This window comes from Diadema setosum, chromosome 20 (genome assembly GCF_964275005.1).
Source record: "Diadema setosum chromosome 20, eeDiaSeto1, whole genome shotgun sequence".
NCBI classification, from domain to species: Eukaryota; Metazoa; Echinodermata; class Echinoidea; order Diadematoida; family Diadematidae; genus Diadema; species Diadema setosum.
In genome coordinates, this window is record NC_092704.1 from 3,042,339 (window position 1) to 3,183,947 (window position 141,609).

The 141,609-nt window shown below is 38.6% G+C and overlaps 5 protein-coding genes across 6 annotated transcripts in view; 4 read left to right on the forward strand and 1 right to left on the reverse strand.

Moving 5' to 3' along the window:
* The window catches only part of LOC140243330 (SWI/SNF-related matrix-associated actin-dependent regulator of chromatin subfamily D member 1-like), a 259,082-nt gene extending 231,432 nt beyond the window's left edge, over nucleotides 1–27,650 (forward strand). Inside the window, exons 10-12 of the mRNA XM_072323006.1 lie at nucleotides 20,999–21,079; nucleotides 26,437–26,559; nucleotides 27,200–27,650. Coding sequence (XP_072179107.1) covers nucleotides 20,999–21,079; nucleotides 26,437–26,559; nucleotides 27,200–27,355 — 360 coding nt within the window. The 3' untranslated portion in view covers nucleotides 27,356–27,650. The remainder of the gene's footprint in view (nucleotides 1–20,998; nucleotides 21,080–26,436; nucleotides 26,560–27,199) is intronic.
* Nucleotides 27,651–37,700: 10,050 nt separating this feature from the next.
* LOC140243910 (uncharacterized) lies at nucleotides 37,701–65,531 on the reverse strand. The gene is made up of 5 exons (XM_072323580.1): nucleotides 65,416–65,531; nucleotides 60,133–60,164; nucleotides 58,105–58,197; nucleotides 57,218–57,464; nucleotides 37,701–38,174 (listed from the first exon to the last, which is right to left on the reverse strand). Exons 1-5 carry the CDS (start codon nucleotides 65,482–65,484, stop codon nucleotides 37,830–37,832), a joined length of 786 nt encoding a protein of 261 aa, XP_072179681.1. The 5' UTR covers nucleotides 65,485–65,531; the 3' UTR covers nucleotides 37,701–37,829.
* Nucleotides 65,532–76,126: 10,595 nt separating this feature from the next.
* On the forward strand, nucleotides 76,127–84,998 carry LOC140243270 (zinc finger CCCH domain-containing protein 10-like). 2 transcript variants are annotated; one of them, XM_072322941.1, is made up of 4 exons: nucleotides 76,137–76,376; nucleotides 79,399–79,472; nucleotides 81,554–82,630; nucleotides 83,161–84,998. In XM_072322941.1, exons 3-4 carry the CDS (start codon nucleotides 81,796–81,798, stop codon nucleotides 83,178–83,180), a joined length of 855 nt encoding a protein of 284 aa, XP_072179042.1. In that variant the 5' UTR covers nucleotides 76,137–76,376; nucleotides 79,399–79,472; nucleotides 81,554–81,795; the 3' UTR covers nucleotides 83,181–84,998. The 2 variants fall into 2 exon arrangements, with proteins under 2 accessions (XP_072179041.1, XP_072179042.1); XM_072322940.1 differs by having other exon boundaries at nucleotides 76,127–76,376; nucleotides 81,554–84,998.
* A 3,233-nt stretch (nucleotides 84,999–88,231) lies between these two features.
* Nucleotides 88,232–97,705, forward strand: LOC140244015 (uncharacterized). Its single transcript, XM_072323668.1, has 6 exons — nucleotides 88,232–88,336; nucleotides 91,025–91,179; nucleotides 93,182–93,309; nucleotides 94,055–94,096; nucleotides 95,956–96,030; nucleotides 97,216–97,705. Coding segments are annotated over exons 1-6 (891 nt in total). The 5' UTR covers nucleotides 88,232–88,335.
* Nucleotides 97,706–108,871: 11,166 nt separating this feature from the next.
* LOC140243919 (bcl-2-like protein 1) lies at nucleotides 108,872–120,741 on the forward strand. Its single transcript, XM_072323590.1, has 2 exons — nucleotides 108,872–109,481; nucleotides 120,252–120,741. Exons 1-2 carry the CDS (start codon nucleotides 109,029–109,031, stop codon nucleotides 120,375–120,377), a joined length of 579 nt encoding a protein of 192 aa, XP_072179691.1. The 5' UTR covers nucleotides 108,872–109,028; the 3' UTR covers nucleotides 120,378–120,741.
* Nucleotides 120,742–141,609: the final 20,868 nt, after the last annotated feature.

Consider the following 141,609-nt stretch of genomic DNA (forward strand, 5'->3'; position numbering starts at 1 on the left):
GGGTGAGTCTTGTGGTGTATATCAGTGTGGTGTAAAGGGGATTGGGTGAGTCTTGTGTTGTATATCAGTGTGGTGTAAAGGGGATTGGGTGAGTCTTGTGGTGTGAAGGGGATTGGGTGAGTCTTGTGTTGTATATCAGTGTGGTGTGAAGGGGATTGGGTGAGTCTTGTGTTGTATATCAGTGTGGTGTGAAGGTGGAATTGCTGTGTGGGTAGTCCTAAAAGTGAACATTTGTCATATCTTTACCTGGAGTGTCAAATTACAGGTCGAGTCAACTGGCTGTTCATCAGTTTTAGTCTAATTACAACAAAGAGATGAAAAAAAAAAAGAATGATTTAGATATGAGAGGGAACAAAAACTTAGAAAGGGGGAATGAAGGAGCCAGAGAACTGTCAATAAAACTGACGTGACAAACACTCGTACCTCAATCCTGCCCGGGTTTGTAAGCCCCCAGATCTCCCTGTCTCGGTCAAATATTTCCGGGCAAATCCTCCTCCATCTGGGTGAGCTTGATTAAGAAAAGAAAGATAAGAAAAGGTTAAGATACATATAAGGACCCAGGACCAAAGACACTTTTTCTCTCTTCTCCTTCTTCTTCATCTTCATAGTCATCTTTTTCTTGACCTTCCTCTTCTTCTTTTTCTTCATCTTCATCATCTTCTTCTTCTTCTCTTCTATGTACTTTTCCTTTTTCTTCCCTCTTGTTCTCCCACCTCCTCTTCCATGCTCACCTCCATCTATCTTCACTCTTTCTCAGTCTCTTCATTTGCTGTCAGTCAAACCAACACCTCGCTCACAACATGCCAGCTGGTTTACCAGCCAAGCCAGCTTCTGAATCCTCCCCAATTTCCTGAAGTACTTGTCTGTGTCCACAGAGACAATTCATTCCACATGGGGGCGGTGAGAACCCCCTTGGGAGTGCAAAGGTGATGGGAGGGGGAGGGGTAACAGTTTGTTAAAGAACACGAGGAGGAGGAGGAGGAGGAGGGGGAGCTATGACAGACAAGATAGAGAAAGGGTGCGAATTAGTTTATCGGTCACACTTCAGTCATGGGATTGTCATTACTCCGGTTTAAAGACTCGTCTTTTTTTTTTTACACGGGGCCGGTCGTGTACTGCTCGGTTGATTTGCGTATGATGTAAATTGTGCGTCCCATTGACCCAATTTGGTTAGGAAACCGCAGAGGTGAAAATCTGGACCGGTGACAGGGTGCGGACTCCTGAGGAAGGGCCTGATCTAGTTCACGGAATGCCATCCATCTCGTGTCCTGTAGAAGAGGAGACGAGAAAAGATGAAGTTAATGGTTAACAGAGGAGCATGGGAACAGTCTGGGCTAGGACCCAAAGGGTGTCGGTGCAACATATTCGTCCTGGGACTGTTGCTGTCATGATTTCTTTTAAGAGGTTACAAATTAGGACCCCTCTTCACGAGGAGGTGTCATTGCACAGAATCCAAACTGTTCCTGAATTTTTAAAGCCCCTGCACTTTGGTCTTCCTGGTCTAGCCACACCACAAATTTCCGACAATTGTGAAAGTAGTATTCATGTGAACTTTTGGTGGAAAGGGTGAATTGTTAGTGATGCCTTCACAAAAAATTTACCTCAGTAATATCTCCTTTTCCCTTTTTTGAGTGCGTAAAACTGCCGACAGTCGAACTAGGATGACACCATCAATATTTCGTGCAAGTGTTCTGTTATGCCCATGAATCAAATACATCCATTATCAGTGAGTTATGATTTGAAATGACAGGGAGGTGGGCAGTAGGTCAAGAATACTTTCAGGCAAGACACCGGTAAAAACAAGACACACACACACACACACACACACAGAGACACACAAACAAAATGTTTCAGAATGTCATTTTGGGGATGGGGAACTATTATTACAAAATCATCTTTAGCAGACCTTTAAACATAAGATAGAGTAACAAGAATCCTATTTATCGCAGTAGGAAAGATAAAGCAAGTGTTTGTGATAACTTTTCTGGAGTATTGATGTCACTGTCGCAAAATTTTGGAGAAGTGCTTTCGATGGGCAGTCTTTGCAGGAGAGAATGGGAAAAAGTCAATATACTTTGAATTGAATTTGTTAAATCCTCAGCAAAAGGAAGTCTTTTGTCTCCTCATGGTGTCAGCTAAGATTTGGTGTCTGCCATCTTCAGAAGACAGCATCAAGTTCCCTGCTGAAACTTGTCTGAAGTTTTGATGGTAGTGGTTTTCTTTTTTTTTCTAATCTCCACGTAGACCCACTTTTTACTTTCTCGACAGGACAGCGTTTCAGGGTTACAAAACCTTTTCCTGTATTGGGGGTTTATTTGAAGAAATTACCAAAATAGTTTTCCTGGTTTGAAAAAGGGAAGTTTGTTTGTTTTTTTCTCACACATTTATTAGTCACAAAGACAATTGATGGACCCTTTCCCTTAGTATGGGATATTTCAAAGAGAAAAATAAGTTACGTGTCATGACAGCAATATCAAATTATCATGACGGCCTCCAACCGCACATGACTTGCAAACCTTTTGTCCTCGTTCGACTGGTCACTTCTGGTGATGGCTGGAGATTATCGAGGAAACGTCTTGATTTACGAGAACTTCTGATGCTCGCTGACAACAAAGACATAACTTCCTTCAGATGGAAGGGAGTGAGGGATGATGGGACAAGTTAGGCCGCGGGAGTGCCTCGTGGCGTGAATCACGTCGCGGCTAAATTTACATCACCGTATCTGCCTCGAACCGGAGACTAGCAAGGTTGGTGACACTGAGTGCCAACAATACGTCAGTTACAATCAAATGAAGCGTTCATTCGTCAAATAGCCCAAGACCACTGCATGTCATGTCTCGACACTCTGGCTCCCTGTATCATGCCTTGTCTTTTGTATTGCTGGGCTGCTTTTTCTTTTTTAGAAATTTTCAAAAATGTGTGAAGCAGGCGCATCCTGGCGTATGGATGCTGTTGTCATGGAAATATTGTAAACTTTGACTATTTTGCAATTTCTTCGTTTCATTCCTGTTGCATCTTTGATTCGACATTTTTCTCCTTTTTAAACTATCCAGTCAATGTCAAGCTGAAAAGCATTGCCCTCTAAGATTGTAAATAACATTACCGACATAGTTTCATAATTATGGATTACTTATTCAGATAAATACCCGACACCTGAAATTGTTTTTGAAATGTTTGTGATGGCAAATCTAGGTTCTGGGCTTCAGTTCCCAGACATGTTTTTTCGGCGCCCCTTTCGGCGCACATCTGCATGTTTACCATGGCATTTTCAATACGGCAGCAGACAAACGTCAAACTCTACAACCTTCCCGACATCCCCTCAATTTTTTTGTCCTTGCGACCATGGAAATGTCATGTGACAGTCCCTCCAATGCATATTAAGGAAGTTGTTTTGGGTCGTTTCTCTCCTGCCTTCATTTGACGAGCTAATTTTTCTCTGCCTACTCCTTCTGTGCTTGGATACTTGCCTGCATTAGTAACGACAGATTGTGTAAAAATAGGTTCTGTTTTCTTTTAGGATATTGCTCTTTAGTTGGTACCAAGTACAAGATCAGCCCTTTTGAATCTTATTATTTGTGATCTCTTTTCTGTTGCATTGCCATTCTACAACTTGATGGCCATTTTCTGAGAGACAACCTGATGTTTATTGGTTTTCACCATTCTTGCCAAATCTGCTTTGTGAAAGTGTTGTTAGCTGGTAAACTGTTTATGCAGAGTGAGACAAGAAAATCAAATACTGTATACGCTGAATATCTCGCAAGGTTTTTATTTTCGCGAATTTCGCGAGTCGAGTGCTATTCGCGAAATTAAAGACACGCGAAAATATCGACTCCATTCTCGATGTGAATTTGACGTACGTGTGTACATTTCTTCGTTCAGTACAGGACTCCAGGATCGTGAATTTAACCACTCGCGAAATCGTCGGGAATTCCCGATTCGCGAAAATTTACACTCGCGAAATATATGGCGTATACAGTAATCTGCATCAGGGGCAATTCACATTTTTGTCATCGTGTTATCTTGCTACACCATTGTCGTATTGCTGGAACTGTTCCCTCAAGGAAATGCCACTTAGGTAGCAAAAAGAAATTGAGCGTTTGGTGATATGAATAAGATGAGAAATCCAACATTGCATAAGTGAACCATTTTGCCAGTCCTAGTAGAGATTACCATTATCAAATGACATCACTGAATGACCAGGCAACAAAAGAACTAAAGTGTTCCATCTTATGAAACGAAACAGATGTTTGACGGGATGGCCCACCTCCATGTCAGCATTTGCAGTCAGGATTGTGCCAAAAAAGAAATAAAAATCAGCCCTTCACTCGCTCGCTCCCTCTCTCAACCTTCACTTCTTCCCCTGCCACCTTAACGCGATCGGAATGTGTCGCCTCACGTGGCGTGAATCAAGCCTTGACTCATTTGCCTCGTTCTCTCGGCCAAGCAGCTCTACTTGTCGAGTCCCTCAACAACAGAAAAAGAAGAGGGACCACCCACGAACTCGCTGCCCTGAAAAGTGTGCCACAGACGAAAAAAGCGTGTCATCCGCTCTCTCTCCCCAGTGGGGGCGATCGCTTCAGTTTTGTGTTTTCATGGCTTGTTTGAGGCTTGTTCATTGTTTTCATGTTCTGAGAAAAAGAAATGCAAGATTTATGGATGAGCATGCTGAGCATTCAGTTGTAAATAAATTCCAGATTTTTCCCAGTCCAGTTAGAATGATATCTAGTTTTGTTGAACAGAATATTTCAACCCCAAAATGAGCACATGACTGTGAAGAAAGTGTGAGAGGATATTTTGCATGTGTCGCACTTTGCTTAAGTATGTCAGGAAATGTGAATTGCATGCAGTCTTGAGTCATTGGCCGACAGTCATATTTGCCCGCGGCACATTTCGATACATTGTTTGTGCATGGCACTGCGACGACACCTTCCTTTGAAATAATTTGTCAGATTCGTCATGCCGGCAAGAGAAGCGTGCGTGCGTCCCGTCTGTACGTGACTGCGGGTGTGACGGATGGAGCGATATGGTTCAACGGAGAATTTTAATGCCGTTAAACAAAACTTACACTGTTTTCTTGCAGACATATGCATCCGGCTTGAGTGCCAAGTACAATCAAACAGTTTGGTGAGACGGGAATCAAGTTTTTGTCAGAACTAATTTTTGCTTTGGGCATTGAGCTAATATTAGCATTTAAACCCAAGAAAGGAACAATAAAACGAAAAGGAGTAAGCACTGATTTAAGGTGTTAATGTGCTTCCAATTACTGTAAAGCAAGAAATATTCGCAGCATGAAATTTTCGTGAATTGCAGCCGGCGGCCTTTTTCACGAATCGCTACAGGCATTCAATGCATATAGTGTAGACAAGAACTTTCATGAGTATTTTAATTTTGCGAATCTTGGCTCTCATGAAATTTGCAAAATTAAAATGCATGCAGACATTTCTAGTTTACAGTACAATGTAAGTCACCCCAGTACATAGTAGAGCTGCATGTCATTTGAGATATCATCCTCATCCTATGTTATTTTGCATTCTTGCCAATGATTTTTCTCTTTCTTCTTTTTTGTTCTCTATTTTCAGCTGGTTGCTCTTCTTTCGCCAAATCTTTGAAGGAAATAAGTTAAACCTTGCCAAGGCCCAGTAGAGGAGGTCAACACAAATTCGCTTTGTAATTCTCACAAAATTAGAATATTATTGTATACATCATATATTCAGCAAGTCTAATTTTGGGGGAATCAGGACTTTTTGACAACTTCACAAGTGGTTGATCGTGGCGATCAAGGAGTTCAGTTACGAAGGAAGAAATGTATGCATGCACGTCGCATTCATGCCCGGATCAGAGTTAATATATTTGCGTATTGTTAAATTTGTGAATAGCACCTGACTCACGCAGTTTGCAAAAGTAAAATTTTGTTTGTGTGTATTCATTTGTATTTAATTGTCCGGGGGGGGGGGGGGGGGGGGGTGTAATTGTTGTGATACGGTAATGTGAGAATCTTGCAGAAAACAGATTATGAAGGAGGATAAAAGATGTCGGGCACCTGAAGCTTCATTTCAGCTCTGAATGGCAAGGGGAAATTTCTCGTACAAAATGATCGTTCAGGTGGGACTTTGACACTTGTTTTCGGAAAATCATTACTCACTTTTGGCAAGATCATGATAAATGACTCTTGTGGCATGAAGGCTGAGGGGGAAAAAAAAATATGTGTGTGTGTCAAGTTCTAACCCACTTTTGTCAAGTTTACAGAGTGAAAAGTGTTAAAGACATCTGCAGTGTGGTGCCAGGTCCTGACTTTAAAGAGCAGTATAAGAAGTTGATTTGATTTTATAAACTGCAAATGAACTACGAAGAATCTGTAAAAGAATCACATTGTTTCAAATAAAGATGGCAAAACATAGCACATATTTGAATAATATTAGATGCTGGTTTTGAAAAAAAAAAAAAAAATTTGATGAGTACAGCTCTTTTTCCAGCAGTAGAATTTCTCCATCTTTATTTTTACAAATATGATTTTATTAGTTTGTCTTTTCTAAGATCTGTCGAAGAATTTGTTCCTCCCTCACAGAATAAAATGTGTAATATGGCTGATGTATACCTTTAAAGACATAATTTACCATTTGTAGATGAGACAAAAATCCAGCATTAGCGCTTTAAAATGATTCTAAAATGTGAGTTAGGGATAGAAACAACTACTGTAAAAATTTTAATCGGTAAAATCAATGTTCAGTATTGCTAAATATACAAAATATGAACAATAGTTATTATACAATGTTTCCAGACTAAACCATCTACAGTTACGGTTTATTGAGAAAAGAACAAATATCTCCTTATATTTTACGCTTTATTGCAAAAATTTCATATGATAGGATGTTTTGTGGTACAACAGACCTAAACATGTGCATTAAATGTCAATTTTTTTAAAAACTGCTCCCAAAGGTAAACAGGACCTTAAACAGAGTTTACCTGAAGCATTAACTCCCCGTCAAGCTGACAGTAGTATGAAAAAAAAAAATGCCCTCCTCATAATAAACTCAAATCTGTCATTTGAATTGTTTTCCTAGAGCATATTTTTTCCCTTCCCCTCCTTCAATTTAGCATTCCATTTTGACAACTTTGTCACGCACGCTCTGTGACCATGTAAACATAGCAGGTAACAAGGAAAAAAGAAAGGAACACCCTCAGAAGGGGACAAAAATGTCCAAAAGTTTTTGAACAAATTCCCGACAAGTGATGTTTATTGAGGGCTGAATACATCTATGTGGTATCAACAAGAAATAATTCTCCCCCGGAGCACCACCGGTCCTGCTGAACCGTTGCGGTGGCGACGAGACGTTTGTCTAAACTTTTCCGAAAGATTAGGTCCCAAGTTTTTTGGCAAGAGCATCAATAAGGAGATGCTGACAGGCAAGGATTGTGATGAGTTTTGGTTTTATCAGGGAAACCAAACATATTGTAGAGAAAATATGGACTAGTACTTTCTTTTATACCAGCCCTGTATCTCTGACCCTTCTTCTTTACGTACTCTAAAACGAGGAATATTCGCATGCATTTTAATTTCGCGAGCACCGAGATTCACCAAAATTAAAATGCATGTGAAAGTTTTTTGTCTACACTGTATGCATGAAAGATTGATATAAAATATATGGTATGTATATGGATATTCTTTTAGCCACAAAAGTGATGATAAGGGTATTATAAATGAAGACAAGTCAAGATGCATTCGTATTGCATATGTCCTTTAATTCTCTATAGACCTTCATAATTTGAAAATTCTGTTGACATTAGACATTAACATGTTGCCTTTGAGATTAAAAGAGTTAATGGACTAATATCCATAAGACCAAAAGGGTTGAGGTTAATGGAACCTCTCTCTCTCTTTCTCTCTCTCTTTGCTCCTCCTTTATTTCTCTGTATTTTCATTTTCTTTGTTCTCACCTATCATTACCCCAACTCTTTCTATTTCTCATGTGTAAATTACCTCTGTTGCCAAATATTTAGCCAGCACGGGATGTCACGAACAAATGACTCATGTATAACAAGCGGTGCACGCACTTCAAATGTGGGAAGCCCCCCGGGGGAGGACACGCGAAAAAGAAAATGATGCTTTCACAACGCTCATGATGAGGGTCATGGAAAAGGAGGCTGGGTGAGTCTGGAATCATTAGCAGCGGGGCCAGCTTGATGGCTGGGGGTCTCGGGCAGGCAGGCAGGCAGGCAGGGCACAGGACAAGGGGGCATGTTTCAGCTGGCGACAGGCAGAACTAGGCAAAGGTGTCACGTTCGGGTGCCGATCGATGTGTAAGAATCACTGTGTGGCTAGCTAATCGTGTTAGCCTAATTTGTCAATTTTACAAATTTAGCACCTGCGGTGATGAGTGCAGCAGACTTCTACTGACATTGCCAGAGAATATAGATAGCATGACATCCCCTCCCCTCCCCCTCCCCCTCCCCCCCCCCCCCCCCCGCCATATCTTGGTATGACGAGGCCAATGATTGACTTTATAAAAATAGTAATGATAAAAACAACACAAACTGAGAAAATGAGAACAAAATTCCCATATTGTGCAAAAACAAAAAACAAAACAAAAAACAAAAAAGAGATGTGATTAACATGGTTAGAAAAATAGTCGTAATAATAAAAAAGTAATAATAGTAAGAAATAAGTGAGCAGTAACGGATAGGCCGTGATAATGATAGTAATAGTAGCAGCAGCAGAAGTAGTAGTAGTAGTAGTAGTACATGTACCAGTAGTAGTAGTAGTAGTGGTAGTAGTAGTAGTAGTAGTAGTAGTAGTAGTAGTAGTAGTAGTAGTAGTAGTAGTGGTAGTAGTAGTAGTAGTAGTGGTAGTAGTAGTAGTAGTAGTAGTAGTAGTAGTAATAGTAGTAGTAGTGGTAGTAGTAGTAGTAGTAGTGGTAGTAGTGGTAGTAGTAGTAGTAGTAGTGGTGGTGGTAGTAGTAGTAGAAGTAGCAGTAGTACACTTAGTAGCAGTACTAGAAGTAGGAATACTAGAAGAAGTGCTAGTTGTAATGGTAGCAGCAGTATAGTAGTAGTAGCAGTGACAGTGTAGTAGTAGAAAAAAAAAGCAGCAACAGCAGCAGTAGTAGTAGAAGTAGCAGTAGCCATAATTCACGGCTCAACACTAATACTACCAGCTTGCCCAGGACAAGTAAAATTTCATATCAGGCAAATGATTCTATAAAATGGTAAAATGTGCTTGCCCAATTGAACAAGTAGCATTTTATGGTAAAATGAAGAGAATCTGGAAGAAAAAAAACTCTCACAAAATGAGTCAATTATGTGTAGAATTTTGTTAGCATTGGAAAGTCGTTATCATCCAAAAAGGTGAAGCTAGCATGATTGTTAACAAGTCCAGGAAGCACCAAACGTACGGCGCGAGTATTGTGTGGGTTAGGAGCAGAGAACGTGCTGGACTGTTGACGGCCCAGAATAGCATCAGGTACCTGCCGTCTTTATGCCAGAGACAGCCCGAGAGCTGCTAGCTGAGCTGAGAGAACATTGTGTATGATATTGTGCAATGAAATTGGCTGTCATGCTGCTTTAAGGTATTCGTTCCACACTCAGCCTTTTTTTTTAACCATGAAGACAGTTTGTATCTTATGCTGTTTACATTGTAGCATGGAATATACTTAAGACTTTGTTCAGTTACCCTGTATATCAAATTCAATTATGGTATGTACTGTACATATTTTCTGGGTGTGGTTTTGAAGCTTGGGTGTAAAACATCTGGTATATACAAAGTATCTACAATATATAGTTGTATGTGTCTTTGTCTTTAATCTACTGTAAAACGAGGAATGTTTGCATTGATTTTAATTTTGCAAAATTTGCGAGAGCCAAGATTTACAAAATTAAAATGCATGCGAAAGTTCTTGTCTACACTACATGCATTTAGTGCCAGTGGCAATTTGTGAAAATTTAATTCCACGAAAACAGCTGTCGGCTCCAAATCGCAAAAATTTCATGCTGCGAAAGTATCATGTTTTACAGCATGCCTGACTATGTGCATTGTGCAGTATGCCATCATATTTTAAGACTCGGTGATGATGGCTTGTACAGATTTGCATAAAAGTTTATTAAGTATTTAAATTCATAATGAATTGCAGCTCTTTCAACCCCAGTTTCAAGATGACAAACTTCAAATACCATAAAAAATACCTCAGTGGTTGAGATTTGTGAGAAATTATTATGTGTCATGATTCTTATTTTCTTAGATTAAGCTTTCAGCGAGCAGGTTTTCTTTCAGGCAAGTAAAAATATACAAAGTGAGATGTCTGGCCACTCAAAGGGAAAAAAGAAATAAATCATTTATTTTTTTTTTTTTTCAGGATCACTTGTATCTAATTTTTTATGTATTTGGAAAATAAAATCTAATGGAAAAAAAAACTGGTCTTCAACTTCGGGTTAAGAACAGCAAACACTGAAACAACAACAAAAGCAACAACGAAGTGACTGTGGAGCCCTGCATCGTTTGAAGTAGTTTTAAATGACCGAGAATATACTTGAATATTAGAAGTGATTTTTCATATGTGACTCTGCACCTCAAAACAAACAAAAAGTCGCCAGACATGAATTTTTAGTTAAGACCATATTCTGAAAGAGCAGACTTTAAGCTTTAAAATGATGTATAACTCAAATCAAATGGACTCTCCTAACCTATCTAAATTTTGGAAAGAAAGCACAAACTCAGGAAAAGTGTGAACTGAGAAAAGAGGCTCTGAAGTACAGTGTCTATTCAAGCGCTTAATCTTTACCAAACCGTGCTGGCTGTGTGATGAATGGGACAAAAAACAGGAAGTAAACCACCAGAGTAACAACAATGAAGAGATTATTGGATTAAACTGAAATTAGGCATGCCTCATTAACACATTCTGTGCATAATCAATACCAACTTTCAAAGCAGTAGCATTATCCTTTCAAAAGTTATTAGAGTTGAAAGTGAAGAGTGTGGACAAGGTTTTTTCAGAAATGAAAAAAGGATTCTAAAGACACACATAATCACACTATTCTACCAAAAATGTTCGGGATAAATTGCTAAAAAAACACACTTTCCTGCCCAATTTAAGATACCAAATTTTAGCATAATGTAAAAGAAGACTCGCTCTTTCAGAAAATATGAAAAAGTCAAGTTCGGCTAGGTTGACCCATTTCACTTAATTTCAGTCCTCACGCAAAACCAGTGTGTGCGACTTTATGTTCGTTTTGAGGTGCACGGTCACATATGTGGTTTGCTTTATTGTTTCATGGAAGACTTTGTGTCATTGACTTCAAGGAAGGATGTTGGACCTGTACGAGATGACATCACCTTCCTGGTTGTGTTTATGTAGTACCTCATATGTGAAAAGGCTTTTGTTTGTTTGTTGACATCACACACAGGTTTCTGAGTAAATCATCATTACACCACATCCGTATAAATCAAAGCCATAAAAATGATAACCAAAAAACCCCAACTTCTCCAATTAAGTCATTAGTAAGCAGCAGACTAAACAGAAAGTACTATTCAGCATCTAAGGAATTTAAAAAGTGGTTTTCCCAATATATTTTTGTTTTGTCAAATTAAATCATGTTTCTTGAGTAAACTGTAAAGTTAGGGAAACTGTTTATGCCATCACATATGTGGTTTACCAGATATGGTTAGCCAATTTCATGGAAGTCTCTTTGTTTCAGGTTTTGTCAGCTTCCTGCCTTGATCATTACTTGAGATTATCGCAGATACTTCATGAGTTCTGACAGGATCATTGGAGTGATTAGTGTAGCGGCCATTAGTTTTGGGTTAACCTTTGCGGCTCTGATGGCGGGATTTTCCACAGTGAGCTGTTTGTCTTTTTTTATGTTGGTGGTATCCCACTGAGAATAGCCTTTGTCTGACGTTAGATTGGTCCTTCGGCTAGATACTCCCATACAGAAGTTTTGAGAAGCGACTAGATAAAGACAGTTCATAAAGTCATCCATTTATATTATGGTTGAAAGGCAGATGGCACATTCCATTGTGTCGTAATTTATTATTTCAAGTATGATAAAGACATAGAAATGACTAAAGAGCCCCAAAATTTGCAAAAGAAACTACAAAAGGTACAAATCTTGGTATGAGTTTGACAGAGAGATTCGAGGATGTAACATTGAGAATTAGTCTTGCATTCAGGTTGTAGGCAGCTTTATTTTGCTCAGGGTTATATACTCAGTAAGACGTGACTGAAATTCAGCAGTGTAATCATGTCCATGTAGGGTAATATTGTGTGATCAGCTGGTAATCCAAGCAGACTGGATGTGAAGGGAAGGACTCCAGAGCGGGAGCTGTGAGTTCTTTTTTTTAAAGTGTGTGGTAGCCACATTATCTGTTGGCTAAGGGGGGTGGGGTGGTCTTGATACGAGGCTGCTTGTCAATCGGATGATGCAGCAAAAGTTCTGCCCCAGTGCACTCCCGAGGAGAGAGAGATTGATGAATCCGCATCACCTCTTGATTCCGGTGGCCAGGTGGAACCATGATGACAACCAGATGACACCGGGGGACAATGGGTGTGGATAGCTCCTCCGCTCTTCCCATAAAGAGGGGGGAAACTCCGCGCCCCGTGCCCCACCCGATCCCAAGAGGTTGGGGGGATTTGCCCTCCGAAAATGCCCAGAAACAACCTGGCCTAGATTTGCTAATCCGGGGGATTATCCCTCCCAGCTCATCAGATCCAGATGGGCAGGGAAAGGAGCGATGAAGAGTCACTCTGTTAGACCGGCGATCCCCGTGTCATCTTTGGAGATCCGCCCTAAGACGTTTCAGATGGGCCAAGGTGGTATGTGTCACAGATAGTTTCTGTGTCTGCCTCATGTGCGTGGCTTGCTCAAAGAGACCTTCACAGTTGAAACTCAACATTTTCCTCCAACCTCCATGGAGGATGCTTTGGTTTGATAGGAGGAGGATTCCTGACTATGTTTTATGTGCCGATGGCTCTTAGCATCATTGAAAAAAATGAAACACCAAATTTAAGCTCACCGTGACAAACATACTTTCAGAGCTCATACGAGATCATATATTCTGCATAGTAACCTCCCACCACACTAAATAGCATCAGTGTGATTTTTGTTTCAATACTGTCCGTTCCTATCAATGCCATCGCTATGGCAACAGGAGCTGCAATATTAACATCATCATTGACACCAACCTGCATCATTGAAAGATGGGATCAACAGAGCTGCCATCCTATCTTCATATCATCTTTATCCTTATCAATCATATGTCTGACACCTCCGTGATAACTTCGTGCTCACAACAGGACTACCTTCTGTAATCTGTCCATCTTAACATAGTGGCTTCTAATGATGCAATATTTACACTACCACGACTTACAGTGAGCACTTTACCTTGGAGATAGACAGAGAAAAAGATGGAAAAGATGAAAAAAAAAAAACAACAGACAGACAGACAGCCGGACAAACTAAGCTGAGGTCACATCGCATTCCACAACAAAGTTTACTTGGTTTGTGACTCTAAAATGTCTCAAATGTAAACCAAGGATGCTGAAAAATTTCCAAACAATTAGATTCAAACTTTGTAAAGGGGGGGGGGGGGGGAGGAAGAAGAAACGCTCATCAATTTTGTCAGAAAGGTTGGTAGTTGCGGCGTCGAAGATTGAAGATAGGTATAGGGGCAAGATTGAAGATGGGTAGGTCTCTTCCTGGGGGAAGTGATTTACGGGTATGGACACGTCGGCGCAATAGTGTTGTGACAGGCTGTATATTACGCTTGAAATCCCTGTCAAGCTCTGTGAGTCTCACATGTGGTTCACATGCCGGCTACTTCATGGGAGAAAGATGTCTAAATCAACGACCCCAAACGGGAACTTTTCCAGCTAGCTTTCTTCCTTGGCCCAACCCCTCTGTTACTCCATCTTTCATCTTTGAGGCAAAGTGGAAAAAGGAAAGAACAGAAACTCGGAGAGAGAAAAAAAAAATTGTGCGTTTGCTTTCTCCAGCTTGGAATCTACAACTGCCATGGAGACCACCTCACTGGTACTACCATCAAACTCCACTCCTTGATTCTGCATGGGCCTCTTTGAAAACTGGACTGATTCTTTTCTTCTCCTCCAGACTAAAATGTAAAAAAAAAAAATAGCAACAGTGTTCTTGATTTGGCTATTAACCCAGCAGTTGTTGTTGTTTTTTTTTTAAAGTTCTCTGATTTTGTATTGAGAATATTTGCATCCCTTTTAAAGCTGTGAAATGAATTGGAAAAGTGACTGATCACAGATGCTATTGGCATGGGCAGAGCTGCGTCTATCATAGCTATCAGATGTATTCGTAAAGTATGCAAAATACCCCATTTTTGATGGTCCTCAAGTGGGAAAATGTAGGGTATTCAATACATGTATCACTGTTGGAAATGAATCAAAATTCCCCACACAAGACACCCCAATCATTGCTATAGTCTGATCATCCGTGGGCAATGTGGGTCATGAGAGCAAATAGATTGTTGCCCAGCATCTCATCCTGTTTCAGTTGAGTGATGAGGCTATCACGAAGGTTGCAAGCCTCCCAGTCTCGACAGGTGAAGTGGGAGATTCCATCTCGACAGAAAAACCTGCTGCGAAGATTTCTTTTGGTATGTAGCCCCTGAGCAAGATGTGGAAACAGTGAATAGGCTTACCACTTTGACCATGTGTAATGATTCTCATGAAAGATTACATTATCTCATTAGAGGTGAGTGATCTTCGTGGTCTGGTACCCCATTCATACACAAAGTTGAACCCAGGAGCGCTCCTGAAGCACTTCGACTTATACCCCTCTGAGGGTGGGTTTACACTCAATTTGTGAAGGCAGAAGCTTTTTGAAATGCCGATCCAGAATGACTGCAGCACTGTTTATGCTCAATATTTTCAAGCTCAAGAAAGAGCCAATTTCGCAAACGTGCACTGCATATTATTGAAAAACTCTAAACACCATTGTAGCGAGCTGTTCAGTGTAGGCCTACATGATTTTGCATTTAACCTTCCCAAGTAACATGATTAGAGAAAATCACAGATCGTAAATGCACCTTTTTTGTGGAATGGCCTTTTTGAAATTGTGCCTCAGGATGCAACTGCAATTTCCACTATTATCACGTTTCAAATGCTGACAATGGCCAAAAATCTTAATCATTAACACACCTTGAGTTTCCTAGTGCAGAGAATCACCACTCAATGAGACCACTATGCAAAGTGGCTCTAGAGGGGCATAAATGTCATAGTGACCTTCCGCTGTGGATGTGCAGGAACTTCTAATATATACACCTTGTAAACTGCGTGTACAGCGCACCACATACCATTTCTAGAGCACTTTAAACCTTTGTGACCACTTATACAGAGTTAACAGGGTGCTTCATGAGCACTCCTGCAACTAACCTTGAGATGGGCATCACTTTAGGGCACTCCAGGGCCAGACTGTCTGTTCATTCAGAGTTTAGAGGGCTTCAGGAAAGTTCCTGGAGCGGCTCTAAATGCCCAGTATGAATAGGGTACAAATGACCTCATTTTCTGAGGACCACTGCACACCGAATGCATGAGGTCAGAGGTCAAATGTAATATGCATCATGCAGGACTTTGGGGATGATCCCTCTGCAATGCCTACTGGCAGGGATGCCTTACTAGCCCCCTGTTCAGACACAAACCAGTTTATACCAAAACTCATAAAGAAATGACGCATAAAGAATCACTAGGCGCTTTCACATCAGCCCGATAAAAATCCAAGCTCGAAATATTTTCCGCGATTGCGAATTAGAGCGCTATTTCTTATTCACATCAGCCCGAAGAGGGGGTAGCCCGAATAGTTACAAATTTTTAAATAGCTAATTCGACAGCTGAGTATGTGCAAACAGCACCAGTAATGTGTGTGTCCTCTCAAAAATTCCTCATGACTTGTGTGCAGTTTGCCTCGATCGATCGGGTCACACACGCTAGGCATAATGGGATTCATCGTGCTAATTTCTCGAGTCGTTTTCACATTATCAAATACGGTAGCGTGCTACTATCCCGCTATTTCAGAAATTTCCCGAGTTGGAGTCGAGAAATTTTCTCGATGAGAGCGATACAATTAGCGTGGTAATTTGTGTTCACATTATCAAATAGCGCGCTATTTCGCTATCGGGAAAATTTCCCAAGTCAGAAAATAGCGCGCTATTTGGAAACATCGGGCTGATGTGAAAACGCCTGGTGTATAGCCGACAGACCGTTCAGATGCTAGTCTCAACCATTCTTGAAAACGTAGTATACCCCGATAGATGTGCAGATTCCCACTGTGCATGCTGTTATGGAAATGAGTGATAGGTATGGGGTCACACTTCGTGCATGCTCCCATCAAGCCCTGCCCAGTTATACCATGCTATGGTCGCCCTTCGTTCAGACGCACAATGGACACAATGGAATGCTGATTCGTTATCGAGGTCTAGTTCAAAACGATGCTCTGACCCTCTGATCATGTCATTATACATTGTTTTATTAGTCAGCGTTCAGATGTATAAATTCATTGTGTAAGCTATACTATTTTGGTATAGCTACGTGTATACCATCATGGGAAGGTTGGTCAGCACTAGAGATGAGGTCGTTTATAACAAACTTGAGGGTACGTCAAAGGAGAGTGCAATGTTTCAAGGTGATATTTTCATACGAGAAAGTAGGTAGGATGCTGGCAGGGGGTGTTTCAGGAAGAATTTAAGTCGAACTTAAAAGTTAAGATCGACTGAAAATTCTGGTATGCCGTTGGTTTTTCTTTTTAGTTTTATGTAATGTTTTCCAAATCCACTTCAAATTGTGTCAAAATTTACCCCCAAAAAAATCTTTTGTCCTTTACTTTATTTTGGTAATTAATGCCTGTATGAAATAGCCTCAATATTTTCATTCTTATATGAAAGTTAGACTATTATTGAAGTCACTCACAACCTACCATAGTTTTTAGTTCATTTTAGATCATTGTGAAACAACCCCCCCCCCCCCCAAATAATGGATGCAGAATCTATAATGCATGAAGGCTTGTTGAGTTTCAAAGATTGTGAAGTGGTGGTGGACTTCTCAGGACATTTTTGTTTGTTTATTTGTTTGTTTGTTTTTAATCACTATGCCATTGTGAGCCAATATGAGACCACAAAAAGCTTGACACAAATTTGGCGAAAATAACTGCTGATAGGATAAGAGCCTTTGTTATCTTCAGTTTGTGGCGCTCTAAAAGTTGTGTAGTTGATAGAAAAAGCTGTGTAATTGATAGTTTGTTTTTGCCGTGATGTTTGGCCGTGTGCCTATCAAATGAGGCCTCGAGACATTTTCTGGGTCTATTCAGCAATTTATGTGAGTATTTGTGTCTCTGAGAAAAGATTGCACGTATGATCACTCTTATCGTTGAAGAATGTTGAAAGTCCGCCTGTTGATGAGGTACATGTGATGTATGGAAATCTGTAGGGCAGAAGTGTATCAATATGTAATTGTTTCCTGCTTGGATGTTGTGTTTGTTTGTTTTTTAAGCTTGATGAGAGTGTTTGTTGTCAATGTTTTTGTAATGTAACTTTTCCTATCTTTTTTGTCAAAGTTTCAAGAATTCCTTGGGTTCTTCTTCTTCTTCTTCTTCTTCTTTCTGTTTTGCACTTTTATGTGCTTCAGGCAACATTGCAGAGGTTGCAATTACATAAAAACACATAAAAGCTCAGATTGAGAGATAGACTAGCTAAAGAAATATAGCACTTAAAGTGAAACAGAGAAGATATTAATTGATGCACCCAGCTCAGCCAGTGTGAAACAGAGAGGTCAGAACAACTCCCAGACAAGAGCCTGTCAAAATGGTTACTGTTTGTTATTCCAAAGGTTTGTTAATCCATAAACGAAATAAGATAGCTTAATACGAATATGAAATATGGTTTGTTAATCTGAAAATGAAATAAGGTTTTTTAATCCAGAAATAAAATAAGGTTTGCTGTTCCGAGCATTCTATAATCCAAAAATGAAATGAGGTTGTTATTCTGCACATTCATTAATCCGGAAATGAAGTAAGGTTTGTTTATCTTTAAGGTTCCTTATTATTTAATCAGAAAATGAAAAGGGTTCATTATTCCAAAGTTTTGTTAGTATGCACCGTCTTTACTTTTTCAGATTAGGAAATCTATTTCATATTTAGATTAATTAACCTCGAGGCATACAGAATTTGCATGGCTCAGAATAAAACTTTTGTGTGAACTGTGACACCTCCAGCTTTTGTCTCATGCAGTGCTCAAAAACACTTAAAGGTAGGGGATACCTTTTACAGACCTCCCAAAATGCAGCAAAACATTGAATATGAGCCTCAGGAGACTTGTTTAGGCCACTGCTGAGAAATTTGGAAGTCAACAGTTATCTACAATTTGAATAATGCACAAAACTCAACTACTCAGTAGTTCTGTGTGTCAGCCACACTTAAGCCTTTTTGTTGCAGTCTTCTGTATTTTTTTATCTATAAACACAAATCTAAAAGTATAAGAGCTGATGTAATAACATATAGAGTGTGTGGCAAGAATGTATATAGAAATGTTTGTAAGTTTTGATGAACTTTCTTCACAAAATATACATGATGGACACACATGCAGTGCATGGGTCTGCAAAGGTAGCCTAGTAATGTACTGGAATTTACGATGAGCCTTCCACTTTCAATACTTTATGGGAGTTTCTAAAATGATACTCTCTTCAACATACCACTGTATTTATACAACTCTTCATTTAAGGCATGCAAATGGGATTCCCTACCTTTAAGATATGGACTGATATTTTTCTTGTTATCCACAGCCTAGATGATAAAACCATCCTGTGTAGGCACACAAGCTATCATGTGATGCACACGCTTTACTCCAAAGTGGTAGAAGAAGTCAGAGTGGAACAAACTCTCACAAACTTTGCAGATTTTAGCCTAACAAGAGAGAAAAAATATTAATTTATGAAGGACAACCATCCATGTTGCTTCATTGTCATGCTAAGCAAAGTGGCACTGCAAGCACGTTTTCTTCACCACACTCAAAAGTCCATGTGAGATCCATGTGTTCAGCGACAAGTGCTTCAGTTATGGGAAGAGATGATTTACCAGTCGTCTGATGTGAGCATCGTAACAATTCAGTCCCCGACTTTCTGTTTATTTTCCTGAGGACTGGAGTGGACTGAAGCAATATTTTAATTCTGGGCCACTTTAGCAATGAGTCTTGAATGGCAATGATCGTGAAACTGCCTCATGAACAGGGTGTGAATTTGGAGAAGCGGTTATGATCCCCTCCCCCTCCATCAACATACTTTTGATATATCTGCCTTAACCCCTTGAGGACCAGCTGATTTGCCACAACACGCATTTCCCATAGACACCTAACTGAGTATACTCGGGACTAGTATTCAAGTTAATAGTCTTTCAGTCTTTCTCGAGGTGTGAAACATGTAGCAATTTTTTTTTTGTTTTGAAAGGGGTAACAAATTCAACTGCAAATACAGGTATTTTGTTGTTTTTATTAAAGCATTTAGTAAAACACTGAGGACATTTGCAGACACAGCGCACAGTTTGTCATGACATAATTTGGTGAAAGAGACTCCTGTGTCTTCTGTCCACCAAGGCTGATCCATTCCTTGGTGTAACTGTCGCTTTCAATGAAAAAAAAAAAAAAAGAAGAAAAACTCACCCCACAGTGACAAGCACATCAAGTGGTCAACTTGTCCTCATACTGTACTTGACCAAGGTTTATGTAGCCACTCCAGACTTGACCAGTGCAGAGGTCAGCTTTTGTCCATGCCAAGGTCTTTGTGAGTCGTCTTGAGTAATATACAAAAAAAAAAAAAAGGACAGAGTGTCTTGTGATGGAGGTTAAACCGAGTCATCCTGATCAACCAGTGCCTGACTCTCATCACTGGCTCCGTACTCTACAGAAAAAAAAAAAAGGAAAAAATCTTCATATTGCTTGATTCATATGTGTGTGGGGATGCGATTATCTATGAAAAAAATTGTGGCAGAATCACAAGCCTAAAAATGTTTGAGAGTGTATGTTGCAACGATGTAGTGAATGTATTGTAAATTTGTATAAACTTCCAGTGTGTTGCTAGGACTCTGTAGTAGGAATATGTCGTTGTCACCATTCTTGTCTGGTGATGTGTGAAAGCTCAAGGATCACCTTGTGTTTCTGTACAAATTCTTTGGTTTTATCATTTTCCTTTCTTTCTTTCTGACCAGATTTTGTGTCTCACGTTTATCTTAAAGTTCAAGGTGTTATCTCTTGAAACTTTTGTCACTGATGTCTAATGATCTCGAGATGCTGTATCGTTTTTTCCATGTGATCACTCAACAGTGACATCTCTATGACATTATTTTCCCAAATCACATCATTGTCTATAGCTCCATTTCTAAATCTCGTTTTGAAATGAAATTTAGCAGATGTATTTCATATGGTGATCTGTTTACAACATAACATCTGTTGGTGGGCATCAAAATCTTTAAAATGCTCCAATCAAGCTTAAAATCATTGTGCAGACCATTTTGAGCCATTCATTTCTTTTTTAGATAATTGCTGTTGTTATTGATAATGACAGTGTTTTGATGATTATTCGTTTGTTTTAAGAAAGTTTATCTTAAGCTATATTTGATGGCTGTAACCTTAAACCAAACCCTGAAAAGAAATGAAATAATTGGGAATGTACTGCAAAGTGAAAATGTTCATGATTGCAGACTCCAGATGTATTGGAAATGTTGCTACTGTAAAACAAGGGATGTTCACGCAAATTTTGCATGAATTTTGTGAGTGCCAAGATCCGCGAAACTAAAATACATGCCAGTGTTATGGTCTACACTGTATGCATTGAACGCCAGGGACAATTTGCAAAATTTCGTGGCGTTAAAAAGGCTGTCGCCTCCAATTTGCAAATATTTCATGCCGTGAACTTATCTTGTTTTACAGTGCTCACATTTTGTTTGACCGAGAGAAAGAAGAAGGTGCTAGGAATGACTGAACGAGGAATGAATTCTCTTTCCACAGGATGACACACTGAAGGAACAGATGAAGTCCTTCCTTCTCTCAATGGCCAGTCAGCAAGAGATAGCCGGCCTGGACAACAAGGTGAGAAGCTTTCTTTGTTTGTGGGGTCAAGAGTAGCGTTCGTCATTCAGCATTAGATGGCGCTCTCGCGCATGTACATCGTTTTCTACACACGCAGTGTGCTCAGTTTCTGAGCCCATTCGTGACGATCGCTAGCTGTAGCAGTTTTGACAGGGGTGCATTGATATCATTCTTTTCAAAAGTAATAGGGCCGTACTGCAAACAACATGTTCGAATCACAAACCTGAACTACTTTTGCCATCCTGTATGTGGGTTTGCGTCTGCTACATACTGCTAGTAGCCCGAGGAGGACGATCTGTTCGGCATGCTAAGTCGAAATTTCGCGCTTATTTGTCGTGACCTTGGGTGTATTTTTGTACTTAATCCACAACGCGCAAAATATGGCAGTATCGAAACTTCACTTTTTTCAAAATTGAAGTGTTTTCTGATTTTTTGAAAAGAAAATTTATCGACCTCACGTAGGCTCAGTATGTTACCACGGTACACGAAATGGACCTTGCAATGCCTGTTTCAGTGAAATTGGCTGGCCCAATCGGAGCCCGTGAAGAGCTTTGCGGTTGCTGCCGCGGGAGTCGCTATGGGTGTTGTGTGATTTACGACTGCCCGCGGACGCCGCACGCTGGCTCAGCTCTCTACTTACGATGATCGGCAAATCAAAGCCGCTAGGGCGCTCGCTACTAAAATAGGAAAATCATAAATGTGAAAAGTTATTAAAATGCAAGATTTTTCCAAGAAAACGAAAAAATCGGCTGATTTCAACACTTTTCATGTATATATTACGTATCAATCTAGGGATAATTGATCTCATTTCATGGCTTGGCGTACATCTGATTTTTATATGAAAACCGCTATCAAGAAGTCACAAGGTTCAAGTATGGTACACGCCATATATTTAGCGAGTCTAACTTTTAGCGCGAACCAGGACTTCCGTCTTCCTGACAATTTTTTGAGCAGTTGAATTTGTGATCATGGAGTATAGCAGTGGATAAACAAGCATGATGTATACATGTGTATGTCAAATTCATGTTTAGAATCATACCGTATGTCAAAAAAAAAAAATTACAACAGGACCCTCCGCATCAATAACTTTAAAAATAGTGCGTCAATCCAAATATACTTTCAGGGTGTGAAACTATAATTTATTACCCACATTTTTCAGAAAACCCCGTTCGATTTGCTTCAGTGGTCAAAAAGAAATGAGGATTTTTGTAGAGGATGTGAGGAATCTCTTCCCTCCAAGTTGTGTCCATTGTCTTTACATATTAATATGCAGTTCCAAAAGCATCCAAGTGCTAAATTTGGAAGAATTAGACCCATGACCTGCTTTACAACGGTCCACATTTCTCTGTGACCACTTAACGAAATTGAATGGGATTTTCTGCAAAATATAGCTAAGATGTTATTTTTTAAGACAGCATGCAGATAGTTTGATCTTATTGGAAGTTATCAATGCAAAAATCTGGTTGTAATTTTTTGGGGGACATACTAACAGGTACTATACACTGTAATTCATACAGTAGTTTATGAATAAGAGTCTTTCAACCCCTTTGTATTATTTTTTTTTAATTTATGTATTCTGTCATAGAAGTAGAAGAATTCATACAATATATCAAACAAAGGAGCAGGAATCAACTGAATTCAATTCAATGCAATTGATTTATTTTCATTCCTTTTTTTTTCCAATGAATACATTAAACAATTCATTTTCCAATGAATACTTTATCTATAAATCGCTAAATTGGACAGGGTCTATGAAGGAATGTGTTTCTTCCAATCATAATCTAGAAGAATGAAGTGCATTTTGTGTAGTTGGCACTCAGTCTTACATGTTCCTCTTTGTATCTTAGTATGATTCACCGATATCTTTTTCCGAATGACCGCACAACAAGCCATTCACCTAGCCTGTTCCCACTGTATACAATCTCATGCTCACAATGCAGTATGTGTACATACATCATTGCTATGTAGGGCAAGTCATGAAGGTAAGATTTGAGGTTGTCTCAAGCTCTGACTCGTAGTTCCACCTAATGGTACGCATAAAGCATGTAAACGGGTTTGTTTATGGAGGTGATGTCGGAGTAGGGTCTGCATGTTGGAGACTACCCCAAGGCAGTCCCCAAACCCCAGCCCTGCCCGATGGGGTGCGCGCCCCTTATACCAGTGGCAAGAAGTAATAGGGAGTGACATGGAGGATTAGGATACACTGGAAGCTGGTGATGGGGGAAGGGGGGAGAGGGAGTTTGGGTACTCCTCCCGGTGTTACATTCTAGGGAAACTGGCTTACCCCTCGGAGTCCAACTGACGTGTGCTCTTCCAGAGTTTGACCCAGCTTATTGCTGACCCCGTGACCTCGGGATGAGATACTTGGTTTGTCGTCAACACATCCCTGATGCATCAAAAGTTGACTCTTCTTCCCTCGATGAAGCTTTAATTGATAGTTTCTAGATGACTGCTTCCGTGTGTTTTATGATGTCACATCATCGGAGCTTTAAACCCAGTAAAGATGGACTGATTTTGCTACAACACGCATTTCCCATAGACCCCTGCCCACGTATGCTCGGGACTCATCCTCAATGGGTTAAAAGATGGTGAAGTTAGACTGAAGTTCTAATCTGTATCAAGATGATGAAGTGTGGAAAGAAGACATACTTCTTATGCAGACAATGGACATACAGTCTAGACAGTCTTATTACCATCATAGTCAAAAACAAAAATGAAAAAAAAAATCCCAATAATCTTGTCCAGGCATCTAAGTCAGTAACTCACTTCTTTTCCTGCTGTGTAAAGTGACTAAGGCCACATGACCTACCTAATTCCACCCCTTCTCAAACGATAGCTACCTCCACAACTCTTACCACCAACATTCCCTGTCATCACTCTCACCTCTACCAACATTAATTAACTCATACACCACCATAAACCCCTCCCATCACCACTACCACTCTCTATACCACCACCCAATTCTCATCACCTCTACCACCAACACTCCCACTCCATCACCACCACAGTTCTCATAATCACTACCAAACTGATCCCACCATTAAATACCACCACCTATATCACCACCATCACCACTATCCCCTCCAATTTCCACCAGGATGACTACTCATCACCACCATGAACACTGTACCCTCCCATTTCCACCACCACCACTGCCCCTCACCCTACCCCCTCCCCAGCATCCCCTCCCCATGGCAACCACCAACATCACCACCACCACCATCACCTCAGCCACCACCTCTCTCATACTGTCACTACTTTTATTACCACCATCCCAACTCATCACTGCCACCACCAAACTATCCCCTTCCATTACCACCAACTACATCCCCTCTCATCATCACCAACACCATCTCTGTCATCACCATGACATACCACCTTCATCACCACTATCAACACGATGCCCTTCCATTTCCAACACTACCAGCACCCACTACCAACACTCATTGCCATCTACATCCCATCCCCATGGCAACCAACCCTATCATCACCACCAATATCCTCTCAACATTGCCACCACCTCTTTCACAACTACTATCACCACTTGAACCACTACTATCACCACTTTGTACCACTGCGATCCCCACCACCACCACTTTATTTCTAGGCTAAAATTCTATAATTTGAAGAGCTTATTCATTAAACTTACACTGGGTATTTAAATCATACCAAGAAATGTTGCAGATGAGATCAAGATTGTGCTGACATCTGAACTGAAAGTTTGCAATGTTTATTGCTCAAAAGTATTTTACAGAGGCTATGGCACTTCATGGTGTGCTGAAGCATTTAAAAAGACTCAGCCGCTCTAGCATTTGTTGTGGTGTGGATAATGAGTGATGCACAGAACTGAGAATGTTATCTATCCAGTGGTAGTTTGTTGAACAGATCTGGGCAACAGAGGGCGCTCATCCACTCTTGACATCAGCACCTGTGGCTTGCTGCTCAGGGTCTGTACATGACACATGTGTCAAATCTCAAGGTCCAATGCATTCCGCAGCAAGAGATGAAAATACTCCTTTGATTGATCAGTTGATTATTTCCATAAATCTCTGAACTTGTGGTTTCACATGATCGCTGTCAGGTAAAGAGTTCACCTTGTGAAGTACTTGTCACAGTATGGCTGCCAATTAAATGTGGTGATAAAGACCTTCATGTTAGCTTACTCTAAAGGAACAGGCTGTTTGGATTTGTCACTGTGGTCTGTAGATCAGGTAATACATTGTTTTAAAGGACTCCAAACCCCCATGATGGAAGTTCATACCTCCTCCAACTGAAATGTGCAGGAGCTACAAACATAGAAATTCCTTGGTAACTGGTCAGCATTATGACAGCAAATTTAAAGTCACTCGCACTCTGGGACTATGCAAATGCAGAGAATTCTACAAGCAGCATAAATTTTATACCCCTACTATATTCTGTAATATGATCACATGTAGACACGAGTGCAGCCTAACTTGACTAGATGCAAACATGTGACATGGTACCTGTGTGTATAAGTCAAGTGCACAGTCAGTGCACCTGCAAAAAGAACAAGCAAAAATGATTACCCACAAGTTTCATGTCATGCAAAATGAGCAAAAATTTCCACTTGTATTATATTTGGTTGCTATTTAAACCACACTGATAATGGAGCTTTCTCCCAAAGGCATGATGGGATTCTCTTCAAATAATTGTGAAATGAGACCCCTGGTGGTGCATTTGTAACTCTGAAACAGTTGGAAACGCGTGAGGCATAACTGAGAGTGTTTTGGACAGTTTGAAAGTTAGGGACAGTTGATGATTTTACCTTCAACCATAAGTCATGTGCATTATTTGTTTTATAAAATGGTGACATGATTTAAATTACTCAACAGCTGTCTTCGCATGATTCCCAGGCACGCGGGGGCTCCAAGCAAACTAAACCACACACACAAACAATTGCAATGTGTTTGTAATATACAGGCAATGTTACTGACCACAAACAAGCAGTTGTGAGTGCTTGTCCATTATTATACTTATTATGGCAATTGTTGAATAGTGAATTTGGGCCTTTAGGCAAAGTAAAAATTAGTCAAGTGATCGCTCTCAACCAAACATGTGATAAGGATCCACATCACCATTTTATAATTGCTTCTATGCCTCTCTTCATTTATCTATCTATCCATACGTTTATCTATCTGTCTATCTATCTATCTGTCTATCTATCTATCTATCTGTCTGTCTATCTATCTATCTATCTATCTATCCATCTACCTTTCTCTATCTATCTGTCTATCTTTATCGATCTATCTATCTATCTATCTATCTATCCAATCTATCTATCTATCTATCTATCTACTTACCTATCTGTCAATCTATCTATCTGCCCCATTCCACAGATTCATGAGACAGTGGAAACCATCAACCAGCTCAAAGTGCAAAGGGAGTTCATGCTAGGCTTTGCTAGAGATCCTCAGCAGTTCATCAGTGAGTGGCTGGTCTCTCAGGTCAGGGATCTCAAGGTGAGTGAGACTAGTTTGCCTGTCTGTCTGTTTGTTTATTTATATATCTATTTTGTGTGTATTTGCCTGCTTGTTTGTCAGTTTGTATAATTGTCTACTTGTTTTTTTGTTTGTCTACTCATTTGTCAGTTTGAATATTGTCCACTTGTTTGTTTGTTTGTTTGTTTGTTTGTTTGTTTTCTTGCTTGTCAGTTTGTATATTTGTCTACTTTTTTTTTAGATATGCATTTTTGGACTCTAGTTTATTTAGAGGCAGGGAAAGGGTACCTTCCATGCAGAGGGTTTCTTCAGAAATGTCAAAGAAAAATGTATCAATGGAAAGAAAAAAACTGCAGCAGAAGTAAGGTGTCACACTTATAGCAGTCAGCTATGAATGATTCAAAATGTGTTTTGAGGAATATAAGATGGAATCAGGTTCACTAATGAAAATTAGTGGAAGTGTGCCTGTGAAATATATGAACATGTTGGGATGTGATCAAGTTTATTTTCAAAATCATATGAAAAGTTAGTTATTATTATTATTTATTGTTATTATCATTGGGGTTTTTTTGCAAATGAAAATCCAAAGCAATTTTATTTTGTCCTCCCATTCAACAATTTATCCATCCTTCTTTCCATCCATCCATCCATCCATCCACAGTGTATGACGGAGGTAGTGTCCAATCCAGAAGAGGAGCGTAGAGTGGACTTTTACTACCAGCCGTGGGCTCAGGAGGCCGTGCGGCGCTACTTCTTCAGCAAGGTGCAGCAGCGCCGCGCCGAGCTGGAACAGGCTCTCGGTATACGTAATACATAGCGCCCTCTGTCATCTCCGCACCGACCAATCTCCGACGCCCTCAGTATTTGTAACTCATTGTAGCACCCTGTACAGTCTCTTCTTGTCCCATCGCCAGAGATGGAAGCGCAAGTTGTAATTTATGTAGACTGAAATAATAGCAACTTCAAATGGATCAGAATTTGCAGGAGGAAAAGCTTGATAACTGGAGGTATATTTCAATCAATTTGAAATTAGAATGATGAAAACAATAGGGGAGTTAAACCTTTGTCATACAAAAACATCAGAGTGTTCATATGTAGGCAATGTGTGAATAGAGGGGTTCTCTGTTTTAGCTTGTAAGCGCGGCGAAGGTTTTATGAAGTACTGTATACGCCATATATTTCACGAGTCTAAATTTTCGCGAATTGGGAATTCCCTTCGATTTCGCGAGTGGTTAAATTCGCGATTGTAGAGTCCTGTACTGAACAGGCTTAATGTACACGCATACGTCACATCCACATTGGGATCAGAGTCAATATTTTCGCGTGTCTTTAATTTCGCGAATAGCACCTGACTCGCGAAATTCGCAAAAATAAAAACCTTGCGAAATATTTGGCATATACAGTAATCTGAGGACTAGAGGGCTGAGGGGAAACTGAGAAAGGAACAGCTACCATTCAAAAACCTGTGTATTCTCACTAGTTATTTTCAATCAAGAGATGACTGTCGTCTCATTAGGAACATCATATAGTACGTATGGGACTGTGGGTAAACTTCATTCACACTTTCAACTACAAGTCCTTCCCAATGGCATTTGATTTGATGTGATTCCTTAGTGTGGCTTAAGAATTTGATGGGCTTGTGCTGCTATGCATTTATCCTCCAATGGTAGATTAAGAAAGGAGGAAGAAAAAAAAATTGTACCTAACCATCCCTGTAGGGATCACTTCTTTGAAATACCTATTGACTGCTTGTGCAGTATAGTTACACTTTAATAGTGACAGATCTAACCCATCCTGAGGATCATACCAGTGGTAATCTACCCATGTACAAAAAACAGGTACAGACACTAAATTAAAGACTCAGTCATGTGTACTACAATTAAACCTGTCTACCCAAGGGAGACAAAAAGGGTGGTCACTATAGGCAGGGTCTTCAACATTGCTCTTCTCATGGGGGAATCTTTATAGAGGTTGAACACAGCAGGTGGCCGCTAAGGCATTTTTTAGTGTGTATCATTTGTATAGTACAATAGGTATTCAAACAGTTTTTTGTTTTGTTTTTTGTTTTTTTTAACAGAAGTATAAGTAAGTAAGTTGGGCATTCCAATGTGATGGTGGTGTAGTAAGGCTTGATGGCATTTGACTGGATGCAGCATTCTTTTGATTTATATTTTCTTGATCTCACTTTGCCTCTTGATGGCCAATTTTTTTCCAAAAGGAAGGAGAGGATTGGTTTGTAAATGATTTGATAACCATGTGATGTTATTTCTCACTCCACAAGGAGAAAGGGAGGAAGAGATGCATGCTTTGTTATAAGATGATCTTTACTAGACCAAAGCATTTGCCTTAGTTTGACTCTGTACATAATGTGTAGCATCGTGTAAGGTAGCTGTTATCTTGTTGACTCATTTTGAATGTTCTGGAAATTATTTGTATGCTGAATGTAAGATTCCCTGCTGTATGTTAGATTAAATGATTTGTTTTAGTATGGTTATTTTTTGGTAATACTATTCATGTCACTTTTGTTAATCGTAAGTACAAAGTAATCAGTGTTATTATTTTGGCAGCAGGTGAGCTGTTCTAGTGAGGCGCTGTGTAAATAAGCTGAAATAAAAATAGCTGCATTTTCAGTTCATTTGCGAGGGAACATACTCACTAATGAGAGTAGCCATGATGACTTCTATTTATTGTGTCCCACTATTTTGTAAGTACCTGTATGGAAAAGAACTTTCCCAGACGAGACCTTTAGAAATGAACTTGAGCTTATGAAAAGGATGTGAGAATTTCTCATATCGTCGCTGGGGCGACAAGACCTCATATCTACAAAATGTCAAATGTTCAGGAGAGCATAAAAACATGGCAGCCAAAGCACTGTATCCAATGGGATAGACATTCCTTTGACATGACATGGTGGCTTCATTTTTGGGGTAAGACATCTAGGATTTGGACAGGACATCACTTAAGTGATTATCTGACCATTAATGCAAAAAAGTTATTTTCACCAAAACTGCAGATACAAGGTCTTGTCACCCCAACGACGATATATACTTTGTGAAATGTGATTTGTTTCCAGTTAATGACAAAAATGATGTTTACATGATTGTGCAGAATAAGTTTGTTCCCTTTTACTTACTGCTAGTGATATTTCTTTCATTTTCCTTTTCATATTATTTGCCTAAAACTGTACTGAACTTGCTGTTTCTGTGAATAAACTCAGGCAAAATCGCTCAGACATTTGGCAATGCACTCAATACTGCAAGATGTCACACAGTAACGTGAATGTGCGAGATTGGCCTTCATCAGTGGCAATTTCACAGCTGGTAGAGTCTCTAGATGCTAGTTAGAGATGTTTGTGCCTGATGTCTGTGACATCACTGGTGTCCTCCGGGTGATGTTGCTATGGTAACCTGACATCTGCATCCTTCCAGAGGCTCACTTTCTAATCTTACCATGTTGATGAAGCTTTGGCAGTATTTTTTTTTTTTTTGTGCAAGGCCTATTTCAACAATAGCTTCAAAATAAGCATTGGTGAAGAATATTCCTTGCTCTAATTGCGTGATGAAATATTCCCCTTCAAAAAAAAAAAAAGAGCTTCAGTCTTCATCTAGTAAAAATGTCACGCTCCCTAAATTTAACTCTGACATCTGTCCGTCCGTCTGCCATTCTTGCTTTATCTTTGTCTCTCTCTCTCTCTCTCCCTTCATTTTGGATGTTAAAGGGATGGTACAGTATTGGTGGAGGCGAGGATTAGGCTTTTAACTTTTTGTGAGATGCCAAGAAACCACTTATGAAATACTACAGAGCATACCATTCTAAGACGAATTCAAAGTTTATTTGATGAAAATCGGTTTTGGAATGGCTGAGACATCCAAAAACAAAGTAAAATAAAACAATCCTAATAAAAGGTGGGTCCCACCTTTTATTAGGATTGCTGTATTTTGCCTATCTCGGCTATTTTAAAACCAATTTTCATCAAATAAACATTGAATTCCTCTTGGAATTGCATGCTCTTTCATATTTCATAAGAGGTTTCTCATTATCTCACCTAAAAATGTTAGAAACCTGAAGTTAGAATCTCAACCAATACTATACGATCCCTTTATGATGGAAAGCATGTGAATGAAATACAGAGTAACCCTACAGTTTGCACAAATTAAATGTTCAAGGTCGTTTGCCATCTTAGCGTGTATATCCTATGGACACTTACGTGATCAGCATATATCCCTATTGCAAACATGACAAAATTTAGCACGGTTGACGAATACCGTCTCCCATGTTACTCGAGAATACACTGTATGCTCCCCTTTGATATTGAGAATAACAGTTGGAATTCTTGCAGGGTCGGAATAAATTCTTTGGAAATCTACGGTATTGCTTCCCCTTTATCATAAAGAAGTTTCCAGTCTCATTCTGATGAAAGGTCCAAGTTACCAACCTCTGTGATATAACAGCTGATGACAGCCGAAAGGGGAAACTTTGAAGAGCAATTAGCCCATTTTGCTTGTGTACATACAGCTTGAAGGCCTTGTTTCCAAGTTCATTTTCATGCTTTTAGTAGTTTACGTAGAATTTTGTAGTGCTTATCCTTTGTTATTGTAGAATGTAGGTGTACGATCTCTGGAAATAAAACAATTTCTCACCTTAAAAATTGAAGACGGAAATTTTTGGATATTTTTTTCATTGTTTGTGTGAGAGTGGGAGCAAAGGAATAAAGGACCTTAATCTATTTGCATAAATAAGCTTTTGGTTGTAATGTCACTTTAAACAAAGGGCACAAGAATTTGTTTTTGATTATTCTTACCGTATTTTGTGGTCATTTCAAAGGAATGTACCTGTGTGTGTAGTTTTTAGTCAATGGGTACTACAGTACATTTTGGTACACATAATGTCGAGGCACAGGCCGTAACATTGGAAGATGACCCCGTTTGCGTGTCTTTTGAGTGTGGGCATGTGTCTGTGTGTATATGTGTGCTATCTGTGTCTGTATTTGTGTCTCTGCGTAGACATGTGTCTGTTATGTATGTGTGTGTGTCAAAGAGTTTTTGTGTCTGTGTGTTTCATGCATGCCTTCATGCATGGTGCACATCAGCACATACAAAAAATGTACCACCCAAATAAAGAAAATACCCATTCAACAATACGTGCAGTTGTATGTGATTTTTTATAAAAATTACCATTCACTTTATTTCCAATACTACAAATCATCAAGAAGTCAGAATATGAGGACAATATAAGTACAAAATTCACCACAAGAATTAACATATATGGTGATGACCACTGCGTGATAAAAATGCAGTTTTACAATTTTAGTAACCTGTATCAATGTCGCATAAGCAATTAATTTGCACTGGGTATTTCCTATCTGAGTCAATGCACAAAGAGGTTTTAGGTGATGAAATCGTGATTATGCCTCCATTTTTATTAAAGAATCTGCTAATACATTCCTTATTCACTACATAATCATGTGACAGCTAAATCACAAATCCTTAACATCAAATATAATCTCACATACTGTAGTTTGGCATTATGAGTTTTCCCTTGTCGGAACATGATCAAGAAAATCGAAATTTGTATCCAAGTGTATCCAAACAGATGAAGGATGGTCCTACAAAAAGCAATGAAATGAAAGCAAGAGATGATCACAAGTGTGAGAAATGATGTGAGATTTCTATCCCCAGCAAAGCATCTAACATGGTACCCTACCAGTAGCTTATAACAATACTGGTCACAAGTTTGTTCGTGGTGTGAAGTCTGTGACTTTAAAATTGCTGTTCTCATGATGGGTGAAGAAGGCTGGATATCTTGAGAAAAACGCGACCATTATCGCCCCTCCAACTAAATTGAGAAACTTGCTGCCGTCAATGCACAGCGTATGATACAGATTACAGGGAAACTCTGTTTAATATAATGAGGAACTAAAATCTTGACCTAAAATCACAACAATTACCTTGTTATATCACATTTGTCACTATACCAGGATACAAAAATAAAGAACTGTAAAGAGTTGGGACCTGCAAAATCATGTGTTGGAAGCGGATTTTGTTATATCTGACCGCTTTTTAATAACGTTCCACTGTTCTTCATCAATAAACGTGACAAATCAGCCCTACACTTTACATTATTTCTTAATGTGCACTTGATTCACCATTGTTGCTTCCCTTGATATACACACACTTACACATTTATACATACAGATGCAGAGTAAGTAATCTATTTTCTAAATAAAATGCAGGATATGTGTTTTAAGAAAAAAAAAATCCTGTCAGACAACCTTCTGCTCCATGTCATTCATAATGGGCCAGTGAAAAGTTAACCCACTTCTCTCACTCTGTATTGTCTGCTCGGAAAAATAATGTACACCTGATCCCAAGCCACCGGCATTAACAGATACACAAATACAATGGCGTAAACACAACCAACAAGTCTACAGATTCAGCTTGCTCTGATATTCCCTGTAACTCTTAAACACAAAAAGAAAAAGAAAGGGGGGGGGGGGGAGAGAAATGCCAATATTACACCCAAGGCACTGTTTACGTCATATTTCTCTGTGCTGATTTCACTGTTGCAAATTTCGGGAGTTGACTGGTATTCATATACTAACAATAACTAGACGTGCACTTATTCCACAGTAGGAAATACTTCGTCTCCACCTGAAAAGGGATAATATATCACTGTGGTCATCCGTTCACAAATTTAACCACTTGCAGAATTTGTCTTTCAAGTCCCAATTAGAGAAATATCATGCTCCCGAATCAGATGTCATATACAGCATATATTTTCTTCCTAAATACGAGGCGTTATGTTTTCCCCCTTGCTGAAAGCTATCACCAGGAAAGAACCAGAAGTCTTCATATACTAAAAACTCTGTCATTTACTGAGCTATATTTGTACATTACACTTCATATAATACAATTAATAGTACTGACTTTTTACTGATTACAATGAAATGTTATCATTATTAATATAATTATCTATTTGGCCATACAATTGCAATATATCATACATACAAAGGTACATGTTTAAAATGTAAAGTAGTGATAAATGGGATTTGATTTTAATTAAAATGTTTCACATCAATTTGGGCAGTACGTATTCTCACTCTTTGCCATCTTGCTGAGGGAAGATATTGTCTATGGAGAAAAATATAAACTCCCAAAGGACTGTCAAGTGCTATATTCCAACAACAGACAAGGCAATATTTTGTTATGTTTAATGGTCTACATAAATACACATTTCATTCTAGTCCCATCAGCAGCCAGTAAAATTCTGGGATTGTATTACCTAATGTGACATCGCTACTCGCAATATAGTGATTATGATCGTCACTGCATTGGTCCATCAGGGAATAATTTTCCTGGTATCGCATCACAATTTGCTACGCATTTTTATACCACTGCTACACAAAAGATGGTTTGTGTAGCAGTGGTTCTTCCACAGAAGTGTAAGGAATACCATTTGAAATATCATTCATCAGCTGATATTGCTAATTAAATTTTAGGTGGAAAATTATTCCCTGCATGTGAATGCATCATGACCTAATCATTGACCAGTATTTACGTAGACCATTTCATCAAAATATTTCTTGCTTTTGCCCTCTGTACGCGAGATCGCATGTTGATGTGATCCACAAGAGACTACACAAAAAGCAAGTAAATGACAGAGGAACACTATCACATTATCTTACAATTTGACAATACAATTATTTCTTAGTCTCTTGCTGTGGTTCTTGTTGGTGAATTCAACCCCTCACAAAATTGACATTCAAGTTTAAATTCACATAAAAAAAAAATATCATGCTCCCAATTTGTGTGTCATACACAGTGTATGATACAATATTGAAATAATCCTTCATCTACAGGTCTATATATGCATGTAGTGAACATTTTTCCATTTGTAATTCTAGAATGATGTTATTCTATTATATTATGTTATCATATTATATATAAATATTACACATATATATAATATAAATCCTGTATGGCTGATAACACATGGATGAGGATAAATTTGTATTTGTGGTATTAAAATACACTTTGCATTCCCAGCACCAGTTGCATTATGGGTAGACTAGCTGATATACAACAGCATAACACAATCAAGTAACTGTACCAGTTGAAATTTTCATGCATTTCATGCAACATGAAAGTAGCTCCTTAAATAGAAAAGCATGCATGTTTTTCCTCATTATTTGTGATATTATTTCATACTTTGATTCCGCAGCATTAAAAACAGGCAAAATTCATCTACTCAGCCGAGCGCAAAATATCACTCGCATGAATATTTCCACTTATACAGTATGATCAACAAGAAGGCTGCATAAAAAAACCCCCAGAAATATTGTCAACTATGCAATTATGCAGTTGAGGATTCATGTCAAAGATCCTCAATTCGATTAGAGAAAATCCTTGATTTTTTACAAAGGCAGGATCTCTGTATAGCCAGAAACATTTCTGTGAACACAACAAACCCAAATTTTGTGAGAAATACCCAACAATCCTCATTATTCAACTCTGAATAAGTAATTTCACAAATACACTGTATTACTGATAAGTCTTGGGAATGACAATTACTTTCCAAACAAGAAAAAAAAAAGGATGTTTAAAATAAATAAACAAAGTATACAATGATAGGTAGAATTATCGGGAATAGAATTTATGCTGATTATCTACAAAAATTGTCATTCCTTTTCAAGAAGTCAACGATACAAAGAATAGTCTCACCTACGATATTGCCGGCACCATTTCCACTCATTAAGAGTTCATTCCATATATAAAACATCACAGCAAATTACATTTCAGAGACATAGGCATAACTGCAGACAGATATACATATACACACACATACATAAAATGCTTGAAGAATGTGAAGAGTCTGAATACATAAATATGCATACCCATAGAAATTGCACCATTAATAGAAATCTTATCCAATTCACGTGCACAGTAAACCTAACATAAGTCAACATCGAGGGAAGTCGACAAACCGCGTTAAAAATCAATGTCATCCAATAGTGTTGAATAAACAAAAGAAACGGTAGAAATGCTGCAGAAAGTTTCATATGAACATGTCTAAATTTTTTCACAGGCTTTTTGTTATCTGATGCATACGTCAACACTTTGGTAAGTCAACAGATTTCTCTGGTTCTGCGTATGTCGACTTATATGAGGTTTGCTGTATTTCCTATATTCTCATGATTACACTTTGAGCCAATAAATGTCTTTTTCTACACCATTTCTGACACCACTGAATTTGTCACACATTATCAAATAAACAAGATGATACTCCCCACATCAATATAGCAGAGTCTGATTACAATATCAAAATGTCTCCACTTAACTGGCGAGGCACCAATGTGATTTTCCACAATTATTTCTTTGAATAAAACACAGAAGAAACCTGCATGATTCTTTGAGAAAAAAAAAAACAAACAATCTATATCACACCTTCAGCGTACAATTGTGTTGTAGCTTTCAAATGACAGCACATTGCAGATACCATGGAATTTCCGAGTATGCACGAAAGCTCCCCAAAGACAGCAGATGGAGGAATGTGGATAAATCCAGAGAGTAAAAGGACCTGATCGATCTCACATATTACTTGCACACTCCCCTGATGTAGATGGCATCAGTAGTCAATTAGTAGGTACAGTGTAGTAGGTGGCTTCACGATAGACTGGCACAGCTAGACAGTACACATCAAACATGTGCTGAGACAAAACGATACATTACCTCCACAACTACATGTGTTTTGGTTACGTTCACAATCCAAGTTGACGTAAATTTCTGTTCTATGGGATCAAACTTTATAAAGTAACCACCAAGAATGAATAAAGTAAGAAGAGTGATGTCTAGTGAATCAAACATGTCATGATAAAAAAAAAGAAGAAAAATGCTTGAATACACAGGCACTTAGTGAGGTGAAAATCACCACAATCCTTACACATGTGCTATAAATGATTTACTTGTGGTAACATACTGCTCATCAAATACCTATTTTTGTTCCAATGCATAACCCTGAAGTTCTGAACTAGCGGATAGCAGAAATCATGGCATCATTTTGATTATTTGTAATTAGTTGTGCATCTAAAGAATTTCAGTCCAGTGGCTAACATACATTATATCGAGGCCACCCACAGCTTGCTGCACAGTGATGTGTACTTGCGATATAAAATCTCGGATCTCTGCATTAGTGCCACATCATCAGAGCCACAGGGACTCATTGACGGGACTGGCCAGGAAAATGGATAATCGTACGATAGAAATCATTGGGACAATTTCAGCTGTGTACGCCGGACCCTGGTCTAGTACCATGAGTGCGATGGTGAAAAGTGTGTGTGTGTGTGTGTGTGTGTGTGTGTGTGTGTGTGTGTGTGTGTGTGTGTAACAGACCTTGGAACTAAAATCATGTGTCCTAAGATATGATGATGATGGTGATGATGACAATAATAATAATGATAGTGATGATGACAATGACGACGATGGTGATGACAGAAAACATAATTCTTAGGTTGGCCAGAATTAAAATTTTGCTTTTCCTATCCATACACAGTGAGCTGCTAATCGTGAGTCACGATACAAATATATAATATTTCTCAACTAATGAACTTGAGACTGGAATATACCAGAGTGTGAAACTTGTCTTAAATCAAACCCAGAGGATTTAGAGCACCACAGAATATGCTGTTCAATAGATAACTCCCTTTTGGATACTTTGGCCCAGTACTACATCCATAGTCACTGAAGGCACATAGTGGCTCTGACATGGTAGTAAATGCTAAACAGAAGTATTGGTCTGGGGTTCATTATCGGCAGAAGATTCAAAACGCTGGTGGTCCCAACCACTGGACCCACAGACAGACATGCTCCTAACAAGGAATCTTGCCGTGAGTACCAGGGGGCTCCATTTGGAGAATACCACCACCACTACAATTAGGAAAACGGGATTTCAAAACGGATCTTGACAACATCTCTACAATGTGAAACACCCTGAAAGAAAGTAGCCTGCTCGACACTGGCTAATCATACTTAATCAAATGTGAAAATTTGGGTAAGGGGGGGGGGGGGATGAAGAAATATGAATTAGGAAAGAGTGCATTCTGTAAGGCTTACTTATTCAGCTAGTTATCTACAGCATGGATTTGATATTTGATTGTATATATATAATTTTGCATGATGGTTGACTGTGTTCCTGTCTGCCACTTATAAATCCTCCCTCAGTAACCAAATCTAAGGTAAAGTGCATCCATGACCCACAGCACCCTGGAAGGGCTCCATGTTTGCTCATGATTGGAGCTAGGCAGAATCTTGAGACACTTCCTGAGAGGGCGCTGTTACCGAGGGGCTCGTCGGGACTGGGGTATACGGAGGTGGCGCCTGGGCGGGTACGGGAGACGCGGCCGCGGTCTGCGGTGGCTGAATCGTGGAGGAGGAGCCCACCTCTGGAGACAGAGATGGTGTCTGGCTGACAGCAGCTGGAGGGGACTGCACGGCGCTCTGTACTGGTGCCACGGTGGGGTCCATCCCGGCAGGCGACTGGGGTGATAGGACTGGATTTGTTGCCGAGTATGGGGGTGCGGCAAAACCATAGTTTGGATAACTGTAATCTGCCTTAGGGTACTCATTTGGTTTGCTTGTAACCTGGAGAACAAAAGAAGAATAAGAATAAACAATTGAATGTTAAGTGGCAACACATTTTGGTAGATAAAAATTCAATTTCTTTCTGGGAATGGCAAATCTTTGCTAATTTTAGTACCAGCACTTTACACCAATATGATATATGGAGTGAAATTAAAAGGTGTCAATTTAAAGATAAAATCTGTAACAAGATTCCTCCAGCACTTCAAGGTTTAACCCTGTGTATGTGAATAGCATGTGAATTTGTGTATACCTGGTACCATGGGCGTAAATCCTGGGGGGGATGGGGGGATATATCCCCCCTGAAATGGAGGAGGGGGGGATGGCCTGTACAATCATCCCCCCCCCTGAATTTTGAGGAAAAAAATGGAGGAAGCAGAAATGTGATTGTAACAATTTTGACATAATTATTGCATGACGTTTGTACGCCGGCCTTCAGACAGGTAACATAGCTGAACAGTATTCTATCTTGTAGGAAAATGTATACATAATTTTCTCAAGCGCTCGCTCGCTTCGCTCGCTCGCGAAGAAAGTAACATCGACATACAGTCACTGTAAGGTATGGCTCAGACGTTGACAACGTCAAATAGTATAGGCCTACATGTAAACATGCTATGACGCGAGTAACTGGGGACCATCTGCAAAATATGTACGAAAACAAACAAACAAACAAACAAACAAACAAAACAATAACAAAAACTATATTGTCATAATTGAACCCCCTCCATTTCCTGAATCATTCCTGAGAAACGACAGTGACTGATGACTCAGTCAGGATACATCTATGGGCATACCAAGGGAAGATCAGGGGCGTCAAATCTATCTCGGGGGGGGGGGGGGGGGGGGGGGGCAAAGAGCATTTGCCCCGCCCCTTTGGAAGTATTTAGGCAGACAAATCATTTATCCCCCAAGCAATTCCCGAGATGAGGACAAATCTCGAACTTTCTTAATGGAAAATTGTCCAAATATCCCCAGAACTATGCACCAGATCGTTGTACTGCAATCATAAGCATGCAAAAGCTCCGCTATACAGGATCCCTTTCGATAAACTTTGTACACTTTTGACATTGACGTATATATCCCTAATTCATCAAAGAGTGTACAGCAGATCTTTCACTTAACAAAAGCACCCTCATATGCAGAGGCGTCGATTGCCAGCAGTTGCGCCCGGTGCGTCCCCCTTAATTTCCAAAGCGAAAAATACAGCCACAAACGGCAGTCTTTGGACTGTAAAATGTCAAAATTTTCAAGCTCGCTCGCTCCGCTCGCTCGCATTTAACCGCTATGCCATTCTCCTGATGTTGCTGCCAATGATTGCCAGCAGTTGCGCCGGGTGAGGCTCCCCTTAATTTTCAAAGCGAAAAAGTATAGCTACAAACGGCAGTTTTTAGACTCTAAAATGTCAGAATTTTCAAGCTCGCTCGCTCCGCTCGCTCGCATTTAATCGCTATGCCATTCTCCTGATGTTGCTGCCAGTGATTGACAGCAGTTGCGCCCGGTGCGCCCCCCTTAATTTCAGTCAGTCCGCAGCACTCGATAATTCGCTCGTATTTATTCAACTCGTATGCAAGCCAGCTCTAGGCTTGCATACGTAATGAGCTGCATAAGGGGATTTTGTCCTTGGGCTTTCGGCAACAAAAATACACCTTATGTTCACAAATTTGGTATCAAATTCAAGGAAAATATGTAAACTATCGTCACATGTTACTCAAATTTTTGTAAATGAAAAATATCATCGCGTAATTTGAGCTTGAAAAATGATGAAAAAAGTAATTCGTGCAGTACACGTTCAAGACGTCAAAAAAATATCAAATTCACCATGCGTCTCAATGAAAATGCTTTATTTTTCAGTTCATTTTCAAGCTCACTCGCTTCGCTCGCTCGCATTTATTCGTTATGCTATTCTCCTGATGTTGCTGCCAGTAATTGCCGGCAGTTTTGCCCGGTGTGTCCCCCTTAATTTCCAAAGCGAAAAAATACAGCCACAAACGGCAATCTTTGGACTGTAAAATGTCAAAACTTTCAAGCTCGCTCGCTCCGCTCGCTCGCATTTAACCGCTATGCCATTCTCCTGATGTTGCTGCCAGTGATTGCCAGCAGTTGCGCCTGGCGCGGCCCCCCATAATTTCCAAAGCGAAAAAGTATAGCTACAAACGGCAGTTTTTAGACTGTAGAATGTCAAAATTTTCAAGCTCGCTCGCATTTAATCGCTATCAAATAGCGGCAATTCTCCTGATGTTGCTGCCAGTGGTTGACAGCAGTTGCACCCGGTGTGCCCCCTTAATTTCCAAAGCGAAAATATAGCCACAAACGGCAGTTTTTGGACTGTAAAATGTCAAAATTTTCAATACAAAAAGATTTATACCCCCCCCCCCCCCGTTTGCTTCGCTCCCTCACATAACCGCTCCTCCTATAGGTCAAATCCTGTCTACGCCGGTAATAAGCCCCATTATTTAGTAGGCCTTCACAGTGATGTCCCACAGGCGGAGCAAGAGCTGAAATACCACGATTTAGTCTTTCAATAATATATTGTGAATATTTCATTTTCTTATTTATCTTGTAAGAAAAGAAAATAAAATTTTCACCAAAAGTGTGCACCAGATCGCTGAATTTCAGGTCTGAAAATGCAAAATCTTCCTCATGTGGGAGAGGGATACCCCCCCCCCCCTACACACCCTCCCCCCGTTCGGTCACTCCGCTCCCTCTCACAGATATTTAAAAAACAAAAAAGTGTCTTCATACTTTTAAGGTCTGATTTTCCGCCGAAAGTCATCTGACAAGCACAAAAAAAAAGCAACAAGAACAAAAAGTCTTCATATTTTTGCTGCCACTTTCCTCCCACTTTATATTTCATGCAAAAGAGTGGGACATCCGGTCCCTGTAAAGTGTGTGTGTGTGTGTGGGGGGGGGGCACCAAGCTTCCCCCCCCCCCCGGTCCGGTTATGGGCTTGTAATCGTGGTGATGGTGACCATCCCCCCCACTCCTCAGTACGGATTTACGCCGTTGCCTGGTACGAAATCTGTGACAATCATCATAATCTGGAGGTAAAGAGTTGAATACTCATACACTTCACAGACTTGCCATGAAAACCTTGTTAAAAGGAGGCTGAATACAACAAACCCCTCGAGAAATAACAAGGTCATTTTGCAGATTCCAACTCTGTGTAAATAATTCTGTTTCCGTACCCCAACATATTGTGAAATCTGATAAAACAAGGTCATGGTTTTTAGGTTGTAGTACATTATATGAGGTTGCCCTGTACACACTCTGTCATGATCACTGTTTAACCCTGTGTGTGTGCTTTGAGTGCTGATTGGCACATAACACCCCATAGCACTGTATACACTGCCCAAAGTCCCTGGCACAGAATAGTTTAATTTTCCAAAAGCTCTGTTTCATCTTCACAAGGCAAATGCTTACTCCTGATTCCAGATGCACCGTATACCAGTGTACATTGTACATATGTATGCATAACTTGACAACGACCTTTCAAACACGAAATCTGCCACATCGAAAGAGGAACAACGGATGACCATAGCACTTTACGTATGACAGGTCCTTGATGTTCAGAAACAAGAAAAGATGAAACAACCATAAATGTAGTCATATCCTGCCACAGAATACATGACATCACTGGGGCGACAAGACCTCCTATCTACAAAATGTCAAATGATCAGGAGAGCTAAAAAAAACATGGCGGCCAAAGCACTGTGGCAAATGGGAGAGCCTTTCCTTTGACATGCCGTGGTGGCTTCATTTTTTGAAGACTGGTGGGATTTGGCCATGACATTACTCAACCCATTATTTGACCATTAATCCAAAAAAGTCATTTTCACCAAAATTTCAGATACAAGGTCTTGTCACCCCAGCGACGATGTATATTGCATATATAACATATTATACACTCAAAAGAAAAAAAAAAACACTAAAACTTTATTCTGTGCTTTCCCAAAAGAACAGTACGAACCAAAACACGGATTACAATAATTAACTGTTTGTTTGTTTGTTTGGTTGGTTTGGTTTCTTTGTTTTTTTTTAGTACAGCTCTACTGGAACATGTAAGTGTCTTTGCAGCAAACTGATCAGAGTGCTGAATGAAACGTCGACAAACATCAAACAAAAATACTTGCAAAATAAGTTTTTTGTGATTTCAACAAACATGTATTATCTAAAAAAATAATTCTCAATTTAACATGATGAGACAAACACACACACACAATGTACAGCCACAGATCGACCTATACCAACACATGCGCACACACACACACATACACGCCTATGGTGGAAACCGAGGACCTGTTTTACTCATAAGAATTTTTCCACATAACTGAGGAACTGTGTGTCAGTAGGACTCTTGTCAACCAAGGACTCATTCGTATTACCATCCAACAGAGGACTTCTTACGATATTGCTAATCGAGGACCTATAAACATGAACCCCTACATGCAAAAGCAGACCGATTGGAATGGTCTGCGTACCAAGGACGTCCTTGGTTCTCTGTGTGTCCTCGGTTTAAATCTAAAGTTCATATGTGTGTCCTCGTTTTACACCATGAGTATTAAAGTGCACACACACACACACACACCGGTACACAGTCACATACATACATTGTGAACAAACACATCATATGATTTACCCTAATTTGTACTCACATCATTGTAATGAGTGAAATGCAAATATTTCTCATAAAAAAGGATTACTGTGCACACTAGTGCACCCATTCCCCCTTCCCTTTATCCAAATTGATGGTATCACCATCAGTGTATGTGTCTGATATCAGACACATACACTGGCAATATGGTATCAAAGCAGAACCGGTACAGAAAAATGATGACAGAAACATACCATGCTTGTCATTAAGAGTGCCTGTTTGGCCGTAACACCTATTTCACAAAGCAGGCAAGACACATGCACGTGTGTATGAGAACGTGACATGCAGATAAGCTCATTAGCATGGGTGCATTAGACCCCAGACAGCTTTCAAACTCGTTACATTCACTCCATCGTGTCAATGTTAATTGACTCTACATGTATCTCTGATGACAATACATCATTGCAGTATTCGCAGAAACTTGGTTGCAATCAATATAGGGTTCTCAAAAAGCAACGCCTGACTGATTAGCATATCGGATGGAGAGGATGTTCTCAGAATAAGAAAGCCATACACCAAGAAATGATATGCATGATAACAATGGCCTGTTACAAGGGAAGGGGGGATTTCTGTTAAGACATAGATGAGGGTATTCGACTAGAATGTTCAGTACACTGTGTGTGCAAGTGAAATAAGAATTTGGGCAACAAAGGCCATGTTTATGCTTCCCCTTTTCGGGCCAGAATCAGCGTCTTGATATGCGTTTAGTTAAAAACGTGGTTGCATCCTTGCTCATTTTGATATAAACACCGTTTCAAAACGTCGTTTCAAAACGCACAAAATAGTGCATTTACGATCGGCGTTTCTGACTAATCATGTTTGACGGGGAAGCATAAACACAACTCACATCACATGCGTTTAAATGACGTCATCTCCATCGCCTTTCGGTTCACTTGAAAATGAGCGCGCTAGGCCAGCCGACCTTTCGATTACTGAGCAGTTGGGCAACACAATTTGCAGGTGCTGATCCCTCGAGCTCCCTGTTGGTACTGATACTGTACATGCTGGTGACAGACATATTAATGCATGAAGAGTGCACTACATATCATACATTCCGATTTTGTCAACAATTTGTCGATGAAATAAATACTCATATTTCCCATCATTGTCTACAGTTCATGTACGTGTGTATTAAAGCTATCGAAAGACATGCTACGGAACATCGAACAATGCACACACTCAGGCCAGAACTTCCATAAAAGCGCACGCCCCAATTTCACCTGCCTCTGCTGAGGTCAGCGAAGTAATCGCAAACACTCTTTCCAAGGCTCGAAGAAAGTGAGCGTAAACAGTGCTCCCGTGAACAGCGTTTTGAATCAGCGTTTCGAAACGCTGATTCTACCTTCGCAAATTGAGCATAAACACACCCTTAGTGTCATGTACAAGATTGTGGTCCAAAAATTGATGATGTTTGCAGAAGAGCCATCCTTTTACAATATTCATTTTGTTCAATTCAGTCCTTGTCTTCAGCAGTAATACTAAATGCTCTACAATTTCTCTGTAAAGGCATCTGCTCACTTTTATGCTCTAAAATTTCTCCATAAAGGCAACTGCTCACTTTTTCACTTCCACTCTCCAAGTTTTTGTGGAAGTGCTCGGGCAGCTTGCAGCTGATTTGCACACAAAGAAAGTCAGACACATACTGTTGTTGATAATGAGTGCTTCACACTCAAGTTTCCATACTATTATGTGCCCTATTTCCCTTCAAAACTACATGAACCTCAGAGTGCCACAAACATTTAAAGACTGAGCCCATGGAAGATGAACTTCCGTATTAAAGGGGAAATCCAGTCCAAATACAAGTTAGTCTGATAAGAAAGAGTAAAATATTAAGAGTTCAATGGTAAAATTTTGATCGAAATCGGATGTAAAATAAGGAAGTTATGACATTTTGAAGTTTTGCTAATTTTTGAGGAAACAGTTCTTGAATGGTTGATATGAATATGCAAATGGCAAAGTGGGCATGTCATTCCCTCACAACTTCGTGTACCATATATAGTTTGTACATAAAATTTTGAAATTTCCAGTTTTTCATTCAAATGCAATTATGCCCGAGGCTCAAGTCCTGATATATCTAACTGATCACTATTCTGAAGTTATTCAACCAGCAATACCATAATGTTTCGCACTTCATTAAACAGAAACATTGAATTTCATCATTTTTTTTTGTACACGATCAATGAAAAATTGCGAGGTTATGACATGGTCAACTCACTCATTTGCATATTCATATCCACTGTACAAAAACTGTTTTGCAGAAATTAGCAAAACTTCTAAATTTCATAACTTCCTTATTTTTCATCCGATTTCATTCAAATTTTTACTGTTAAACTTGTAAGATTTTATTCTTTTTTATCAGACTATGTTATTTTTGGACTGGATTTCCCCTTTAAAATACCTTGGCCATTCAGACACAGAGAAATATCCTACAGAGAAAGATCCTCCATTTCTCGTACAGAAACAGAAAGCAAAGCTGTAGGATTGTTTGAAGGATTTCCTGAACTTGGTTTACACATGAAGGATATAAAACCGAATCAGGAAACACTAAATTACGTAAGGAAACCTGAAATCGGATACTCAAGTCCGAAACTGCACGTAGAGTCAGGAACAATGCTCACCAATAGAAAACAAAATCTATACATAGATCTGAAAATACATTCTCACAAGTTAAAAAGCAACATTTGAAGCATGATTTATAAGCCTGTGTAGGTCCTCTGTGCTGACATTTTGCTATAGATTTGATATTTATACATGTGTTTATAAATCTTATTCAGGGCCCAATGGAAGACCACTACTTATTGGTGAATGGACTACCCTGACAAAAGATCATATATAAATAAACAACTTGTAAATAAATAAATCGTATCAATAAATAACAATGTAAATAAAATATAAATAAATCTGCATCATAGTAGCAAGGAAAATGAGTGGATTAAACTATCTAGCTAATGACTGTCTATCCTAGCCTACTGTCAATCCTTAACAATCACACAGCAGCACTGATGAGTCAAATTCTGGATATACAATGTCATGTGGTGAGCACAGGGGAAAAAGGATTTGAAAGAAGATTATTTCAGCAGCCATTACAGGATATAAGCCCTCCTGAAAATACAAGCTTTCAAAGTATCCACAATTCCTTTTAAACCAAAGATAATTTAAGCAAAATATCGTTGAAACATGTGAGGAAAAAAAAAAAATTGGTGCTACGCTAACATGCATAAAAATGCAGTTTTCATGATCATTTGAATGTTAGTACATTGACCTTTATATAATCCACTTCACACAGCAGTCACAAGAGATCCCCAAATGATTGTCAAGATAACATGACTGTTTACATCATTTGCACAACATTCATCAGACTTTTTAACACATTTAAAAAAAAAAAAACGGGTGCCAGACTTCAATTGGATCACTGTCCCCGCGTTCACATTGGTCCCCGCGACGCGGGGAAAGTCCCGAGCTGTGGGACTTTCTCCTCAAAAACCATAATGTGAACTCGCTGGGACTTGTCCCCTCGTCCCCGCGAAGCAAGTCGGGTACGGGGACAAGATTTGGAGGGGAGAGTGACCTTGGGGCGCAATTGATAGTGTCCAGCTGTGGTCATCAAATGTGCGCATGCGCTATGCCTGGATTCAAGTGGCAGAGCTCGCTCCAAGCCCCAAAATGCCCCCACAGCTCGGGGACAGATGAGATACCAATGTGAACGGTCAGTCGTAAAAAAGATAAGATTTCTTGTGGCTGTCCCCGGGGACCAATGTGAACGCGGGGTGTAAAGAAGAGAGTCTGACAAGAGTCCGCAATTTTTCTAGCATTGTCCTGATAGGATACCAAGGCCCTTCAGATGGTCAATCTCTCAAAACACGAATATTACCTATCACTCATCTGATCAGGTATAAAAACACATACACACACACACAATTAATAGTTCAAGCTACTGTACCAAAGGCCAGTTATCAATCTACTGAGAGCCAAGCTATTTCCCTCTTACTATCAAAAACAAGCAAGCAAAATGGTTAGGATGGAAAAGGCCGACCATCATTGAATACCAGCACACCATCTAATCTACAAGTAGCCAAGGGTGACTGGCTACAATACTTTGTAGCAAAGAGCTGCATTTATCACACACAGTGCAAGGGTCGCTTGCGTCTTTACAGTGGCTCTATCTGAGCTCATTCCTCACTGAGGAATGCCAAATTGAAACATCAACTGTTCTAGATAATGCTTCAGTCCACAGATAGATAACACATCCTCCCCAGTGTTGATTTATCATGGTGAATTCACACCACTAGACTAACTAGAGACATGTTGTCCATGATATGAACATACATGTGCATGTAATCTACAAGCATGTACAACTGAAATAAACTGGGGTGTGTTCAAAGTCTAATCATCATTTTTCTCTCAAGGATTTTCCACCTGTGACGACAGACAAATCCTCATGTCTGAGTTAATCAAACACTTATCTCATATCAACGATGCTCACTGCAAAGATAATAAATATACCCATTCCATTTGCGTATGATTCAATACCCATTACAGTTCACAGAAAAGAAATAAAGTGCGGTACTACAGTGAACCTTGGAACATATTTCAGACAAGACACTTTGCAGCAATTAAGCCTCTTATTTTTATTTTATTTTTTTTTTTGCTATATCATCAATAGTGTGTTCACAAAAGAGGGACCAAAGTTTGTTGCACCATGGTGCATGGTTCCTGACAGCTTAACACAAAGTCAGTCAATACAATTTTCTGAAGAGCAACTTTTATACGACTCTTCCAAAAGGCAGATTTTTTTAATGCAATGACTGATTTTGTGCAAGCTATTCAGTCAAGCGATTATCCAGATCCATTGTATGAATTGCTCTGAGTTACAATGTCAGAACATACTTAAGGATCATGCATGCATGTAAATACATGCTTATAAAATGCAAGTACATATTTGTTTATCTTTAGTACGGAAGATGTTCATCATCGTGGTAGTCGTTGAAAGAATAAGGTTAGTCGGTTGTTACATGAAGCATGGTAAACATGAAAGAGATTTCAAATGTTTCGGCTGCAAAATCTGCTGGCTTTTGTCTGGCAATGTACATTTTTGGCACTAAAAGTATATTATGCAAACATTTCATATAAATCAAACATTGTGACCATATTTGAAGTTAGCCAGAAATAGCATTCAATCCACATCAAATGAAAAAGAAATCAAAATGTAGGAATATATTTTGAACAGGATTGTTGAGTATTGCTCTGTTTCTGCAGTTAGCCAGGATACACTACACTGATTTAATACATTCTGTCAACTTTGTCACAGGCCATTTTCCATGTTCAATAGTCATTGCTAGACCAAGAAGACTTCCAATCCTTGTATGTTCCACTGCCATGCATGTTCTCCTTAAAATATCCAAATGGATACCATGCGCCCTGCAGGTTCCCTCAACCTCCCCAAGTTTGCCATGTTCACTCGTTCACTTCATAATCTTGACCTGCATATTTACACAATACATTCTTGTTGGACTGATTTATATCATTTGCATCTTGCTATAAATATTCATAGACATTTGCAAGGCTTCATGTAATACAAAACAGGTTTCTTAAAACCTTAAATATACTGAGGCATTTCCCCCGTGCATTACATGCTTCTATTTTGTGCAAGTCATTATTTCATCGCAATTTCACTTGACACCATCACAATGTTAGGCTGGTGACTACATTTATTGAACTTGTTCATGAATTTATACAATGTACCTTAATGTATTTGCTCCTCATTTGCCACTCACACATATCTGGGTCATGTATGCACTGTCAGCCACTCCAAACATGTATTTTTTGTATGCAGTCCATTAGTTTGTTTACTGATGGTTAGCCCTAGACATAATTTACTAATGTTGAGTTGATCATACTCTTGATTATTGGAAGTGCCCTGCAAGTGCTATTTTGCTGTGTTCTTCATCTACTGTAGGTCACATTATATCCCCAGAATTGAGACTAGTAAGACAACTTCACAAACAGTTGACTTCGCAAAAAAGAAAGTCTACATTGACAAAATAGGACCAACTTGTCATCACTTTTTAAACGAAAAATAAGCGGTTTCCCACCTTGGATGTGATGAAAACACATTGTGTTACGTGAGGCGATATTTCTACCCACTGTTACTCATGTGAATACAAGAAAACTTGCAAATTTTGTAAAAATGATAACACCACAAATCATCCCACATCATTTATTATACAGTAACTCACCACATCACTCATAACACCATCTAAAAATGTACTTACTTTGTATTTACAGTAGACACACAAGTTAGAGCACAAGGGACTATACCATTTTTGAATGGTCAAATGTAGAGTACAGTACGCGCAATAGAAAACGCCCGACGAAAGTGCGTCCAAATTTCGTCCCAACGCTTTTAGCGTTGTTGATTTCGCCTGGGACGTTTTCAACGCTTTTTGCGTCCAGACTTCATGGACGGATTTTGGACGAATTCAACGAATTCAACGAAATCCCCGAACGCTTTTCCGAAGCTGTGGACGCTTTCAACGCTTTCAATGCTTTCAACGCTTTCAACGCTTTCAACCCTTTGTACGCGCGATCACACACACAGCTACAATGTATACAAAGTTAGCTCTAATCGCGAATCGCTAGCTCTTCTTTCGTCGAAGTTCTCTAGGTTTCCCATCCATTTCTCTCATTTTCTCTCTTTTGCTTCCGTATCATTGTGTCCCTTTCTTTTCAGAGTACAATCATACTTCTGAGAGTGTTTTTTTCTCATTTTTATTAAGTGATTACCCTGTTTGCCACAATTTGGGGTGAGTTTTTGTTCGAGTGTTTGTTGAGTTTTTCGATTGAACGATGTGTCGATTATCTTCGTGTGTGCGAGAATATCGTACCCACTCGTTTGTTTCCGTGTAAGTATTTTTACCGTAAAAGTGTCTTCATCGTTCGTCTTCACGCATCGGGTTTTCACCCTAGTTTTCCTCATCGTAGTTTTCCACATCCATTTTTTTTTCCGGTGCAAGATACTCTGTGTATTTTCTGCTACGGTAAAATGCCATCGTCGATAGTTTTTGTGTATTCATCGTAGTTTTCCACCTCCATTTCATTTTTGTGTGCAAGATGTGTAGCTAGGTCTGCGATGTCTGAATCGTTTACAGATGTGTTTTGTGAGAGTGTTATTATTAACCACGATGATTTTGAGGATTTTGAGGGTTTCGCTTTGGATGAGATTGACTGGAATGATAGTGATAATGATAATGATTCTACTATCTAGTGGTGTTGATATAAGAGCTCTTATGATGCAATTTTTTACGTGTGACCGACCATCATGACGTTGGCGATGACGAGTACGAAACGATGTATGTACAATGTTAACTATACACAACCCAGTCGCCGCTGTACATACGTAGCACTTAAGGTAAGTAACGTTTGGTAACGTGTACATTGTTTATTAAGAACGTATAAATTTTCATAAGTTTTGTAGTTGTGTTGTGGTTCCCCACTTTGTAGGTGCCCGCTCGTTGGTCAGACGCTGTATTCGCGTAGCGTATTAACAGCGTCTGGTCGGGCTAGTACAATGTAGGCCTGTATGATCTAAGACAAGAGTGACACTGACGACATGGCCTGGCCCTGGGGGCTATTTTAGTGTTGCTCGCTCGATAGTGCACTGGAATGGTCTAGAGACCTGCATTTTATTTTTTCACTTAATTGTATCCTTTTGCTTGTTCACTCTGGTTTACTGCTACCAAAATTTATGTCTCTGAAGAAACTCAACCAGAAGCTAGACAATATGTTTGCATCAGGTCCAAGTCTGTAAATTGCGATGTTCCTACTCCTATTGAACTCGAAATCCCATTTTCTTTGCTCTTTTTTCCACTGATAAATTATTTAGAACTGTACTGCATTTCTGATGAATTGCTTTTGCGTTATATCAAGAGCCTGCTGAGTAGGTGTTTCATTCTATCCTTTCAATTATCTTTCTATCACTTTCTTCTTTTGACCCTGGATGGAAAAAAAAAACCCTATCTTGCCATGTAAAGACAGAACACATGCCATCATGAAATATCATGACATTAGGAAAGTAATAAAAAAAATAGGTAAGCGATGAAAATTCTTGTTTGTAAAATCATAAATCAAAGGTGATTTCATATGAACCAGCTCTTTGAAATGTATTTATTTTGCCTATTGATACTTGCTTTGCAAGTATACATTTTCTCTCCCATGGACTTTGTGTCCCCCTTTTTTTTTATGTGCTTTAATGATTATTATTCTACAGCTGTAATTTGTTTTGTCAATATCATCATTATTACTGTATTAATATTACCATACTTTGATATGGTTAATTGCATTTGTTGATTGACTCTCACTTTCATTTTGTTGCATCCTCTTGGTACTTGTACAGATCCTTTCTAGGGTTTGCTGTTTGCTCCCCCCCCCCCCTTTGCTGTTGCTATTTCACTCTTTACCTTTCTTTATCTCTCTGTTGTTCCTTATCTTGTTTGATGTTGCCTCCATATTCATCCTTTTCCTTCAATGGTTGCCCCCTAGCCCTCACGGCGACCATTACTAACCTTCCCTGCCTTTTGTCTGTCCATCCTCCTGCTCTAATCCCCCTCCCTTTACCTGTTGGGCTCCTTGCCCATGACTTCCTACCCTCTCCTTTTGTTTTCTTTGTTCCGTGTCCCTTTGCCCTGACTGTTCTTGTTGTGTGAAGTCGCTTTACATGTGTGTGGTTGCTTTTTCTGCCTATTTGCCATTTTGCTTCTGACGAAGATTCTGCTATAATCGAAAGCTTAGGTCCCTTTTGACTCTATCCTAAAAACATTCATGTACACTCCCAAAACTTGCTGGGCTAGTAATGAAAACTTCCATTATCTAGCAGGGGAGGGGGAATGCTTTCATTTTCTCAAGAGAGCTTTTGTGTGAGAGAATGAAGAACTTGATTGAGTGTTGCCAAGTTGTTTTCAAACTTCTTCATTTTATTTGATCTTAAGCATAATCACTTTCGTAAGTACATGTACAGTATTACGATTTCTTCTCCCTTGACTGTAATCGGAAAGTTTGCCATAACGACGATCGCTAATGTGTTTGGATGTGCCGATATGCGAAACATGTGGTTCAAAGGAATGCACCATGTGCTACTAACTTACTGCCTTAGAGGTTACTGCAAGTTGAATAGATCGAATGCACCATAGGCTTAGTTACGGTAAACAGTTTACGTTCGATGCGAATAATTATTACGTCTTTCAGGATCGAGGAATAATACACACAAAACATGCAAACAAACAAATCCACGAACGAGTGTTGATAACCAAAATTCATATGAAAAGTAATAGGCAGTTTTGGTGAGCGTGAAATTTTACTGTCATGATTTTGCTGTTTAATCGGGTGGTGGCTGCATCTCACATAGGACATCTCAGTGAATTTGTCTAGGCATATGAGACCTTTCATAATCTGTGATTGCATTTTTGAGTGATTAATCAATTCCTTTTTACAGCTCGGGAACATATAAATACATTGTACTTAGATCAAGTACGCAATAATCGACTGTTCGATGTATGCGCCTAAAGAAAGGCGAAAGAATCGGAACATCTTTGCAATGATTCCTTTAACTCAACTCACCAGCGAGTTCTTCGATCGATATACTACACCAGTGCGCGCATTCTTTCGTCTGGCACCTGGGGTCTGGCACGCACCTGGTTTTGTGGAAATTTCCACAAAGGGATCCGAGGGTGGGGTTTTTCCAATCCCAAGAGACCGCATTATACACAAGAAGACAATCTCGTCGCTTCTATCATTTTCCGTCACTCGTGTTTTCCCCTTATTCTTTGCTAATAATGAATGTTTCGATTGAACTTAACGATAGTTGTTCACACGTGGTTCCTTTTGTTGTATAAGGTGTAGGTACAGTATTTTCTTTTTTTTTCATTCTTGGGAGGGGAAAGAAGAGTAAAAGAGGGAAAACTTATTTAAATAAACGAAGGGCACGTATAAACGCTCAGCATCCACAGCAAGCCGTCTTTTACATCAGCATCGTTGATTATCATCACCTCCACTATCATCAGGCATCACTCAGATAATGTTGTCCTTTTTTTTATAAACATTTAGAAACACGATCACCATCACTCGAGATAAACACGTAGCAGTGGCAGATCCAGAGGGGGCGCATGAGGCGCACGCCCCCTTTATTTATCGTGAAAAAAAAAATAGAAGTGAAACCCGGAAGTGGCACCAGAAATATTAGTTGCGCCCCTCCCCCCTCCTGTACAGAATTCCTGGATCCGCCCCTGCCTGTACGAAAATAAATGTCAACAGACAAAGTATCAACAACCTCCCCGACAAATAAACATTACCACAGAGCACACCGAAGCGGCTGGCATCAAACACCCTTCGAAATACTGCAGCAAAGCGGGAAATCGCCGTTACGAAAATGCATGTACACAGTGCGAGGCAATTGAAAGAATTACCTTTAGATTAAGAATATGAAGGGAGCAAATAAAGTGATATGAAACGAAAGAAATCGTACACCAAACGAGAGGTATAACGACCTCCAATAGGCCCTTTATAGCCGCAGCATATCAATAAACATGACGTATAAATAAGCACACGGAATATGCGTGTTTCGGATTCCTCCCTTCTATTTCTTTCATGAACTATTCCCAATGCCCGAATAAAATAATGACTAGTTTGTTACTCTGATTTCTTCTTCTGAGGAAAGGAACTTCGTTCATCCGAAAACAAAAGGATTGACACTCCGAAGGTTTGCTAATCGGGCAATGCCCCCCCCCCCCCCCAAAAAAAAAAAAAGCCAACAAAATGCTCGTTAATCAAAATATTGGTTAATAATGTTAAAGAATAATAATAATAATAATAATAATAATAATAATAATAATAATAATAATAATAATAATAATATAACAATAGACAGAAATAAAACAATATATGGCCCTATAGCAATTACCCGTAGCATGATTACATTTTCGAATCAACAAACATGGATAGGCACAAGGAATATGCGTGTTTCGGATTCGAAATAACGCCGTAACCATCGGAATAGCGCACCCGTTTTCTTTTTCGGAATAATGAACAGCACGGAAATCAATAAAATGATTTCAAACTAAGGATCCATCGTAATTCTTGCCTTAAAGATTTTCCTGAACTACGTGTATTCTCAATGCCCGAATAAAATAATGACTAGTTTGTTACTCTGAAAGTGGTGTTGTGAGTTAAGGAAGTTCGTTTATCCGAAAACGAAAGGATTGACACTCAAAATGTATTACTATTATTATTTTTTTCCCCATTGTTCGATTAGCAAACCTTCGGAGTGTTAAAAATAATAATAGTAATACATTTTATTTTCACACTAGGTACGAACATCTATGGTGTAGGGAATTTGCGTGTTAGGGAATATTTTATCACTTTCGCATCAGCGAACTTTACGTGCAGTGGGTACTACAAAAATGCCTCCCCCCTAAAAAAATAAAAATAAAAATGTATATATAATTACACCAACACTTGAGCATAACAACAAACAAGCAAGCAAACAAACAAATAAACAACTTAAGATTTAATCTCATAGCTGCTTTGAATATTTCATGTTCCGTCTGTATACTTCTTTTCAGAATTATCTCTCGCTTCCCGCTTCACAACTAGGAAATAAACGATGTCAAACTATAATAAGAATTAAACTTATTGTCTTGCTCTGAATATAAAATTCATTATTCCAAAAGTTCGTTTATCCGTGAATACAACAGGCTCGATACTACAGTACTCCGAAGGTTTGCTAATCCGACAATAACGCACCTATCCAATCACAAACATTCGTGCATTTTCGGATTATGAATCATAATTTGACTATCACATTTACGAACATCTATTTTTCGTGTAGGGAAGTCGCGTGTATCTGAATGTTTCATTTTCGTACTAACGAACCTTATGGGTGTATGGGTACAACGAACATGACCCTCAACCCCCCACCCCCCCAAAAAAAAAAAGAAAAAAGAAAGAAAGAAAGAAAGAAAGAAAGAAAGAGCCAAGTCAAACTAAGAATCAGTCTGAATTAGTCGCTTTGAAAATTCCACGTACCGTCTGAATTATCTCTCTGTCCAATAAAGAAATAAACGATATCAAACCAAGGAGGTATACCTCCTTGATCAAACTAAGAATTAAACGTACAAATTGTCTTGTTTTGGATATTTTTTTTTTTTTTTGCTTTTCTGGGGCCCGTTGCATAAAACTTACCATTGAATTTCAATGGTAACTACCGTCAAAATTAGGCATCACAGCCAATCAGCATCAAGGATTATAAAATTTACCGCTGATTTGAAGACTTACCGCTAGAAAGGAGCGGTAAGTCCAGCGGTAAGGGTTTTATGCAACAGGGCCCTGATTCAATAAAAAAAAAACGGGCAATGTAACGCGCAATTGCTGAAGAAAGAAAATATATTTAATGACCAAATAACGGCGAACAAATCCTTCTAATTTCTGTTTTCCTCTTTTTGGGGGTTAATTTTCTTTCTATACTCAAATGGATTTTACGTACACGCAATTTTAGTGAAACCATTTTCTTTTTGGTCGGCATTCTACGATAAGGTTCCTGTGGGTTCCTGTGGGTTCACCCTCGCCAAAATTGCGTGATTTCTCTTAAATACTATGAACCCGAATGATCTCTGATTGGTAATTTAGTCTATTTCATGATCAACAGTTGTTTATTTTCTGCTTGTAAAAAACGAAACAAAACACGTGAACTACTACATCGTATAACATCTCTGTTTCGTTCAGCCGAGCGAGCCATGCCATAGCAATGGCGACGCACATACGGCGCACTCGCCTTTCCCATACGTGCACATTCCCTGGTTACATGCAGCCCGCATACCACCATGTGATGTATCAGGTGACTTTCACTAAATGCAGTGAATAATCTGCTAAACGGTGCCGTACTTACAGCGAGGGTAAGGGAAACTAAAACTTTTACAAATTGCTTCAATGAAAACGGCATCGATATATGTATACATGTTACCATTTTTAATATTATTATGTGTATCAGGTGAATTCCACGCCTGTCTACTGTTCTCATTCCCGACCGCTGTGCTACTTGTTGAGTCTAATCTTGCAGTGATTCTTGCCGGCTTTCTAGCGGCTGTACCGCTGTGGATGTGGCCACTACACACACACGTGTGTACTGTATTCCATGTGCGCCTTGGATCACGGACGCTTCTAACGAAATTTGGACGAAACTGCCGAGCTCCGAACACGCATTTTCCGAACGAGCAACGCATTTGCCGAACGGAATTGAGCGGGCGGTCGTGCGTGAAATGCGTCCACAAAGCGTCCACAAAGCGTCAGAATCGTTGCTAATGGATCGATAACGAAATTTCGTCCAAATTTCGTCCAGATTTCGTTGCTACTCGATCGATAACGAACTTTCGTTGGAAAACGAAATTGACGGAGGCGTTTCCTATTGCGCGTAGTGTATTATAACTAAGCATAAATTTTTCATGGTTTGCGACCCTCACCCAAACAATCAAAACAAATAAACAAAGTAGCGAAGCTAGAAAAACTAGAAATCACCTGATTTCCCAATATAGAAACCTTTTGTCGCGTCATCAACTTTCCCCTGCGTGGCGCGCCTCGCCCAAGCAGAAACTAGAGCACACACTCAAGTGTATGTATGAAAACCTAAAAAATGCACAGCTTGAACTCCAAGTTAATAGATCTTACCTGCCAAAATATCAAAAATCCTTCAAAAAATCGACAAAAATTTCTGGATCACTACCAAAATTTTATCAACTGTTCCTTGTGTCATTCTCAACCTTTCCTGCAAGTTTCATCCAAATCTGTTCACAACTTTTTGAGTTATTTTGCACACACACAAACAAACCAACCGACAAACAAATAGTAATGAAAACATAACTTCCTCCCTTTGCGGAGGTAACAATCAAAACAAATAAACAATCAAACAAACCTGATAGCATGATTTCATCCCTAATTGAGACAATTTCAAACTATAATTATACTCTTTATAGAAGATTGTCACTATTACTCCAACACACACATACCAGGGTATTCAAATCTCAAGTTTTTGAAGTATCAACATAGAAAGAAGTGTACTACCATTGCGATTGCATGAAACTATTTCCTTCACTTGGTGTTGAAAGCGAAAGAGGTTTGGTAAATTTACAAGAAACTTTGGATGGATCCTTCAAAACTAATATTCCTCAGATGACCTCATCTGTCAATCATTGCTAAAGTGCTGAAATGTTCAACAAAAGACATTGGAATGCACCTTCCCCTCGACCCAGCATAACTTGCATGTTTCTGTGATATTAATGTGACTAACAAAAGACATGGCAAGGGAACATGGATGATGGGATTTTGTATCAAAAAATGATAGGCACTGCTCACCTCGCTGTAAGCCGGTGGGCCTGGGAAGGTGCCCACTGGAGGACCCATGGTTGGATTCACCTGACCAGCATAGACGAGGGGAGACTGGTGGTGGTGGTGGTGGTGGGTGTGGTGGGCGTGTCTGCCTGTTGCCGGGTTACGCATCCCATCCGCCCCCAGGCTCTGCTGCTGCTGAAGGTAGTACTGACGACGCTTCACGTAGCTGCACGCTCCGCAACACGTCATCATCACCATGATGATCACAAACCTTGTCAATGGATCGCACAAACAGACAAAATTATACCACATGTACATGAATATCAAGGAAAGGTATGGCAGTTGATAAGCTAATGTCCTTAGCTCCCATTCCTTGTAAGACAAGCAGCTATGACTCAAGTTTTTGACAAGGTTACATATTCATCTTCTTAAAATTGCTATTTAGTTTGTATAATGTATACATGCAATGGCCGTTTCGTTTTGCACAGGAGAGCATTATCACTTTAGTAGTTGTGAAAAAGGAATTCTTATCATCATTATCATCATCATCAATCATCAATATCATCATTACCAGGCATTTTGATACACAATAGTACTGAAGATTAACTTCATATTACCGCACTTAAAAAGGATATAACCTATGTGCAAACCAAATAAGATGCATCAAATCATTAAAACAGAAGAAAAAGATAAGTTTTCAATATTTTCTGAAATGTGTGTCCTGAGCTTGCAGATTTGATGAAAGTGGAGAGTTTGGTCCATGTCTTTATTGCCTTAACGGTGCTTCATCATCATCATCATAATCATTATCATTGCAATTATTATAATCATCATTTTCATTAAGCTTTCTCTGCCGATACAAAGAAACAGAGGCAAGGTCTGGATGTTAAAAACCCACACGGTGTACTCACCAGAAGTACCAGAGATTATAGAAGCCGTATCCATAGCTGTAGCCATAATCATCGGAGGTGCAACATGAACTCCCGCAGCAATACTGGTCACACCTGGAAAATACACAGAGATGCACTTGTAACAGTCTACAACAACTTTCTATTACCCCATTTATATATAAAGTTGGGCCCAAGAGTGCTCCTAAAGCGCTTTGACTTATGCCCCTCTGAGTCTGTTCATACAGAGATTCATTGCTTGCCAAGACCTCATGCGAAATAGCTGAGAGGAGCATTAAAGCGACTGTATAGTACTGGTTGAGGGAAGGATTCAGGTTTATAACATTCCTAAGTGAGATAATGAGAAACCTCTTATGAAATATGAAAGAGCATGTAATTGTAAGAAGAATTCAACATCTATTTGATGAAAGTTGGTTTTCAAATGGTTGAGATTATCAAGAACAAGGGATAATAATAAAAGGCGATAGGCCATGACTTTTATTACGATCTCTTTGTTTCACCTTGTTTTTGGATATCGATCTCAGTCATTTGAAAACCAATCTTCATCAAATAAACTTTTGATTCCCCAATAGAATTGCATGGTCTTTGACGTACATCTCATAGAGTGGTTTCTGAATATCTCGCAAAACATTAAAAGCTAAATCAGCACCTAAACCAGAACTGTACAGTCCCTTTAACTGTCATGGTGGCCTTGGAGTGTGTGGCAAGTTTAAAATACAAACTGTATGCACAGTACACACCACATTCTACTTCGGCAGCACTCTCAACATTGGTCACCGCATATAATACAGAGTTCTGAATAGAGCATTGAAGGAGTGTGCCTGAGCATTGTCACCAGAGGGACACACCTTTCAAGCACTCTAGGGCAGGACTGTCTGTTCATACAGAGTTTGGAGGAGTTCAGGAGCGCTCCTGGAGCACTCTAAATGCCCTGTATAAATGTGGAATTAGACATACATGTAGGATGAGCACATATTATTATTTCTAAAGATTTTCTAAGTTGACATCTAGAAGAAAATTGTTTGCAATCATAACAATTTGGGCATTTGGCTCATTGTTAAAAAAAAAAAAAAAAATTGCCAAACTTTGATTTTTCACTTGCTCCAAACAAATGCTTTTAAGAACCCTACATTATGTTTCACTACATGCAAATTACATGTATAATAAAAACAAAATTGTGTCTGGATTTAAATACAGAAAGAAGTTGTGGAAGTTTTCATGGGCATCAGACAGATACACAATAATCATTAGAGACTCAGTAGCGTGGGGAGACACGGACAGCCCGATCATACCTTCACTCGCTGCCTATTGATTGAAGTGAATTTGAAAAGCAATAGTGCCAGTCAGAGAATATATATGTGCATCAAAGCATGTACGCTCATAGGCAATGGACAACTCATGAGATTCTTCAGCCATGTATGGTACTTTACATAGAATGGGTGAAAAAGGCCATGTACACAATAGGTTAAGGAAATTCTCGAATTTATCCACGTAGGGATCAGCCTTGACCTGCTTGATATCCTTATGCTACCTGTACCTCGTCTTTAAGGGGATGGTACAGATGTACGGCATAGAATTGGTTAAGGTGAGGATTCAGCTTTTAATGTTTTGCAAGACATTTAGAAACTGCTCTATGAAATGTTAAAGAGCATGCAATTCTTCGGGGAATTGAAAGTTTATTTGATGAAAATCAGCTTGAAAGTAACTCGAGATATCCAAAAACAAGGTTAAATAAAGAAATCCTAATAAAAGCCATGGCCTGTTGAATTTCATTCGAATTGTTTGTTTTTGTGTTGTTTTGTTTTTGTTTTTTGATATTTCAGCCATTTAAAGACCAATTTTCATCGAATAAACTGTGAATTCCTCTAAGAATTATGTGTTAGTTCATATTTCATAATGGATTTCTCATTATCTCACAAACACACACACACAAAAGAAGTTGGAAACCTGCAGCCCCATCTAAACCCAAGCTGTACCATCCCTTTTAAGTCCTATCCTAAGAACGCAGAGAAACTAAGGAAAAATACTTACTCTCTTCCATCATGGCAAATTTCTGCACTAACCTGATGGCAGAAAAAGAAAAAGAAAAAGAAAATGCAGATTTCATATATAAAAACCAATACAAAACATTAGCATGTTCATGTGGATGGAAGGGGAAATGTGAGGCTCAAATTTCCAGAGGCAGTCAGGAAATCAATAATCTGGAATAATCAGGATCTTGAGTGGCTATGAGCAATTGCTATTCATCATTTGGATCATGTTTGCTACAGGACAGCAGATATTACAGAAAATGCCACCATCACTGAAGAACTTCAAACCCTCAATAGAGTAACACTTGGAAATAGAGAGGAAACCACATGTCGTGTTGAGGCCATTCATATCCTCCATTCAACATGATTTGATGTGAAACACTGTATACAAAGCCAAGGGCAAGTGCGAGAACAGGAAAACAAAGGAAGGAGGTTGGTAACACATTCGCTAGTTTCACATCCAAGTTCAACTGGATTGCGCAATATAGATTTATAGCACAGCGTATTTGTGTAGAATTTCATAACAACTTTGCAACCGAAACTGTCTCTACTCATGTCAGTCTTCTGATATTGTACTGTATACGCCATATATTTCGCGAGTCTAAATTTTTGCGAATCGGGACTTCCTAACAATTTCGCGAGTGGTTAAATTTGCGATCGTGGAGTTCTGTACTGAACGAAGAAGTGTACATGTGTACATCACATTCACATCGGGACCAGAGTCAATATTTTCGCGTGTCTTTAATTTTGTAAATAGCAAATGACTCGCGAAATTCGCGAAAATAAAAACCTCGCGAAATATTCGGCGTATACAGTATAAGATACATTACTGTATTCAAAAGTGTGTCAGACGACAATTTTGAAAACAACTTGTATGCAGGCCAGTGATATCAAAGTAACTCGAACTTGAAAATGAGGTCTTTGGATGAAAATCACAGACATTACCATCTACTAAGTATTAGGCCTCTGTGTACATGTACAGAGGCAGTACCCGAACACAACAAGCATCGCCTACAGGACTATATATACCTAATAGGATTCACTATCATTTTGCAAATTATTCTGATTTTTGAAGGTTAAAAGATGTAATATTTCAGTAGTCTTAGGTATATATTCATTTTTTTTTTCTATCTTGGTCATTTTTAGTAGAGGGAACATATGGACCTCTAACCAAGATGTTACTAATTCAGACTTATCAAAAGCACTTTATTGATTGATTGTAGACAGGTCTATTCTTTTAATCATATTTTACAAGTAGATATCCATAGTCATCAGAGTTCATGGAGACCATCCTTAAAATTATAATCCTTAGTATGGAAAAAAAAAGGAAAAGGTCACTTCATCTTTCTTATTGTAGGCCTGAAAAAGTCATGGTATGAGCTATTGAAGTCACCTCATAGTGCAGTGCATACAACTGTAAAAATAGAAGTTTACATGTATGTGATTAATTCAAAATGACCGGTCAATTCAACTTATGGTGGTCACAATAGAGTACCATGTGACAAGATCCCTGCTGTATAATGATACCCAAAGTTATTACATGTACTACCTCCTACCAGTCCACAATGATGACTGGGCTAGACCTATCTCCCTACCATCAGCAAGTCACTGACCTCTGCTACCCATACTCCCAACTTCCAGTGAGTAACAGATCTCAATTCATCATCCCTTGAGTATTCAATGTACACACTGTACCACCAGAACATCAGAAAGCTGCCACTCTTCCCCAGCTCACAGTATCATCAGATAACATCCAGCCCCAGTCCCCATCTCCCCATCTTTAGGTCCAAGTATAATCAAACCACAATCTGTGACCAGGTTGATTTAGAGAGTCAACTCCACGCAAACTGTCCTACCCCCATGCATTCATCCAGTTGCTGGGGTGACAAGACCTTGTATCTGCAGTTTTGGTGAAAATGATTTTTTTTTTTTTTTTGATTAATGGTCAGATAATCATTTAATTGATGTCCTGTCCAAATCCTAGATGTCTTACCCCAAAAATGAAGCCACCACGGCATGTCAAAGGAATGTCTATTCCATTGGATACAGTGCTTTGGCTGCCATGTTTTTTTGCTCTCCTGAACATTTGACATTTTGTAGTCTATACGAGGTCTTGTCGCCCAGTGACGAATAATATTATTCAGTTTAACCCCCCCCCCCCCAATAAAAAAGGAGATACTACCTCCTTGCTTTAAGTAAAATAGTCCTGCATGTCTCCATACCAACTCAAACTTGGGCTATCCTGGGTTTTCGGGGTCTAAACTATTTTGGGCTGCTAACTTCAGCACAGGCATAGATACGGACTATGGAAAGCCAAAATGGTTTCACCATAAGGGCTCACACCCATAAATATTTCCCCATAGGGATGTGTGTTAAAAATCAAATTTCAAAAAATTCTGTAAAACAGCTGGGAGAAATGAGGTGTTTCAGCTTCACTAACCTGGATAAGTTAGATATACCCTTTCATCCATCAAATTCTCAGGGTGGATATTTCAGTTCAAATTCTGTCCAGGGGTTCGCAAAGCCAGACTACGAGTTCTTATCACTCAAAAAATCACCCATTTTCCGTACACATACCCAATGAAATATAGTCCCCTCAAATTCCACCAGAAAAGCTTTCATCTTCCAACCAAAATGTAATTTGTAGAGGAATTCATACTCAATATCTACAGCTATTCAGTTTTTTGCCAAACTACATCATTGATTTTTAATCAATTTTTTTCTTCATTTATTTTGGTATCTTTGGTACGAATTTGTGAAGGGGCCTGGGGCATTCCCTTGTATTTACGGGTGTGAGCCCATAACCCTAACCCTAACCTAAACCCTAACCCTAACCCTCTAACCTTAACCCTAATCCTAAAACCCTAACCCTAACCCTATACCCCTAACCATAACCCTCTAACCCTAACCCTAACCCTAAAACCCTAACCCTAAAACCCTAACCCTATAACCCTAACCCTATAACCAAAACCCTAATCCTATTTGGCTTTCCATAGTCCGTATCTATGCCTGTGCTGAAGTTAGAAGCCCAAAATAATTTGGTAATCATGGAGAAATGCACACCATGCACACCTACCATTTCCTTCCTTAATTTGTCAATGAAAACTTCTTGTGGCAATCAGAAATGTCAAGATAGACCATATCTGACGGTTTCATGAAATTTCATAGCCAATTACAGAAGAAAAGTAGCTAATTTTGACTCATAAGTATGCCGATCGGCGGCTGTCTCAGCATAGCATGATGGATGATCAATTATGTGGAAGAGCGTTATAGGCCTTACGATGATAAGCGATCGTTGTAGTCTGTGTTACAGCCGCTTGTTTGGTGTTTAACCACAATTATTACGTCGGCTCGACAGTAAAAAGTGGAAGAAAGAAAGTGATCTTGATGCATCTGTTTTTTATCGTTTCAGCTAATTTTCTCCTGCGTGTGACTGTATATCTGTCAACATTTTTGCTGACCAAATGATGGAAAGATATGTGTACAAAACAATAAAAAATACATATATGAAAAAAATGAAATTAATTTATCCATCATGAATACTGCACAATAAAATGGACCTTTACCACTACATGTCAATTTCAATATTCTGTTTCCACAGCGCCATGAGTGTCTTAGTTGAAATGAGCACTTTATAAGAATTCCACTATTAATACATGATTACATACACTTTTTCTAACACTATTGTAATTAATTTATTATTATTAGGCCTTTAGATGTATACTACAAACAAATCCCCATTGAATTCAACTTCCTTCTCATCTTCTTTTCTCTCTCTCTTTCTCTATCTCCCTCCTAATAGCCTTACCTTTTTCTTCCACTTTTCCTTTCAACACTATTCAAATTCAATTATCAACTTTTGTCATAATAAAATCAGTACTTGCCACAATTTCTAAAGAAAGGACGTTCAAATGCTGCAGTATGAATCGTCTGTATCAATAATTTGAATAGTGATAACCAAGATCATGAAGATAGTGGCAATGGAAACAATGAGAAAAAAAGACAAAAAGAAAGCAGGGCCTACACATTGCACAAGTCGTGTTCGATATTGTTAGTAAGTGGCTAATTAGAGACTACCAGAATCGATTATAATCGTTGACATCGTTCTCTGCAAATTCGATGCACTACTTACTACGTCGCCTACCGACGTACTTTTCAGCTCCGATTTCTCATTTTTCTTCCCTTTTCGGCTTTCTAATTCCATGAAAATATCTGATATGGTTCAATTTAGCATCTCCAATAGCTGCACGAAATTTGATTGACAAACGGCGAAGCGAACGGTAGGTGTGCATTTCCAATAATTTAGACCCCTTAAACCCAGGATAGCCCAAACTTTTTTCTTTCATACCAAGACTTATCAACCTCTTACACCTCTTAATATTTGAATGACACTTTAGTGCGGGAAAACGTGAAAATTCACCGTTCATTAATGGTTTTAATCAAGAACAAAATTTCGAATGAATATTTTAACCGAATCATAATGTGATGTCAATGCATTTTCTAAAAAGCTTCGTACAACACGGTGTTCATTACCAGTACAACTCGGCCCGATTGTGTGCATTGTCAATACAAAAACAGCGGTCAATTTAAAAAAGGAGTGGCACCGCGGGGAGCTGAAAAGAGGGCACTAAAGTTTCGACGGCGATATTTTTGCACTGAACCTTCGAATTGAAAAGGGAACAACAGCATTTGATAATGCTGGATTTTCTCAATCACGTAGGTCAAGTTTTTACGTGAATTTCAGTGTTGAATATTCTTGTCAGGCAAATAGAAATTAGGCGGTTGATGAGTAGTACGACCAACCATATAAAGTTTACAGTAAATAGTCACGTAGTAACATTAATCGTTAGTGTAGCCTGTAGGGTCTACAAGTACATGCAGAAACTAGTCAATGATACTTGATAGTAATAAAGAAACCTGTCTGCCTGTCAATTGTCTGTTAATCTCATATTAATCAATTCAGTGTCAATTGTTGTTGGGGTATCATCGACTAGACTAGCAGTAGATACTCACCCTACCAAACTGGTACAGCCACAGGTATGCATTATTAATCTAGATTTTCTAGTCTAAGGGCTTCAAGTTCGTGTGGTCTTGACATTACCATGATTACGAAATCAGCGTGAACTGGTGCGGTGAAGATACCACTCACTAGGTCTACTACTCACCGGGCATGGGAGGTGGGAGCACTCTCTTCCACCTCCCTAACCCTGCTCTGGCCTGGGTGTACATTACACTCCTGCAACGTTCATTTGTATTATAACAACAAATACAGATATCGACATACCGAAGAGAATGTTTCAAAGAGGCTGAAGACGACCCACAAAAACGCTGATGATATCCACATCTTCGACATTTTACTCGCATATGTAGCGTGTCACGGTCGTAGGTTATTGTTCTCACACTGCACGCTTGGATCTATTCACAGCTAGTTCTACTTCTAGTTTACGAACGAACAGGATTACATTACATAGCGGATTTTAGATCATGACGTAGCTAGGTGTATGGTGGTGGCATCGGGTGGCATGGCATGATGCACGATAGTACGTAGTCTCCTTTTACGCTGGTACATGGTTGGTCGAGGCGTGTGCGAGCCGGAGTCGGAACACCATGGAAGTTGTGGTATACTAAGTATATTTTACATAAAAAGCTATTTATTTGCGATTAAGTACAACATGTACTATGACTATCATTATCTTTGAAAGCGTTTTTTATGTACATCCACAGACCATGGTAGGCATACATCTCGCAAAGGAAAACATCTGAGATACAGATGAACTAGGTGTGAAATCTAAAAATAAAAAAATAAAAAACAAGTGAAAATTTATATTGATGGTGTGCATGCATCATTTAGGTCCTACTGATAAAGATGATATAGCAGAAACATTTAACAATTATATTGTTAATTTCGGTTTTAATCTTACAAACAATGTGCAATATTCAAATCATGATTATAGTTCACAATTGACAAAAAAAAAATGATAAAACGGCAGATTTCTCTTCAATAACATGCAATTAGTTCCAATAATGCCCACACCTCTTTTTTTCCATTTGAAGCTTTTAAATACACATGATACTAATAGATATAATATCTCTTCCAAATTTCTGTTGAATAGTACGATTCAAATTCATGAAAATTCTTCCGTCGTGATGTTTTCATTGCAACTGATTGACAAATTGCCCTACATCGACGTAAATATTTTTTTATCATGGCTACTACTAAAACACTGATCAATTCAGTGCTTATTTATGTCGATCGAGTATGTACGCCCATGATTTTTTATCATGGCTACTACTAAAACACTGATCAATTCAGTGCTCATTTACGTCGATGTAGGGCAATTTGTCAATCAGTTGAAATAGTACGATTATCATTTACGTTATAATGTTACAACAAAATAATATCTCTTCCAAATTTCTGTTGAATAGTACGATTATCATTTACGTTATAATGTTACAACAAAATAATATCTCTAAGAATACAGTTTATGGACAGAAGTATCGTTTTTTGTTTTTGTTTTTTAATGAAACCATCATTTCAAATCCTTTATTGTTTTTTTTTTCTCTCTCTCTCTATTGCCAGTATCCCCCCTCCTCCCCCCCCCCCCAAAAAAAAAAACACTATCAGATTTTCGCATTGATAACTTCCAATATGATTAATCTGTCTGAATAATATTGTCTGAATGCTATTTCAGGGTCTAAAAATATAACATTTTACCAACATTTTGCAGAAAACTATATCAGTTTGAATAAGTGACATAGAAATGTGGATCATTGTAAAACACGTCATGGGTCAGCATGATTCTTCCGCGTTAAGCACTTGGGTGCTCTTGGGGACCTAACTTGGAGGGAAGGGATTCCTGACATGATACAAAAATCCTCATTTCTATTTGACTACTGAAGCAAATCGGCCCAGGATGGGGGTTTCCTGTAAGATGTGGGTAATAAGTTACAGTTTCATATCGACCCTACAATATTGTATATTTGGATTGATTGCCTATTTTTAAAGTTATCGTTGCGGAGGTTCCCACTGTATTTTTTTTTTTTTTTGGGGGGGGGGGGAGGGGGACATTGATTATAACCGTATATATACTTTTCCATGCTTCCTGATTAGTTTACTAGGAGTCAGCGATTCACAAGGCTATTGCTCTTCCCTGTTGACCCCAAATTCACACATATATATATATATATATGTATATATATATATATGTGTGTGTGTTGGTTTTGTTGTTGTTTTTGTTGTTTTTGTGTATGTGCATGTGGGTATTTCTCTTTCTTACAGTCGTATCTCGCCATTTCAGTTGTTTGTTTGTTTGATAGATACTTTATTTTCTGCAAATCAATATATACATAAATTACATAATCATGAACATGGGAAACATAAAACAGAGTCGTTTGACTTGCATAAAGAACAACAATGTAAAAGGAAATTAATGATATAATATTATAGTATGCATGTCTATGCAGCAGGGATTACAATAGCAATATTATATCTAAGAAGCAATAATGCAGAGGGCCGCCATGTAAGCATTGCTTGAAAAGATGGCCGGCCGGCCCGAAAAGATGGCCGGCCCGAAAAGATGGCCGGCCCGGTTGTTTTCATGATATGAATTGTTTGATTGTTTTATGCTGTATGAAAAATAAACTTGAACTTGAACATCACATCTTCACTTGGCAGCCCCATAGGAAGGGGTGGGGGTAGTTCGTTGGTTAAACCCCTATTAACCCCTCCCTCTTCCCCGTAGATCCGCCACTGCTAAAGCAGGAAGTGCACGCAAACTCTATACTCTTTCATGAAGGGGGGGGGGGGGGGGGCGGGGGGGGGGGCGGGCAGGCGGGCAGGACACGCACGCCGTGCACACTCGCTTGTTGATGCGAGGGTTCCATTGCCATACACGGAGGTACATCAAAGTAATGATATAGGCCTACGAGCTGATTCCATACTAAAGAGGTGTAGCTACAAATAAGACAGTACATGTGCTTTCTGCAAGTCCGCCTTCATACACATTTGTCATGTCGACTGAGTGAATGCAGCGGTATTATGGTACAACACATTGAGTGAAAGTTTGTGGAAAATCGGACAATTCGTTCAAAAGTTATGAATTTTTAAAGAAGCTGCACAGTTACTGCTGGATGAAAAGACTAGTTAAGTGTATGATTCCACATGCGTACACTGCAAAAACATCGGTGTTAGATTTAACACCACGGGTGTTAAATCTAACACCGATCAAACTTCAATAAAGGATCACACCCACAGGTGTTAAAAATGCACTGTGATGGTGTTGAAAAGTGTTCACCTGACACTTCGTGGTGTTAATTTGACACTGTACCTGGTGTTATTTTGACACTGTACTGGTGTTAATTAAAAAATGACACCACATGGTGTTGATTTGATATTCGCTGGTGTTAATATCAATGGTTTAACACCCGTCCAGCTTCAATAAGGGACCACACCAGCTGGTGTTACGTTGGTGTAAATTTATTTTCACATTTTTCAAAAATCTAGTATTTTAATGTAAAATTCTTGATCGTCTTGTTTAAATCAAAAATCAACAAGAAGTGCAGTTACTAAGAAACTCTTCGAAAAACAGTTTAAATTTTGGAAATGACGCCCGTAGGTGTTAATTTAACACCATAAACGAGCACCGAAAATTTAACACCAGCTCGGTGTTCACTATTTAACACCGGACTTTTTGCAGTGTATAACAAAATTAGGAAAATATAAAGAAAATATAAAGAGAATTTCACAATCTTTTTTTAAAGGAAGTGCACATTTCCTCGGCTTGTCACTGTTAAAATAATTATTATTCCCACTGCCTCTGAAAGAGGCAAGGGAAAGCGTCTTTTATTATGCGAGAAAAGTGAAAATGTGTTGAACATTCTTTTATTTTCTGTTATCGTTCTACACAATCATGTGACATCACAAGCTGTAGTTATCTTCTTATCCAGCAGTGACTTAGCAGAAATGTCAAAAATTCAAACTTTTGAACGGATTGTCATTTCCCTCAAACTCTCACTGATGTGTTCTACCAACATTGCTGCATTTACTCCGGCAATCCACATGTCTACCCATAATAGTCAGGTCGCTTAATGTCAAATATTGAGATTACCGTTACACGGCGGATAAAAGCACCAACTTTGGAGAGATGACCCCTCAGGACCTACTCATTGATATTTGAGTAGGAGCCCTCTGTAAAATTTTCATTTTCATGGTACAAATGCTGAATTTCAATTTGCAGAAAATTTTGCGGGCATGAAACTTTCGCAAATTCGCGAGGAGCTAATATCCGCAAAAGCAAAATGCGCGCGATTCTGAACAATGCATTAGATGCCAGTGGCAATTCGCTGAATTTTCATGCTGCGAAAAGACCGTCAGCTCCAATGTGCGAAAATTTCATGTCGTGAATATAACACTGTATTTATGTATCTGAGGAAGTAAACTAACAAAAAAGAGGTTTAAATTTGTTGTATTTTTTCATTTTTCATGGAACTAGAAAAACATGAACCCAATCTTGAATTCCGTGATCAACAAAGCATTTGAAACATGGAGGTTATTGAATATATTACGATTTATGAATAGAAAATGCTGTTGAGGTGTCACAGTGTGATGTACTATTGGCGGTTCACTTATGTACTATACATGTACATAAATATAGACCCGATATTAAAGGGGCTGCAGAACGTTTTCTAATGATGGGGGGGGGGGGGGGGATGGAGGGGGATGCGAACCGTTGAGGGAGGAGGGGGGGGTGTGTTCAAGGGTCAGTGATGTCCCACCCCTTGACATTAGAAAACCTTCCAAGCCCCTTTGATATTGTATACGTATTCAAACTGGGAATATTAGGGACTGTGACACCTTAACAGCATTAAGCGTTTTTCTCTTCATAAATCGGTCATTAATTCAACCACCTCCGTGTTTCAAATGCTTTGTTGATCTAGGAATTCAAGATTGGGTTCCTGTTTTCCAGTTCCATGAAACTTGAAACATGTACAACAAATGTGAACGTCGTTTTATTGTTACTTTACTCCCTCAGATACATAAATACGGTGTTATTTTCGCGACACGAATGATTCGTGACTTGAGCCGACGGTCTTTTTCGCAGCATGAAAATTCCGCGAATTGCCACTGGCATCAAATGCATTGTTTAGAATCGCGCGCATTTTGCTTTTGCAAATATTAGCTCCTCGCGAATTTGCGAAAGTTTCATGCCCGCGATATTTTCTGCAAAATAAATTCAGCATTTATACCATGAAAATAAAAAAAAATTACAGAGGGCTCCTACTCAAATATCAATGAGTAGGTCATGAAGGGTCATCTCTCCAAATTTGGTACTTTTATCCGCCGTGTAACGGTAATTTCACTACGCGACCTGACTATAACCTCAACGATCACTTGCAATAGTGCGAGTGAGATGACGTGATGGCGCCCTTTCCCTTGTCTGTAAGAACACCAAGTATACATCTACCATTGCACTTACCTGTTAACTGGCATGCATGAACTACTCATAACTTTCGCAAAAACAAATCTCTCTCCTTCTTTCTTTCTTTCTTCCATTTCTTCTTATTTTGAAGAGGGCATTTTAATAGCATGATATCACTCTGACTGTCCAATGTTGCATCTCAGTATACTGCAGTATATGCCCGACTCTCGATCAATAATGGTTTATTGTTTATTCCTACAATAAGGATTATTTTATGAACATATTTTGGAATCATTGCCCGCATGCATGTATATTACCTGATTTCATATGTTCAAGCATATACCATTTCCTCGTGTTTTCAATGTTTTGCATTGCACTCTTCTTTTTCTTTCTTTCTTTCTTATTTTGAAGAGGGTACTTAATACGATATTCAAAATATGACCATCATGATGATGATTCTGAAGCTGCGTCTGCCATAGATTCTCGTTCAGTTTATTATAAAATTTAGTTTGATCAATTTTTATCTTTTGGAATCATTCTCCATACCATATTTCATTCATTCATTTTTCATTCATTCATTCATTCATTCATTCATTCATTCGTTCGTTTGTTCGTTCATTCATTCATTCATTTTCTATCCCGACAGAAACATATAAATATTTTGCAGAAATTGTGAATTCATACATTATTATAGTTTCATAATAATGAAGGATAAGTTTACAAACTTACCTATACGGAATTTAAGGCTGGAAATGCGGAGGAAAACGCATGAGTGCTTGTAGGGTACACCCCCCCCCCCCCCGCATGTAATACAACAAATTAAAATATGATTGATAGACTGATATACATAAAAAGTGGTAAAACAAGAGAAACTGAGATTATGGAGACCGTAACCTAACTAACCCGAAACAAACACGCTGGACAAATCCCTACACTACTCTCTCAAAAAATCGAGTGAAAATATTCACTCTTAAAGGATTGAATACAAAAAAAGAGTGAATTTAGCGTGAAATTGGAGTGTGATTTTGAATGAAAATGTTCATTTGCACTCATTTTGGAGTGACCTCAGGGATTACTCGAAGATTTTGGAGTGATCCCTGAGGTCACTCTAAAACGAGTGAACATTTTCACTCAAAATCACACTCCAATTTCACGCTAAATTCACTCTTTTTTGTATTCACTCCTTCAAGAGTGAAATCTTTTTTTTTTTTCACTCGATATTTTTTAGAGAGTATACAGTAAGTCACTGTCATGCAGGAGGCATGCAGGAGAGAGGAAATAGAGAGAGAGAGAGAGAGAGCGAGAGAGAGGGAGAGGGAGAGAGAGAGAGGGAGACGGGGGAGGGGGGAGAGAGTGTTTCATAATTATAATGTTTGTAGTTTCATTAAGTCATTATTATTTTGTTCTCTTATGTATTTTCCGAGGGTCTCATAATACAAACTTTACTTTTCAGTGGGACCCTCCATTTCCATGCATTCCAATCCTTGTATTATGCACATGTATACCTTAGAAAATGAGTTTATGTTGATACTCGTGATCACATCAAATACATTTTTTGAAATTGTTACAAAATGTTCTGTTAATGCATTGTATCTGATTTTGACTGTTTATTTAATGGAAATGAAAAATAAAGGTGTGTGTGTGTGTGTGTGTGTGTGTGCGTGTGAAAACTTATTACGTGGTGTGAAGATAAAAGACAAAAAAAAAGATAGAAGACTACAAACGATAGGTAATGGATGCATGGTTGGAGCCGCTCAGCAGTGATTGCTTGGTTTTAGCAGAAAATAAAGTTGAATTTTCCAGTTCTTTGCAACCATTAAAGGATCAGCACAATTTTACAATTTCACAATGTTAATGATATTCATGGTAAAATTCAGATAGATTCTTATAGAATATAAAATTTTCATTTTTTCCTTCAAATTATTCTTAAAAGTAGGCCCTACTTAAAATTGGGGACGCATTTAAACTATCACAGAGGTTAGCCCATTAGGTCCAGCAAGTGTAAATATAGATTGTGTCAAAACAGTCCTTAAAGGTATAATTTACTATTTGCAGATGAAACAAAAACGCACTAAGAGGTTTAGTGCTTCATTATGTGAGTTAGGGATAAAAACAACCAATGTAAAAATTTGAATCAGTATAATTAATGTTAAGTATTGTTAGATATACAAAATGTGAACAATAGTTATAATAAGAATGTTTCTAGACTAAACCGTCTACAGTTATAAAAAATAGTGATATCTTCTTATATTTTAGGCTTGATTGCAAAAATTCTATATGGGATGTTTGACAACAGACCAACACATATGCATCAAATCTGATATCTTGAACATTTTTCAAATCACTGCATGCTCCCAAAGGTAAACAGGGCCTCTAAAGGCAAATGAAATTCATCAGAGTGACGAGTCGAGTATTTATGGAATGAGCGGTTTCTCGCAAACATGCAGGTGAAAATGGACGGCAATAAATATTACATGCAATTACTTTTGCCTACGGATTTACTATAGTATTGTAACACCTTTATTTTGTAGCGTTGATTGTTTTTCGATGGCGTAATCGGTGTTACATTGGTATTAAACGTTTTCTCGACGCTCCAAAGAAAGGACCAAGAGACCAGTTCATATAAGCATCCAAATCCAGGCTCTTTATTTAGTCACAAGAGGATATAACGCTTTACAGGAATATGATATATTAATAGGTACTCCCCATCAAACGGCCATATATTGCCCCTAAAGAGGGATGGCAAGGGAGACCAACGCTTTGTGTCTTTACCCGAAGAGGGTGAAAGAGAGAACTCTTGACCAAAGCACATGGTCACTTTTATAATACATCTATACTCGAAGGAGGGGCTTAATCTACAATATTCAAATATTCAAAATAGAGGGATTCAGATTATAATAAAACAAAGGAGTAGGTTAGTAATGACCACTGTCAATCCATGGGTCACTGACACCAGTGACTCACATTTTACATGATGGGGATGATGGGGGAGAAACTTAGCACTGGTAGACAATGGGGAGACAAGTTATCCAGAAATGTTTATGGGAGAGGTTAGGCTCCTAGGGAGGTAGGGTGTGTAGACTGACCACAGGATGTGATGACCAGTCGGGGTGGACAAAATTCTGGGAATAGCAATGAAGGAGTTTTCCCTCATGTCTGTAGTGGTTGAAGCTTGGTTTTGCAGCGACAACGCTCCTACATTTGATATATTACAGTATCAAGAGAAGGATGAAATAAGTACGATAATGTGTACAATGACAGTTCATCATAATAAAATGTTTCTAGTTGCCTGATGATTATTGCCGACTCTTATACAGCAAACAATGGTTAACGGCAACTAAGTAGTATAATTTGGGTAAATGATCTTATAATTTGAACTTTACGGCAGAGGAGACACTTCTGCGTCACTTTTTTTTTTTTCAAGCCATGTTTGTATATCACGAAAATAACGAGTGCATAGCACTGAGCACGGCCGGCGGAGCGTTTGAAAGTGGGGGGGGGGGGGAGCACTTCCGGGTTTGATGAGCTAACAACATAGAGCTGTATTTACATATCGCCACTACAGCTCTATGGCTAACAACCCAAAAAAAAAAAAAAAAAAAAAAAGGGTCCTCAGCTCATCTCTTCCCTTCCACTTCCGGGTTTCTTCAGCTGACAAGCAAAAAAAGGGTCTCCAACGGAAAAAAAAAAAAAACATAACCTTACCGCGATCACACATCAATATATCTCTATCTATTTCTTTTTAGTGCCACTTACGTACTTCCGGGTTAAGAAAAGTGTGGGGGCCCAAAGTGATGACACCTAATGTATTCCTTTGTATGGTGCACAAAAAGTGCGGGGGCCCGAGCCCCCACGGCCCCCTCGGTTCCGCCTGCCATGCATAGTGAATTCCCATCAATTTCAGACTTTGGGCTATAGGTACAGCACGACTCTCTGTATACATTCACGAAACGCGTCGACGAGAAAGATCAAACAAGACAAGCACTTGCAGTTTGTTTCGTAGTTATCACGGACGCCATTTATTGACCCGTGCTTTTAACATACGGCAGGGAGCTGAGAGCACAAACCATTGTATTGATCTCTATCATACAAAACGCAAAAAGAAAAAAAAAACACTACAACAACAACTGCGACACTCGAACAACGCATAACAAAAGCTCCCGAGTACTGTACACCTCGTTCACGTGATGAAGACTTATGCGCACGGCTCGTTCACACAGGAAGAAACGTCTGCAACTAGACTATGACCCCATGATGTGTGTCTGCGACGTTTCTCATTTCTGATTGGGTCATTGTTCCGCGCGAACCTTAAGAGTGCCGTGTGCAAAGGGAGTCGCTGCGGTGGCGAAGCGTGGAGAGAACGCCATGTTGCTGATTGCATCGCCAATTGAAGTAAGAGACAATTTATTTTATCGTAGTCTAATGACTTGCAGACGAGGGACAGGTGGCATCCCAAGAGATATATTTATGTAATCTACAACATAGTATTGTAGGTATCGGCGTTCATCCTTGTCAGCAGTCATGAAATGCCGACGATTAGGGAGTGCTGATGGATTTCACAAATCATATAAAATGAAAAAATTCACTTCGATTCACAGATGCTACAAAGCATAGGACCTGATGTGTGAAAAAAAGATGCTTGGAAAAGGTCAGCTATTATGTAACTGCGCTCCGAAACACACGCACGAAACTGAACAACCCCTGCCCAGAACATTACTGCTATTAATTATCCTATTATTAACGCCTTTGTAATTTTCCACATGAGTTAGGGGAAACAGTTATCTTTCCCCCTTTTTTACCCATGTAATCTGGAGAAAAAAAAATAGCAAAAAAAAAAACACTTTAGAAATGTTATGTCCTGTGTACATTTGGCCACTAAAAAGTGATGTTGAAGGTATTATATTCAGGTGAACAAGTCAGCATGCATATTATTTGCATCGCATAGCCTGCATTAGTCAATCATACCAATGACATTATATGTTTAGTTATTTTACCTTATTCAATAGATTAACAATTCTTCTTCTTCTTCTTCTTCTTCTTCTTCTTCTTCTTCTTCTTCTTCTTCTTCTTCTTCTTCTCCTCCTCCTCCTCCTCCTTCTTCTTTTTCCTCTTCTTCTTTCCGTTATTACTAGTATTGTGCAGAACCTCGTGGATTTGGACAGTTCCATGGCATTTTTTTTTTCTCCTCGGACACTGTTCCAATGAAATATCTGCACACTTTAAAAACATGAGATTCTTTCCAAAGACATAACCCTTAGCCTTACCTTACTCACAGCTCCATGCCCTCATCCTAGTCCTCACATGAAACAGCCTACCACAACCTTAACCCTAACCTAACCCTAGTAATAATAGCAGGGTGTGAGCAATATTAAATGTCGTGTCACCCGATACTTTATTACTACTAAAGTAGTCGCTGGTACAATGGTGGGGCTACGCATCGGACGGATACACTCACAGATTTTGTAGTGGTATGCTCTCACACATAACATACAGATCGATACGCGAGGCATAAAAGAGTGCACATAGAAGTATATTTCTACATTTCTGAAGTCTAAGGGAATCGTCCATGGAGATGTTTGAAACCTGCATGCCATTCAATATAGTTGCATATTTCTCCACCTTTGTTTTGTTTTTACTCTCGTCACTGTTCGAGATTGTGCAATCTCCTTTCCACCCGCCAGCGCAGCAGCGTAGCTTAGCTGCGCAATACCATACTGTAAACAACGCCGGCGAGAATCGTCGCTTTCTTCAGCACGTTTTCGCTGTGTAGAAGCATACCAAATCAATCGTGTGAGTACAGAGCTGTGGACGTCCGTCAAATAAAAAGGTAAATACTGCTAAATAGTGCTTATTTCAAAGATTTTATACATATGTAAAGTTTGGTGAAGGTATGTAGACAATGTACGATTAGTGTGATGAGTTTAATTTGTATCGATTGGTGAGCAGACAGTTCGCGATCAACACAGGTCAGAACACACGAGTAGGCCTACGAGTGACATGACACAATTGACTAGATTCTAAAACATGTTCTATCCACAGTGCCAGTGGGTGATCAATGTCCTTGAAACCTACATCGATTCTACATCCGTAAATCACGTATTTTGATATTAGTCCTAGGGCCTAGAGTTATGTACAAATGTAGATCTAGATCTAGAGCGTCGTTAACACGATGAAAATTAGATGTGTGTTCCCTCACTAACCCCTCACACCTCAGTACTGCTTCCAGTAATGTCACGTCCCAAACTTCGTTGTGTTGCGTGCATTGGCCATTGGCATTGACATTGTCCTCCATATTGACATTTGTGTGCTTTGTACATCTCTACATGTGTAGACAACACATGAATTTCCTGAATTACCTATGCTATGGCAGTATGGGCATGATGTCATCATAATGACGCCCAGTAAGTTGAAGACTTCTAATTAGACTAGAGGGCCATTCAAAGGATTCAATCCGGAGCCTGAGGTGGAGTTCCGCGGAGTGGTCAGTTTATGCAATCTGGCCGGATTAAATAAATTTAGAAAGAGGCCTAGGCCTATGTTTTTGTTTCCTTAATTCCAGTGCAGTTAAGTTAGACTTAACAAGAGGAATCTTGCTACGACAGCTTCCGCACAAAGGCTATTCCAAGTATAACTTCCTGCTCTCTGACTGAAAGAGTTTCGGAGTCTAACCTTTTTACAAGTTCAACATGGTCTGTGTGTCCCCTGCTATTCTCAGGCAGAGATTGTTCAAAGTCAAACCCTCAGACAGCGAGGCAGACGGAATCATCATATCATATTCCAGACTCTGGGGCTGAGAAAATGTAGCACTGTAGGCCCTCTAGTACTAGGCCTAAGTACAAATTACTGTAGGAATCGGGGTGAAAAGGTTCTCAACTTTTAACATCACCTACCATTACATTTTGTACATTCGGTCACCGTTGCGTTACCATGAAGTCACTTGGGCTAGGCAGCTGTGTCTCACTCGGCTGTGCTACTGCTAATATCAGTAGAAAATGCATGAAAATGTGTTCCACATTTATCTCTTCGTAATATGTATCGGTAGACAATCGGCTCAGTGTAAATTACATTAAAATAAGTGTGTGTTGTCCTGCCTGAAAATATCTGTATTGGAATTGCTTTAGATTATGAGTTCGATTAGGACTTGGTGTGCTATAAAACGTTGGAGCTGAACACTACAGTACAGCATTAACATGTCACAGGAAGCATTCCATTGTTGTATTTTCTTCAGTTTCATGGATGTTCCAGTACTGTAAAGAATTGTGGCATTAAACTTTTGCGGAAATGGAGCCGAAAGGCGTTTTTGTGGCATTTACATGTAACTTTTGCAAATTGCCACTGGCATTCGAAACAATGAGGAAACAAAACCTTTAGTGTGCATTTTTAGCTCACCTGAGCCAAAGGCTCAAGTGAGCTATTGCGATCGCCCTTCGTCCGACGTTCGTCGTGCGTCGTCCGTCGTCTGTCGTCCGTCGTCCGTCGTGCGTAAACTTTTTACATTTTCATCTTCTTCTTAAAAACCCCAAGACCGATTTTCATCAAACTTAACAGGTAGCATCCCTAGGGGGTTAGGAACTCAATTTGTTAAAATGGGCACCATGCCCCCCCCCCCCCAGGGGGCCCCCAGGGGGGCCCAAACCCCCCAAAATTAAGGAATCTGTAAAAATCTTCTTCTCTAGAACCAGAAGTGGTAGAGCTAAGTTAATACTATGAGTTAGTACATTGATGACTCTAGTTTCAAGTTTGTTCATGGCAGAATCAGGGGTGCCCCCCTTGGGACCCAGGGGAGGGGGTGGGGAGGGGTCCTAATGGGGCCTAAATTGTACATTTTCATCTTCTTCTTGAGAACCCCATGACCCATTTTCACCAAACTTGGCAGGTAGCATCCCTAGGGGTTAGGATCTCAATTTGTTAAAATGGGCACCATGCCCCACCCAGGGGCCCCCAGGGGGACCCAAACCCCCCAAAATGAAGGAATCTTTAAAAATCGTCTCTAGAATCAGAAGTTATAGAGCTAAGATAATACTATGAGTGAGTACATTAATGACTGTAGTTTCAAGTTTGTTCATAGCAGATCCAGGGGTGCCCCTCTTGGGGGCAGGGGGGGGGTTTGGGAAGGTCCAAATGGGGGCCTGAATTGTACATTTTCATCTTCTTCCTGAAAACCTCATGATGGATTTTCGTCAAACTTGGCAGGTAGCATCCCTAGGGGGTCAGGATCTCAATTTATCAAAATGGGCACCATGCCCCACCCAGAGGGCCCCAGGGGGCCCCAATCCCCCAAATTAAGGAATCTTAAAAAAAATTTTGGCCCTTATTGTACATTTTCATCTTCTAGTTGAGAATGCCTGGTCAAATTTTAGTAGAGCTGTGAATAACTTAGATTAGTGACTGCGTGAAAGGTGAACTTGCGATACTCAGGTGAGCGCTAGACCCGCGGGTCTCTTGTTTTTTTTTTTTTATACTTCTGCGAGTTCTGGCTCGCAAAATTCAAGCAAGTAAAAAGGGTACAACTACAGGTACATGTATACTGGTACTTATGTGCCCTCCATTGACATTGCTCACAGCTAGTAAAAGAACTACAAACAAAACATCACATCAAACTGTATTCCAAACTGGCAGACTGTAAAATTGAAAAAAAAAAAATGCTTATCACACCTCATTTTTTTTTTATTTTTTTTTTTATGCTGATCGCTGCTTTGTTTGGCTTCGTTGATTTTTCTGTTTTCATTGGCATGTTAAAAGGCAATTCATATGAAATTTGGTTGCCTTGTGTCAGAGTGAGGTAAACATTTATAAAGTACGCTATCAATGAATTTCACTCTTGACTTTTTTTTTTGTGTTCTTTGCAGGTTTTCCATGAATGACATGCCGGCAAGCTGACACAACACCTATGTGCTATCAGAACATCGTGGAAGAAGTGAAGGTATTAAGAGTGGTTAGGATATTTTTGCTGGCATTGAAACACTTTCAGACTTAGCAGGCTGAGTGAGGGATGTGAAGACCAGTCAGAAAATAAATTGCCCCTTGTCACACAACCAATCAAATTAGAATTGTGAAATCAAAACAAAAAAGTTTTGTCAACTGCAGCCACATACATTGTATATGGAACTTGAATAAGATGATACTTAACTGTCTAAGCATCACACATATCCCAGCAACCCGTACAGAAAAACCTCTAAATTTACTCATTTTACAGTGATTGAAGAAGAAAAGGCATTGTTATTCAAAATTGTTCTTTAGTCGTTGAAATGTAGCACTGACATTGCAAAGAGAAGAATTAAAATCAAATACTTCATACAAAGTATGATAGTTGTGAGACAGTAACATAACATTTTCAAAATTTGTTATTTACACTGATATCAATCTTTAAAATGCTAAACCGAGAATTCCTTAACTTTTATCTTTTTTTCCAGTGGTTATAAAACTGAAAGTTTTTTTCCTTCACACTTTGCATTTGTTTTTATTATAATGTCAACGTGAGTGAGGGGTAGAGTTTTCTTTTGAGGACTACTATTTTTAAGGAGTACTACAATTGTGTTGGGAGGTTTATAGAGCTTTAATGGTCCATTTCAAAACTAAAGCTTTTCATCAGTGAAGGCATGAAATAGGCAAAGATATACTTTACCATTTAGTCATTTGAAAATGTAAAATTTGTAACACAGAAAGTGTATAATCTAGTTTTTCTCCCGTGATCTGGGTACATGACATAATATACGTATACTTGGTAGGTATATATTTGACCAAGCCTTGGGGGCTTTCTAAATTGATTGTCCATTTATTTTAGGAGCATGCCTTATTTGGTACTATTTTTGGTGGCGTAAATAGACAGATGACCCTCGATTTTACCCACCAGAGAAATTACCTTGCACCAATAAGCAGGGTTTTTTAGTTCCCTGGTTTACACAAAATCTTACTATAAGCAACGCCATCAAAAGAGGTTAAAAAAAAGAAAGAAAATGAAAACAAATAATGAAGGGGTGGCGGGAATAAAAATGGCCTCTTCACCAGTGTACAGGCAATGTATACAAATGTACATGGGGCCACAGTGGTAAGGGAAATCCATCAGTCTATCCAGTCTAGATGCAAGGTAAATTACTCATTGGCCCGAATTCACGAAGGAGGTACAATCTTGCCCATGGTTTAAACCATGGACAAAGACCGTAGTTTGTATTGGATGCCAAGTGTCACATAGCCTATTTCGTTACAAAATTGTCATAATGAAATGTTGTCATTTTGTTACGAAATGATCATTTCGTGGACGGAATGATTGATTTCGTAATGAAATATTCCATGCGTTACTTGCTGCCCCATGCAAAACTACGGTCTTTGTGCATGGTTTAAACTATGGACATTATTGTGCCACCTTTGTGAATTCGGGCCTATGTGTTTGTGCCTAGATGTTTGTTTCTCACTTATCAGCCATCCATTGTGGATGATACTATCCAACCTTGCAAGTTTGTTTTCTGTCTGTCTTGTTTCATGTAGGTTTCCGTACATTGTGCTTCATTGTGCTGTGTTTCTCAGAACCCCAGTGCTTGTAGCAGATAGTTAAAACGATAATGACGATGGTCCTTTTTGTTTGTTCTTTCCAAACATTTTGAACAATATTAATGTGTCCATGTGTGTTAAAATTTTTTGTTATTTTTCCATTTTTTATTACAGCAAATTAGTAAAAGAACTTAGAGCACAAATTTCCTCATGTACATAGTATGGTCTGTCAAGACATAGTCTGCCCAATGTATTTATTTTTTTAAAGAAAAATGGGCAAGTTCTACAAATTGATAAAACAGAATACAAGTCATTGTTTTAATTGAAGCATTGGCAAAAGAAAGGAAAGTGAAAGGAAAGTATATGAAGTCAATAGTACAAGAATCAAAGCTGTTGTTTATGAAAAGTTAAGCAATATTAATTAATGTCAGTGCTGCATAAATCATCGTATACAGCTATGATTGCAATTGTTTTCAGCATGCATGCAGTATTTCTATGCGCTACTCTTTTTGCCAGGTCTCATTGCCACCACGAGCGAAACCAAGACTCCTTGCAGCCTGCTGACCAGCGTGCTTAACTGCTGCATATAAAGTACTGCGTTGTCTTCTCGAAAGCTTGACGACATCGCACCCTCCTTTGCGAGCTCTGGCCGGCCCCTGCGCAGTGCAAGCTAGGCCAAAGTGGTCCGAATTTGACAGTAACTGAGAGCGTAGTGGAAAGTTTGCTTAGGTTTGCTAGATTGATCTAGGGTTAGCACCATGGTTAAAACAAATGGCACAGCAAATAACAACAGTGAAGATGGAGTGTGCAGGGACTTCCTGCGCAACGTGTGCAAACGCGGCGGTAGGTGCAAGTTTAGGCATCCCGAGCAGGCCGAGATTAAGCAAGAGATGCAGTTTTGCCACGACTACCAGAATAAAATGTGCACCCGCAGCAATTGCAAATTCATTCACTGCAGCAAGGAAGAAGAAGAATATTACCACCAGACTGGCGATCTCCCACCCGGTGTAGAAGAGGCTGCTTCCAAAAGGCGATCTACACCCAGCTCTTCAGACGGGGATGTCCCGATTTGTCGCGACTACCAGAATGGTGAATGTACCCGTGCCAGTTCTTGTCGTTATCGACACTTGAGCCGTGGAGACTTGGAACACGAGGAGCGAATGCATCGCAGATACGCCAGGCCATACCCCCCTCCCCCACCAGACCGCTATGGGAAGGAGTATGAGCATGACAGATACCGACGATGGCTCGAGCATTCCAGGTATGAAGACTTTGACCGTATGGACAGGGAGCGGCTCTACCGAGATAGGGAATCCCGCGAACCACGAGAGGTTCGTGACCGTGAGGTCCTTCCACCAGGCTACAGCAGGTTTAGCCAAGATCCCCGCGACCTGGAAGAGGAAAATGCCTTACTGCGTCGCAAAAATGAAGAGCTGCGCAAAACAGTGGCCGACCTGACATCCACCAACGACGTCCTCCTAGAGCAGAATGCCCGCTTGCGCGCCTTGCGTGCAGAGGCGACCTCTGCTGTCCTGCAAGCCGAGACCCACCTGGTAAACTCTACAGCCACAGCAGCATCACTGCTGTCCCAAGGTAGGTCCCTCGGTACCTCTACACATCATACTGCTGCTGCGACTGCCCCCGTTATGTACCCCGCGCGTGCTGCTCAGGTTCCCATTGTTGCAGAGAATGCCATTCCGGCCCCAGGCCCTGCCCTCAGAGAAGGCGCCCAGTTGATTGCAGCTCCCTTGCAGCCAGGAGCCCTAGCAGCCTCAATGGCTCAGGCTCAAGGCCATGTAGTGCCCATGAGCGTTGGTGTTACAGCTTCTATGGTCTCTTATCCCATTGTCTCGCAAACATTGCGCACAGCTATGTCCTGAATAAGCTCCCAAATATGCTCAAATTAAATTTTCTTTCAAAAGACGCAGTGATCATCTTAGATTAATAAAATCAAGGTGTATGAGTAGAAGTCTGTACAAAAGTTTAAAGCATAATCAAATGTCAATGTTATATGTTTAGAGGTACAGTATGCTTTTGCAAATTGTTGCTGTAATGATATTGTAAAGAATGATCCATACACGTGAATTGACACAGATTTACTTTATTCTCATTGTTTTGTACAGATTTGAACTTGGGCATGTAGAGATTAGGCCGCAAGTAAAGCGTCGGCTCATGGGATCTTGGCAGATATGATAAAGATTTGTAAGTAGTGTTTTCTCACATGATATTTCCTTCAGATGATGGGGGTTGTCCTAACTTGAATGGAGGACTTGCTGTTTTGATAAATGTCAGAATATTCCCTTTTATCTCGCACTTTAGAATATCATATTCTTCTCTGTAGCCCTCACTTAGTAAGATATCCTACTGTATTACTCAGATCAGGAAATTTAAGATTGAGGTAAAAAAAAGGTGTCTTTGATTGATCTTAACATCTCAGTGATGGTAAAACTAAAGTGTGATAACAGCTTTTCTTGTGTGATCTAAATCTATTGCAATTCCGCTGGCAAGATGTACACGTAGAAGTCAGTTTCCGTTGCTTTTAATATATATGTTGTTCTGCTATGAAACATGCTCCTTGCAAGGTGAAAACCTGGTAGTCATAAAATGCTTAAAGTTATACCCATGCGCCTAAGTTGACTTCCATAACTTGAATGATGATATGAACTTCCTTAGTTATTTGAAGAAATGGATCAATATATTATTTATCACAGAGGGGAAAAGGACGCTTTTGTTCTCCCAAAAGTAACTACTTAATTTTAAGCGTGATGCTTCTTCTTATCTTGTAGAATTTTAATGTATTTCTTACATGGGAATTGCTGTATATAGAGATATCCTAAACAAGAACGATGTTGGACTGCTTGTAGGAAACATGTACAGGAATGACGTACTGTAGTTTGATAAAGTGCGGCAGAAAAATGTGAATTGCAAGCGAGTAGAAGAGCATGTACTCTTATCACCACACCTGCAGAAGCAATTTAGAAATCACCTTATATCATCAACACTTTTGAGTACGTCCCTGAACCAGTTTGCAAGCTCATATCAAACCGCTATGGCAGGGACGGACATCTGTAGATGATCGGTCAGTTGAAATGTGTCATCTTCATACTTGTAATTTTAAATGATAGGAATGTGCAGATCATATGTTCAATCTCAGCTTTGAGGCACACTGTACATTTATGTACTGCATTGTGAATAACTGCACTTGCATTGTTGCCAAATTTTACAAGCATCCATTAATAATGTGTTGCTTGAAGGTTTCCTTCAAGGTTTGCTTGAAGGTTTGCTTGAATCCATTGATAAGTTTTGAAAGACATGAACAATTCAGCTGAAACCAGAACACAGTGGAGATTAGCTAATGGCTTCACATTTGGAGATTTACCCTTTTTATGCTTTATTTTTCAGTGCATAATGTACATACTGTCTAATTCTTTAAAAAATTCTCTTCTGTATATTAGTGTATGTTGGTTACAAGTTAACATTTTTGAAGTGTACTTGTGTTTAAACTTGTTAGGATTTACATTTCATTATGCAGGTAAAAGGTACATATTTGAGACTTCAATTTGATAATGACAAAGTAATTTGATCTGCAGTATTTTGTAAAGAAGTAATGCAGATTAGTTTCAGAGGTCAAACAACCACCAAAAATCTATGTACATGTACGTATACCTATGTCAAGATCATTGCATTACCATCACTCTCTTTAGGTTCTTTTTTTTTTTGGGGGGGGGGGTGCGGTTTACCCAGAAATGCTTATACAGTTACTTTGTTTGTATTATGATTAAACAAAAGTTGGTCAAAAAAAAAAATCAGGTTAGTTTCAGGTCGTTGGTGTAGCATTTTGATTGTGTAAACATAAAGATCTTTTTTTCTTTTAACTTCAAAACTTGTACATCATGATGTTACACCTGGTTTGATTTGTGTTCTATTGATTAAACAGTGCTTTTTCGGTACAAATGAGAAAAAAAAAATGCTTGGCTTGCCCGAGTGCTGCCTCCCTTTGACTCCTTGGTACGACTGTTGGATGAGTACTGGTATGTGTAACTCTAATCGTGTGTGTGTGTGTGTGTGTGTGTGTATTGCAAACACAGTGCCCTCTGATTGTAACAAAATTCTCATTACAACAAAGTACAAATTCAGGTCACAAAATGATGTGACCTTTATTCAATTCAATTTATTTCCACAAATCTGATAAAGACTGTTACATTGTACATCAGAGCATACATCATGAAGGCAAATGGAAAGTATACAGCACATAGGCTTTATATCAAGAGAAGTGAAGGAGTCGGCGTCATACAGTATGCTTAGACCAGCCTTTCAAGATTAATCTTCCAAGAAATACATTGTACATGTATATTCAAGTGCACATGGACAAGACAAAACACACATCACAAAAACTTACACAGAAGACACTACAAAGTGGGTATCTATCTATTATATATATATATGTATGTGTGTTTATATATATATATATATATATATATATATATATATATATATATATATATATATATATTATATACACTATGTATATATGTGTGTGTGTGTGTGTGTGTGAAGTAATTTGTAGTCCATTTGTATGTCAAATGTTATCAATAGTAGAACAGAACTCCAGAAATGGACATGTATCATACTGTAAATACATGTACCAATGGTTTACATGTTTGAAGAACAAACACATTTTGGGGCACCCTTCCTTTTGTCAAGTGAAGAGATTTTTATTTTAAATCAAAATCATGTATACATGTATATACGTATACAATATTAGTTTGTCAAAAAAAAAAAATACAATCCACTTTTCGCACTGGTAACACCCTATATGATTAAAACGTCTAAATGCTACTTCAAAGTCTTAAAATATAACATCTTGGCTCTATTTTGCATAAAACCCCATTCAATTTCATGAAGCGGTCACAGAGAAATGTTGATTGTTGTGAAGTATGTCATGAGTCTGCTTCTTCCAAGTTCAGCACTTTGCTGCTCCTGGATATGCAAATTAATGTGTGAACACAATAGAACTTGGAGAGAAGAGATTTCTGACATGCTCTACAAAACTCTTAATTTCTCTTTTACCACTGAATCGGGGTTTTCTGTAAGACGTGGGCAATGAGTTATAGATTTCATATCCTGAAATTGTATTTTGATTGATACACTATTTTTAAAGCTATCGTTGCGGAGGGTACCGTTCTAATTTTTGGGGGGACATACAGCATATATATATATATATATATATATATATATATATATATATATATATATATATATATTTATATATATTTATATATATATATATATATATATATATATATATATATATATATATATATATATATATATACATACATACATACATACATAATTTAGATACAAACATTGGAGGCCAAAATCAGATTTGATTCACCTTTTGGGTTACAGGGTGAAGATGTAAATCCAGGGGCAGATCCAGGAATTCCATGAAGAGGGGGCACCATTACAAAATTAAAGGGAGGTGCATGCACCCCTCCCCCATGTTTTTCTTTTTATTTCTCTTGTTTAAAAAAAAAGGGGGGAGGGGGGTGCCCGGTGTGCTCCCCCTGGGTCCGCCACTGAAATTTTGGATGTGTGCTCCCTTACATGGATGTAAACATGTACAGGATATCGCCATCTGATATGAGGGTTTTGCTATAACCAGCCTCTTTGTTTCTGGTATGGGTGCTTCTCAAAGTATGTGAAGAGCTTGCAACATGAGTCAATGTACAGCTGTAATTTAGGTTGTAGAGTGTGTGGTTCGTTTGTATTTGATGTTCTTTTCAAAATTATTTTGGGATGGTTTGGTTTCAAGGGTTGAGTTGGAATATGAAGTTTTGATTGAAAAGTTTCTTAATTCAAGAAAATCTATAACATACATAACCAGGTCAATTATCCTTTTAGATAATTGTAGGCATACATCAAAAATTGAAAATCACAATGTTAAGAACATACTACAGATGACATCCATGAAATTAATGCACCGATATCAACAATAATATCTAACATTAACAATCATTATAAGTCACTTTGAAATTTTAGCAAAGTCAAAACAAAAAGGGTCAAAATTTGGTGACCCTGTGACTGTTGTGGCAGTAAGTTACAAATTGCTTTGATGGTACAGCTCAATGTTGTATCTTGTATCTTGCCTTCAACTGATAGAGATAAGAGACCACCCTCGCACATCAGAGATTATTTATACACACTGTCTGTATATAATAATAATAATAATAATAATAATAATAGTAATAGTAATAATAATAATAATAGTGGCTACAATGTACTTGTATAGCACACAGGTCCACTTTTCAGTGCTCGTGTGTGTGTGTGTGTGTGTGTGTGTGTGTGTGTGTGTGATTGAGCCAATGAAGACAGTGGATGTCATACGATTGTCTCATTATTATCATTCTTCCCGAGATGACAAAAGCGTTAAATATCAGCATCATCCCACTTGAGTTAGTTTAAATATGTGTGTGTAGAATGGTAGTGAATGTCATACAAAAACAATCAGTCGGTGAAATATTCAATTAAAATATTCAAAACCATGTATTGGTGAAATATGTGCATCAAAATTATTTTGTTGTACATACTTCACCGATACGTGGTCTTGAATATTTTAAAATATCAGTCATCTTCATGGAACCACTTCAGCAATTCAGAGATGTCACTGACAAGAATGGTGTTTGTACAGTGTTCAACATGTACATCTCTGAGATCTATTGACACTAGGAAAATACCAGTACATCATAGAGGGGATCTCGCTTCATTGATTTCTGCTATCCAGCCGAGGCCTCGACCTTGGACCTTTAATGAGCTATTGAAGCTTGAATTTGAGAGTCTACATCCTGGGCTCCATTTCATAGGAGTACGCTAAACCAAAGTGATAATGACGTTAGGTACGGCGTTTTCTGACTGCCTGTTGCTACAAAAAGTTGCTATTCTGGCAAGAATCGCTGTTTGAAACAAAAGCTGCACCTAGTACCTGTAAACAACAAGAAGTCTGGAATCTAGACTAGGTAGTCATCGGGTTGGAGTCGCTTGCATTTGATTCCCACCATAGAGCTAATTTACAGCTCTATGATTCCCACCCACCACACACACCTAACACACACCATACATACCGTACACACATGTACTGTATACATATCACATGTGCTCAGCATGCATACAGTGAACAAACCGTGAGGCAGGCGCAGCGCACGTAGCGCACCAGGCCAGGCTCGTGGATCGTGTATCCGATGAGACGGACCAATGTACCACTACACTATAGTATTGGCGGCAAAGAATTATAAGAAAGTATGTTTACCTTACCATCATATCTTGTTATCATCATATCTTTCACGAGATAATTACGAATACCAATTGAATAGACCTTGTACTGGTGTAAGAATGAATTGACGTTATCGTAGTCCCATGTGCTCATATTTTTGTAAGTAGGAGGTATGTTTTCAATTTTCGCATTGTCGCATAGCATAGGAATAGGCGTAACGTTAGATCTACAGTATAATTCTTAGGCATTAGGTAACCGTTGCTGTAACTATCATCTTTTTAATTATTTCTTGATGAAGAAAAAAAAAGATAAACTAGACATCTAGTTTATTAAGGAAAGTTAAGCAAATAGTAGACTAAGTTTACCCAGTGAACATGGTGAATAAGGTAGGGCTGCCAACACTTGAAACTAAATTTTACATTCGAGTTGAGCATGTTGAGAGTGAGACTCCCATAGGCCAATGCTATAATTTAGGAGTTCAGATGAGTGAGATCAATAGAAATGCATGCAAATGAAATAAAGTTTTAGAGTGAGAAAGGACCAAAATGCGTGAGCCTCGCGCTCGATGCGTGAGAGTTGGCAGCCCTGAATAAGGTAGCGGTAAAATTTTACCGGACGGCGCGTGGCGGTATCGGCCCGGATAGGCGTAGTATAGCGTGTGTGTAGTACTCGGTAGTAGGCGTGTTCTGTAGGACCGGGGCCATGGACCCTATATCCAGAGCATATTGTGTTGTGTAGTAGATACTAGAGTTCTATCAGAATTCCTACTGTAAAACACTGTACTTTTCTGTAGCGTGACTCAGTAGTGCAATTATATATAAAACTTTAATTGCTAAAATCCACGATAGCTAGCCAACGCCAAACAGATTTGGTCGAGCATCTAGAACCTATCTGGATCTAAAATGAGGTCTAAATCAAAGAAAACAGTAAATTTGATAAGCATGGTAACCGGTAAGGTTAATCTATCTTGATGATTTATACTAAATTTTCCACTCTATATAGATCTTGTCCTACTTAAAGTGTACTAGAGCCTATAGTCTGGCGGAACGCAGTTCCAGTCTACTTACTACTTCTAGAAGTTCTACATAGCACTATGAATTAATATTTGTGAGTGGTACATTTGTATAAGTTTTATAATTATAGCTGCGTCTGTCGGCATACCCTTTTCAGTGATATTCACCCCCAAGATCTGTTTAATGACATGAGATGACATGATTAGAGAAGAATGAAACCTAATTTTCTCAATTGAGGGAATGCAACAGCTTGGAACACATCAACAGAGTCTGACTCGGATGAAAATCAGACAGTCCATAAAAAGACACAATGGTCTTTTGTATCCATGTCAATATCGTGAATTCCACAGAACCAAATATAAAATTGCACAAAAATCACAGGATACACTTCAAAGCTTTTAATACATGTATTTCCAAGTTACTGTTACTTATGCAAATTTTAACCAAGTCTTTTGTCAGAAAGCGTCAATATCAACTTCGAATTTCGTATTGCTGAAAACAAACTCATTCTTCATGACTGCTTGGAGCGTGTGCGGCTTGCACAATCTGAAACCAAAGTTGGCCGTCTAGATTGAAAAATTATTATGTGACAAAGCAACAACCAGGACATAACGTGCGAGCTAAAATGAAAGTCATACTGAGCAGTAACTGTGGCAAGTTGCAAAAAGTCAGTTAAGAAATGCTTGTGTATGTCTTTCTTTCTATCCGGGAAATTTTTTTTTCTTCTTCTTTTTGCATTTTGATTAAATTGTGAATTTCACAAGAGTCAAGATTTGCGAAATTAAAATGCATGTAAAAGTTCTTGTCTGCACTATATGCATTGAGTGCCAGTGGCAATTCGCGATAATGTCATGCCACAAAAAAGTACATCGGCTCCAATTGGCAACAATTTTATGCTGTGAAAATATCTTGCTCTATGGTAGTCATCCAGAATTTGTGGCTGTTTAGGTAATTGCACAATTGTACCATTTTCCTTTGCTAGCCTCAGAAAAGTTAAAGGACAATTTCACCTTAATATTCATCTGCTGCAATGTCGGTAGATCACAGCAGAGAAAGTTTGAGGAAAATTGGACGATCTATTCAAAAGTTATGAATTTTTTAAGTGACTGTGAAGTCATTGCTGAATGAAAAGACAACTGTACTACAGATTGTGATGTCAAGTGTAGAACGATATGAAAAATACAAAGAGAATTCCACAAAATTTCATTTTCTATGAAAAGTATTCAATCCCTTGACTTGTTACTGACATATTGTTAGGGTGATATTATTCTGTTCTCCTTGCTTTCTGAAAGAGGTGGGTCAAATGCTCTTTTATTATGCGAGAAAAGGGAAAATATGTAAAATTTTCTTCATATTTTCTCAATATTTTTCTTCACATATTGCATCACAAATTGGAGTAGTCTTCTCATCCAGCGATGGCAGAAGTGAAACTTCAAAAATTCAAAACTTTTGAGAGGATTGCCAGATTATCTTCAAAATTTCACAGCTGTGTTTTATCTTCTACATGTATCTTTGCTGCATTCACTCAATCCACATAAAATAGTTTACCTTATCCCTAATCATGTCAAATTTGTTTGAGATGATGGCAAAGAAAATGGCAAACTAGCATCCCAGTACAGCCTTCGAGGATGAAATAATTTTTGCTGTTACCTTCCAATTTCAAGATGACTTGTCAAGTATACTTTTTCTTTCATATCACAGTGGAACACTATGTTAGAGGACCAGTGGTCGAGGTTGAAGATCTCGAGGGACCGTTTCTCCACATGGGAGTTAGGTTCAGTGAGGTGACAACGATGAAAGTCAGGAATGGCAGCAAAATTCGAAACCTGCTCACGTTTGCCACCAAGAAAATGAAGGTACAACTGGGCCCCGTTGCTAGAAACTTTGCGTTTAAACGCAACTTGCAACTGATTTTCACTGGCCAATCAAAATCATTGTTGCATGCATGTCTTCTTAATAGGGCAGACCCTGAGCCAATCAGAATGGTTGTTTCAAAATAAGCAATTATTTGCAATTGATTGCAACTTTCTTGCAACGGGGCCCTGGAGTTTGCAAAGTTTCAGGAACATCCTGGTTTTTGTCTCGCCCACCGGAGGTGAAGGCGAGACTAAGGAATCCAAATTGCGTCCGTCCGTCGCCCGTCACAAATGTTAAAGTTTACCTTTATCTTATGATGCATAACTTGGCAACTGTTACAGCAATGGCAGCCACACTTGGGTGATAGAAGCACTAGGGGTGTCTTCATGTTATGGTGTTGTCGGAGGTCATGTAATGATGTCAAAGGTCATTTGAGGTCATATATTGATGAGTATGTGCAAGACTCTCTTTTCTATGTTAAAGTTTACCTGCAAGACTCTCTTTTGACAAATAACTTCACATAAGTTGCTTGGATTACAACCTAACTTGGGTCATAGATGCACTGGGGGTACCTTCATGTTATGGTGCCATTGGAGGTCATAGGATAAGGTCAAAGGTCATTTGAGGTCATACGTTAAAGTTTACTTGCAAGACTCTCTTATCACACATAACTCGACACATGTTGCTACAATGACAATCAAACTGGGGTGATGGATGCACTGGGGGTACCTTCATGTAATGATGCCGTAAGAGGTCACATGATAAGGTCAAAGGTCATTTGAGGTCATACGTTTAAGTTTACTTGCAAGACTCTCTTATCACACGTAACTCAGCACATGTTGCTACAATGGCAATCAAACTTGGGTGATGGTAGATGCCTCTTGGGAAGTTGAAGGTTACCACAAGGTCAAAGGTCACAGACAGGGGTCAACGAACTTTTAGGGCCCAATGTTAAGTTTTTAGGGCACATTTCGTTTATGGCTCATAACTTTTGATCCCTTTGTCCGTTTGTGACCAAACTTGGATTGAAGATGTCCCTTGGGGAGGTGAAGGTCGTCTCAAGGTCAAAGGTCACAGACAGGGGTCAACAAACTTTTAGGGCCCAATGTTCTGTTTTTAGGGCGCGTTTTGATTGTGGCTCATAACTTTTGATCCCTATGTCCGTTTGTGACCAAACTTGGACGGTAGATGTCCCTTGGGGAGTTAAAGGTCATCACAAGGTCAAAGGTCATTAGCAGGTCAAAGGTCATTAGCAGGTCAATTAACTTCTGGGAGTTATAAAAAATATGAATTCCTTGTACGCGAATGGGCGAGACACAATTTGGCACTTGCCTTGTCTTGTAGTTTTACCTCCAGAAATCGACAGCGTAAATGAGAATGTTTGTAATTATTGCCAGAGTATTCAAACAGGAAGCACTAAGTCATGGAATTTAGGATTTAATTTGCATCTTCAAAACTCCACTGTAAGAGGTAAGTGGAAATCATTGGGATTGAGGTGTTCACAGACATTTTAGATAGAATTGCATAGGAGACCTTTTTTTCATAAATAGTTGAAATAATCCTAAAAAGTTAAGAGCAACCAACTCGTAGCAGAATGAAATACAGCTGTATATATGTGACAGTATTCACTTATTTTCTTCTGGTCATTTTAGGGATGTTGGTGACAGTTGTAGTCATCACCACCATCCTCATCAGTATCTTGCTATTATTTGGGCTCTTACTCATGTAAGTGACCATCCTCAAAAGAAGCTTGGATGTACAGTGGAACCTTGTTATAAAGAGAGTGAATACAAGTTGTTTAACAAAACCTTCTTATAACAAGGTGACTTTGCAGGTCCCAACACTTTATATTTCTTTGTTTTTGTACCCATGATGTAGTGGGAAGCCTGATATAACAAGGTAATTGCCATAGTTTGTAGGTCCTTGTTACAATGATATTCCCCTGTGTCTTTTGTTACGTAAATTATTTGCTCCAAAGACCAACCTGCCTAATTTCCACAGGAGGACGAATCAAGAAGCATCATTTTCACTGGGGTGGGCCAAGCCGTCACAAAGACTGTCACTTGTGCGGAGATCATGAAACGGCAAATGAAGAATCTACACCAAATCAACAAGGCATACTTCAGGAAGTAAAGAAAAATAAAATTTGACAAAAGTGTTGTGTTGTCGTTGTTTGTATCATTTTTGTAAAGTTCCTTTTTGGAGTCAATGGGGGCAGAGTTGGGTTGATGTTTTTTAAACTGTGCTTAAATGTGACATAACTCTGTCTGTAAAAACATGTTTTGTAAGATTTTGTTATGTGTGATATCATGAACACTGATGTAAGAATAATATTTCATGAAGTGTATTGCAAGGCGTCACATGTAATACCAATTTGGTATCTCACAAGGGTAAAAAAAAAAAAAAATGATAGAAATCATTGCTTTATGCTTGAGTATCTGTAACTGTGGAGATGATTTTCAGTAAAATGGTGAAAAGTGACTCTTTGCAATGGGCAAAATTGTAGTGCCAGTAAATCTGCATAATTCCCCATTATTAAGACCAATTTAGGAGAGTCTAATCCCCAAATACATCCGTGCTTTTAGAACTGCACTATGATTGTATAGATGCATGTAGCACATTTGATAGTGGTCCTCTGTGTTAATTTTACAAGATTTTCAGAGAGTAATTATTACACTGAATACTGTTAATATCTGAAGAGATAGATTATCATATCAAGTATTGCTTTGTTACATAACATTTATGATGATTCAACAAGTATGATGATTCAATAGAGAAATTTGTCAATTTTCAACCTAAATTCATACCTCTTTCTTTCTTTTTTTTCCTTTTTTCCTTTTTTTTTTTCAACGGTCATTATCGTTTCTGCTGCAGAACTGAAGAAATTTGGGAGCCAAAGCAGGAAGGTCTTGACAAGTAAGTCTTGGGCAGTAATCATTACGTTTATCATATTTGATGAAATTGATCGGTGACACAACTTTTGACTGCAACAATTTCTGCAGTCTTTAATTCTCCAAGGACTTACTTGGTTAGGGTTAGGGTTGTGATTGGGTTTTAGGTTTAGTATGATCCGAGGACTAGTATTGGGGTTAGGGTTATGTTTGTGGGTAGAATTTATGTTTGGCTTAGCGTGGAGATATTTCATGGGAGCAGTTTTCGCAGGAGCAGATGTCATGGAACTAATATGTTGTATGTAAAGGCTCCATATTTCTATCACATCATAAAGGAGATGAGCTTCACGATGTAACAATGCTATATTTCCTTACATTAAAATAGATACGTAATCTGTGTCGATAACAATGTACTTCAGGGTTTAAAGTACAATTTATTGAGAAGATAATTCCTGTGTTATCATTTTGAGCCCTCTGACAGACATTTGCAATGATATTCCCCTTGCTGCTAGTCAGCAAAAGAAAGATACAATGGACTCCCATTGTAACAAAGTCCTGGGTACCAGCAGTTTTCTTTCTTTATATCAAATTTTTGTTATAACTAAACAAACAAATGGTACAAAAACATAGAGAGGATGATGTTGCAGCCTTGATTCTTATTTCGTTGTTACTGGAATTTCGTTATAACTGTATTTGCTATAACGGGAGTACACTGTACAGTACGTCCCCCAAAAAAAATTACAATCAAATTTTCGCATTGATGACACCCAAAATGATTAAACTGTCTAAATGCTACTGCAGGGTCTTAAAATATAACATTTTAGCTCTGCAGAAAACCCCATTCAATTTGGTTAAAGGGTGTGTACAGTTCTGGTCGAGGTGAGGATTTAGCTTTTAACGTTTTGCGAGATATTCAGAAACCACTCTATGAGATGTCAAAGAGCATGTAATTCTAAGGGGGTATCAAAAGTTTATTTGATGAAAATCGGTTTTGAAATGGCTGAGATATCCAAAAACAAGGTGAAACAAAGAGATCCTAATAAAGTTGGGGCCTGTCGCCTTTTATTATTATCACTTTTTTGGATATCTCAGCCATTTGAAAACCAATTTTCATCAAATAAACGTTGAATCCTTCTTAAAATTACATGCTCTTTCACATTTCATAAGAGGTTTCTCATTATCTCACTTGAGAATGTTCAAAACATGAATCCCCACCTCAACCAGTACTGTACAGTCCCTTTAAGCGGTCACAGAGAGGTATGGATTGTTTTAAAGCATGTCACGAGTCTGATTCTTCCAAGTTTAGCACTTTGATGCTTTTGTGTGTGAATACAATAGACAGAACTTGGAGGGAAGAGATTCTTGACATCCTATACAAAATTCTTCATTTCTCTTTGACCACTGAAGCAAATCGAATGGGGTTTTCTGTAAGATGTTGGCAATGAGTTGTAGTTTCATACCCTAAATTTGTATTTGTATTGTTTTTGTTTTTTATGTATGCCTGTATGAAATGTGTATTTTTTATATTGTAAACTGACTGTTTTGAGTGCACCCGGTGGGTTGGGGAGGATGGCCTGAGGGCCTAAGTCATTTAGTTGGCTCTTTCCAGACCCGGGCTACCCAACCTGGTGCCCCCTTACCACTCCAATGTACAATTTTCTGATTTCGAAAAATGTATTTGTGATTGAAAGCCGAATAAATAATAATAATAATAATAATAATTCACTATTTTTAAAGATATCATTGTGGAGGGTCCCGTTGTAATTTTTTTTGGGGGGACATATGGTATTGTGAAACTCTGTGAAGAAACAGCACAGTGATAAATGTTCCTGTGCATGATACCCAGTGAAAATAATTCCAATTTATTTGACATTTTCTCACCAGGTTAAGAGTCAACAGACAGGTGCCAGCCTTAGCGATTCTCCTTTCCAAAGATCCCCTGGAGGAGACAGAACCTGGGTATGTACGTATTTATTTACATACAAACACAATGGCCCGAATTCACGAAGGTGGTACAATCTTTGTCCATGGTTTAAACCATGGACAAAGACTGTAGTTTTGAAGACCAATGTGCCAATGTTCTTGTCTGGAAGCTAAGTATTAAAGCATTACAGTATTTGGCTCTGAGAAACAGAAATTCTTTGGCCAGAATTCACGAAGGTTGTACAATCTTTGTCCATGGTTTAAACCATGAACAAAGACCAAAATCAGTCATTTTGTAACAAAATAGGCCTTGCAACACTTGGCGCCCCATGCAAAACTACTGTCTTTGACCATGGTTTAAACCATGGACAAAGATTGTACCACCTTCGTGAATTGGGGCCAAACAGTTTGTGTTTCTCAGAGCCAAATACTGTAATGCTTTACTACATACTTGGCTTCCAGACAAGAACATTGGCCAAACTGTAACTGGGGCTCGCTTCGCAAAACAGATTTATTCAACTATTGCACTTTCCTGAGCTGAACTTGCCGTAAAATTATTTTAGTCATTGCATTTAGTTTTTTCTCTGTTATGGTAATGTGCAATATACCCTTTTTTGCCCCTTCTTGTAGTAGACCCCTTGTTTTAAAGATGCAGAAATTTGCCTTATGCATCAGGGATCATTGTTTTGCAGCATTTGTTGGATAGCTGCTTCTCCCCTAAGGAAGCCAGAGGTATTATATTTTGGGGATATCTATGATCTTTCTTTCTCACATTCTCATCAATGAACAACATTAAAAAGCAAATTGTTTGTGAAGACATGGACATCCTTTATATTTATTTCTTTTCCAATGCATAGAGGTTTCATGATTTTCAAGCCAGACTGCTTTTTCCGTGTAGATTTGACAATGTGTAAGAATGATTCCAAGGGTGATGTGGGCTTTAGTTCAATATTGAACCAGACTTTGGTCCAAACTTGTAAACTGTAGAGTAATGTGTGTTCTTTTGACCTAGATGAAAGCTGAATAGGTCGTTTTACTTTCCTTCCTAGCAAATTAAAGATTTATTTCGGTCATAGATATTTTTCATGATCTGATTTGAATGCGGTTTCCTGTGCAATGTGTTTGAGTTTAGCTTGACATCATTTTTAATGAATACCTGAGCTAAGAAGATCTGAGTGCGAGGGAAATCTTAATGATTGGCCATCTGTTTCATTGATCTAGCTACCAAGCTCCAGGATCATTTGAAGTCAAGTGGACTGAAGATGCTCGCAAGGACAAGAGGAGGAAGAGTGAGCAGAAGAAGCAGTCAGCAGCCAGACCCCACGGTGGACGCCAGCCTGGACAGCAAGAGGATGCAAAGGGGGGAGACAACAAGGGTGGAACCCAGGGGAGTATGGGTGGGAAGAGCCACAGAAAGAAGAGGCGTGGCGACGCCCAGCAACCAAAGCAACAGGAGCACAGGAGAACTGGTGGTAGCAAGGAGAGGAGGATGGGTGGAGCCGAGGGGCATGGTGTGGGTGGAGGTGAGGGGAGGGACAAGGGTGGTGAGGGGAGGGGCAAGGGTGGTGAGGGGCGGGGCAAGGGCGGTGAGGGGAGGGGCAAGGGTGGTGAGGGGCGGAGCAAGGGTGGTGAGGGGAGGGGCAAGGGTGGTGAGGGGAGGGGCAAGGGTGGGGAGGGTACGGCTGTGGCAAACAAAATGGAGACAGATTGAGATGAGATTGGGATTGATTTTGAGATGATTGGGATTGAGATTGAGATGATTTCACCCAAGAGAGAGGACAGCAGCATCGGGTTTGGATCTGCAGGACCGATGACAACTGAAGTCACCTGTAGGATGATGATGTCCAGCCAAAGGATTTTTACTGTGCATCACAGGATGGGAGTAGAGGGGACTGGACAGCAGAAGATGGAAGAAGCACCACTTACAGCATGACGAATAAGAAATGCAGTAAAGTCAGGATTACCAGGTTGTGGTGACTAAAGGGCAGCAGTGGTCCTTCCAAAATCCTTGTGTGCAGAAAAAGATTAAAGAGGAAGATGTGCTGTTTCAGACCAATGAAACACTCTTCATCATATAATGTGAAATGGCAAATCTACTCTATACTCCTTCCGGGTATTTCTACCCAGAGGTAGCAGAGAGAAAGATAAGAATGCAGGGGAAACCCTGTTATGTGGAAGTCGCCAGGACAGTGGCACCACAAGTGGCAGGTGTATCTGTTTAGAAGAACAAAACCCTCCTAGTATCAGTAATACCCAAAGTGTTGATATCACTGCTCCCATATCCAGTACAGTGCACTCCCGTTATAACGAACACAGTTATAATGAAGTAAAAATTCAGACTGCAACATTTTGTGCTCTGTGATTTTTATTGCTTATTTGTTCAGTTATAACAAAATTTTGATAAAACAAAAGAAAATTACTGGTCCTAAAGACCTGATTATAATGGAAGTCCACTGTATATGCTTCCAGTTCTGCAGACTTAGTGTGCACCATCTTTCTTCTTCACTGATGACTGCCATTCTCCATGATCCTTGACAAATTGGCTTCCAAATTTTATCCTCATGTCCTTGAATGGAGAATTGGTTGCATTATAGATGGTTGATGGGCTGCAAGATATAAGCAGCATATCAAACAGTCATAGAACTGATTATGTTTTCATAACCTGGATTCAGCTTCACAGTTACAATGTGATACAACCCGTGAAGATTGTTACCTGTCTTTGTTGATATCCAGGCAGAGGGAAGGAGTTGTACCAGCTTAATGTGCTTATTACCTTCACCAAGGGAGGAAGTTATGTTTTTATCATCATTTGTGTGTTTGTGGGTCTGTCTGGTTTTTTTTTTTGATACCTGGTAGCAAAAATAACTCAAACATTTGTGAATGGATTTGAATGAAACATGAAGGAAGAGTTGATAATGGCACAAGGAACAGATGGTTGAATTTTGGTAGTGATTTTAGAATATTTAATGAATTTTTTATTTTAAAATTTTTTTTAAAAACATTTTATTATTATTTTTTTTTTCATTTTGGCAGAGGAAGGTCAGTGAACTTGGGAGTTTAAGCTGCGCATATTTGAGGTTTGCATACGCACACTAAAGCGCGTGCTCTGCTCGGGCCAGGCACAGCGCAGCTGGAAGTTTATGACGTAAACAAAAGGCTTCTATATTGGGAAATTGGGCAATTCTCAGCATGCGTCTATGAGTGGAAATGAGCTGCTCTAATAGCGGAAATCTGCGCTCTTAGAGTGCTTTTCTAGTTTACAACTGAATTCTTTCCAGTGATACTCTGCTCCAAGAAACTAGACAAGGAAAGACAGATATTGTTCTATAACATTCTTTAAAACCAGGATATTTGAGATCTTTGCTTTTTTAATCAGAAAGAAAGGAAATATGATTCACCACAGATTCCATCATTGTTTGCAAAGTATAGTACAAACGGTATCTCCCAAATCAGGGTTTTTACCATAATCCTTTCTTTACATGTTTAGAATATGACAAATGTTACCCTGTATCTCTTCTTTTTGAAATCACTGCATGAAATCAAAGTATCCAATAAACCTATCCCAAATACAGTGTGCATTGTGTTATGTATTCATCTTCGACTTAACGTTTAACACTGCCCTAATGGATGAAAGTCTGCCTTTTCAACTACATGTAGTAAAAAAAAAAAAATTTTTTAATCAACACACACACAAACTCATTCATGACACAATGGTACAGTTTACTCAGTGTGAATGCAATAATTGTGTGTTTTAGGGTTTTTTCACAATCTATTAACAGTTTTTTTAAAATGTGAAAATATTAGAGTTATTGAAACACTGAGCCCAATGATATCAATACTTATCTTTTAGTGATCATGAATTCTGTAATCTCATTGGGCAATCATGTAATTGATAAAATCCCGTATTACCTGTGTTACTCAGACCAAACACTGAATATTTCCCGTATTCCGTGAATAAGGTCATATTGTGCATATGCGCTAAATCCGCCACTGAATATTTTCCGTATTCTGTGATATGACGACATAATATTACACAGCTAGCTGTGCGTGTACGTATGCGCGCATAAACAGCTCGCGAGACGTAAGTCAACATGGCTGACAGCCGGCAATTTCAACATCATTCACGAGAGGAAATCAGCGAGAAGAAGGTTAGCACATGTAGATCTACACTTGAAAAAATTAAATCGTTACCCCCTGCTTGTTCTTACGAAATACGGGAAATATCTACGGTCTGGTGCCATATTCCATTCTGCCTCCGGCCTCATGGAATATGACACCAGACCGTAGATATTTGACCGTATTTGTGAACAAGCAGGGGGTAACTAAAAATATCATGATACTTGATGTGTACACCTTCAGACATTAGTAATGGCATTTGGTGTTTATAAAATGTATGTATACATCATGTGTGTGTATATGTATATATACACAACTGTATATATATATATATATATATATATATATATATATATATATATATATATATATATATATATTGCATATATATGTATTTATATTTATATTTGTATTATACATACATGCACGTCAGAATATATTTATACACATGCAAAGTAGTGTAGAATATGTTTATCCATTTATCTATCTATCTACAGTATACAGTTATTCACATCACCACTACACATTTATTTTGGATCATTGCAATAAGTATACTCGCTTCTATTTACTATCACATCTTGTAATAATTTTTACTTCTGCTCTTTTCAGTGGCAAAAGAGAGTACGATCAGGTAATCATCATAACATAAATTACTACTGTATACCGAAACCCGAAGGCAAAATAGCTACAGGGAAAACCTCGCTGGTATAGCACAAAATCAAAGGGATAGCTCAAAACAAAAATTGTTACTGATGTTTCGACAGTTTGATCCACTATTGTAACTTAATTCTAATTATCATGATTAAGAATTGTTTTTCAGCTAAATATAGAGGTCCTCTTTATTCTAAATAGCTATATATATGTTTCAATAGAGTATCGAAAACGGAATCTTTGTTGATATCGCGTGCAAGGGAAATCTCGCAGTTCTGCATTATGAAGAATAATGGACGATGATGGGTATGTGTAGATCGAAAGCTGATATGCGCCGAAGGAAGATTAACTTTGATTACCGTCATTTAGAGGACATTGTACCTTCATGTTGGAGTGACTGCGCCCTCATTGTCGGGATGATCTTGCTCTATTTCCTCGCTGAGTCGCAATTTTTGTAACCCCTTCATAGTAATAGTTATATCTACTTCCTCGTACCTCCTTGTTCACAGTAACTATAAAGAGATTCCCTTGTAACTGCAGTCCGAGTAATTAGCATTCAAGATGATGACATTGCTTGTCATGATAATGACGATACTTGGATACAGTAATGACGACAATGATATCGCTATCTTGCAATAGAATATAGATTCAATAAATCGAGTTTATTAGTTATTTTATTTGTCGACAAAACACAAACAAACACAATTATTCAAACCAACATTCAGCGTAACAAATTTCCATGTTTTATTATGACGCGTAAACTCTAGAAGAACTAATGTCAGAACAAGTTGACACCATAACAAAATAAACTCCAAGACTGAACGCTATTTCTATAACAGCTCTTATTGTGACATCATGGTGAGGTTTGGAAATCTTCAGTGTCCTTGCACGAAGTTTCCGATTGCTGTCCTTACAGTTTTGGGTTTTGTTTTTTGTTTTTTACTTCTCTATTGATTGATAGGTTGCCTAATACAAGTCCTGATTTGCATGACATAAAAATGGCAAAAGATAATAATCAAAAGGAGTTAATACTGAGTTACGATTGATATCATCTGTACTGGTAAAATTAGATTGCAAGATTAACGTATCAGTCCTGTGGTCTATACACTGAACAAAGCTCTCCTAAATAAACGAGTGTCTCTGATTTCCTGACAACTTACCTTCCCCCTCATTTGTGCTTCAAAAACAACCAAACAAACCACAAATGAAACAAAAATCTTGATTATTCTTATGCAGAAATTGTGTTATTTTGTAATGATAATCACAACTCGATGAAAAGACAGGATGGTTCACGAATATAATACAAGTCAATACAACTTAAAATACAATTACCAACCAGAAATAAAATCATTCTGTACATTAAGAGAAGGCGTATCCCATGTCAGAGTGGGAATTTCCCCAAAGGCGTACAGGAATCTGATTAACGACCGGTACTCAGTTTTTATTGTTATGTAGGCCTGTCATTTTTATATATAGTATAATAGACCTAGAAATGTATATAGTAGTACTCGAGTGATAGTATAGTAGCATCATTGTCGTCCTTTTAAGCAGGCCATCTACCATTACCCATTTGTAGCATCATGATTATCAACCTAATTATTATTATGTCATCATCATCATCATCATCATCATCATCATCATCATCATCATCGTGTAACATTGTGGTTTTTGCTAAAACAAAAGGAAAGAAAGATTTCTAAGGATCAAAAATTAAAACAAAAAGTAACATAAAAATACATTTTCTGGAAAATGAGTCACCCTGTGTCATTCAGGAAGTCCAATCCTTCCGGTCACATTCTCCACTTTTACTTGCCAAATTTGGGCATAATGTCCACTCTCTGCCCTCCTTGGGTCAAGCTATGACTTCATAGCCAGACATAGCCCTCCACCCAAACAAAGTGGCAGTAAAAGTGACGTAGAACTGTGCGTCGGTGGATTGGAATTTAAAGTTAAAATATATCTTTGGGAAGGGTCCTAAACCCAATAAATAGCGAAGTTTTCCTCTCCTCACTTCATATTGGAATCTTTGACAACGAAGAAACAGCAAGATATTGTGAAGCAGAGCGAGTGATCGGGAGTCAGCTATCTTTGTCTCCGGCAGGGGTAAGTTATCTTCTTTGTCAAGCTTAAACTGTGGAGTCTAGTTCGAGTCTAGTATGTTGTCCAGATAGTGTTAGGATTATCTATGAGCTGCTACTTGCGCTATAGATCAGTGATAACATTGTTGCTATTTCAAATAGAGTTGAAATAGGGATCCTCTGTTATGTTGAACAGAGTGATGCGAATGTGCATGGGCACATCATGAGATTTCATTGTCGTTCATATATATCTGACTTCTGAAACGTATGGCTCAAACCTGCCTCAGACTCAGATTGGTTGACATGACATTGCTTATCGGTTATCGAGCTCCTACATTATGTGAGTGGACGTTGAGTTAAGTTGAGTTGACAAATAGGAAGAACTTGTGAGAAAGCTGGTTAAAAGATAGACTTGACAATTTGAAAATGTATGTTCATTGCTGCTTTCACAACATCTTGATTGGTGACATTGTGTGTGTGACGACATTGTGGAGTAAACACTATTGAATGTAATGTTCTAGTCATATTGGAGTATGCACTGGCTAGGAACCCCCCCCCCCCTCTCTCTCTCTCTCTCTCTCTCCTTCTTCTTCTCCTTCTTCTTCATTCTTCCTCCTAATTCCTTTCCCTATTTCCATATCTTGCCTATTGAAGATGATAGGAGTGTTTAACAGTATAAGGCCCGGTATTGAATGTATACTGTTGGTTCTTTGAACAAATTGAATCTTGCTATATTATGTTGAGTTGTGTGATATAAGAGAATATTGGATATCATTATCTGGTATTGCTGATTGAGTTGCAATCATGCTAACTTCTTTATATGTGGTATCTGTTAACTACATTTGCTAATTATTCTGCTTTAGATGCATTACTCTGATTTAGCATACTATGATTACTTGTTCAAGTTAATAGCAAGACATTTATGAACTTCAAGAGCAGTGTAGAAGATTCATTGTAGCAAGAAACAATGTGACGTCAAAATTCTAGAAACAGAGCAAATTCACTTTAACCCAGTGAGCGGACTTCGGACAGAAGGTCATTCAATCCTCTCTGGTCAGTGAGAGAGCATTCTTGACACATTTACGACCTAGGAGCTTTCACATAGAAACACCTGTTATAGAACAGTAGCGCTTTCACATCGGAGTCTGTATCAGAACTTCTGACATAAAGTCAACTCTTTGGACTGTATAGAGAAACCTAATGCGAATTAGAGATTTGCTATTGTAAATATGTACTTATAATGGAATAGCTATAATCATGCAGTGGAAACAATTAGTCAATGAGCATAGCGTAAACTATCAGAATCTAACCATCCACTGTTGGAATTGAATGTCAATAATCAATGACTATGTGCCAATTACAAGTTGCAGTAATTATACTATAACTAGGCTAATGAATGTCGATACAGAGTGTATAACGATGCAATGATGCAACAAAGCATCACGATTAAGACTGAACACATCTGAGCTATAAGACTGTGTATGCTATATTAATGAACTTCATTCATTCATGTATTCAATGACAATACAATGTACTCATTATCCCTTGTACATAATGTTTACATCTTTCAGGGTTTGGGTTCAGTTGATGATCAGAACCTGCGAATAATAAAGAACACCCGTAACCAACATAGCGAGTCCCGGCTCCATTTGTTGTCGTTACAATCGTAAAAAGAGAAACAGCAAGAGAAAACGAGAGACGAGGAATTTTGAAGGAGAGCTATAAGGGTGCAGGAAACACTTAGTCATTTGAGGCTATATAAGATGAATTTATATAAATACTGATTGAATGAAACGTAAACCTAAATGTGAATGTGGATTGAGCGCAAGCAGCAACACTAGAAGAACACCCAAGTTTGATGGGGAAATCGGGCAATCACTTTAAAAGATATTCATTTTTTTTTTCTTCTTTTTTTTTTAAGTTTCGGTGTCGTCATCGCTAGAAGGAGACTATACTACAGTTCATGACGCCATTTACGGAAAACAATGTAAAGAAAATATAAAGAAAATTCAACATATTTTAACTTTTGTATAGCGCAATGAAAGAACACTGTATATAGCCATCTATACCTCTTTCAGAAACCATGGTCAATAATATTACCCTTAACATACTAGTATGCCAGTAACAAGTCGATGGAATGTGTACTGCTCATAGATGAAAACTAAAAGTTCGTGGAATTCATCTTACATTTCTCTTTTAGACCTGGACCTATAAAGTCATAGGCCTGCTGAATTTTAGATTTCCCCATGTCTTTGATAATCAATGATAATCGCAAATACATACTCAAATTGGCAATGATGATGATCTCTTAACAAATTGGATAGTATCCTTTTTGACATGAAACTATGAAAATTTGTGTAGCCACAGCATCAAATGAATATTGAAGTTGTAATTAATTTGTCTATAACGATGACTCTAAAGTGAAAGCAGTTGCTATGGACTAGAAATGTATTTTCCTCTGTGTGTGTGTATGTGTGTGTGTGTGTGTGTGTGTGTGTGTGTGTGTGTGTGTGTGTGTGTGTGTGTGTGTGTGTGTGTGTGTGTGTGTGTGTGTGTGTGTGTGTATCTACAAACCTGTGATAACAACATGAAACGAATAAACTTTTTTTGAAAGTTCCGAAATTTTATAAAGAGATTTTACGAGCGTGGCAAGATTTGGGAAGTTTGAGAAATTTAGAAGAGGGGAATATGAATCAAATATTATTTAATGATATATTTTATTTTTATATAAAGGTAAAATGATATATAATGAAAATCTTTTTAGAAAAACAAATGTTTATAGATTATGTCATTATTTTGATGGAAAAGGTATACGACCGATTACTTATTTTCAAAAAACAGGGTTATGCAGTGAGGAAATTGAATATGTTTAGAGGATTTGTGATGTAATTTTGAAAAGTGCATGGACGGTTTAGTTTGTCGTGGGTCAGTACCAAACCTTTTCAGGTTAATGATATTTGGTTAAAATTATATGGAAAAGTAATTAGGATTGGTGATATACTTTTGAGAAAGATTTACAAGCATTTTTAACTGATTTACAGCAGTTATACATTGGAAGTACGAGATCGACAGGGTAATTTCGCCTTCTCACCAAAAGTACCCACGATCTTCTCCGACCCAGAGTCACAACTCTTATCCCAAAGTGTATAGGGAATTTCAGTTTAACGTCTTCATGGTGCACTTTATAGAAAAGTTAATCTGTTGAGATTTGGGTTTGTTTCGGATGATCTTTGTCCTTTCTGCAGTAAAAGCACTGAGACATATTCACATTTGTTTAGGGAGTGTATTAAAGTGCAGGAATTGTGGCAAATTATTATTCAGATATTGAATTTAGAAGAACTGGAAAATATGAATTGGGAAGTTTTTTATACTATGTACAAGCAGGTATATCCGGAACTCGTTAAAAATCAATGGATGGAATACAATTATATTGATGATTAAACATATTTTATATTTAGCGAAATCAGAAGGGGAGGTACCAAATTGAAGTTTAATGATGTTATGAAGTATTTTAGGATGTGTAAAGAAGAAGAAAATAAGATAGCGATTAAAAGGAACAGTACAAGTCATGTTGGAACGCATTTGTTAAGGTGGGAATATGTATGATGCATACCGAGGATGAGATATATTTTCTTTTTCTGTCTTGATTTTGCCGTATCTGCGAGTTACTGTCACATCGTTGCCATTTTTTCCTCTCTATTACTTCTACCATTCCACATCATTTCCACTTTATGATTAGGATGTATTCTATGAGAAAAAAATGGCAATTTACACGTCAGCCGGAGTTATTCAAGTGTGAATAAAACCTGAAACATGAGGGCTGAATAAGACATAGGGCGGGTGGAGGGGAATTGTATGTTGGCGTTTGTGTGTGGTGGGTGTGTGTGTGTGTGTGTGTGTGTGTGTGTGTGTGTGTGTGTGTGTGTGTGTGTGTGTGTGTGTGTGTGTGTGTGTGTGTGTGTGTGTGTGTGTGTTTCTCGCAAATGGCCACGGTTTCTTTTTTCTTTTGAGAAGCAATAGAATATGCCCCGTTTGTTTTGAGCAAACAATCTATCATGTCCCCGTCTTGCGGGCATTTTGCGAGAATAATATGTGTGTTTAAAAAAACAAAAAACGGATTTCGTTTCTTTGGTTAAAGGAGTTATAATGTAAGTTTGACATTATTTTGCACAATGTTTGTGTCACTGCATTTTGTCTTTATATAGTGCAACTGTACCGTGAAGATTGACATTATTTTGTACAATGTTGTGTTTAATGCAGTTCGTCAATATTTTGGTTTTTGTTTCTGTGAAAGTGATTTTTGTGATATGAAATTGAACGAAATTCGAATAAAGAAAAAAAAATCGCCCCTATCTATTAGACTGTACATTTTTAGACGTAAAATTCACGAACTTTCTCATGAATATATATATATATATATATATATATATATATATATACTGTATATATTTGTTTTGTTCTTATTAAACCTCTGTTATGTTAGATGCGTATAATTTACTCGATTTTGGCCAGACAGCGTTATAGTGTGAAATTATATTCAACATTGCTTATAGTAAGTTACTGCTCATTAAATAACTATCATGCAATGTATGAAATAATATCACATTACCTAAGAGTATCGCATTTTACTCGAAGGGAATACCTGCAAAATTACTGCGTAAGCACAAATCAGACAGTATAATGCAAAATCACATATTACAGTGTATCTGTCTTCTGTGAAACTTTCAAACCACCGGCCTATCACTTATAGATAAATCTAAGTGGTCATGTTTGAATGGGTCATACGACGCCATGTTCATCAGACACGATACTTCGCCCAAACTCAAGGAAGAAATAGTTACTTTTTGTCAAACTCATTCAAGTTTCACTCACGTTTGTATGCCAGCTGTTGAAATCAATATGAAACAAATAAAAAAAAAAAAACTTCCACGCACGTGCTGTTGTAAGAGATGTCTTGATCAAAATAATTTTGTGGAGGGATTTGCTAAACATTTTCATGTCAAACCTATCTCTACAGCATGGTATGCTTTCTTACTTTTCGTGCTTACTATAACAGCTGTTCCAATAAGACAAATCTCCCAATACTAATATATTACAACAAGCGTTTATTTTCAAAAAAAAAAAAAAGAAGTTTCATGGTCACTGTTCAAAAGTCAATCAAGTGTGGTGCGACCTTAATAGGAGAGTATGTCATTTGAACTAAATGTAATACGTGACAATATTACGTTTGTCTATGTTTAGAGTCAAACTTTTCGTGGGAATTTCTGTCCATGTGAGTCACAGATATACAGTAGTAGCTCATTAGCTTGTAAGTTTTTTATGCTCTCAACAGTTTGAGATATTTAGTCACACTTTCACTGGATGGGGGGGGGGGGGGGGGGGCGAGGGGAGGGGATGGCTTACCGGCTCCGTGGGCAACTATATTATTTAAAGGGGGGTTTGAAGTTCTCTCATTCTGCGAGTGGCTAAATGAACTGGGAGAGAAGGAACATGTCTACTCGTATATTCTTTTTCTCTATTTTTGCTAAGTATCAAAAAGCTTTGCATTTACTATTGCTTTAATATGAGAGCGTTGGTCGATATATTAATGATTTATTTTTAAGTTGTTCTGTAAGCATAATGGTACAGCCTGATGCAGTGGCACATGTGTGTATTCGGTGCTTTCCCGTGAAATCCGCAAACTCCCGAGTTTTGCATAGCTAGCCACCAGGGCATCATGACTGTGTACGAAGTATTTCCCGCGAGAGCGAGACGGGGAGCTTCCAGTGTATAAAAAGCGAGCGATTTTTATCGTGCGGTGTGCATTAGAAGCCTTCGACCGACGAGATACTACAGTACAGTGCGCGGATATACACGAACTTATCGTGATCACAGCATGCCCACAAATACACGTGTTTGTGTGATGCCGAGGTTGTAGTTTTGCCGAAGCGCGAAGCATGCTGCATTACCGGGATTAGAAAATCGTATTCTGATCATCACTGCGCAGTTTTGTTGTTTTATCAGGAGGAGGCATACTAGATCCGACTAAACTTGCAACCTAGGTCTACGGTACCTTCACACCCGTGGAAATCCCGATTCCTGGAGTTCAGTACACCGAAGTTATCGATTTGTTGCTGAGGCGAACATCTGCGCTTTGTCAAGAGAGAAAGAAAAGGCTCCGCAGAAAGGAAGGCAGGAGAACGATTGAAGATGCCGGGCGTGAGTACGGCAAGTGTTGTGGCGGATTTTGTGCGCTATCGTTTAGAGAGCAGCGGAGTGGACATCGACATCAATGACTTTCCGAACCCAGCCTTGAACGAAAACGTCCCTCAAGATCTCCACGAAGCAATCGTGAATCTTTCTGAACGATTCATGATACAATACGGAGATACCTTCAGCGGTATGCAAAAGCAGCTAGGGCTTGCCACCGCAGATGTGACGGTGAACTCGATAATTTCGACGTTCTCCGCCGTGGCGGAGGAAATGTTCCTCGATACAGTGATATCGTGGGGACGAATTATCGCGTTTCTGGCCTTTGGGGGGTCTTTGTGCGTTTGGAGCTCCGAGAAACGAATTCCCCAGGCAAGCAGACGAGTTCAACAGCTCATGACTTCGTACATCGACTCACACCTCAGGACATGGATTTTGGAAAATGGGGGATGGGTAAGAAGATAGCTCTCACTCTCAGTAGACACAAGGAGCTTCAAACACATGTGTTTGAAGCTCCTTGGTAGACATCTCATTGCAAGTGTCATTTTTTTTTCTTTGCCCCCCCCCCCTTTTTTTAAAGGTGCATCTAGTCCCGGTAGTGTAGAGGGCGCTGTTGATGATACTGCCGATCACCATTAGCATTAATTGATACCAAGATTACCAAAGTTGAGCTGTCATCAAGAGTAAAGTGCGTAGTATTAATTCTAGGTGTTGCTATTAAAGTAACGTTGCCTTCGTTGTCTTCTCTGCGCATCGCGCAGTCTGTAGTGCCAGGGTGCGTGCATATGTGCTTGTTATTTTGACATCACAAAAGAAGTTTGCTAGAGCTGACATCCCCCTCAGCCGAATCATGAGCCGAACTGTGATCGGACCATGGATGTATACAGTGAATCGGACTTCTTCGGACTCGGGGAAGTGGGCCACAGCGTATTCGCTAAAGAGGAGTCGATAGCGTAGGTCTTTATAGGAAACTTGCACCGTGCGCCCGCGTACGCATTTGACTTAAACACCGCGACCATGCACCTATAATTCTTCTATAGTAAACAACCCTGTGTGCAACAGGCCTTGTAGTTGTACAGGGTGCCTGTTTGCGACAGGGGCCGTTGCATTCATTGATGAAAAGGCCCAATCAGCTTAGGTGTCACTACCCATTGATAAGTTTTAACTTGCGAGTATTCTCCTGCATGTGACCAAGAGATCGGTCTGTATCTGGTCGTCGGGGATATGTGTCGCAGACACTACATCTGGCTTCACAAGATACGGAGGAGAGTCGTAAATGTCAAAAAATGATAAAAAAAAACTCCTCTGGACAGACAGATTTTTCTGTCTCTGCTTGTAAAGATTGTTGTCTAAAGTGGGACTATAAGCTAAGCTCACACCTTGATGTTAGCTGGAGTGTTATAGTTGTCTATTGATGAATGAAATTGGAAACTGCGCCAGCCACAAATAGGCACCTTGCTGAAAACAGCTGAGTATCGAGTATTTTTTATCAAAACAAAAAGATTTAAAAAAAAGAATGACCTGATAATGGGTCGAATGCACGATTATAACAAACCAGCAATTGCGTGTAAGCAACTGCTTCAAGCACAAGCTTGTCTAGATTCTATAGTAAAACTAAAAGATCTAGCTCAAGCAATTTCTTATGCATAACCTTTTGCTTTTGCTTGTAATTGCTTGTCCTACAAAAGCAATTGCTTCGTTTTAAACAAAAGGGACGTCATGCCTGTGGGAACGCAAGAACAAAGGCGGGGTTTGAGAGCATGTATTTGAAAGGGTGTGTGTGTGTGCAGAAACATTTCATGGTCAACATGACTGTATACATAGCAGAAGAGCTATGATATGAAATGACACTTATAAAATGCAAACACACAGATGCTAACACACAGATGCTCACACACACATTCACGTACATGGCTGATTCCCATCACTGCTTAATCCCAAATTACAGCAGTCCAGGAAACCTGCTCATGAGGCCTGCTCCCCCGTACGAGCGATCCTCGGCCTCACGAGGCCTCCGGAGAGCCTCATGACGCTCCTGGGGAGAGAGACTCGTGAAGCTCCCTGTTCACTTTTTATTCATCTCACATCTGACATATAAATTGTCGCAACTTTGCACAGTGATTTTTTGTTACACACACATGTCCACTATCCATGATGAAAAGAAGAAAAAATTCTGTCTTTTTTTTTTTACAACAATCAAGTTTTAATCAACCGATGCACAGCGACCCATCGAAACACGGGCGCTAGCGGGTTCGGTCAATGCAAGGCTGCCGCACCTAGCGGCCTGATCCGACTAAATATTTTTGTGCTTTTTTCTGCGGCTCTCACCTCTCCGCGCACAAATCAGCCTCTTGAAGCTGACATCTTTTTACAAAAATTCATAACTAGAAAAATCACATCAGTACTAACCTGATCTTGTGCATATATTCCAAATTACTATTCCATGCTGATAGAGTAGGTGGGTACTCCAGTTTGTTAGCAAACTAATCACTTCGTATGTATGACGGGTTCGCTTTCTTCATGAATTCCGCCGTCCGCTAACCTTTGGGCGCTTTTTTTCTGGAATCCTGCAACGTGACGTCACATCACGCATCCAGCACATACAGACAGCGCGCAAGCTGTGAGATTTTCAGAGCGAGCTTGCGCACGCTCCAGAGGATACAGTATCCTCCGGTGCGTGCGCAAGCTCGCTCTGAAAATTTCACAGCTTGCACGCTGTCTGTCCTGGATGCATGATGTACTGTGGTGATGTGATGTGACGTCGCGTCGCGGGATGATTATATAAAGAAAATGTAAAGAAAATTCAACGTATTTTCACTTTTTTTGCATAATAAAAGAGTACTTGACTTGCCTCTTTCAAAAGGCAATGGGAATAATATTACCCATAACATGTCAGTAACGAGTCAAGGGAATGTGTATTTTTTCAAAAGATGAAATTTTGTGAAATTCTCTTGATATTTTCCTTATATTGTTGTACACATGTGACATCATACACTGCAGTAGTCTTCTCATCCAGTGGTGACTGTACAAAAACTTCAAAAATTCATAACTTTTGAGTGGATGTGGTCTATTAATATTGCGACATTCCCTCAATCCTTATGTTAATGAAGGTGAACTTGTCCTTTAAGCAGTTGCTTGTGCTTGCTAGCAAAAGTTTTTCCCCCCAAGCAATTGCTTGTTTTTATGCATACAGATTCAAGCAAAAGGCTAGCACAAGAAATTGCTATTATCGGGTCCAATATATCCTATCAATTGTCTATTTTTCTGTGGCAAACCATATGTCCCTAATTTAAACTGCAAACCTTTCTCCCCCTAACCATATATAAACCCTTGTTTGATCGATCCAATAGAATTGAATTTCCTTACCGATATGGCAAGAGCTTTCGAATTTCTTCTCACATACTGTATATATCTCAAAACGTGATTGAGCACAAGAGCGTGCAAGTTGTGCGCGGCATTTATCAGTGGCGGTACAAGTAGGTGTTTGTGGGCGATGGTGTAAGCAAGGGTGTAAGTAAGTGAAAGATGTACCCAACTGTATTATGTGCAAGCATGTGTGTGTGTGTGTGTGCATGTGTGTGAGAGAGAGAGAGAGAGTGCGTGTTGTACCTGTACGTGTATGTGTGTGAAATTGAACTAGCGAAAGCTGGTGTCACAAATGTAGGTCAAGCGTTCAAGAGTGCTCTGCTTTGACATTCCAGCAATGAACTGTGCTTTGGAAGTTTCCAATTTCCCTAGCTGCATATTTGTGGTTACAGCTGTTTATTCAAACTTGTTCACCATGGATAGGCAGGGGTTACCTTTGCCTTGTGGGTAGGTCAATGCCTAGTCTTGCATCCAGATGCTTGTTCACAGTATCATACTGTACACGTAGTTGTGATAAACGAAGTATACCTTACAAACTCATGGATACAGGTTTTGTTTCACAGAAAGGAACCAACATCCCCCCCCCCCCACCACCAAAAGAAAAAAAAAATCCAATAGAATAACGATGACAACACTCAGAGACAGAATGAAATTTGACAATGTTAACAGACTGAAAGTGTTGAACTGACGGTGAAGTTCAAATGTTATAACTTGTACATCAAGACATTAGACAACAAAGGTTAAGATGTCATGTTTGGGAATATACTGTACATACCAGGGAAGGATAAGGTCAGTTTTAGAGAAATATGGTAGAGAAAGCCAAGGATTTTGAAAACAGTAAAATCTGACCCTTTGTATAATACTGTTGCATTTCTATGTCACTATCAATCACTGGGAAAGTACTAACCACAGTATGTAGGCCCTAATATGATTACCCGGTAACACATTGGGATGGACCTTTGGGCATACATTGTAACTACTGGTAGTGTTTATGTATTGTAACATAGAAACATACGCATTTTGCTCAGTCGAGGGGAAGGTGCATTCCAATGACAATGTCTTTTGTTAACTTTATCAGTGTATGACATGCTATCACTGGAAGAGTGTTGGTTTGGAAGGTTTTTGTAGGCATGTTAATTTAATCTGAAGAAAGTAGGACAATTATAATGAAATATATAATGGGACATTTTATTTTTTTTTCTCTCAAAACTTAATTTGAAGTGTTTCCTCCCATATAATATACCTTCAATTTGACACTGCTTTATATTTTACCTCTTTACATGTACATATTGTATAATGTTTAAAGTCATGACATTTTGTTACATACAAAATTTTGTAAAATTCTGTTATACATTGAATTTCATGAGATTCAAGATTCGCACAATTCAAATGCATGGAAAAGTTTTTGTCTTATACACTATACGAATGCCTGTAACAATTTGCAGCAGATACGTTGTATCCTGCCGCAAAAAAAAAAAAGACTATTGGCTCAAATCCACAAACATTGATATCATGAAATCTGTTTTGTTGTTGTTGTTTTTTTTTTTTACAATGTAGTCCCTTTAAGATTGAGAGAATTACAAAACAATCATACTCAGAAGGACAAACAGTTGGGATGAATGTAGTAATGGTTTACAGGCCTCAAATCTCATTGGATTTGGGTCATGGCCACTTTAAATTTGACTTCTCATATTTGTGGAGGAGGCATCACTGCCAGTAGGGGGCATCAAGGCCAAAAAAGATTTACGTTTTAAAGGGACAATACAGTACTGGTTGAGGTGGGGATTCATATTTTCCGAAGTCAGATAATGAGAAACCTCTTATGAAATATGAAAGAGCATACAGTAATTTTAAGGATCAACGTTTATTTGATGAAAATTGGTTTTCAAATAGCTGAGATATCCCCCAAAAAAGTGATAATAATAAAAGGTGACAGGCCATGCCTTTAATTAGGATCTCTTTGTTTCACCCTGTTTTTTGATATCTCAGCTATTTCAAAACTCATTTTCATCAAATAAACTTTTGATACCCCTTAGAATTGCATGCTCTTTGACATCTCATAGAGTGGTTTCTTAATATCTCGCAAAACGTTAAAAGCTAAATCCTCATGTCAGCCAGAACTGTACACACCCTTTAAAGGTATGGTATGCATACTATTGGTTGAGGTGAGGTTTCGGCTTTAAACTTTTTTGCGAGACACTGGTACTGGTACCCAGAAACCACTTTATGAATGTTAAAGAGCATACAATTCTAAGAGGAATTCAAAGTTTATTTCATGAAAATCAGTTTTGAAATGGCTGAGATATCCAAAAACAAAGTAGTCCTATTAAAAGGTGGGACCCACCAATTCTATACCATGACTTTAAAGGGATGGTATAGTATTGGTGAAGATGAGGATTAAGAAACCACTAAATGAAATGTTTCAGAGCGTACCAATCTAAGAGGAATTCAAAGTTTGATGAAAATCAGTTTCGAAAACAAAGCAATCCTAATAAAAGTTGGGTGCCACCTTTTATTAGGATCGCTTTGCTTTCAATTTCTCAGCCATTCCACAACCAATTTTCACCAAATAAACACTGAATTCTTCTTAGAATGACTGTACCTGCTCCTTCTCATTTCATAAGAGGTTTCTCACTATCTCATCAAAAAAGTTTGAAACCTGAAGCCAGGTCTCAACCAAAACTATACCATCCTTTTAAAGGAGAAAATTGAAGGTGATAGTGATACAGAGACTGCTGTAGTAGGCTGCTGTTGAATCCCATTCTAGATATTTATAACTGGAAGAGGAACTGCCCATCAATTTTGTGATTTATTAAATTTGCCATCGTGGAGGACAGTAATGGATGGAGAAATATATATACGACTGTAGCATGTACTTGTGCATGTTGCATTTATGTCAGGATTGGACTTGATATTTCCACTTATTTTCAAATTCATGGAAAGCACCAGTTGCTTGAAATTTGTGAAAATAAAAACCCTGCAAAATAATGTAAAACGAGGAATGTTCGCACGCATTTTTAATTCAGCGAATTTGCGAGAGCCAGGATTCGCGAAATTAAAATGCCCGCAAAGGTTCTTACCTACATTATATGCATTGAATGCCAGTGGCAATTTGCGAAAATTTCATGCCACGAAAAAAGCCGTCGGCTCCAATTCGCTAAAATTTCATGCCGCAAATATATCGTGTTTTACAGCATGTGGTGTTTATAGAGGATATTAGTGCCTAATTCAGAGACTACTAGTACTTGTGTTATGAAGGTGTGCCAGTGTACACTCCTGTGTGTGGTTGAGTGAAATCAAGTCAACAGTCTTCTGTATGGGTAGGGTGGCGTGAGAAAGGCAAACAATATGCCTGGAATTGATGAATATTGTCAAAGCAATGTATAGTCAGGTATGAATATGACTATTGTCTTTTTTTTTCCTCCAGTGAGCTGTGCACGAACTACAAATTGTGATGTAGTGTGATCAAACAAAATTGCAGGCAAAGGCAATATTGCAAAATACAAAAATATACTGAATATTTATCAAGCATTGGCTTATTATTCATGACAAAGGGCGAAAAATCCCAAAGAACTAAAGAACAACAACAAGAAGAAACAGAACCTACAATGTGCACTTCCTGTAATGACAACTTGAAGGGTCATATCAATCATAATTAGGCCCGTTCACAAACAACGAAAATCGAAATTTCAATCGCGATCCAAATTTCGATTTTTTTTTCGACCGTTCATACACAGGGAAAAATCGCACTTCGCAGCAAGGAAAGAACGATCAGTGGCCAAACTGCGCATGCGCGAAACTTGCATGACCGAAGACTGACCCCGCCCGCAGTCCCAATAGAGTTTCGCACGCGCTACGAACGATGGGATTAAAGATACCGATTTCCGAATCTCGATCGCGCTCACACACACGACGCTTGGCAAAATAATCGCGATTATTCTGAAAAATCGCACTAATAGTGCGAGTTGGATCGCGATAAGGATCGCGGTAATTAGTGAGATTTTTCTGTCCACACTGGAAAAAATTTCGAAATTTTGATCGCGATAAGAAAATCGATTTTTAAATCGCACTTTTTCCCTTGTGTGTGAACGGGCCTAATGATTCACCAAAGGAAATCATTATGGACTGGTCTAAAAACCGTGAAAGACTATTTTGAGGAAAGAAAGAAAGGATGAATTTGGTATTTCACAATCATAGTTCTCATGAATATTCAGTAGAAACAGTTTGTGTGATGCCACAAAAGATTTATTTTTTAAAAATCATGATATACTGGCCTGAAAACCACATCATATTTCTGATATTTTGCTCTTCACTTCACTTTTTCATAAGAGCAGCATTCCTGGCATTTTAAAGAGAAAATGAAGCTTTTTATTCTCTTGTTTGTGAGCAAAAATCAGTATTATTCAGAGACCACAAACCGAACACACCCTGCTTCAAGTCAAAAGGTTAGGATTGTGACCTGCAGCAGATATTATGTGACATTCTGCACAGCACTAGTTTCACCAGGACAACACATTCTTGCTGTCATATAGGTGCATTGACATGATCAGTTTAATATTTTGTTGTTGTTTGTGGAATGTCACACTATGCATCATACTGTAGCCTCACAGTGTTCATGTGTTGGGTTCATGTTTAAAATTTGATGCTATAAAACATTAAATAACATGAACAAGTACATACAGTGTAAAAGCCCACATGTACACTATGTACATCATACTGGTACATTCTCCTACAACTTGTGTGTGTATCCCAATGCCTTATTCCTGTTACTTTTCTGTCATATTTTTTAATCACATTTATGCACATAATGTTTATCCTGTAGGCCTATTATATAATTTTTGTGTCAAGATCTTCTTGTGATATTTTTGTGCACAACAGGCTCATCTTCGTATACATATGCAAGAATCAACAGACAGTATTTGTTGTACATGTATGCATGCAGTACATTGTACATAATTTCCAACAAACATAATTTGGAGACAAAACTGAAGTTGTTTTGTTTTTAGAGTTGAATTATGTGTACCATTAATGCTATTTTTATCACGGAGGTTTCCATTTCCAACCTCAACACAAATCAATAGTTTTGTGAATTAATTCCATTCATCAGCGGGTAGCTACGGTAGACAAAAATGATACAGAGAAGCTATTAAAAATGAAAGTAAACAACTCCCGGAGGTTTTTACTCTATACTATCACAGTAAACATGCCACATGAAAAGGTCATGTAATAGTCACTAACTATTACAGAATTCCTAAAATTAGATAAACGAAGGACATATTGACTACCTCAATTAGAATGGAAAAAGGGGAGATATTCAATGGGGTGGGGTGGGGGGGGGAGCAAACATGATTTATGAACTATTTTCTTGGCGATTAAAGTTCTTGCCAGCAGTAGAGAATAACATGCTTTTGTCATTGTCACATGCTTGATGATTTTATAAACAACAGGTCTTATGACTACACTGTATGTCTGTAGGAGTAAATCTTTAATATCAATGGATGCATAGCCAACAAACAGAAAATCCCTCAGATTGTTTTTTTTTTTTTTTTTTTTGCCTGAAGAGATGCACAAGTATTGCGCAATCAATTGCATCATGGAAAAGTGTGATAATGTTGAGTTTGATGATGTGGCTGACCATACGGGGAAATTCGTTGGCTAGTGGGAAAAAACTATGAGTCATGTGACTGGGAAAGCATGATGACAGGAGCGGAGAATGTGATTCAGTGTAAATTTCATGTTGCTGGTGAGCACAGTATAAGTTCCATATTCATGAGGTAAAGTGATAGGTGATATTACATGACATTCGGCTTGTAGAGCAAGCCCATGATGTGTTGCAGTACAAAAATGTATGTACAATGTAGCTAAAGCCAAAATTAGTGAGTACTCACTTGATCTGCAAAGTTCCTGCAGTTAGTGGAGGCATCATGCCTGTATGGTGTCACACCATTGCGTATTTTTCATTAGGTTTAAAAGAGAAACTGAGATAGAATTATGTAAATTTACAAAGAGATAATGAAAGGCTTAAGATAATTTGCCCTTGCACACTCATCCACACTTACCCTACGCCTCCCCCCCCCCCAAATGAAATTAACGTGTAGGCCCTATGACCTGTTTCGTGTTGTTTCGTGTTGTCTTATTGGGGGGGGGGGGGAGACACAGTGCTTGTACCAAATACATACATGTACCTAATTCATACTATAATCGCATCTTGACATTAGCAGTGGCCTGGTGGCCCAGGCCACTAAAATTCGTGCCGGGCCACCAAATTTGTCTTTTGATGGCCTGATTGGGCAACTAAGATTAAAGGGTGTGTACAGTTCTGGTCTAGGTGAGGATTTAGCTTTCAACGTTTTGAGAGATATTCAGAATCCACCCTAAGAGATGTCAAAGAGCATGCAGTTCTAAGGGGTATCAAAAGTTTATTTGATGAAAATCGGTTTTGAAATGGCTGAGATATCCAAAAACAAGGTGAAACAAAGAGATCCTAATAAAAGGTGTGGCCTGTAGTCCTTATCACTTTTTTTGGATATCTCAGCCATTTGAAAACCAATTTTCATCAAATAAACGTTGAATACTTCTTAAAATTACATGCTCTTTCATATTTCACAAGAGGTTTCTCATTATCTCACTTAGGAATGTTCAAAACATGAATCCCCACCTCAGCCAGTACTGTACAGCCCCTTTAAAATTGGATTGGAACTTTTGCTTTTATTTTGGACCACTACATATCTTTTTTGGGTCACCAAACTTCAGATTAAAAGATTTTAGTGGCCCAAATGGACCACTAGACAAAACACGTTGTCAAGACCTGTGCAATGCATATTTTAAGGGAGGGAGTTGACCCATTTGTCATGGCTACCATGACAGGCACAAGTGTGTTTGTGTCACAACATTGTATTAAAAAGCTGACAATGTCTCTATAAAGGGGCTAACGTGGGAGTGAAGTGGCTAATTTGGGGTAATAAGAGCCCAGCATTCTATGATAATCTGGATGAATCATACTTCTAGCTTGTCTGGGAATGATAGATTGGCATGCTTTTCTTTGAATTGCGCGGAAGGGTCAGTTTGTAATTCTCTTGGCATCCTGCCCGAAAAAAAAAAAAAAATACACAAAATACACAAGGGATGGGGGTGGGGGGGGGGTGGAGGGGTAGGAGAAGGATGAACTGGACACTGGTGACTAATACTTTCTGTCTGGGGTCTTGTCTCTTTATTTATTGCAATGTGCCCAGTGACCAGAGCTTGGTGATGGCGACGGTTGGCCTACATGCATATTGATTGATCCCCAAGATCAGTCTTTGCTTTATTTTTGCTTGTCTACCGATCTGTTTTTATTTTACTTTGTGATGCACTGCAAAAGGGGATATTTTTGCGCAAGTAATTTTTCACTCTCTGCAGAGTAAGATCAATTTTGTATGTATTTAATTCCATGGTATCAAGACATTACATAATGATACATATGATCAGCAAAAAATATTTGCATGCTTTTATTTTCGCACTAATTTCTGGTTAGGCGAAATGGGTGAAAATTAACACTTTCACATTATGTCTGTCTTTTACCATTAGTACAAATCTTGGGTTGCCTTAACTCTGTAGTACATCTCTTTAGTCTCTTTCCTATTATGTAGGCTTAAAGTTGATATCTATTTTGTTTTTGCTTGATCTTCCAAGTATAAATGCTTTTTCTTCTTTTCGTCTTTTTTTTTGTTGTAAGGAATACTCTGACATTGATGCATCGCTCAGTCCAGTCTACAGATTACTGTGTAATGATTTAACAGCATTATTACAGTCTATTAGCAACCACAAATTGACATACTTCAAATCTCATTGTCCTCTCTTGTCTTGTGATCTCCCCAGGAGGGACTGATTGAATTCTACCAGGACTGGTCGAGGGACTCCACTGGAGCGTGGAGCGGGAAGCAACTGGCAACCATGGCAACGCTGGGACTCCTTAAGGTCGGCTCCTTCTTCTTCCGGCCTTGAGGTGCAGTCCAAGGTTTCCCTGCTGATTATGAACGGTTGCCATTGACATGACAGTATAAGTGCAGTGAAATGTCTTTCCACGTGAGCATTGTTTTCATCACATGACACCAGTTAGTATTTGTATAGCTCTTTGGTATTTGGAAGCAAAAGGACACTGAGTACAAGGATGTTTAACAGTATGATAGTAGCGCTTTTGGCTCTCTCGGCTGATGCTGTTGTTTGACTGTCCTTGCCAACAGGTTTAGAAATTGAGCATGAGGAAATTGAATATATTATCTACCTGTAAATATGATAATAATCATAATGATAAAGGGTATTTGCAATACCCCTTCATAACTTCCTTAATGTGTAATTAATGTTTTCCTTCTAGCCCGTACAATTTCCTGTTCAGCATCAGGGGGTGTGTATGAGCACTCTCCTAAAGCGAACTGTACCGTACCGTACCCACGCCAGAGGAGCGCTCGAACACTCCTAAAGTGTACTGTACCGTACTGTACCGAGCCAAAAGTGGACCACTTCCCAATGTGCTCCAAAAGCGTACCAAAGCGTACCAAAAGTTTGTCGTTAAGCATGCGCGTATCATGCGCATACTTCACAATGCAAAAACATAATTCTCTTTGTTCGGGACAGGTGTAAGTAGTTCAAGCACCAGGTGGATGACATTCTTGCTACAAAAATGCATGACCTTTTCTAAAAGTAACTCGTGAGGTACGCTTTCTCAACAGAGCGCTCGAACGCTCCAAAACTGGCACAGTTCGGCACGGTACGCTTTGGTTCAGTTCGCTTTGGTTCACTTTAGAGCATTCGAACGCACCCCAAGTGTACGATGCTAGTGATCTCCCAAGTTCAAATTTCTACTAAATATTCACTGGTTATCATGATGGTGTTAAAGGACAAGTTCACCTTCATAAACATAAGGATTGAGAGAATGCAGCGATATTAGTAGAACACATAAGTGAAAGTTTGAGGAAAATTGGACAATCGATGCAAAAGTTATGAATTTTGAGAATTTTTGTGTTTGAATCGCTGGATGAGGAGACTAGTAAGGCTCGTGATGTCATATGAGTACAACAGTATAAAGAAAATGTAATGAAGATTCAACATATTTTCTCTTTTTTCGCATAATAAAAGAGCACTTGACTTGCCTCTTTCTAAAGGCAATGGGAATAATATTACCCATAACATATGTAAGTAATGAGTCGAGGGAATGTGTACTTTTTTCAAAAGATGAGTTTCCTTATACTGTTTGTACGCATGTGACATCATGCACTGCAGTAGTCTTCTCATCCAGCGGTGACTGCACAAAAACTTCAAAAATTCATAACTTTTGAACGGATTGTCCGATTTTCCTCAAACTTTCAATGATGTGTTCTACTAATATTGCTACATTCTCTCAATCCTTATGTTAATGAAGGTGAACTTGTCCTTTAAACATTTTCTAACTTCATACTGTCTTTCTTATTTATAAATCAATTAGAAATAAGTGACTTTCTAGATATTTGTTCAGTATCATTCAGACACTCATTGTTTTGTTTTGTTTTACTTCACTTTAGAGCAAGTAACTTTCAGAGCAAATTTTCGAATTGTAAATTCCAGTTTAGATAGTTTGTCTTGTTTTGTTTTTAATCTGCTCAGAGAAGGTAGACCTTGGGTCATCTTTCTATGAGGCAGGATTGAAAGGATTCGTACAAAATGTAAGATCCACACGATCCATGCAGAATGGAATGCTACTGTGCCAAACTTTGATTTAATTCTCTCTCATGTTTGATTCTACAGTATTCAAGATAGTATGTGTGGATAGTCTGTATACTCTGTCTGACTTATATATCACTGATCGGAGGTGGGGGGAGACAAAACCTTGTATCTCAGAAATCTCAAATGTTCAGGAGAGCGGAAAAAAACAACAACAACATGGCAGCCAAAACACTAAATATGGCAAATGGGATCGCCTTTCCTGTGACATGCCATGGGGCTTCATCTTATGGGTAAGACAGAATTTAGAGGACTTAGACAGGATATCACTTTACTGATTATCTGACAATTATTTTTTAAATTGATTTTTACCAAAATAAGGGAAACAAGGTCCTGTTACCCCATCAGCAAAATGAATCTATGTGACACACGTCCTAACTGAAATTCTGTTTACTAAAAGTTTACTGGTTGAAAGTTCAGTGCTGTAGTTATCGACAAGCTCTATGGGACACAAAAATGGTGTTAACTTCAGTGTATTTGGTCATTTCATAGATTTTCACTCAGCAAAAAAAAATCACAGCTACACATATAGTGTATCAGAGGGAAAGTCTTTTCAAATACAAGTTGCCAAATCCTGTTGCTGTATTCTTGTTTGTTATTGCTCCCTGAAAACTGGATAGACTTTTAGGGGCTTGTGGTTTTACCAGGATTTGTAGTCGTTAATGCACCTGTGTTGCTCTTGTTTGCAAATGTTTTTCAATCATGTTTTTGTCTTTGTGCATTATTATAGCATGATGTCATTATTGATCATCAAGTAGGTATGGTAAGGTTGACATTGAACACACATGAATCACATTGGGGTACAGCAACGTTTTGACAAAAGCAAGAGACACTTCTCTTCAGATATTCTGCTGAATTTATCTGAAAAGATAAGAGTGCAAAAATGTGCAGTACAGGAGCTCTCCTTTTATCGAATTTTGAGTTCATACCAAATAGATGTTATGACTTTGAGATGTTTTTATGTCAGTGTTGGGAGATCCCGAACAAAATGAATGGAGATTACAGTTTGCAGTATATGTAATCTTTAGGTTTTATGCATAGATAAAATTGTGCTTTTACATTTGTTTAATCGTAATGAATGGGCATTGGCAAATATCACAATTCTGCCAGTCTAAAACAATGAGACACGGCTCTCATGGTTTAAAAGGGTAAAATGTTATAATGCGAGATCAATGCAATTTTGGTACCATGAATAATCATGATGCTAATGACCATGATAAAAGATTAGAATGTTGGATAGATGGAAAGGAGATGAAAATTACTATTAAACTGTTGAACTTTACTGTTCAGGTGAAAATATTAGTCCTTGTACAAAAATAGTGCTTGTACATAGAAGGCCAAGATGCAGATATTGATAATCACCATACCAAGTAATTCACCTTCCCTTCAAAGCTACACTGAAGTTTTTATGAAACGATACACATTTTGCTATATACATTGCAGTATTGTGGACCACATTTTACAGTCCCTGCATGAATATTCATTCAGCTCAGAATAGCTGGTAGATAATGAAGAGAAATAAACTGTGTAATGTATTTCTTTCTGCAACATGAGGTTTGTGTTAAACATCCATTAGAGGTACAAGTATTTCAGCATCTTAATTTCATATACTGAGTGTAGTTATTATTGCTGTTTTGACAGTTAATTCATTTCAGAATTGACAGTGCTCTGAAATGTTTTTGCTTTTTTAATTTGTACATGACTAAAAACAGTATTTTTGTGGTTTATTTATTGTACAGTTATATAAAGTGTACATAATTTATATGTTTACCATGCTGGAATGCCTTCTAGATCTATGTTTAGTTGAGTGAATTTGTTAGCAATTGACATTGTTTCTATGTTGTTGCCATTGTGTCTATGTTTGTTTGTTTGTGTGTGTGTGTGTGTACGTGTGTACGTGTGATGACAATTGTGTACAAGGTTGAGTACATTTTCATTTTGATGTTTTGAATCTGGGGTCCACTGCATATATGGGGACAAACTGCTGACAGTGGAAGAGCGTTTCAATGATGTTCACTGTGTTCGCAAGTTTGCCTGCTGTGTGCAAAAAAGAAAAAATGATATGAAGAGTTTGTTTGCAAAAACCGATAAGTCCATTTTTGAAGATTTTGAAGTACGGTCCCTGTCATAAAGTACAAAATAATACCTTTTAAATGATATATTGGTCACTAAGTATAAAGGTACATTTTTGAAGTTATGGTCAAAAGAAGCAAAAATTTTCTTATTATTCTCTTTATTTTTCTTGACCTTTAATCGCAAATACAATGTATCTCCATTTGGCAAAAATGGACTTATCGGTTTTTGCGAACAAACTCTTCATATCATTCCATCATATGAAAAATAAAATTGCACATGTGTATATGCAGTGGACCTCAAGTATATGACGAGCAACAGTAAAGATATAGAATGAAACCTTGCCCTAAGATGTATTTAAGAATCTTTGTGGTGTTTATGTTTGACTAGCTCAAAGATGTTTTCATGTATTTGTAGATGCATTGCATTTAGATTTTAAAAATAGTGTGTATGGAGAACTAGAACAGGACACCTGTATGATATCCAGCAACATTCATTATTTTGTGTACCATGCGACCTTAAACCACTGTCTCTCAGAATGTGACGAGATGTGTATAAAGTCAATGGTGATTTGAGAATGTTTTAAGAAATGGATTAATGAAGGCTCCTGAGTAATAGCCACCCAGCTCTTGTTTTCAGTGTAACAATAATGCTTTATCTGATTTTGTTAAAGACCGGGTAGTGTGGGGATACAATGAAGTGGGTAGGATGGCCTGGTTTGGATATACATGTATTCAATGTGTACAGCTTTATTGCTAATCTCTGTGAGTACACACTCGGCTAAAGAATTGAAGCTCAAGTCGACTGTTAGTACACTTCTACCCCTTTCAGTAACTCTCACATTTTTGGCCAGCTCCTGGCCCAAGTTGAATTGGCCCACGCCAAGCAGTAAAAATTGCATTTAGTAACCATAGCAGAGCGGCACTACTTTTACAATGACCCATTCATGAACTCGGCCACATAAGGGATAACTACCATCGCAACTGAACGTGCGCTCCAGCGGAGGCATGGCCAGGTAATTGTGACCTTTGACCGTGCAAGAAATTTCGTTCCGAGTCTGGCGCTGCTACCGTTCATAAACTCTTCTATCGGCGCCGGGCCCGTGCCTGGTGCTAGGCTGCAGCAGTGCCAAAATAGTGTGCGCCTGGCACGGGCCACTTTGGTCCTACAGCTGTACATACAATTGTACCCATTCATAAACTAAAAATTGTATGACTTACAATGTAGCTTAGGCCTGGCCCGATCCATTATGGGTTCTGAAAGGGGTATAAAATGTACTAAGTAGTGACCAGTGCTATTCATGGTTTTTTAATATACATGTACCCTGGTGGGCAGCTAGTTAATTGGTCCACCCATGAATCCACATGCTACCTGGTCTTTTCATAGTGTGACAATGAATGAATATTCTTTATATTGACCACTTGCCATCTTGCCATTTTAGGTTGTGAGCCTTTTTATCCATTTCCTGTACTCTTTGCTGTAATTGTTTGGTTGTTGCTGTATAGAGTTTCATGTTGTACACATAATTTAAATGTTGACACAGAGTTATATGTATGTCATTAAACGATGTTTGTCAAGACCTACACAAACCTGTTACTGTTTTAATAAACATCCATTGCATATTGTACCTATTCTACAATCATTCCACTCTGAAATGTAGCAAGCATTTTTGTCCCCGCCGAACGAGTTCGAGCAGGGGACTATGAAACGGGCTCCATATTATGTGTGTGTGTCCGTGCGTCCGTGCGTCTGTCTGTGTGTGCGTCTGTGTGTGCGTCCGTGTGTGATCAAAATCTTCAATTTGCTACTTCTCTGTCATTTATGAGCCAATTTTGATTCTGTTTGCTTTATATGATAGCACTACATGGGAGCTTTGAAACTTGTACACAGAATTTCAGTTGTGACCTTTGACCTTGACCTTTGACCTATATTGTACATTTTGCTACAAAATGCTACTCCTTCGCCATTTCTAACCCGATTTCGATTCCGTTTGCTTTATGTGATGGCACTAGGTGAGGGCTTCAAAACTTCTACACAGAATTTTGACCTTTGACCTTGATTTTTGACCTATATTGTACATTTTGCTACAAAATGCTACTTCCGGCGGGGACATATATTACGCACCGCGTAATTTCTACTTTTCCTTGTTTCTTTTTTTTTTAAATGGGATAGTAAGAGTAGTCTTACATGGTTAAAGCACAAACTGGTAGATAAAAGTACAAATTTAGAAAAGAGTATAAATTTAGAAACATGAAGATAAATTTGTGAAATACAGTGTATGCAGAAATCTTAGTCAATAACATTGTAAATGGGAAGAATCTTTATATAGGTTTGGGTTGGAAAAAGGTCAAGTGACATCTTGCCAACAGTGCAGGGGATGGGTGATGGCAGATTGGAAGCAAATCCACAAGATATCCACAAAGATTTGAAATTTTGGAAGTTTCATGCAGTTGCATTTTGTAGGATGATGTACTCTTCCATTGTTTTGTACACAATGATATCATCAAAGTGATGCTCTTGATCAACTACAGTCTCTTCCTGCTACGGAGGTCATTAATGTTTGGCTATTATAACACTGCAGTGAATTAATGAAAAGATACCTTTTTTTTTAATGAAAAAATTGTTCTAAAAAATGTAAAATGGAGAGAGAAATTTGATAAAGATTTGTCTCCAGGACTAATAGAAGACTTTCATCTGTTAATCTTACTTGAACATGAAAGTGGCATGACACTTGTGTTGGCTGCCAAACCCTGATGGTGGTTGTTATGACACCTGATCCCCTGACATTAGGAAGGAATTCTGTGACCCCTGACCTTTCGTATTACCTCTGCACTGAAGGCTGCTTGAGGCAGTATATACATGTAGTTGTAAATGTTTTCGGGTTGTCAGTCTGTCTGTCTGTCCGTCCATCCCAAGTAGATCTCGTTGTCAACATTTTGATAGAAATAATTCTGTGGATTTGCTTTCATACTGGATGCTTGGCCTAGGTATCAATGCTTACAATCATGAACCAAGATGTGCTGATTAGATTTTTGGTAAATTCCCTTATGATCAAAGATTGCATATTGGCAAAAAAAAAAGGGGGAGCTTTTTTTAACTGTATCTTCATGTATAAAAATGCCCAGTCGTACAGTAATATAATTTGGTTGGAAGGGTAGAAACGAAATAACAATTATATGCATAAATTGCTAGTGTTGATAAGTTAATCAAAGGTCAGAAGTCTCTGTACTTTTGCTAAAAACTGTGTAGCCATGCCCATGTGGTGTGCATATGTACAATGTTACATTGCAACTGTTACTCCTGCTCTTTACGAATGAATAAAGAAGTGTAGAACATGTTGACTAAAAATATTTGTGTCTATTGTCATTTTTTATGTCATTTCGGTGCAAATTCATTTTTATGATGTAGCACACTCTGTGTATAGATTTTCTCGTGGATGTGGGTTGGTTATGTAGGCTGTGTGTTTGTTTATTTGGTTTTTTGTGCGTGTGTGTGTGTGTTTACACTGTAGGTTTTCATGCGTCAACCTCCGGAGAATTTTAGTTCATCCGTTCATCCTCTGTTGACTATTGTACACTGTAAAGCCAGATTTCTTCATCTATGTGGACAACTCCAGATTTCGTTAATGATAAGTTTGAAGAAAAAAAGAAAACAAAAAGAAACTCTTCGTGTATGTACCTGATACTTTCCCACATAATCATATGGTACTTGAATTGTTTTCCTTGGTTGACTTTGGGTATACTTACTACATGTATAAACTGGGTGATTTTGCCCTCAGGAAAAGGGTGGGGGTGTCCGGTCCAACGTCATGACAAAATGTTTGTTTGTTTGTTTGTTTGTTCATATTCATCTGACAAGATGGCTGGATAGCCCATATTCAACTACGTTAAGCTGGTCTTCCATGGGGTCCAGTTGGATGTGAGGTGGGACCACTTCACCGGGTTAAACACCCTGCTCTTTGCGATGAATGAATGAAGCGGGATCTTTTACGTGCATGAGTTGTTGCTCTCTCATACACGGGACCTCCATTTTATGTCCTATCCGAGGGACAGAGTGTTTTGCCTCTTGCTAGAGGGGACGGTATGTTTACACACAACATTGCTCAGTCCATGTAAAATGTAGGCGTCGTAATCACTGACAACATCATCAGTGACAATGTCATAGAGAGGAGACAATTCGGAATAATAATGTGGCATAGCATGGATGAGACTCTCATCAAAATAAAAATGCATGTACGTCCTTGGACAAGATATATTTACCCACCATGATGTCCCTCTCGACTCGGGTGTATGTAATGGGTACATGACAACTTGCACAAATAATTATCGTATATGGCCCTCTCAAGAATAGAGCAGTGGCAACACTGAAGAGGCTATACCCTAGATTATAATTATGATAAAGAAAAAGACTACTGGTACATCCCGGTGACTCTATCTACCATTATGTCCTATGTCTTCGAATCTTGCAAAAACCCTCATTAAAGTCCATGACTGTGGCGAAGCAATAAATAAAAGAAAAACAGCAGCAATCCTACATAACCCTAACACAAACCCTATACCCTAGCATTAAAAAAAAGTATTAAAAAAGTACATAAGGCCTATCTGGATTGTTCTAAAAGCAGTGATTTTTTTCAGAACATAGATATAATACAAAAAGAAAATAAAGGAAGGTTATCTTGCTGGATGTCAAGAAAAACTTTGCTATAAAAAATAGGGAAGTAAGTTTTAGAAAACGAGCTTTTCTGTAGAATCGATATCAGGTGACAATTAAATCTATAAATAGATGACGGTGACGAAACAAAGTGTCAAAGTTTCTATTCATCCGTTTATACTGGCATCATACCTCTCCCACCTGTAAACATGTGATAGTCATGTGAGAGACTGCTAAGCAATAAGATTCTTGTAAAAAAAGTCGTTGGGGTTTTTTCCATACCCGGTATTTCGATTTTCGCTTTTGTTTCTTGATTGATCTTATACTTACGAGCCCCGGAACCTGGCGATCGTCAGATGTCTAGAATGAAAGTGAACAAATAGTATTTTTCTTGTAAGTTAAGATCCGTGATGGTTGCTGAATAAAATGATCATGCCTTGATTTCTATCCTGGCGCAGCTGCAACGGGATGTGTGGGGGAAGGGAAATCAAGCGTCGTCATCTGACGTTCTTTCTGTTGTCCGCTTTTGCAAGTTTCAATAGCATTTTATCCACCAAACTGCGCTTTCGTTTGCCATTGTTCTTGATTGTCACATATCCGATCGTTTGGTGAGAGTTGCGGCGTCCGGTATCAATTTTGAATGAACTATTACTGCTGGGGACCAGAAACCGAAAGTGATCCATGTGTATCTGGACTCGAGCTATCAATGGTCGTTGGGATTTGACTTGACATTGTGATTTCACTCCATCGTTAAAGGGTGTGTACAGTTCTGGTTGAGGTGAGGACTTGGCTTTTAACGTTTTGCGCGATATTCAGAAACCACTCTATGAGATGTCAAAGGGCATGCAATTCTAAGGGGTATCAAAAGTTTATTTGATGAAAATCGGTTTTGAAATGACTGAGATATCCAAAAACAAGGTGAAACAAAGAGATCCTAATAAAAGGCGTGGCCTATCGCCTTTTATTATTATCACTTTTTTGGATATCTCAGCCATTTGAAAACCAATTTTCATCAAATAAACGTTGAATCCTTAAAATTACATGCTGTTTCATAGTTTATAAGAGGTTTCTCATTATCTCACTTAGGAATGTTCAAAACATGAATCCCCACCTCAACCAGTAGTGTGCAGTCCCTTTAAAGTGGACTGACCAACATGTGGTCAATTATTAGCAGGCCAGAATATTTCAAAGACTAAAATCGGGCATAGAATCGGGATTTACGATGTCGCTTGTTTTAACAAAACAGTGACGTAAATTACAGTCACATTGTTCACATAGATGACGTCATCACCTGTCAAGTCTCCCACTAAATTTCCTGAGTAAAATGAAATCAAAGAATTACAAGAACTTACTTTCTTCCCATCACACTAAGATAGTTGTGTTATATCATAACCAGGTATTTGATGACTTTGATAATGTGTATGTATGGAGAAGGGGTTGTAGTTGTTGAATTTTGGCTGCAAAGTAACCTTGTACCACTGCACAACAACTGGGAAAGCTGCGAGAGGATGACGTCTTACACCGTTCCACCAATTATGTATGTAGTATATATACATGCTTATGCATTGCCTTTTTAGAGGCTATACAAATGTAATAGCAAGGAGGTATATCTCATACCTCCTGGTAATAATATACTTCTTGACATTGGGAGTCCTCCCCCCCCCCCATGCAGGTATCGGTAACATTGTCTCAAGGGGAAAATAATGCATGTCAAGTCTTATATTACAACGATAGACGGGGCAATATTTGTTGTTTACATAAATACACATTCCGGGTATAGCCTCGTCGCAGCCTGTCAAATTCTATAGAATTTGACTTGACTTGACGTCACTGCTAGCAAAAATTACTATTTCGATCCTCCGTTTATTAGTCACGTGATTGCATTTTGACCAATCATTGACCAATGTTTATATAGACCATAACATAAGAAAGCAGAAGCAAGGGTGCATATGGGGGAAGAGATGACATTATGCTACAAAATTAATGAACAGTAAACATGAAAAAAAAAAATCTCCGAGAAATAAGACAAGGAATTTATTCTCAAACGGAAGTCATTTTATCTCAAAGTGTTTGCGAGAAAACCGGAATAGCTATCAGTATGCGCAATATTATGTCGTCATCATTATGAACATTTCCCTTTCTGTTGTTTATGATGCGAAATGTTTCCCCTATACGAAATATTCTATACTGGAAGCATTCATTCATGCATGACTCCGATATGTATTTGCCACGGCTGAAAGTTTCGCAAAAAAGGCAAACGAAAACTGAGAAAATTTGAATCAGGTCACATTGGATGATACGACAAAATCATAGAGTTGAACATTCGGCGAAAATTGTGAGGAGTTACAGATATAACATTGTGCTCTTGACAATGAAATGGTTCGCACAGCGAGGAATTATAAAATGAAGAACATCAATGACCCCCCCCCCCCAAAAAAAAAAAAAAAAAAAGAAGAAATGGTGTTTAACAAAATAAGGTAATTTATTTCGAAATTGTGCACACATGGTCATTACCTATATTATCTGATGACTTTTGGGTAGACCTTTAACGAAGAAGGAAACTCTTCCGAGGTGATCATACGCGTCCAGCGAAAGTTGCATGTGCAGGAAAGTTTTCATGAATGTGCTGGTTGAGAAAGAAAGGGGCCGTAGACGGGAAATCCCCTCGGAGAAGGAAACGTCATAGTCTGGATGCCAGAGGCTGAACCTTGCTTTACCTTCCCCCGGTGTTTTTTGACAGTTTTATCTTGTTTCGAGAGTGCTGAATCCGAATCTGGATGTTGTGACTCTTGCATCCTTGAGGGTTTTGAGATATTCAAGATTTCCGCCAAAATGGCCACGCGAAGTCTTGAATATCTCAAATCCCTCAAGGATGTATGCGTGTGGTACCAAACAGATTCGGATTCGGTATCCTCGAAATAGGGTTAACCCACCGATTTTTTTTTTTTTTAATTTATTCACCATTATTTCTATAAGAAAATACTAACATTAAAATTTAAGATTTTGGCAGCAAATTTGGATATCTCAAAACCCCGCAGGGATGCAAGAGTTGCCTCTTTCAGATTCGGACTCAGCTCTCTCAAAATAGGGTAAATCCATTATTTTTTTAATATTGTTTACCATTAAGAAGAAGTACATGGGAATATCTGTTTTTGCGACATTTTTGAGGCCATCTTGAATATCTCAAAACCCGCCAGGGATGCAAGAGTTGCCTCATTCAGATTCGGATTCGTAGCATCCGTGGAATAGGTTAAAGCCATCAAAAAACACTGGATGGACGGTAAAACAAGGTTGGGCCAAAGATCTGACTTTTGGCACCCATCTCACCCATTAATGTTTATATGATAGATAGCTATTCATTATGCATAATTATGAACGGGGTCATCCCACCAGACCGACACCCACGAGTCATACAGCCCACGAGTTCGACATTGAAAACAGGCCCATCAGTCATACAGCTCACGAGTCCTACAGCCCATGAGTTCGACACTAGGCAAATAAAGCCCATGACACCGACGCTGAGTAAAACCAGCCCACGAGTTCGACAGATACAACACGGCGCTTAATGTGTCGGTCTCGTGGGCCTTGTTAGCTTAGTGTCGAACTCATGGGCTGTACGACTTGTGGGCTGTATGACTCGTGGGCTGTATGACTCGTGGGTGTCGGTCTCGTGACGTGCACCCTTATGAACGAACCCTGTGGATACAATAATGTAGGCCTGTACTGAAGAACGTGTGTGTCTCCTCGGCATACTCCTCCCAGCTTGTGATGAGTGATGAGTTGTCTCAGTTTATGTTGCATTTCGAGATGGAACAAGAGGAAGACTTTGACTATTTTGGCTACTTGATTTCTAAGTCTGCTATCAGCACCTTACTTTGACCCCCCCCCCCTCCCCCTTCTCTCCTTCTCCCTGTTTAAAGGACACCAAAGCCCAAAAATGTAGATTGAGTGAAAGCAACAATATATAGTAGAACACATGAAGTTATTGTAGAAACTTTAAAACTTCATAACTTTTAATTCGATTGCCCGACTTCCCTCAAACTTTCACAAAATGTGTTCTTCTAATATTGCTGCTTTCGCCCAATCAACAATATTTGGGCTTTGGTTTCTTTTGATATATAGCTATCTGGGTTTTTTTTTTTTTTTTCTCTCTCTCTCTCTCTCTTTGTAAAAAAAAAATGTATAGGCCTCTACTCGTGTCCATGAAAATATACAAAATTTGTACATGCTACCTTAAGTTTTAGATTCAGTTTCAGTTTATTTCATTTTTCCACTTGTACGAATAAAAAAGAATGTAACAAATCATCAACAATTTAACCACATCTATAGTATTATGCGTCACGTGTGATCATTTTCCTAATATTTCGAGGTATACACTAGTGGAGGAGGCGTCATCAATAAACAGTTTTTATATGCTTGACTGTTATGGGATGACATCCTCGATATTTTTATTGGAATTGAAGGAGTGCTGTAGAATACTTCACATACAGAAGAGCGATTTCGCCGAATTCAAGTGAATCTTTGCATTTCATCATATGTATAAACAGCAGATCAAGGAAATACGATTTTAAGTTAATGACTTCCCTAAATATGCAAATTTCCTGGCAAGTATAGTGGTTTGAGAACATTTTGAATTATTTTGCACGTTGATTTTGTCTGGTTTATGACAATGTAATGCTGGGATATGGAGCAACATTATTTCAGTATCAAATGGAAGGAATACGTACCATTAAGAATTCGATCTTGGGAAATTCTCATTAAATTTTCCTTGTATAGCCCATCGTTGTGCTGCATTGTCTACGTGGTCCTACGTTTCCCTTATAATAATCATGTTTCTAGTCTGACAATCGAAGAAAATGAATTGATAATTGATTGATGACTGAATAAAATCAATCAATGAATGGAAGCACACATTGGACCTAGAAACGAAAACTGTAGCTCCATGTTATTACGTACCAATTATTACGTGCACATGCATTCATTCATACACAAATACATACAATATACACATCGAAATGAATGAAAGAGAAAAGAAAAAAAAATGAATGATGAATGAATGAATGAATGAATGAATGAATGAATGAATGAATGAATGAATGAATGGATGAATGAATGAATGGATGAATGAATGAATGAATGAGGATGGATGAATGAATGAATAAATAAATAAATAAATAAATAAATAAATAAATAAATAAATAAATAAATAAATAAATGAATAAATAAATAAACAAATAAATACAAATAAATGAAGAATGAATGAATATATAAGTGAATTAAGAAGTTAAGATAGAAAAAGATGAATAGGTCTACATACACACATTCATGCACCAACAATGTTAATAATCCCGGATCAGGGAGAGAGGTAGAGAAAAGGGAAGTAAGGGAGAGACTGAAAGCGAGACTGGAGGAGAGGGATTGTAAATCTGAGAAGTGTAAAATATAATCCAAACTGAAAGTTCTACAAGCGGTCACTAATTTGCTGACAGATACAGCAAGCATTCAGTCATTGGTCATGGTTTCCTCGCAAGTTTTCTCCTTATTTCTCCAGGTCCCTATACTATATACGTCAATGGTAACGAAATGTCAAGCATTCCGAGCAGGCCAAACATTCAAAAGTCGTCCCCTCTCCCTCCCCTCTTTCTCTCTTCTTGTGACCTTGAGACAATTAAAGTGAACATTCGCTACATGCGCTATTCTGAAGTTGACTGTAAAAGAGTTGTATTGAACAAAGAGGAAAGGGAAAGTTTCTTTGAAATCAGTCAAAAAAAAAATAAATAAGGTTTATTGTTATACGGCCAGTAATATACATCAGTGAGGGAGTCATACTGCGAATACTCACCCAATTAAAAGCAATCAAAAGTACTTAGTATCCCTTGGTTCTCGGGGAGATAGCCGAGGGTGTTTGGACTGTTTCAAAGGTACTGGATGTGAGTAATCATACTAATGACCGAAAGAAATGTTGTGCATTATCTGTTTTATAAAATGATAAAGTAGATCCGTGTCGTTTGATAAAATTCCGCGGGAGCCATTTCACGAGTAAAGAAAACGAAGAAATCTCGCCCATTCACGTAGGCCTGTATAGTGAGGCTACCATCGAGTATTGTGAGCGGTATAATGACAGGTCGTTTGTATATTTTACTATAAAATGACCGGTCATAGGCGAAGTTACGTGTTAGGCGAAATGAATTATGTCTAGTCACGTGTGCTCTCAAACAATCACTTGATTAGGATCTGCTTCATTATTCTACAAACTTTTCTTATGACAGGTCATAAGCAAGATTACTCATCATAGGCAAAGTGAAAGCCTGATCACGTGTACGTTCTCGACTGCTTCATACTTTTATAAACGATGTCACATTAGCACGTTATCCAGTACACGACCGGCGTCATGTTATGCCACATCCGGGTTTCATCAGCTAACAAACAAAAACCATCAGCTAACAGGAAGAGGAAGGGAAAAAAAAAAGTTCTTCAGCGCAACTTTCTGATTCCACTTCCGGGTTTTCTTTAGCCGACAAGCAAAAAACAAGACAAAACAAAACAAAAAAGTTCACAAATCGCTCTGGTAAAGCTTATCCACATTCTATTTCTTCTTTTTTTTTCTGGTGCTGGCACCAGTAATGGGTGACGGGGGGGGGGGGGGGCGGGGAGGGGGTGGCTACACCCTATGTATTCCTATATCTTGCACACTTGACATACACACAAAAAGTTAGGCCCGAGACTGTCTCCCCCCCCCCCCCCCCACCCTCCGCTCCCGCCGGCGTGTTTTTTTTTTTTTAGACGGCACAGATTGGAGAGAGTTCTAGATTGGGGACCCTATCCCTAAACCTAACCTAATCCTAATCCTAACCCTAACCCTAACCCTAACCCTAACCCTGACCCTAACCCTAACCCTGACCCTAACTCCAACCCTAACCCTAACCCTAACCATAAACCCTAACCCAACGTTTTTCCCATAGGTTTAACACGCGCCATGCCCCAATCTGTGCCGTCTTTAAAAAAAAAAAAAAAAAAAAAAAAAAAAAAACGCCTACCGCCGGCTACTCATGGAAAAAGATGAGTCCATGACGTCCTTTCTATGCATGCAACTCTATCATCACTTTCATGAAATTATGATGAGATTAATGCTTTGAGTTGTCATATAGCGATAACGTCCCCTTCTTCCATCAATTTTCTAATCTCTTTACCATCTATTAGCATTTTTTGGTTGGGCAAATGATATTTGTTTTCCCAATAAATTTTACTTTTATTTCAACGATAGATGTTTGGCAACCTCATGTCTAGTGCAGATTTTTGTTCCGGTGAAGAGGGTGACATCACAAGTTTGATTTGATTTGATTTGATTTGATTGGTTCCTGCATTATATCATTGCTCGTGGAGATGAATACACAATTACTTGTGGTGCCATACACATAATATATAGGCCTATACATAAACATTTATTATTAACAAAGTAAGTTTTTTTCATTTGCCTTTGCAATGTACAACAAAACATATATCAGCGACGCAATGAATAACGCAGAAGGGCTTGCATGCAGCCCTCGTATATACATAATACATAGTCATAACATATATAGGAAATAGGAGGGAGGGATGACTTGCATAGAGATAGGATAGCTTTACCTCATCTAAATCTATTCTAAGTTTTATCTCATCTAAATTTATGATAGGCCCTAAAGTTACGTAATGCTTTTAAAAGGAATATTTGTGATCATATCCGATTTTAATAAAAATTCTAACATTTTGCTTGTCTGATTTTTCCTTCCATATAATAAATATAGGCCTACATAATAGGCCTAATAAGTCAGCTCAACGCAGTGGACACGGCGTGCTGTGTTCTCTTTAACGCACTGGATAGTGTTACCGTATTTCATGGACACCGTGAATTAATCATTATGCGTGCTACCTTTGATAACATTGAGATGCAAGAGGCCCAGTGATGTATTTTCTGTGACACGACAGCGTGAAAGTATCAGTGTAAGTAGCCAATATAGAATAACAGTACTGAATATGAAGTGATAACTAATTTCGTGAAGGATGACTAAAAATAGCGTTATGTCAGATAGGGATGCCTTGGATGAGAGGTGGTACTTGTAGTTTTAAAGCCTACCATGCATGTCACAAAACTTTGCCCAGATCTCTTTAATTCTTTTTTTTTTTTATTCTGTGACTTAGATTTGTCTTTACTCAGTCACATTCATCATTATCATCATCATCATCAACAACAACAACAAAGAAAGAAAGAATGAGTTATTGTATACCATCATACCAAATAAGGACAATATTTGATAATGGAACTGAAGACCAGTATTCAGGATGCATTCATTATGATAGATAGAATACTATCAGTCGAAACAGAATGGTGTACTGTATAGGCCTACACGTTTCATTTACACTCTAAATTCGTTGGATTAAAAAGTAATCTAATAAGACCATGAGGAGGGACAAATCCACATAAGATTACATTTTTTAGTCTAATTGATTTAGAAATTAAATCCATTAGATTTGAAATTAATAATCTTATTTGGATGTGTCCCTCCTCATGGTCTATTAGATTGCTTTTAATCAAACGAATTTAGAGTGTAACAAGAAAAAGAGAAAACAAAAATACAAACAAAAGTCGAGGTGATGATGTCATCACCTCTCAACTCTGTCACTGGTTTCTGAAAAAAAGAGAGAAAATTAATGCATTTGATCGATACATCAGAGGAACAACAACCATTTCCCCATAAAGTTCGTTGTTGCATTGTTATCGTAAACAAAAAGGGGGCCGGGGTAAAAGTTTTTCTCTTTTATTCCAAGTTAAAGAAGTTAAAAAAAAGGGATAAAATTACCCCAAATAATATGTGTGTGGATCAATGGCTGACATGTGAGGAGTTGGCATCACCACCTTCGCACCTGAGTGCATTTTGCTTTCAAACATCAATTTGAAGAAACATTTACCGTTCTATTTGTCTGATTTTTCTCCATGCATTGAAGCTGATTTGAATCTGATGTGGTAGATCAATTAGTTTATCTTCCCCCTTCTCTCTTTCTCTCTCTCTCAGTCCCTTCTCTTTTCTTGTGACCTTGAATTGATTAAGATGAACATGACTGTGCTATATGTGTCGTGTTCTATACTTGACTGTGATGCAAAATATTTCAAGAGTGAAAGTGGATGTTCGGTTATATCATAGAGCTACATATACACACGAAGCTCCATTGCTTCAACCTATGACCAGCACCGAAGGAAGAGCACCAAGACGGTGTCTAGAACAAAGACTAATCATATATCATTAGTATGCACGTCTACGCATTTCACGGCGTCGTCATTGGACGGAGTTAATTAGAGACTTCCGACAATCCATTCACGGACTGCCACGCGCCATCGCTCCGAAGGACGTGTTAGCGCGTTTGCACTTACTTCATTACGGAAATGCGGAAGTTCATACGACGGCGTGACCGTGTAGGCTCTTATTAGCGCGAGGCACGTTCACACTGTCGCTTTGTTCATAATACTCGTATTAGTAATCATTTTCTCAGTGTAATGGACGCGAAAATAGTGATATTCTCAGGTGCCACTAAATTCAATGAACCGTGGGAGAGAACGATTATATCCATGTGCCGTTAGTCCAACTTAGAAGAGAAATATAGATGGTTGCAGATGACGAGTAAACAAACTTAAATCAATATGAATCCCGGATTACAACTCATAAAAGCACACTTTTTGTTTCTTTATTCATTCTATTTCTAATCCCACTTTTTGTGCAATATGAGAGAAGGGTCATCATAATCAAATCCGACGTGAATTTATGAAAAGGTTATATGGAACTGAAGTTTCACATAATCATTTAATTAGTCATCGGAAAAGTATCTATCACAATCACACAGAGAAATCAGTGAAAAATCAGATTACTATTCAATTTAATTTGCAAAAATTGTTCATCATATAGTGTGCTATATTAATATAATAAAAAAAACAACATTAAACAAATCATTGAATGAAATACATTTCGATGAATTGTTTTTAAATAGAAATATAAAAATTACACATCATAGCACATTGAGTATTTAAAGAAATTGCAGTACAACTATAGCGATGAAGATACTGATACAAGCACATGCAGTGGCCATACTGAGCATCATGGTTCCGTGTTATCACCATTTACCTGAATCAATGGCAAAAGGATGTTTACATGACGGTGATGCTAGAATTGCGGATATGTCATTGTGAGGAGATGTTTGTTTGTTTATTTGTTTGTTTGTTTTAGCAAGTAGTACAAAGTAGTACATGACTTTGTATATAAAATTTGAAAGTGTAATTCAGGACAACATGGAGTATTTAGTGATCTTTGAATCATCACATCACCAGCACATAATCTTATTGGAGGTACGTTTTCTTTCCCATCTTCAGCATAATTAAAGGTTTATCATCATCCCCGGATTCTATATGGGAATCGTTGGTACAGAGTTTGGCTTTTCCCTGGTTTAGACCACATGACGCATAAACTATTAAATGAACCTCCTGAACGCAGCTGAAACGGACTTGGTTCTTAACAGACTAAATTAAATTTACCTTGCCAATCGGATTCATGGTCTGAAGTAGGGGTGGGGGCGGGGTGGTTGGAAGGTAGTAAGGGTGGGGTCGGTTGTCTTAATTGACAGTTCTGTTCCTGTGGAGCTAAATGAATTAAAAGAGGGTAAATGGAATACTTCCGACTGGAGGTAGAACGTAATAATCATCGTGCATATGAGACGGCGAGCCTGTATACGCCCACTGGGTTCGGTTGACCAGCAGCGCGGCGTTCACTTCATCTGAGTCGCCATTGCTCGATACACAATGATAAAGGCCTATACAGATAATTGGTGGTCGGTGGAAACGTCATACTCTGCGGTTCTAATAGATACACAAACCTATCAATTATCACCATTTCATGGTTTTCATTCTTTCGTCACACCCATTTGCCATAATAAAATGGCAGTCTTGCGTCAGAACACTGCCTGCCATTACACCACGTCAGCAAACCAAAATTTTCACTCACCATTACTTTTATCGCTCTAAATTATTGTCAGTCTGTTCTTTCTTTTCTTTTACTGTGTTTTGTTTTGTCTGTTATCTGAACGAAATTTTCACGCTGTTTACTTCCATATAATAAATTGCCTTGGAAAATGTAGGCTAGGTTTTGAAGAATATTATCACAAACATCAATCATACTAAAGCGTATAAAAAAAAACTTAGTAACCATGGCTATAAGAGCATAGAGAACTATCACTTGTGTTACATAATAGCCCATATCGTTTTGTTGTATCTAAAAAAAAAAAAAGAAGATAGACATTATACACATATTGTTCTATTTGTTTCCCCTGACGTTGTAAACATTATTGATTGACTTTAATTAAAGTCCCTCGCCCTCCCTCTCACAAGCACAACGTACAGGGCAAGCATGTTGTAACCAACTATGCTTCCAATGCAATTTAGATTGGTCAGCTAGAGGAACACTGGGTGATGAGATATCAACTGAATTTTGTTATCATGCTATGGTTTTTGTTGTTGCTGTCGCTGTTATTATTGATGTTGCTGTTGTTGTTACTGTGGTAATTTTTCATATCAATACTTGCACACAATCCTTTGGATGGCAAAATACGCCATTGCATCTTCACTGGCAATTCACAAATATGTATCACTTAACGTTAAATCGGGGGAGAATGAGTTTTGTTTGTGCTTTTGTTCCTGTCCCTATTATAAATATTGCGTCTGATTTCGTTGATATTTCATTTTCTAAACCGCGTGATTTATCAGTCTGAATCATTTTTTGAATGTCACTATTTCACAACAGCGTACGTCACGAAAAAGAAAAAAAAAATCACATCCCACCCATCTTTCCCGCTGAGATATTTTTATTTTCGATTCCTGTTTATTATCTAATACTCAACATCGTTTTATATGCTGCCAATCCTTACATAACAGACTAGTTGTGTGTTTTTTAATGATGGTACTGTACAAATAATAGGCCTAGTTGGAAACTGACTTAAAACAAACGACTAAGCTGTTATTAGCATAACGTCGCTGGGTTGTCAAGACCTTGTTCATCTCCGATTTTGGTGAAAATCACTTTTTGTGATTAATATTGCCAGATAGTTAAGTGATGTCTCTTAAAAATCCTAGTTGTTTTTATCCAATATAAGAAACTACCAGGGCACGTCAAAGAAAGGCGATCACATTTGTTATAGTGCTTCTGTGATTGTTTTGTGTGTGTGTGTGTGTGTGTGTGTGGTTTAACATTTGATATTTTGGATATAACGTCAGCAACTTAGAGCGATATCAAGTAATACCTTTGCACTCCAGGAACGACAGCGCGTACAGTGAACAGTAGAGGGCGCACTAGTAATTGCACGACTCGGTCGGACTGATCTCTGGAAGAGATCAGTGGACTGGGCTGACATTGATCGGATTATTACATTTTAGAATTTTGTTGGGCCTCGCTTGAATTTGATATAATAATAATAATAATAATAATAATAATAATAATAATAATAATAATAATAATAATAATAATAATAATAGCAATAATAATAATAATAATAATAATAATAATAATAATAATAGTAATAGTAATAGTAATAAAATAATAATAAGATAGTAATAATAATGATAATAATAATGATAATAATAAGGACAATAATAATAATGATAATAATAATAATATTGATAATAATGATAATATATGGTTTATATACTCCCTCACCGACTCATACAAAACTGGCTCGTTAAGGG

What these genes read in the sequence shown, in the direction of transcription:
- LOC140244015 (XM_072323668.1), top strand. An exon ending in TTGCCACCAAGAAAATGAAG is followed by an intron (nt 91,180 to 93,181) that starts GTACAACTGGGC and finishes TAATTTCCACAG; the next exon opens with GAGGACGAATCAAGAAGCAT. An exon ending in CTGGAGGAGACAGAACCTGG is followed by an intron (nt 96,031 to 97,215) that starts GTATGTACGTAT and finishes TCATTGATCTAG; the next exon opens with CTACCAAGCTCCAGGATCAT.
- LOC140243919 (XM_072323590.1), top strand. Translation starts at nt 109,029, where the DNA reads ATGCCGGGCGTGAGTACGGCAAGTGTTGTGGCGGATTTTGTGCGCTAT. An exon ending in TTTTGGAAAATGGGGGATGG is followed by an intron (nt 109,482 to 120,251) that starts GTAAGAAGATAG and finishes TGATCTCCCCAG; the next exon opens with GAGGGACTGATTGAATTCTA.
- LOC140243270 (XM_072322940.1), top strand. Translation starts at nt 81,796, where the DNA reads ATGGTTAAAACAAATGGCACAGCAAATAACAACAGTGAAGATGGAGTG.
- LOC140243910 (XM_072323580.1), bottom strand. Translation starts at nt 65,484, where the DNA reads ATGTCGAAGATGTGGATATCATCAGCGTTTTTGTGGGTCGTCTTCAGC. An exon ending in TATAATCTCTGGTACTTCTG is followed by an intron (nt 57,465 to 58,104) that starts GTGAGTACACCG and finishes TCCATTGACAAG; the next exon opens with GTTTGTGATCATCATGGTGA. An exon ending in GCCCACCGGCTTACAGCGAG is followed by an intron (nt 38,175 to 57,217) that starts GTGAGCAGTGCC and finishes TTTGTTCTCCAG; the next exon opens with GTTACAAGCAAACCAAATGA.